Consider the following 144,179-nt stretch of genomic DNA (forward strand, 5'->3'; position numbering starts at 1 on the left):
AAATGTTTCTTTATTTTAAAATAGCAACTCAAATCATATTACATGTTACAACTATAATCCAAGGAATTAAGGCAAGCAACACAATCCAATAAACAATAAAGCAAATAAAATTAAATCTAACAATCAAACAACTACAATTTCAACTGAAACATTAGAGACTATGCAAGTTTTAGATCATTAAAATATCTCTGATAGCTAAAAGAAAAATGCTAATCAATTACATTGGCAAAAATACTCAATTAAAATTGAATCTTCTTCGCAATGCTGAAACACTAGTTGAAGTTCCCATTAGTAATATCACTGAAATATAATCAAAACTTTAGACATTACAGAATTAGTTAAAAATATACAAAAAAGGAGTAGATTACTTTACAATTCCTAAGATATTGCAATACCACAAATATAACAAATTAAAATAACAAGAGTTCAATCTCTAATTTTCTATCATTTCCATTCATGCTATGAATTATTGTTTCATATCATATTTTTATTTACTCCTATGATTAAAGAAAACTGTAATGAGCATATCAAAATCCTCCACATGAAAAATTAAAGATAGAAACTCAAGAAAAAAATGGAAAAAGAATGAAAAATGGGAGAGGCTGCAACAAATGACTGAATAGGGACAACATTCATATCAGGAAGCAAACAAATGTTTATGCAAAATAATTTAAGAAATATTAAGGAGCCACAAAACAAAGTCATCATAGCTAATTCAAATAATCAAAACCATATCTCAATCCATAAACAATGACACAAGAGGTTACATAAAATTAGAGGAAAATAGACAGTGCTACCAGTTCAAGCACTAGAGAGTGGAGATTGAAATAAAAATTGAAATGCAGAGATGCAAATTAATTTGGCAACACTTCCAAATTATCCATCACCATGTAAGTCACCACACATTAGCCATCCTCACTTTTCTGGTTTTTAAGAAGCCTTACCAAGCTTTCACAGCTTGAGCAAATTGTCATTTTTTCATTCTAAGACAATAAATAAGATGAAGATAAAACCTTCTGCCTTGCGACATTTTGTCCTTATTGGAAAAGGGCTTACTTGCTCCTCCAACTTACAATTTTTTCAAAGGAATAAGATTTTAGAAAATACCCATGATCAATTGTAAACTCAAAGCTCCATACTTAATCCATCAAAAATACAGAGCAAGGACTCAAACACCTATACTTAATCGATCAAAATACAGATCAAGGATATACAAAAAGAAAAGATCAATGTGCCATAAAAAGATATTCCCAATATTTTGAATTAATTAGAGACTAAGAACTATGGACAACAAGCATAAACCTGGCAGTAATGACATTTGATAAGCATGTCCAGGGCATTACCCAAGTGATATTAGCAAAAGTAAATCTTGATAAAACATTTCCAAAGACAAAGAGTCAAATACAAGGGCAACCCTCACCACCCATGAATTCTTACATACACATTAAAATTAAATCTCAGCTTTTTAATATCAGAAATTAGTCACCAGTCTCATCTGAATTCTGTAGTATTTCCTACTTTAGATCAATTTGTAGTATGTTGTACGTTTATGCTTGGCCTTAATGATTACCATGTCAGTAAAGAATAAGTGAAATAAAATAATTGAACTTAAAAGCACTTGTTAGAAAGAAATGGATGCTAAATTACTAAATTACTAATACACACCTAAAGATCCATGGTCATGCTTATTCTATATATATTAAAATAAATCAAAATGTGTGTGTGTGTGTTTTTAATAACACATCATCATTGACAAAACAAACCTCAACAACCAAGTCTATAACACATCATCACTGATAAAAGAAGCCTCAACAAATCAAGCATACATAAACAAGAATTTATGAAGATATAAATAATACAGAATTACAGGTAAGCCTATATAACCCAAGCGAATCACTTTTGGCTGTGTGGTTGATAAAATAAGAATTTAGGCATTAAATCATTTGTACATTAAGGTGCAAAATATCAAGTGCACAATCAATATACTTCTTCTAATCATACTGCATAGGAATAAAACTTTGTATCATTTAGAGTACCAAAATTCCATCTTGAAGATGCAATTAAAGTGAACAACTCAAAACAAATTAAATGAAACTCTAAACTAATTAAACAAGCATTAAATCAAAATATAACCGTGGTGTCAAAATCAAAGCGAATAAATTTAATTCTTTAAGTGAGTAATAGAGGAAATACCTAAATTTCGAGAATCAAAGTCGATAAAAGCTGAAAGGCTTCTGTATGTTTTTCGTTCTTCAAGAATTAAAGACGAAATTAAAAAATGAGAGCTGTAAATTGAGAAGAAGTGCCGAATCACTAATTAGAAGTTATTATTAAAAGGAAATTGATGAGATTTTTGTTCTTTATTGTTATAAAAGAAAGAGAGCAACCTTCACCCTTTGATTCAACTCGCTAGTCTAGGGTTTGTGTGCAGAGAGAGTTCATGGAGGAAAGTGACAAGACGGTGAGAGCTGGTGAGCTGGTGGCTGATATGCAGGACGGGGACGGGGATGGAAACGGCGACTGCGATCTGGGGACGGAAGGAACGAAGACGGCGCGACTACTAGGATGGTGGCTGGTTTGAGATGCTTGAGCACGGCTGAGGCGAGGGGCTAGGGTTTTCAACAATATGAAGTACTAAAGTGTTTATATTTTCGGGGTAAAAAGAAAAGCTATATAAGGTTTTCAATTTTATATAGGAAAACATTTCAAAAAAATTAAAATTTAATAAATCATTCTTTCATATTGGCGGTAGTTTTACCGCCTAAATCAAACCTTATTACATTTCATTCTAAATGTTTATTATAGTAATACAAATAAAAAATATCAAAAAATTATTAATACGAATAAATTTAATAATATTATCCTTATACAATTGGATACATAATTTATATTCTATTTGATGACTTATTTTTATATGTTTATATTTCAATGATACTTGATTTTATAATCTACCAATATTGTAATAATTTTGTAACACTAATAAATGAATTGAACATTTAGTATACAAATAATATAACGAAATATAATATTGCACATTACTCAAATAATTTGATTTAATTTAAAAACGTTTCTAAATTATTCAATATTAGTAGTATTTAGATTGTAATTACCCAAGGTTATGACAAAAAGTATATTGATACCTCATGATTTAGTGAAATTGTTATATAAATCTTGTTTTGAATAATTATGTTCATATGGAATATCAGTGGGTCACTTTAGCTAAAGGACATAATTGTCTAAAAAGAGGAATATGTGATTATTTTTTAAAATAATAAGGGTCTTCGAGACAATTTCACAAAACACGGGCTGTTTGTTATCTCTTTTTCTAATATTTACAATGCAATGTGAATAAGAATTGACATTATAATTAACAATATTACTCAGCTCCAAGGGGACGGTTGTATGGTTTCTTCATTTATTGCTACCGAGTAAAACTCATGAGAGATTGTAAGAGTTAAAAAGTTATATTTGTCATCTCCCAACCATACCCCTAAAATAATAATATTAAATTAACAATATTCTAAAAAAATAATAATGTCATAACTGAATTTAGTTTAATCGAATTAATATTGACCAAGTGCTAGCCATGATAGTTATTAACAACTTTTTTTTAATACTGATTACACATCAAATTATCACAAACAATGGATATCTCTACTCCACTCGCATTTCGCAAGGGAAAAAAACTTGCAAATAACTCCACACGATCATGCATAATGTTTAATTGAGAGAGTTTGAGTCCATGAGAACTCAAACCCCTACCCTCACAATCATGGTTAACTGTGAGGGTAGAGATTCACCGCTAGGCTAAAGGCCCATTGGAGTTATTAACAACATTAAAAAAGGAAAAGACTTAGTGTGTGAATTATGATATCATTAATCACAATAACACTAATAAAAATAGATTAAAAATTAACAATACGTACTTAATTGTCCATTACAAGTATTTGTAGAAATTATTGTGACTTAAAAATAGTGAATAAATAAAATCATAAAAGTAATACATAATATAATGAATAAAGTAATTAATTTCACATTAATTTCTATGAATTAATTTACACAAGAGATTGTTTTTGAGTATTATTTAAAAATATCAAACATTAGATTTTTTATACTTGTCTAATATAGAAATATTATAGGTCTAAATATTTATACTACATTGTAATATCTAAAAATTGATAAAACATTATGATAAATTTTTTTATATAAAACATTCTTAACTTTATAATGTAATATTAAAAATTAATTGGTCAATTTATTAATTTATATTTAAATATTATTCTAATTAGTATAGAAGTCTCATATATTTTACGTGTTTTCATGTTATTCGGAGAAAAAAAAAAGTAGTGTATTTTCAAGTTAAATTGAGGGGTTCTTTGGTAGTGTTCTACTTTGAACTGATTATTTTGATATTTATTTAAAATGAGGGTAGCTGTATGATAATTACCTTTAATATTTTCCTGTTTCATAATTGATATTGGTGGCCGGTTACATCCGCAATAATAAAAAAATAATAAAGGCAGCTGCATGACATACAGAGCTGTATTACAGGCCGACCCTGGAGAATGAGAATGTGAAAACGACACCTTTCCGAAGTCAACGAACAAAAAGTCGTTCACACTTCCCACGAAAACTAATTGGTGGCCAATAAGTTACTGCCTCTTGGAGGTGGATTCCTCGACAATCAATTTCAATTACTTTTGTGCGTACGTGGTGCACATTCTAATAAACGAGAAAAACGTGCCCCAAACGTACCATACACGATTGCATGTAGTGCGCTTTGACCAACGAGGATCCACTGATGTGGGTTGTTATGATTTAGAGTTGTACTATACATTCTACATTATTTATTTTAAAAAAATTATTTTGAATGATGTGATATTTATTAATTGATTAGTGAAGATAATATAATTAATTTATTTAAATCTTATAATTAATTTACTTAAATCTTATAAAGAATTACCAATCAATTAATGAATGAAATATCATTTGGGACAATGTTCAATGTTAAGCTGAGTTTTTACTAAACATTGAATCAATAGTTGTAAGATAAAATAAAAAAATTAAAATAATTCTAATTATTAATAAAATATACTTCACTGAGGCACCAACTATATATAGTTGTAGTTTGAATAAAATATACTCGAAAAATTAGCTTACCTTTATCTATTGATCATCTTTGAAAAACTTTGTAATATTGTAGTAACATAAATAAAGTTTTGCTACAAATTTTCTTATCCTATCCTAAAGGATTTGCTTCCAAATTTTTAAATTTATAACTGTTGACTTATTTTATAAGAAAAGAGAAGCATTAATAGTTATTTTTGTCCACAAATAAATGACAGCTTTTTATCATTTAATTTGACGGTAGCTTAATCTTCATCTACCAATATGAGCAACAGGAGATTTTATCGACTTATCTGGGCCTGGTTGCTATTTATTTAGTTGTAAAGTAAATGAGGCAATTGAAAACTGAATAATAGGTTGAGAAATATTGCTAAAATGATTAGTAACTTCATTCTCAGACCACAAAATTGAACGATCAGAGTGGAATTAAGTTTAAGATTTTACATATCCTCAACAGAATTTATAATTATGAGCATAAAAATTTATAATTAAAACTATTCGATAATTGTTAACATAAAAAACGTGACTAGGCATTTATAATCTATTCTAAACCTTATTACCAATAAAAATCTCCCTGACAGCAGATAATTTTGTTACAACTTCTGTCATTTGCATTCGCTCGGATGGAGATTCCATTGAGCAGGCAACTCCAGTTCTCACTACAGCTACCAAGCACTCCTCAATTCTGATTATTTCGTTCTCATGACTCCTAGTGCTGCTCGGCCCCCTTGCTTCCATCAGCAGTGAAGGGTCAACAATTCCCATTACTTTTTTCGGCAGAGCCATCTTGGCATATCCATGGAGAGTCAAGCCATCATTGAACATGTTATCAGTTGGTCTTCTTCTGGTAAACATCTCAAGCAACAAAATTCCGAAGCTGTACACATCTCCTGTCATGGATAAATCGCCGCCCATACCATACTCTGGCCAAAAATATATACACATACCATATTCTTTGTGTTAGATGCTTAGATTAAGTGCTTATATCATGTGCATATAGTATATTATTTAAAAGATCACAATATCACATATATATGGAAAAAATAATTACCTGGGGCAATATAACCAACAGTTCCTTTCATCCCAATTGAACTTGATTGACCTTCAGGAGCTATAAGAAATGAGTGGTTCGGCAGAAATCTAGCTAGCCCAAAGTCACTCACATGGGCAACCATGTCATGATCAAGTAAAACGTTGCTTGGCTTTAGATCGCCATGAACAATTGGTTGTTGGCAGTGGTGGTGAAGATATTCAATTACACAAGCCACTTCAATGACTATGTTTAGTCTTTGAATGAGATTTAAACTGCCCACTTCATCATTGGTAGGGTGCAACCAATCCTCTAAACTTCCACATTGCATGTATTCATAAACAATTGCCTTGAAATCAGCACCTTTAATATCAATGCTTGAGCAGATAGTGATGATTTTGATGAGATTCCGATGACGAATGTTTCTTAATGCTTCACATTCGGCAACAAAACTCTTTGTTGCACCTTTTTGATTCAGACTCATTACCTTCACTGCTACTGACATTCCGCCCTCGCCTAGATTTCCCTTGTACACAAAGCCAAAGCTTCCCTTGCCGATTCTGTTTGATGAAGAAAATTCTTTTGTTGCCTTACTTAGCTCAGCATAAGAAACTATTGGAAATTGTTGTTCCATCAACAGTGCACTTGATAATTTATGTGCAAGTTTGGTTCTTCGAGTATAAACAACAATAAAGCACATTAATAAGCTGAGAACTAACCCAATCACCGGAATCACAACTTTGAGAAGAGTAATAGTTTCTTTTCTTCGTCCAACCGAATGGCAGGCTGGTAAATGCAATTCACCTAAACCTCCACAAAGCTGTTCATTCCCAGTTAAAGAAATTCTTGTTTCATTGCTGAACACTCCTTTTTTTGGTACCTCGCCCTCAAAGTGATTGTAAGATAGGTTTAGGTACTCTAAGAAGGGTAGATCCTGAAGATGTATTGGGATTTGGCCAGACAAATTGTTACATGAAAGATCTAGCTCTTTAATGCTTTTTAAGGCATTCAGAGACTGCGGGATGCTTCCATTAAATGAATTGCCCTGCATAAGAAGATACTCTAAGGTTGTACAAGCACTTAGAGTAACAGGAATCTCATTGGAAAAATGATTTCTAGATATATCCAATTGAACGAGACTTTTCAAGTTACCCACCTCTAGTGGGATAGAACCACTAAAATGGTTTTCGGACAAATCTAAGAGTTTTGAAAGAGGTGTTATCCCAAAAATTTGTGGGGGCAAAGTACCATTGAGTTGATTGTTGGGGGCACTCAATTGCATCAAATTCTGACATTTGCCGAGGGGATAGAACCACTAAAATGGTTTTCGGACAAATCTAAGAGTTTTGAAAGAGGTGTTATCCCAAAAATTTGTGGGGGCAAAGTACCATTGAGTTGATTGTTGGGGGCACTCAATTGCATCAAATTCTGACATTTGCCGAGGTATGAGGGTATACTGCCTTGCAATTTATTGAATCCTAATTGAAGGATATTTAATAATGTGAGGTTACCGATTGAGTCAGGAATGATCCCCCTTATGTTGTTTCCAACCAAGCCGAGATATTGCAGGTTTCTGAGCTCACCAATGGCAGGAGGAATAGTGCCTGTTAACTGGTTATACTCTAAACCCAATCCATTAAGATTGAAAAGATTTCTTATTTCAGAAGGTATGGTGCCTGATATTTGATTCCCTGCCATGGCGATTAAGGTCATTGTTGTCGAGAGGTTGGCTATAGAATGTGGTAGAGCACCTCCAAATCTATTAAAAACTAAACCAAGCTTTACCAACTTACTACAGTTTGTGAGAAGGGTTATAAAATCAAGATCAGTAGATGTCCTTGTTCCTAAATTATTTCGACCCAAATAAAGCTTACTTAGATTCGGAAGACTGTTGAAATTGATTCTCACTTGCCCACTGAAATGATTTTCGTTAAGCTCAAGCCATTCAAGTTTTGAAGCATTGGACAATGACTGCGGGAGAAAACCTGTAAGATTGTTTTGAGCTACTACTAGGACGGTCAGTTTTGGAAGATTGAAACCTAAGCAGACGGGAAGACTTCCTTTGAATCTATTTTTAAATAGATAAGCCTCGTCTAGGGAAGAGATGTTACAAACTGAAAGAGGAAACATACCAGAGAAATCATTTTCACTTGTGCCTAAGTAGTTCAAGTTTCTTAGTTGACCTAGACTATCAGGAATTCTCCCATCCAATTTATTTCCCGCGATGTCAAATGTCTGGAGAGCTGAGAGATTCCCAATGGAAGGTGGGAGCTGCCCTGTCAACTGATTATCGTACAAGGACAAGCGCTCAAGTTTCAACCAGTTGCCGATGATTGCTTGAATCTCTCCCACAAGGTTGTTAGTATGGACCCAAAAATCGAGGAGGTTAAAACAACGAGACAAGTTGGTTGGAATCTTACCTGAAAAAGAATTGTTTGAGAGTACTATAGTTTCAAGCCTGAAAAGACGACCAACTTCTTTCGGAATTTGACCGTGAAAACTGTTGTTTGCCAGGTTGATGACTCTGAGGAAGCTCAGATTTCCAATGTAAGGAGATAAGAAACCTCCTATGTTTTGGCTTTCAAGATCTAGCTCTGTTACCCTTTGGTGCCGATGACCACAAGTTACGCCTGTCCACTGGCACAGGTTGATAGAATTGTTCCATGACTTTGTAACCCCAAGTGGATCCTGAAGCTGTGACTTTATGGCAAGCAATGCGAGGCGATCCATCTCGTTTGAATCGGCGAAACAGCTATGAGAATTAAGCAAAAACAAGCTGATGCACCATAAGGAAATGGCAAGGCTGCTAATGGAAATGGAATTTAGCATGTCTATGAGTTTGAGGCTGGGGATGAGATGAAGCTGTTCAGAATGTCTGAACGATTGTTTCAACTTCGTGTGAAGAGTGGGCCTTTAAAGCACAAATGAAAAATTTTCTGCATTCACAAATTTTTATATGGGGTCGGTAGCCCACCAAACGTATATTTTGACCAATCAAGCTGTTGAAATATCATTTATGACAGAGTAATGGACAACGTCATTGATATTTTATAACTGCATTGTAGCCGGCACCATGCCGGCTCTCAAAAAAAAGAGCCCGGCTGTCTTTGGCTGCCATTTGGCAGCCAAAGACTTGTTAACCTTTTGCACCTTTTTTAAAAAAGAAATATTAAAAAAATACAAAATAAAAATGAAAAAATATAATATAATATAAAAAAATAATATTTTATAATATAATTAATAGAAATAAAAAATAAAGAAATTGAAAATAAAAAAATTTTATCACTAGAATAATTCAATAAAAAATTTTTTCGCTTGTTTCATGTTTGGCGTCTGAGTTGCATACTTTACATGATAAGTTGCATATTTGGCGTAAAATATTACAGATTTCATGTTTAACGTCAATTGTTGCATGTTGAATGTCAGGACTCACGATTGCATGTTGAATGTCACGACTCACGATTGCATATTTAACGTTAGATGTTGCATGTCCTAAATAAAGTCAAAAGAAAGAATATTCTCGAATATTCTCGAATATTCTTGCATGTTTCATGTTTGACGTCAAAGTTGCATACTTTACGTAATAGGTTGTATATTTAACGTGAAAATATTGTAGGTTTCATATTTTACATCACTTGTTGCATATTGGGAATCACGGTTGCATGTTTCACGTCCAATATTGCATGTTCTCAATAAAGTCAAAATAAAGAATATTCTTGCTCATTTCATTTTTGACGTCAACGTTGCATGTTATACATGTATGTTGCATATTTAACGTGAAATGTTGCTACATCCTTTAGCCTCAATGCCCGACATTGTAGCTTTAGCGACAATTAACAGAAGAAACGTCTACATCCTTAAGATTTTAACAAACGTCTGTATCTTTACGATTTGAGAGATCTTATTAGAAAGACTCCTAAATTTTTAATAAGGATAAATTTTTTTTCTTTGAATTATAATATTTTTAAAATTTTTTTAATTCAAAAAATTAACTCTAATATTATAAAAATAAGAAATATTTTATTAAAATAAATATAATAATATATATATTTTAAAATAATTTTATTATTTAATTTTAATATTTTACATACTTTATTATGTTAAAGTAAATTCATAATAAATAGAAATATAATATTAAAATAAATAAATAATATTAAAATTTTTTAAATATTATGTAAAATAGTAATTTTAATATTATTAATACATGGGATATTTATTAGTTGTAAAATCTATTTAACCCAAAGATTTATTTGAAATCCTTCAAATAACTAAAAATATATTATTAGAATAAATATAATAATTACATATTTCAAATTATCTTAAATATTTTAATAATATTAGTCTACTAGATTGATTATATATTTTTATATTATATTCGTATTTATTAAAAAAATTAAAGTTAATTTTTAGTTACTATATTTAAAGAATATTATAGTAGAAAAGTGGTTTCAGTGTTTTTTTCCAAAAAACTTAGGGATGTACATGACATTTTTCCTAAATTTTGTAAGTGTAACTATCTTTTTCCAAAAAAGTAATTAAATTATAGTCATATACTTACAGTAAAAACAAGTGACATGTACTAAATTTTAAAAAATTTAGAAGAGTTCAGAATAAGAGAAATCTTAATTCTATTAAATTAGCTGTACTGTTACTGAACTGATCGTATGCGATTTGATTATCAAGTTGGTTCAAAATCCCAAAAGAAATAAATCTAGTGGGTCTCCATACAATTGAACATAAGGAGCTTTATGTAATAGCTAGTTAATTTTAATTGGTTTATTAGATAGTTGAGGACCCGCTTCTTATTTTCCGAGTAGAAATTTGCACATACTTACAAAAATTATTGGAATTGATTGTCAAGGAATCCACCAAAACAATCAAATACTTGATTAACATTTTTGTTTGTTTTTCTCTCTATTTTCCAAAAGTAGATTATATGGCTTAGGGTGCGTTTGGTATTGAGGTTGGGCAGCTGTAACTTTTAAGCTACAGTACTAAAGTGTTTGGTAAACAGTAGATACTATACCTTGAAAGTTATATTAATATGATTTTTCACTTGTATAATAAAAAATATATTATATCTTTAATAATTTGTCAAAATTATTATTTAAATTTTATATTTACTATATATTATTAATTTTTATTTTATAATTACAGTTTATTTTTTCACAGCAGCTGTAGTTTAAAAACTACAGCACCTCAATTCCAGACAGGACCTTATTTGACTTAGTTAGAGGTGGCTTTAGAATTAGGCAAACTAGGCGGTTGTCTAGGTTCCATATTTAGGAAGGTCACAAGTTTAGGATATTTATTTATTAATACAATAATAATTATTATTCTAAGATTCTAATTCTTTTAAGTTAAGTATATATTATAAGAAAACATAATTTTTAGGCATCTCCCTTTTATTACTCTCATTCATAATTATCTTTATATTTGATAATCTTCACCTTAGAAGTATTTTCTTTTATAAAAATATGATTTTTACAGTATAAAAATGATTCAAACACTTTGGAACTTTATTTTGTTAATGATTGCAAGAAAAAAATTCAATACTTTCTCTTTCCAAAAAATAACCACTATATTAAAATTATTTATGTCAGATTTTAAAACTTTTAGTATTCTGCTAACTCTACTTAAAACCTCAAAACTAATAGATATTGAATCATTGATGTTCAGCTAAAAACTTTTTTGCTCTTGTATCTACAATGAAAATTATTTTGATATTCTCTATAAAATTCATTGCCATCATCTAACATCTAACTATTATATTCATCTCAACTAGTCAACTTTGTATGTACTGTAATTTTAATTATTTTATTTTAAATGATTAGTGTTGATGCAGAAATCTGATCGCCCTTTGCCCGACCAAATTGGATCACCAACGGTTGTATTGATGATGATGAGAAGGTTGCACTCCACAAGCTATTGCACTTACCTGAGCTCCTTGGACTCAAATGACTTGTCTTCTTCTTTCCAGACCTGCGTGCACAGAAACAAATCAGATGTGCCAGTGGTTTTTCCGGCGCAAACCCTCCGATGCTTAAGTCAGTATGCGGGGTTTACGGGAAAACTATATGATTTTTGTTTATGCACGTTAACTGTAATGTGTTTAGAGAAAAGTGTATTCGGGATGCTTGTGTAGTAATGCCTGGTATCAATTTGGCAGAGTTTCCCTCTCTCACTTTTTTTTTGTCTATCCTTTTTTATCGATTTCTCAGCTTTTTATAGGCTGTCATCCCACTTTCTCAGAGTATTTTCCATGCCTGCCATATTCGGGTGATTAAGGGCCTTAATGGGTCTTCAACAACCGAACGTGGATAAACGTGGGGCGTCGTGTTCTCTCCCGCGATTTGGGGCATGGCGAAACTGTCGTGTGTTTATGAGGTTGTGTCCTCTCTCTGAGTGACAGGTACCTGGTCGGTATTCGTTTTTGGTTGGCATGCGTCCCATAAAAGATACACTACTAGGAATCTGCTCGTAACATTCAACTAGGGAAATTTGCCCCCGGATAGGAAATGGGAAAATGCCTGATTGATACTTTTTATTACTCAACAATTAGTATGCTTATTTTTTTAATTTAATTTAATTTTTTTATTTGTTGTGTTGATATATGGCTTGAATCAGCTATGAAATTTGTGATATAAATAGCATAAATGTTGACAATTGAATTAGATTAGTTAAAGTTCTTTTGAAAATAAGTAGGCATCTTTATTATTATTATTCTTATTATTCTTATTATTATTTTGGGATCTTACTAATAATGGTTGAAATTCAAGATATTATTTAAGATAATTAAATTTTTCACTATTTAATATTCCTTTAAAGTCCTGTTATTTAATATAGAAAGGCCTCCAAATAAAAGTTTGTCTAAACCCTCCAGAGCCGGCCTTGGACCCAATAAAGTACATAGTGAAGTATAGTGGTGATAATGATGATTATGTGCCATGCGTGTTTAACAAGCAAAATGCATGTTTATTTCTTTTTTTTTTTTTAAAGTTGTTATTGATTTATCAACTTAAAAAAATTATAATTTATGATCGAACAGTTTTAGTTTTTTAATTTGTCATTTATTAGTGAAGATCCTAAGAAAAAAATTAGTTAAACTTGACTTAAAATTGTTAATCACTTTTTAATTTAATGGTGTGAACTAAGATTCTCTCCTGATTGAAACTTGTGTTGAGTAGAAATTTATATGTTGATTGATGATTAATAAGTAAAACAAATATAAAGAAATCAAATTCTATCCATATATTATGTTAAATGACACATGACATACGATTATTAAAAGTTCAAGAGAGCTCATATCACAAGAGAATTCTAATCCTAATGACGTAGATATAGTTTCACCTCATTATGATGATCAATATTCGAGTCTATTTGTATGGTTATAAATAACCTCTTTCTTTAAGAGTAAATTTCCAAACTAATGAGCTTCAACTATCATACTTGAAGTTAGGATCTGAAAATAATATTTATGCATCCTATAAAATATGGCTAAAGCTACAATGCGGGGTATTCAACATGCAACAACTGGTGTTAAACATGAAATCTGCAACATTTTAAGTCAAATATGCAATCTATCACGTAAAGTATGTAATTTAGATGTCAAACATGAAACGAGTAGAAAATTTTTTTATTGAATTATTCTAGTGATAATTTTTTTCATTTTTAATTTCTTTATTTTTATTTCTATTAGTTATATTATAAAATACTATTTTTTAAATTTTATTTAATTTTTTCATTTTTATTTTGTATTCTTTTAATATTTCTTTTTTTAAAAAAAAGGTGCAACCGGTTAACAAACCGGTTGCACAAGTCTTTGGCAGCCAAAGACAGCCGGGCTCTTTTTTTGAGAGCCCGGCATGGTGCCGGCTACATTGCCGTTGGCATTGTAGCCACACCCGTTAATTGTTATTCATTAATCATTACTAATCTCGTGAATTCTACTCAGACGTGACAAAATCCTGATCCAATTAAATAAGTAATAAGAAAACAATGTGGATGCAACGTTTTTCCTTCATGCTGTCCTGTAATGGTGATGTAAACCAAAGACGCAGTCAGTAAAGCTGAATGATTGAATGGTGTTGTTGGTGGAGTCTTTTGGATGTGCAATAAAGCCCAATCTTTTTTTTGTGTTTTTTCTCGGAAATTTCTACTCGAACGCCAAATGGTCGAACATTAACTATCCAGTAATTATGGCGGTGCAATCCTAAAACGGTTCACATATTTAGAAAAAAAGAAGTAAAATCTCTATAAATTAATGATATTGGAACTATATAAAATTTATTAATAATTTAATAATTTATAGAATATGTATAAAATTTAATAAATGTACATTTTAATCAACTAAAAATTTATTATTTTTTACGAATCTAATCAATTAAAAATGAATTAATCTATTAAATCTAAATTAAATTAACAAAAGAGTTAAAATTCTTGCAATTCCAGAATTCAACCCTAGAACTTCTAGAAGTAATAAGTAAAATTAGAGATGAGATCTATCTATATTTAAATTAAAAACAATAATAATAGAGTTATATTTTATTTAATAAAATATCATAAAAATGATATTTGTAAGTTCAACAAATTATTAATTTATGCTATGAATGGGACAACAGAGTTATATAAAGGTTTTAAAAAAAATTATTATTTTATTAATTATTAATCCTTTGACTTAAGTTGGGACTGTAAAAAATTATTATGTAATAAAGATTATTAATTTATTTGAGTATCAGATTACAAGGTTTTACTGTATATGATTATAACTAAGACTGTGTTGCCTAAGAGGGAACATAATCCCAAAATTGTAGACAGTTGGATATCAATTATTGAAATCCAACAAATCCTCTAGCAGCCACGTTACAGATTTTATTAACCTGTTATTCCAGTTTTTTGGCTGGTGAACTTTATACAAAATTCTGAGCACAAATAGAACTATTAATAAGTTAATTATTGTAACAAATAGAAGCATAATTCATTCAACAATTGTGCCATTACTACAACATTAGAAACAAATAATTGGTGAAGAATATGTTGGAAATTTTATGGAAAATCGAAAGAAGTCATTTGTTACAATAATATGGTTAGGTAGGGAAAATAATTGGGAAATTTTTCCATTTAATCACTTTCCAACTTTTAATATAAAAAAGACCTCACTTCAATTTTTTTTACAATAACAACCACTTACAAAGTTCTGAGGCTAAACTACCCTTAAATTCTCGAAACAAAACACTCCTCATTTCACCTCTCCCACATTATTCAATTATCACTCAACCTCCCTTTTATCTATCTCATATTCATCAAACTAATATATTTATCCAAGTATTGAAGACAAAATCAAGCAACAAACTAAAGAATAAGAAGAAGTTAAGGTTAGTATTTCTTCAATCTTTATCTCTTATTTTTTTATTGGGTTTATACAAAAGATCAGTTGCTCATTTTATTACAATGTGAGTACATTAAATGATTAATATGAGGTCATAAATTTATAAATTAGTAAAATTTCGGTAAAATCCGACGAAAATGAGTTTTGAACGATATTGAAGATGAAACCTAGAATCTAGATGACAAGTACCTATCTCCCTGGCGACAAAACTGTCGCCCAAGCTTAGAATGACTTGTCGCTTGAGCGATAGGTACATGTCGCCTAGATTTTGGTATTCGTCACTCGGACGACATATTAATATATAATATTGTCGCCTGGGCGATAGTACTGTCACTCGGATTACCCGAATTTGTTGATAATTAGTTATTTATTTAATATAGTAATGTTATTATTTGCAGTGTTTTTAATAAAGTAGTATTATTATTTTGCATCAGGTTAATGGAGTCAGTAGTTCTTAAAATATATTTTGATAGAGCGTGGGAGACTTTGGAGGATGGTCGTATGGAGTATGAGAATGGAAAAGTTACTGCATTTTGTTTTCAAAAGGATGTAACATTTGAACAATTTATTGCAAGGTTATATGGATTTCTGAAGAAAAGTCTAGATGAGTATTCCCTCACAGTAAAGACAAATGTGAAATCAACTCATTCGACGCAACCTATTGATTCACTGCCTATAGACATAGTGGACGATGAAATGGTGAGAGTGATTATGCGTATGAACTCTAATCCAATTAATTATGGGTACACTCCTATTTATGTGACGACAACTCCTAAAGTTCCGATAGAGCTTCCTTTATGAAATACAAGTGTGCAACCCAAGAGGGGGGGGGTGAATTGGTATTTTTAAATATTATCCTAACAAAACCACACAACAATCTAATCTAACGCCTTAATAAATTCGAAAGCAGTAAGTTCAATAAAAGCACAATAACAAATGAGTAAAGGAGAAGAGAAACAAACACACGAATTTTTACGTGGTTCGGCAATCCCCGCCTGCATCCACGCCTCCAAGCAATCCAAGCTTGAGGATTTCACTATGCAAGCCTTCCAAGGCTTCAAATGGTTACAATTGACTTCAAAGTGTCAATGAACCTTTACAACAAAGAGATTATCTCACAATCTCTTCACTCAAGTGTCTCACACACTCAAACACTCACAATTAAGATAAGAAATTAAAGATTACAATAAAAACTCTCTTAAAGAGTAGATATACAAATTGAAGAACAAAAGATGATTCAAGGTTTTATGATTGGCGAAATGAGAGCTCAATGAACGTTGTGTGCTTTTTTATTTTGCTTGCAAGACGGCTTGAAAATGAATTGGATTTGAGTTTATATAGTTTGAGCTAAAAAACTAGCCGTTATGCACATTTTGGTCATAACCGGCTTACCGTTTATGGAATCTGGTTAGCCGCTTGCATGTTACCATTAGGGCAAAAATTTAAATTTTAGAATATCCAGTATGTTGCTTACGATATCCGGATAGTCGTTTATGCTCTAAAAGCTTACTACCCAAAATCTGGATTTTCGCTTATCATATCCGGTTAGCTGCTTGCTACAGTAACTGCTACAATGAAATATTTTTCAAAATTATAATTTGACCTCAAAACTTTATAAAACTGTATTATGGCCCAAAACATTATGAAATTGTTCAAATAGGTCCAATTTTAGAATTTCTAAATAATGCTTTGTCAATCCCAAAACTTTTTGAAATTAGAACATCGCCCAAATTATGTGAAATTATAAAATGGCCCAAAAAGATTTAAATATATTTATATAGGTCCAAATCCGAAATTCAAAACAATATCAAATATTATAAAATACTTTCATTTTGGTCCAACACACTTTAATTCCATAAAATCATTTTCCTATTATAAAAGCACAATTCATAAATCTTTGTTTAACTAACATATGTGGTTTGTTATCATCAAAATCAATATTTATAGTCATCGCTAACAATCTCCATTTTTTTTATGATGACAAAACACATTATAAAAATATAATTTAGTAATGAAAAACTCCCCCTTAATCAATGCAAGGTTTAAAGACTAATTTCAAAAAGATTTAAAAGCTCCCCTTGCATAAGTGCATATGAATATTTTTCATAACAAATGAATATTTCCCCCTTACAAATTATATCTCCCCATTCATCATAAAAAAGAATAGAAAATCCCCCTTTCAATCATCAAAATCTCAATACAGCACATTAGTTAAAAATATCTAAAGCATAAAGAAATAACATAACAAATAATCAAAACAAATCTATAGCATCCAAAACAAAGACATAATCCAACAACATAACAACCAGCCATAAAATCATAAATAAAAGTACATAAAGCAGTAAATGAAATGTAGGTGTGTCCAAATACAAGCATAAGAGACTACTGAGGTGGTGAGAATGGTGGTGATGGAGGAGGATACGGATATGGAATGCTGAAGTGCTTAAAGAGGAGGCGTTGTCCATGAATGAGCTGCTACTGCTACTGCTAAAACTCAGTCTGCCGCACAAAGAGTGTCCTCACCTCATCCATAAGCTGCTGAAGAGTAACATCTTCAGAGGTAGGAGGCTGTGGAGGTGATGAGGCGGATGCAGAGGCACCAGGAGTTAAAGCAATCACGGGAGGATCTCGGTGTCTACGTTGGCCCCGAAATGAGAGTGAGAAAACAGGTAGCTGATCGGCTGGAACCACAATATTAAGTGGCCGATCATCACTTGGAGCAAGAAAGGTAAACTTTTTTTCAGTGAATTTGACCTAAGTGCCATTTTTCCACTCAAAACCTAAGCCAAATACAACGTCATCCCCTATACCTTTAGACGGTCTACACGATGGTTCTTGAAGCGATACATCAAAATATTTAAGAATTCGGGTAATGAAATGACCATATAGAAAGAAGCGGATAATCAAGGCAGGTATGGTCAACATGGTTCAGATGATAGTATATCCCCAGTTAACCGAACGACGTCTAAGAATACAATCAATCAAAGCAACGTCCATGTGGGAAACCTCATCCAAATGCCCTGATCTAGGAAGAACAATGGACTGAATAAAGTGAAGCAAAATGCGAGTTTGAAGACAAAGACACTGAGTACGGAAATGAATGGTGCAGTCTTCAACAGAAAGATCATTACGCCGACAAATATTACGAATGGCGTCAACATGAACATAACTATCAAGTTTGGGAGATTTCCTAGGCGAAAAATTTCTAGGCCAAAATCGGATGATCCTAGGATAAAGTTTAACAAGGAAACATCAAAATCAATCATAACTCCTCCAACATTGGTGATTACTCGAGTCTTGCTCTCCGCAGAAACGTCCATGTTTGAGTAAAACACTTTCACCAAGTCGGGATAAACATTCTCCTCAATCATAAGTGCATCAATCTAACCAACATCACCCAACAATTGAAATAAGTTTCTATGACTAATATTGAGAGTATTAATCAAATCCGGTAAAACATAAAATCTATTGAGTACCTCACGAGTCCTGAAACTTTGGTGAAGAAGTTTGGCTAAATGTTTGTTGTTCTGAAAGTGTGTGGACTCAAAATTGGATTGATTGGAGGTGCCCCCTGCTTGCCGTGACCGGTTGGCTTGTTGAATCGATTCTTTGCCTTTTCTTCGAACCGGCCGTGAACTTGACATTGTGATTTTGATTGATTGGAAGTTAAAAGGAGCAAAGAGAAGGAAGATGATGAGGATTGAAAGAGATTTTTTAGAAGCAATTTGGTTCAAAAACGACTTGAGAGGAAGAAATCAAGAGAGAGAAAAAATCGTTTGAAACCCTAAGTTTAAGTTCGGATCTGTTGAATTTGATATGGAAAATGGATTTGAAAGATGTTTTTGGCCTAAAAAATGGATGGGGAATAAGTTTAATGATTCAATTTACATAAAAAAAGAGTGAAAAATGATGGATTTTGGAGTGAAAACGAGAGAGAAAAATGCGGATTTAGAGAGAGAGAGTTATCCGGAATACCGAAAGAGGGAGAAAGATGATGAATAGTTTAAAAAGCTAGAATCCGGCTTGCCAGATTTCACTAACCAGTTAGCCGGTTAGTGGACAGTGAGCACAAAACCATATCTGGCTTACCGTTTTGCAGAACTGGTTATCCGATTTTGAGGTAGAAAGTTGCCTTTCGAATTTGGCTTTCTGGGTTGCAGAACCGGTTAGCCGGTTGTGAGGCAGAACCATGCAACCCGTAATTGGTTTTCCGGATTTGAAGAACCGGCTGTCCGGTTTTGAGGCAGAGAGGAAGCTTAACAAATTTGGCTTTCTGGATTGAATAACCGGATGACCAGTTTTTGTCCAGTGAACTCCAAAACACATCCGGCTTGCCGGTTTTTCTAATCGGTTGACCGGTTTTCGTCCAGAAATTTTGCAAAGCAAATCCGGTTTACTGGTTTGGTAAATCCGGTTATTCGAAAGTTGACCCGAGAGCAATCAATGAGAAAACGGTTGGCCGGTTGAGAGGAAGCGGTATACCGGTGTAGACTTAAAAAACTTTTTGCCTCTAATTGAATTTTGCCAAGCTCTTATACTTGTATTAAACACACCAATTTATTTTTGGCTTAAAAATTGATCAATTTTAAATCATTTTGTGATTTAAAACTTTTCAATAAGCCATTCAATACAAGAACCATAAACGCATACAAGAACAAACATATTAACTAAATCAACAAATCATAATTCAATATGCAACATTCATCATTCTAAGCTCATGTCTTATCTTTATAAAATGCTCTTCACTAAGAGGTTTTGTAAAGATATCTGCAAGTTGATTTTTAGTAGAAACAAATTTAATTACAACATCTCTGTTTTGAACATGATCTTTAAGGAAGTGATGCCTAATTTCTATATGCTTAGTCCTAGAATGTTGAATGGGATTCTTGGATAGATTAATAGCACTAGTATTGTCACACAAGATAGGTATTTGATCAAGATTAATACCATAGTCTCTAAGGGTTTGTTTCATCCAAAACATTTGTGCACAACAACTTACTGCGGCAATGTATTCGGTCTCGGTGGTTGAAAGTGCAACCGAGTTTTGTTTCTTACTAAACCAAGAGACAAGTGAATGACCTAAGAAGTGGCATGTACCACTAGTACTTTTTCTATCAACCTTATATCCAGAAAAATCGGCATCCGAATAACAAGTTAGGTCAATATGAGTTCCCCTAAGATACCAAAGGCCAAGATTAATGGTGCCAATCAAATATCAAAAAATTCGTTTGACAGCAAGCATGTGTGACTCTTTAGGACAAGATTGAAATCTAGCACACAAACATACACTAAACATAATATCAGGTCTACTAGCAGTCAAATAGAGTAAGGATCCGATAATACCTCGATAAGTCTTGATGTCAACTTCCTTACCTTTCTCATCTTTGTCTAGCTTGATGGTAGTACTCATTGGAGTATTTTTTGCCGTTCCATTATCATAGCCAAATCTTTTGAGTAGATCTTTCACATACTTGACTTGATTTATGAAAATTCCTTCCTCGTTTTGTTTGATTTGGAGTCCAAGGAAGTACTTCAACTCTCCCATCATACTCATCTCAAATTCTTTGCTCATACAAGATGAAAATTCTTTACATAATAATTCATTAGTAGAACCAAAAATAATATCATCAACATAAATTTGAACAATAAGTATATCTTGGTTCTTATGTTTAACAAATAAAGATGTGTCCGCTTTTTGAAGGTCGAAGGTCGAAGGTATGACATTCTAACCACTAATATTGCAGAGAGCATTAATGCTTTGATGAAGGAACCAAGAAAATTTCCTATTACTCAATTAGTTGATCACTTTCGACTTATAATGCAATAATGGTTTTATGATAGAAAGAAGGTGGCTAAATCCATGACTACTCGCCTTACAACTTGGGCACAAAAAATATTCTATGGTAGAAAAAAATACTACCACTAAAATGTGTGTTTTAAATGTATCTGGCCATCAATTTCAGGTGAATGATGGTGGTATTAAAGAGGGTTTTGTTGACATAAGAAACAAGACATGCAGCTGTAGAGTATTTCAAGTAGACCAATTTGTTTGTGCTCATGCAATTGCGGTTTGCCTATATTTTCGAGTTGATCCTATAAGTTTTTGTTCTTGTTACTACATAAAGGAGACATTGGTGATGACATATTCCGAGCCTATTATTCCAGTTGGTGATATGGCCAATTGGGAAATTACAGCAGATGTCCAAACATTGCAAGTGAACCCACCAGATGTACCATCATCTTCCGGTTGTCGGAAAACACAAAGAATACCATCTATAGGTGAGGATATCCCTCGGTCTACTATAACTTGTGGTCGGTGCAGGGAGCGTGGCCATAACCGAAAGAACAGTTCTAAGTTTAGATCAATAATTTCTTAGAGGCATTTAAACAAACACTTGGTGTGCCATTTATTATTTATTAGATATCTTAATCTTAAAAAAACTCTCATATTTTCATACCCAATACACATCATAGTGATTAATTATGATCAATGATGAACCGAGCAGGCAATTTTAATAAAAAATTATTCTAAATTCATGAAAAACAATCAAGAAAGTACCTAAGCCACCGAAAACTGTGTAAATAAACTTGTTGGAAGCAAAATAACTCACACGCCCCACTGGAAGTGAAGGAAATCGCCGCTAGAAGTGAAGGAACTCGGCGAAACTCAAGAAACACTAGAAGTGAAGGAACTTTGTGTGGGCATATTTCGGGCGATATTTTTAGGTGAATATTGGGCGAAATGTTTGTGTGTTTTGTTTTGAGAATTTAGGGATTGTTTAGTCCCAGAGCTTTGTAAGTGGTTCTTATTGTAAGAAAAATTGAAGTAAGGTCTTTTTTTATATTAAAAGTTGGAAAGTGGTTAAATGGAAAATTTTTCTAAATAATTATATGATTAATTAAAATTACAGTAAATTTAATAATAGAGGAAATGTGTAGCAGCTAGAGATCACAATTGTCTACTATAAACTTGGATTTGACAATCGTGAAGTGTCCTTGTAAATACCTATTTGCGCCCACATGACAGCATACTGATCACAACCAATTACACTTATGCTACATTTAATTCCTGGATTTGGGAAACAAAATCCAGAATCAGAGTAATTGACGGCATTTACTTCGCAAAAATGGAGTAGGAATCGGAATCGTGGGGTCCACCATTATTTGGAAATAGGGAATGAGAGATTAATTTCCATGGGGGAGGTGGGAATTAATTTCCCATTCCTTGGAGTTTCTATTTTGCCCCCATTAACATTCAAATGTTCCTAAAATGCCCCTCCTTTAAATAAAAAATACAAATATCAAAATTAGAAAATAAAAAGCCAAATATATAATTAATTAATATATTATTATAATTAATTAATTAATATATTATATTTAATTAATAAATTGATACATTATTAACAATAATTATTAGTAATTGTAATTTTTGAATAAATAATCATAATAATTAATATATTATTATTATAATTAATTCATATATTATCATTAATTAATTGATATAATTAATAGTGATATAATTATTACTATTAATTAATATAAAAATATAATTAGTATAATTAATTCATGTATTAATATTATTAATTAATATATATAATTATTACTATTAATTAATATATTAATAAATTATTAACAATAATATATCAATCATTATAGTTTTTGAATAAATAATCACAGTAATTAATATATTTTTATTATTATAATTAATTAATAAATATACTATCATAATAATCATTCGTATAATTATTATAATTAATTCGTTTATTATTAATAAATTAATATATTGTTATAATAATTATTAATATAATTATTATAATTAATTCCTATATTATGATTAATTAATATATTAATACATTATTAACAATAATATATTAATAATTATAGTTTTTGAATAAATAATCACAACAATTAATATATTATTATAATTAATTTTTACAATTAATTTATATATCAATATATTATTGACAATTATTAATAATAATAATTTTTGAGTAAATAATCACTATAATTAAAATATAAAATAATAATTATGACAATAATTCATTAAATATTTTTTAGCAATTTGTTGCAATTTAACTCATTTCGATTCTGATTCCAAGACAAAGTAAACACATTTATAGCTATCCAGCTCATTCCTATTTTCATTCCTACAGTTCAAGTAAACAACTTATTCTAATTCTCATTCTCTATTCTCATTCTTGTCCATTTCGCTTCCAGCTCATTCCGATTTCAGTTTAATAAATGCAGCATTAAACAATTCAAGGAAAAATTAATAATTTTCTTCTTGAAATTTCATGATATAACATGGATTTGGTTGGGGGGAAGGTGGGGACATCCTTTTACAAACATTTACTCTCAATTCTTGCTCTCATTTGGACACGAGTGATAGAAGAAACCAAACAGATTCTTTCAATGAGTAACATAACTCCTTCGAGTAGCTGAAACACACTTTTTATTTGATTTTTATGAATTTACTCTCTTTCGTTTTATGAATTGAAGGATTTTGTCACGTACGATTATGATTTTTGAGTCAAGGAATCCATTGTAATTGTATGTTACGAATTCCAATACATAACGAGAACCTCAATAAATTAATAGTATTGAGACCATAAAAAATTTATTAATTTAATAAATATTATTATATCAATAAATTAATAATAATTTATTAATATAAATTAATATAACAATAGCTCCAAGTCGAAATTAATTTCAGAAGCAAGCAACATTGGAAACTTATTTTCAAAAGCCTTATAGACATATCATATGTATTTAGTTTCAAATTATTTAATTATTAAGTTATATATTAATTGTGTCCTATAGCAAAACAAGATTTTTCTTTAAAAATTTGTTATCTAATAAATTTATTATATTATTAATTTATCATGTTCATCCTAAATTGGGACTAACAAAAATTATTATTTAATTGAGATTATCAATTTATCGAGTATAAATTAACAAGGTGCTACTATACTTTATATTGATGAAGTTATTCTTCTGTCTCAATTGCAAAATTAGTCGACTCTATTATTGCAAGAAGCATAGTTTATCCAAATAGAATTGACCATAAATTGACCAATAAATATGCAAATTCTCCTTTGGTGTCATTTAGTGTCACTTAAAAAGACAAAAGTGCCCTTAATCTAAAAATAAATTCTAACAATTTGTTCTCACTTTCCTCCACCCTCTCCTCTCCTTTCCTCCATATTTATTGATTTTTAAAATTCACAAACTAAAAGCATCATAAAATGGCAGCTGCTAGGTTACATATACTGTAACTTAAGGTTGACCGAAAAATAGTTTCTCACTATCTCCTACTTATTTGACAAGCAACGCGAGTCTTTCAAAGTTCCGTTGCATCTTATCCAAGGACAATGAGTAAGAGCATCAATTCTCAAAATATCTTTAATTGTTGTTCTTAAAAAATTAAGCTTCCACTCACAAACCATGAATGAAAGCAATTGTTGTTCTTAATAGGATGGAAGCCAAAAAATTAAGCCCCTCTGGGCATTTGGCTCCATAGGAGTAACTTTAAACACCTAAATAATTACCACAACAGTTACTTATTATCATGGTCAGTCATCCAATCAGTATGTGTTTTGAGTAATTATCTAATCATCATAGAAAGTTACAATTATGTCACAGAACCTAAATATATTTTACAACAATTATTTAGACATTATATGCCACGTCGATTGAAACTCCAATGTCAAATCAGCTTCCAGTGATATAGGCGTATCCAGTTACCCTGTCAGTACACCTTAACTATCTGCCATATTTCTTATGGAAACCAAAATTTATAACCAAAATCCTACAAGCCGAGCAATTGAATGAATAATTGACTAAAAAGTATTAATTAATTCTTTTAATGGATTTGCTATCTTTCACGGTAGGCATCTGATATTGCAACTCATGGTAGTTGCTTTGCGCTTCTATTTTATGCCATCTGCGCACAAAAACAATTTTTCTTAGACTTAGTATATAACTTAGGTTTTGGTGAATGAGGATGTTGGGGTTAGGAGAATATCAAGTCTCTAATTGTTTTAGTTTCATTTCATGGATGGTTAACTTGATTAGTGAGATTTGATTTATTACGTATATGTGATTGGACTGGATTCACAATCAGAGAATTAAGAAGAAATTATCTATGTTTGATGATGGAGATAGAGAGACAAAGTGAGAGGGAACAGAGCAGAAGAAAGAGTGGAAAACACTCGATTTTACTCGACATGCTGGGCCGGCGTCCCACTAAAGCCATTTAAGTAAAAGCCGTCGATTGGATTGGTATTAATCTAACGGCTGATTTAGGTACAAGACAAAAATATGGGGTTAGTTGCCCTTGGGCAAAGTAGCTGAAACCTTATATTAATAGATTTTTTTAGGGAGATTTTCAATTTCTCTCTACTGTAATTAATGTATACTATTTATTTTTTTACTGTTTTTATAATAGTTAATAATCTCTTGATAGCATAACTTTATAATATCACCCCTATTTTCAAATATACTTTTATTTATATTTATTATAAATTAAATAAATCATATGAATAGAAACTAAATAAAAAATTTAATTATTAAAAACATGAAATATATGTTTTGATGTGAATAAAAAAATTAATAAGAAAAATTTTTCTTGTACTTTTTTATTGGTCAACATTTTCTTATAATAAATATTTTAAAATATTTTAAAATTAAATGTAAAAAGCACAAGAAAAAATTTTATTTATTTATTTATTATAAAACAAATAATAAAATTTTTTCTTGTGCTTTTTACATTTAATTTTAAAATATTTATTATAAGAAAATGTTTATAAAATAAAAAAAAGTACAAGAAAAATATTTTATTATTAATTTTTCACATCCAAATATATTTTCTTATTTTTAATACTTAACTTTTTTATTTTAATTTCTATTCATGTGATTTATTTAATCCATAATAAATATGAATAAAAGGGCATTTGAAAATAAGAGTAATATTGTAAACCTATGCTGTCAGGGGTTATTGGTCATTATAAAAACAGTAAGGGGTCAAATGGTATATATTAATTACAGTAGGGGAAAATTGACAATCTCCCTTATTTTTATCTAAAAGTAAAGTTATATTATACCTACCTCCCCTAAAATAATAAGGATTCTCTCTCTCTCTCTCTCTCTCTCTCTCTCTCTCTCTCTCCCTCTGGAGTTCTCGAATAATTTTTTTTTGTAATTTAGCAAACAATAATATTTCATGAGTAAGGAGGAAAAAAAAAACATTACAATCACAATCATTTCCCAGTTTTTATCAATAACTATTTTTTAGTAAATTCTTATTATATTATTTTGAGATCCTTATGAATTGCTAAATTTTTTCATTTAAGTACAATTTTCCTTTTCATATTAAATTTGAAATTTATCTAAATTTTACATAATTCTAATAACTATGAATGTATATGTTTGTTTTATTATGCGTGAAAAAGAAATCAACATCTCTAAAATTTAGAAAAATAGTCGTGGAGACTCTTGATGTTTTAATTAAAGTCATCAAGATCTCATTTTGACCATAATATCCTTTAATATAATAACTAAAAAATTGATTTCAAAATTCTTTTAATAAATGCAAATATAATATAAATAATTTAATCCATCTAGTACACTAATAATATTACACATATTTTTAATTTTAAAATAATTTCAAAAATGAACTTATTATATTTATTTTAATAATATGTTTGTATCAATTATAAAGATTTTAAATAAGTTTTTGGGTTAAATTGATTTTACAATTAATAAAATAAATCTCACTATCAATGATATTAAAATTATTTAATATAATATTTGAAATAATTTAAATTATTATAAAATTTACTTTAACACAATAAATGTCTAATAGACTGTGGAAAATTACAATATTTTTTAAATATCAAAATTATTTTAAAATGTATATATTATTACATTTATTTAAAGATTATATTGCTATTTATTATAAAATTTCTTTGTCAAAATTTTGAGGTTGATAGAACTAGAGGGTATTATAGTCCAAAAGAATTTTGGTGTCTCTTATTGAAAATTTGAGGATTTTCATAACCATTTCCCCAAACATTAGGGATGTAGATATCATTTTATCTTATTATCTTTACATTTCGATCAAAAATGGGAAATTTTAGATATTTACAAATTAAAATTTATCTTTGTAAATCATATGGTCACGGAAATTGAACATAAAGTTTTATTAATCTAAAATATTATTTTTTATCACGAAAAAAAGGATATTAAATACATATTTAGGTACCATCCAGTTAAAATTAAAAAAAAAAAAATCTTTCATTGAGGATAAGAGAATTGCGGATCGAGCCCCGCTCAAAAATTAAGAATGAGTGATATGTACTAAAAAATCATACTTGGTTTCGTTCAAACATTTTTGGTAAATTTTCAGTGCTAAATTAAAAAGCAAGCACATTTAAAACAATTAACTGAAATTTAATCATATTCATTGTTCGATTACCAATCAAACAAGCATTTTCTTTCAATAGAAATTATAAATTTCCACTTTGTGTGAGATGACGGTACCTGCCCTTCCACTTCCATAAAAATTGAAAAAGTGACTAGAAATTTACAATCAAATACTTCTACCCGTAAAAATCTCCCTAGCAGCACATAATTTTGCTACAACATCTGTCATTTGTATTCGCTCAGATGGAGACTCCATCGAGCAGAAAACTCCAGTTCTCACTACAGCTACCAAGCACTCTTCAATCCTGATTCTTTCGTTTTCATGATCCAACAACAGTGAAGGATCAACAATTTCCATTACTTTTTGTGGCAGAGCCATCTTGGCATATCCATGGAGAGTCAAGCCGTCATTAAACATGTTATCAGTTGGTCGTCTTCTTGTAAACATCTCTAGCAACAAAATTCCGAAGCTGTACACATCTCCTGTCATGGACGCATCGCCCGCCAATATCTTACTCTTAAAAAAAAAAAAATCATTTTCTTTATGTTAGATATTAACATTAATTAAGTTCTTAGGTTATGTGTATATAACATTATTTAAAAGAACAAAATACCAAAAATACGTGAAAATTATTAGCTGGGCAGCATAACTAACAGTTCCTTTCATCCCAATTGCTCTTGATTGAGCTTCAGGTTCTATACAAAGTGAGTGGTCAGACAAAAATCTTGCTAGCCCAAAGTCACTCACATGGGCAATCATATCATGATCAAGCTAAACATTGCTTGGCTTTAGATCACCATGAACAATTGGTGGTAGGCAGTGATGGTGAAGATACTCAATTGCAGAAACGACATCAGTGACTAAGTTTAGTCTTTGAGTGAGATTTAAATTCCTAGTTTAAGTTGTTCATTGCTCTAGTGCAGCCGATCCTCTAAACTTCCACAATGCATGTATTTATAAACGAGCAACTTGAAATCAGCCCCTTGCAAATCAATGGTTGAGCAAACAGTGATCATTGTGATGAGATTCCTATGTCTAATACTTTTCAATGCTTCACATTCAGCAACAAAACTCTTGGTTACACCTTTTTGCTTAAGATTAATTACCTTCACTTCTATTTTTCAGTTCATTTTCACCCAAATTTCGTTTGTACACAAAGCCAAAGCTCCCCTGGCCAATCATGTTGTGAAGATGAAAACTCATTTGTTGGTTTTCTCAGTGCTACATAAGAAACCATTTGAAACTGTTGTTCGATCGACAACATACTAGATGATTTTTGTGCAAGTTTTCTTCTCCAAGTATAAACAATAACAAAACATGCAATTAAGATAAAAGATATCACAATCACTAGAATCAAAAATTTGAGTAGAACGATTTTTGATCTTCTTGATGCAGGTTGGTTAATGCAATTCGTCTATACCTCCACAAAGCTTCTTATTCTCTGGCAGTCAATCCCTTATTTTATTACTGAAAACTCCTTTTCTCGGTACCTCACTTTTAAAGTGATTGTAAGACAAGCTTAAATATTCTAACAATGATAGAATCTCAAAAAATTCTGGAATCTGACAAGACAAATTGTTGCAAGAGAGATCTAACACTTTAATGCTTCTAGAGAAATCAAAGAGGAAGGAATCTTACCACTGAAAGAATTGCCCATCATAGTAAGATCTTCTAAGCCTGTACAAGCGCTTAGAGTAGTCGGAATCTCACCTGAAAATCGATTTCTAGAAATATCTAAATGAATGATAGTCTTCAAGTTGCCCACTTTTGGAGGAATAGAACCACTGAAAAGGTTATCAGAGAGACCTAGGAGAATTGAAAGGGTAGTTATCTCGAGAAGTTGTGGTGATGAAGTACCAGTGAGTTTATTGTTGGAGACATTCAACAGCATCAAATTCTTACAATTGCCAAAGGATGACGGTATGTTGCCTTGCAAGTTATTGAATCCTAACCAAAGGCTATTCAACACTGATAGGTGTCCAAGAGAGTCAGGGATAATCCCATAATGTAACTCATTAGCGAATAAATCTAGAGTTTGCAGGTTTCTAACTTAACCGATGGCATATGGAATAGTGCCTGTTAATTGGTTATACTCTAAACCAAATGCATATATGTTGTCAAGATATGTCATTTTAAGAGGTATGATGCCAGATATTGGTAAACGCAATTCACCTGAAACGCCACAAAGCTTTTCATTCCCAGTTAAATTATTGTTTTGTTGCTGAACAGTACTTTTCTTGGCACCACACCCTCGAAGTGACTATAAGACAGGTTTAAGTACTTTAAGAAGGGTAGATTCTGAAAATAATCTGGTCTAAATTGTTGCATGAGAGATCTACCTTTTTAATGCTTTTTCAACATATTTAGTGAGAGGAATGCTTCCACTGAATGAATTAACCTGCATACTTAGATACTCTAAGGCTGTGCAAGAACTTAAAGAGTAATAGGAATCGCATTGGAAAAATTATTTCTAGATAAAGCCAATTCAATAAGATTTTTCAAGTTTCCCACTTCTAGAGGAACAGAGCCATTAAGTAGGTTATCAGATAGATCTAGGAGAAAAAGGGTTGTTATGCTGAGGATGTTTTGTGCAAGGAACCAATGATTTGATTATTCCTAATATTTAATTTCATCAATTACTTAGAATTGCCGAGGGATGAGGGTGCACTACCTTGCAAGTTACTGAATCCTAGAGGAACGTGATTGAGTAATGTTAAATTTCCAAAAGAGTCAGAGATGATCGCATTTGTGAAGAAAGCTCATTGTGCTGAGCTGAGAAGAGAGAAGAAGTCAGAAGCTAAGGTGCGTCAGCAATGCCACGTCAACAATGCTGAGTCAGCTGATTCTGTTATGCAGCAATGAGAGTTCGCGTGATTAGTTAGCTAGTATTAGTTAGTTAATACAAATCAGTTTCGTTAATAGCTTTTACTAATGAAATGCAAGTATAAAAGACTTGTGATTTACTCATTTGTAATTAATGAAATAATAAGATCTGGAATATTCATCAATTTTCTCTATGTTTCTCAGTAACCAAACAGCATTTGCAACTCATTTTTACATGGTATCAGAGCCAGAAATATGGCAAGCTCAAGCAATTTAAACACAAATCCAAACACAACAAACATGAATCAATCAATACAAACTACCTTCTCATTCATTACACCAATCAAATTGGATAGATCCAATTATATGCTCTGGCGAAATCAAGTATTAGCTTCTATAAGAGAAAACAGACTTGAAGGCTACATCAATGGAGAAAAGGCAGCACCTACTCAATTTCTTACTTTAGGAAGCTATGCTGAAACAATGGGAAGAGTTACACAACAAGTTGAAAATCCGGAATATATAATCTGGAGGTCACAGGATCAGACATTACTAAGCTGGCTATTAAGCTCAATCACTGAAGGTATTCTCAGTCATGTTCATTCTTGTAATACTGCATATGATGTGTGGAAAACATTGGAGAAAAAGTTTGGTGCAAAATCTGAAGCTAGAGTTCTTCAACTCAAATATGAGATGAGTGTTTTGAGAAAAGATTCACTAAATGTAGAAGATTATTGTTTGAAAATGAAACAAATAGCAGATAAATTAGCCTGTGCTGGTAGTCCAGTTTCTGACAAAGATCTGTTACAACAGATCCTTAATGGTCTTGGACCAGGCTATCTAGATTTAGCAACTTTCATAACTGCTAGTAAGCTAGATTTTGATGATTCCTATGCATTGCTGCTCACGCATGAAACAAGATTAGAACAGAGTCTAAATGAAAAACAGATGTTCAATGCAAATCTTGCTAATGTTTCTCATAATAATAATGGCTATGGTATGATGAATGCTTATTATGCTCAAACAAGAGGTAGTGCTCGAAGAGGTGGATATAATGGAGGATTTCATGGTGGAAATCAATTTGGAAGAAATAATTTTCATACTGGAAGAGGAATGTTTATCAATTCTCATCCAAGAGGCTTTCCCTCTGGATCTGGAAATCTTGGTAATAATCTTGGCAGAGGTCAAATGATTGGAAACAATAATAAGCAGGCACAATTCATGAGAGGACAATATAGTGTTAATTCTGGTTTGTCGAATTCTGATGGTAATGAGGAACAGACTGTTGTTTGTCAGATCTGTTTTAAATCTGGACACACAGCAGTAGAATGTTGGCATAGGTTTGAAGAAAATTATATGCCTCAACACATGAAAAGAGGAAGAAATCAGAGATCAGCCTATATGACATATTTTAATGCACCTACTGAAAATTCATGGCCTGCTGCAGCTGATTATTCAGGGATACCTCACGTGTATAATCCACCATACTCTTCATACATATCTGACTCAATGAGCTCACCTGTGAGTGGAGCTGGAGCTGCTTATGCTGCTAACTTTGAAGGACCAGCAGATGAAGGATGGTACCTTGACAGTGGAGCTACACATCATCTAACAAATAGTATGGCAAATATGCATGTCAGCAATGAGTTTAGAGGTAATGACAAGCTTATCATTGGTGATGGTAAAGGTTTGTCAATCACACATGTTGGTAATGCCAATCTTACAATTCAAAGCTCTAAAGTACAATATGCAAGTACATGCATTGCACTTAAAGATATACTGCTTGTTCCATCTATTACAAAGAATTTAATAAGTGTTTCTAGACTGACCACTGATAATGACTTATCTGTTGAATTCCTTGGTTCTGTTTGCTTTGTGAAGGATATACTGAAAGGGAAAATTCTGCTACTGGGTATTGCTGAGAAAGGTTTATACAAATTGCAGCTGAGTTCATCATCACAATCTACATTTACCTCTTTTCTATCTCAGAGCTCAATAAATAAGCCTGTGTCCATGCTATCTCAGTGTTATTTCAGCACTTCAGTTAATAGTTCTTGTTCTGGAAAATGTTTTCAGTCAAATAAGAATACTTGTAGCACTGATTCATTCAATAAAATGTCTTTACTCCACAAACGATTTGGTCATCCTAATACTCAAAGTCTAATTCATTTGCTTAAGCTTGTGCATCCCAATTTGTGCTCTACAAATATTGTTAATCAAGCTACAAAGCATTTCTGTGAAGCATGTCAGCTAGGAAAATTTCATAAACTTCATTTTCCAATCACTGATATCAAATCCACATCAGCTCTAGAACTTGTTCACACTGATCTATGGGGTCCCTCACCAGCATATTCTAGAGATGGCTTTAGATATTACATTAGCTTTGTGGATGATCATACCAGATACACCTGGATTTATCCTTTGAAACTTAAATCAGAAGCTCTAGAAGTGTTCAAGCTGTTCAAACTTCAAGTTGAAAAATAATTTCAAACTTCTATCAAAATTCTACAATCTGACTGGGGGGGAGAATACAGACCATTTACTGCCTTTCTAAATGAATGTGGCATTCTCTTTAGACACTCTTGCCCTGACACTCATCATCAGAATGGACTTGTTGAAAGAAAACACAGACAAATTGTAGAATTAGGACTGACACTTCTAGCTCAAGCCAAACTCCCTTTTCAATTCTGGTGGGATGCTTTTCATGCCTCAGTCTATCACATTAATAGACTCCCTACTTCTGCACTTAAGATGTCTACTCCATATGAAAAGCTTTATAAACACAAGGCTGATTATAAAATGCTGAAATGCTTTGGATGTGCTTCTTATCCATATCTGAGAGATTACAATAAGCACAAGTTTGACTATCACACAACCAAATGCATTTTTCTTGGTTATAGTCCATCTCATAAAGGCTACAAGTGTTATCACCCCTCTGGACATATATATATAGCTAGGCATGTTGTCTTTGATGAACACTCTTATCCATTTGCAGCTGATCCTAGCTTTCATAATTCAAATAAATCTAAGTCTGATACATATTGCACAATTACTCCTATACAAGTTTTCCAGTTATCAACATTACCTGTCATAACAGATTTTTCAGTCACCAGCAATGAATCATTCTCTCAAGCATACTCCAGTGGCAACATTTTTCCTTCAACAGTAGTCTCAACACAGGTAACAGATCAACAACCCTCAAACACAGACAGAAATAATCCATCTGCACCTATAATGTTACCTTCTATACCGGACACAACATTAGAACAGCCCTCAGATGAAAATTCACAAAACCAACACAATAACAATATCCCTCATCTCAATCAAACAATGACAATCTCACCATCACTAAACCAACACCCCATGATCACTAGAGGGAAAGCAGGTATCTTTAAGCCAAAGGTATATACTGCAGTATTGTTGCATAAAGAACCAGATACAGTTCAGGAGGCTATCAATGATGAGAGATGGTTTCAAGCAATGAAAGCTGAATATGATGCACTAATGTCAAATGGTACCTGGACACTTGTGCCAAGAACAGAACATCACAAACTTGTTGGCAACAAATGGGTATTTCGAGTGAAATCAAATACTGATGGAAGTGTTGCAAAATATAAGGCAAGGTTGGTTGCTAAAGGATTTCAGCAAATAGAAGGAGTGAACTACTTTGAGACTTTCAGTCCAGTGGTGAAAGCAGCAACAGTTAGAATAGTCCTGAGTCTAGCAGTAATGAATCAGTGGCAAATAAGACAGGTTGATGTGAATAATGCATTCTTAAATGGAGATTTAATTGAGGAGGTGTATATGAGTCAACCAGAAGGGTTTATTGATTCCAAAAGACCTGATTTTGTGTGCAAGCTTCACAAGGCACTTTATGGTTTGAAACAAGCTCCACGAGCATAGTTTGACAAGCTGAGAAACAGTCTTGTGCAATGGGGATTTGAGAATTCTAAGTCTGACTCATCTTTGTTCTTGAAAAAGAATAAAAGATCAATTATTTTAATCCTGATATATGTGGATGACATATTGATTACAGGATCAAATTGTGATGAGCTGGAAGATTTTATCAAGCTATTCAGTTCTGCATTTGCATTAAAGGATCTGGGAAAGCTATCTTATTTTCTTGGAATAGAAGTTTTGTATGATCTTGGCAGTATGTATTTGTCACAAAGGAAGTATATCAGAGACTTGCTGGCTAAAGCTGATATGCTCGAGTGTAAAGGAATAGATACACCAATGAGCAGCAGCAAAGATTACAGATTGCAAAAGAATATAGAAGGGGAAATGGGCTATTACATAGAAGATCCATCTCATTACAGAAGCATTGTAGGAGGTCTTCAGTATTTAGTTTTGACAAGACCTGAAATTGCCTATTCAGTTCATAAGCTAAGTCAGTATGTATCTTCACCAACACTTCAACATCTTATGGCATGCAAACGTGTGCTTAGATATCTGAAGGAAACACAAGACTATGGGCTGAAATTTGTTAAGGAAGGTGAGCTGAAGGTTACAGCATTTACAGATGCAGACTGGGGAAGTGATCTTGATGACAGAAGATCCACTGGTACATATTGTGTGTACCTAGGAAACAACTTAATCTCATGGTCCTCAAAGAAGCAATCTGTAGTTACAAAATCTTCTGCAGAAAGTGAATACAGAGCACTTGCAGCAGCTGTTTCAGAGATAACATGGATAAAATCTTTGTTTCTTGAGATTAATCTATGTTATGTGGAGAAACCAGTTATATGGTGTGACAATGTAAGTGCCAAAGATCTTGCTCATAATCCAGTGTTTCACTCAAGAACAAAACACATAGAAATCGATCTGCATTTTATCAGAGATAAGGTTCTAGCTGGAGATCTTAAGATTCTATATGTTCCTAGTGCAGAGCAGATAGCAGACATAATGACTAAGCCCTTAAACTCTTCTCAGTTCATTTATCTGAGGAACAAACTCAATGTGCATTTATGTCCCTTGAGTTTGAGAGGGGCTGTGAAGAAAGCTCATTGTGCTGAGCTGAGAAGAGAGAAGAAGGCAGAAGCTAAGGTGCGTCAGCAATGCCACATTAACAATGCTGAGTCAGCTGATTCTGTTATGCAGCAATGAGAGTTCGCGTGATTAGTTAGCTAGTATTAGTTAGTTAATACAGATCAGTTTTGTTAATAGCTTTTACTAATGAAATGCAAGTATAAAAGACTTGTGATTTACTCATTTGTAATTAATGAAATAATAAGATCTGGAATATTCATCAATTTTCTCTCTGTTTCTCAGTAACCAAACAGCATTTGCAACTCATTTTTACAGCATTTAAGTTATTTTCAGACAAATCTGGAGCTTGCAAGTTTCTAAGTTCACCAGTTGTATCAGGAATAGTTCCTGTTAATTGGTTATACTCTAAACCAAAAGCATTTATGTTGAGAAGATTTTATTTCAGGAGGTATGGTGCCAGATATTTGGTTGCCTCCCATGGCAATTATGGTTATTGTTGTTGAGAGTTTGCGTGTAGAAGGCGGCAACATCCCTCCAAATCTATTTGTAAACGAAGAGTCTTCAGTTTGCTACAATTTCTGAGAAGCGTTATAAAATCAAGATCACTAGTTGTCCCAATTCCTAAGTTTTTTTGACCCAAATTCAGCCTTGCTAGGTTTATGAGACTGTTGAAATCAATACCCAATTTCCCAGTGAAACGGTTTTCTGAAAGGTTAAGAATTTCAAGATTTGATGCAATGGAAAATGAGTGTAGGATAGAATCTGTAAGGCTGTTTCAACCAACAACTAGATTTTTCAGTTTCGGAAGATTGGAACTCAAGGGAAGAGATGTTGAAAATTGAACGAAGTGTACCAGAGAAATTATTTTCAGCTAAGATTAAATAGTTTATGCTTCCCAATTGACCAAGACTTTCAGGAATTTTACCGCCCAATCTGTACCCTCCAATCTAAAATTGCTGCAGAGATGAAAGATTTCCAATGAAAGGTGGGAGTTGTCCGCTAATCAGACTGTCTTTATGGTTCAATATTCAAGTTTCAACAAGTAGCCGATAAATAATGGAATTTCTCCTACAAGCTTGTTTACATGGGAAAACAAATTGATGAGGTTAGAGCAGCGGGACAAATTGGATGGTATATTACCTAAAAAAGAATTAAATTCAATACTAGAGTTTCAAGCCTGGAAAGACAGCCAACTTCATTGGGAATTTCGCCATAATAGCTGTTGTTTGCAAGGACGATGACTCTGACAAAGCTGGGATTCCCAACAAAAGGAGATAAGAAACCTCCTATGCTTTTGCTTCGTAGATCTAACTTAGTTACTCTTGGGTGTCGATGGCTACAAGTCACGCCTGTCCATTGGCACAAGTTTAAAGAAGCCTTCCATGAACTTGTAGGTCCAAGTGGATCCTGAAGCTGCGACTTTATGGCAAGCAAATGATCTGTCTTGTTTGAATGGGTACGAGTACTAAGCAGCAACAAGCTGAAACACCACACCAAAGTGGCAACGCTGCTGAAGGAAATGGAATTTATCATGTTTGAAATTCAATGTGTGAAACTGTAGTAAATCACCTTTCCAAATTCATGCGAAGGGATATTTAAAGAAGAAATATGTATTCAATGATTTCATTAGATAGAGTGAAAATATAGAATAACAGCTGATTGATTCATGGTCGAGCTTCTCAGAAAAAACATGTGACTCACATTGACAAAATCTGTTATCCATCAGTGTGTGTGTTGGTGGATTCTTTGAACATGAAATAAAATTCCAATTATTTTTATGTGTTCTGAATTATTTATGGTCTGGCTTCTACGAAAAAAAGAAAATCTCTTAGCTGCCAATCAATATAATTAATTGTTAGAAGTGCAACTTGCCGTTAATAATTGAGAGGTATTGGTGGATTCTTTGAGCATGAAATAGACTCCAATTATTTAAATTCATTCTGTGAAGACGTTATTACTTTACTACATTATCTGATGCCTCAAATAATCTGCCCATTGCTTTTATCTTCTCAGCAATATATTAGAAGAAATGTTCTGGGTAGTGTATGATTATGATAAGGGTGGCACGGGTTGGGTCGAGTTGCCCGACCTCGTATATATAGGCTGGTATTTCAAAATACCACTATCCCATATTAGAAAGGAAATAGAGGAAAACTTGGTTTTATGATGATGATGATGATTGAAATAGCAAAGATATAACAATTAGATCGACAACATGTAAATAAATAAAAAAAAAAATTCACTAACCTGAGGCCTATAAAACTACAATATCCTTAAAACATATTCGCTACCTTCACAACGATACTTAAATTATATTTGTGCTTGTCTTCAAGATATAACGGATTCGAATAATATTGGCAGTACAACCTCACTATTCTTGCAAACTTCAAATAGATGTTTGAATTCTATCACACTAAAGCCTAAAATTAGATAGAATTTGCTTCGGAGAGAAGAGAAGAAAATCACTTGAATTTTAATGTATTTTTCAATTGAAAATGGAAGCCAATATATATAGGTTTCAAGGGAGGCATTAGTTAGTTAAAATCTCACGTGGATTTTTTTCCTTATTTTTTCACACCAATGGGCACTTTTTGACATCCAATTTCTCATTCATCCAAGTACCAATTTATGTGTTCTGTGACTCATTGCGAAGACCTCAAAGGATTTTTCGAATCATCCATGCATGTATATTTTTTCAATATTTATCTTGTTAAAAATTAGCCTCAAAAGAGCCACTTTATGCTATTTTTCTAACAAGAGTTTGACAAACAATTAAGCTAGTAGAGGGATTGCAGAACCATGGCTTTGTACCTCCATCTTAACAGTCAAGATCAAGTCATCTCATAACACACAAAAATTACAAAGTTAACTCCAGCTTATTTTACTAAAAGCCAGTTGCACTCTAATGACCCATGTAACAAATAACAACCCAATTAATTTATACTCCTCTTAATTAATATTAGGCTTGGTCTTAGACGAATAATAAGCACTGAATTAACCATGCTGGTTATTGAAGCTAGGTGTACGATAAATATCGTGCCTTTAGAAATTAAAAAAAAATGAAAACTATTCAATAATAAACTTCAATTAATATTGAAAATTTCAATATGTATTTTTTTTTAAGTTTGAGTTTTGTTGATAATTAGTATAAAAAAAATTGTATTAAAAATGGATTCAAGTGGGTTTTTGGGAGCATATCAATATAAAACTCTTAAACCCACGAATTTGGAGTATCTTACTTTCAGGCAATTCACAAGGATTAACAAGAATGCTCGTGATTAAACCTAGACTTTTGATAAATATCGTGCCTCTGTAATTACATATTTACCCTTGAGTCACTATCTGTTCTAATGATTATTTTTATACACCTATAGATGTAAATAAATTACCAATAAATATTAACTTTTAGTAAACAATTTTAAAATCCGCAGTTGGTAGATTGTATGTGGATTTACTTCTCCAAATCCATAAAAGTCCACAAATTAGAGAGAGAGTGAGAGAGAGAGAGTCTTTCTCTAGTGTGGGCACTCTCATTTTTTCTCATGCGGATGTGCTTTTAAGCTATGGGGTCTAAAAGTGTTAGTTTTTAACTCTTTTACTTTTAAACCGCAGGGTTTAATAGCGTGTCTGCATTAAAAAAAATAAGGGTGTCCGCACCTGAGAATGACTTTATATATATATATATATATATTTCTAAAATTTTAAAATTTTAAAATTTATAAATGTGGTACTATTAGTAAATGAATAAGTTAAAATTAAGTTGGAGGTGGACATTGACAACAATCATCTAAGCTTTCAAGTGTTTGTTCTTGAAAGCTCATGTAACTGTGTATATATATATATAATTCTAAAATTTTAAAATTTGTAAATGTGGTACTATTAGTAAATGAATAAGTTAAAATTAAGTTGGAGGTGGACATTGACAACAATCATCTAAGCTTTCAAGTGTTTGTCCTGAAAGGTCATGTAACTGATGATCCAACCAATTTCTTGGCCAAAAATTGGAATACAAGCAGCACTGTCTGTCACTGGACAGGCGTCTCTTGTGATGTCCGAAGTTATAGAGTAACAACCTTAAATATTTCTGGGTTAAGTCTCACAAGCACTATCCCTTCTGAACTTGGGAATCTTTCTTCTCTGCAAACACTTGATCTCAGTTTTAACTGGTTTTCTGGTTCCATTCCCTCCTCTATCTTCAACATGTCTTCTTTACTTTCTATTTATTTTAATAATAATACACTATTTGGCGAACTCCCACCAAATTTTTGCAATCAAATGTCCAATTTAGAATCTCTATTTCTTAAATATAACATGTTTCATGGCAAAATACCATCCACTTTTATCAAACTGCTAACAGCTGCGAGAGTTATCTTTATCGTTCAATGATTTTTCTGGAACCATACCAAAAGAAATTGGCAACGTGACAAAGCTTATAAGGTTATATCTTCGAGAGACCAAACTCCAATGTATGGTAAATGAGTTTAATTAATTGATGAAAATTAATAATGTCTCACTTTTATTAATCCTGTCAGCCTATAATTCTTTAATTCTATGAGTAAATTGTTTCTTATCTCTCTTCAGGCAAAATTTTTTGTATTTCATTTTTTTTTCTTCTTGAGAGCTGGAAAATGAATTCAAAATGTTTGTGCATATATGTTACTCATGATTTTTAGGAGAAATTCCAGAGGAGCTGGGGAATCTTGCAGAATTGGAGACGTTATGGCTACAAAATAATTTCTTAACTGGAACCATTCATTCATCAATCTTCAATCTTTCTTCTCTATCGGATTTGGATTTGTCACATAATAACTTAACAGGTAGTCTTTGCTAATAATATGCATTTGTGACATCAACATAAATATTTGACATGAAATCACTGCTTATCTTTATATAATTGGAGATGCCACGCTATCAAATAATTTTTTAACAGGCATCATTCCTTCTCAACTTGGGAATCCATCTTCACTTCAAACACTTTATCTTAGTTATAACCAGCTCTCCGGTTCAATCCCTTCCTTCATCTTAAGCAAGTCTTCTTTACTAGCTAATATTCGTTTTGAATATAATAATATTATTTGGAGAACTCCCAGGTGAACTCCCAAGAAAAATTTGCAACAACCTTCATTTTATGGAAATCCTTGTTCTAGACGAAAACAACTTTCACGGCAAAATCCCATCGACTCTATCAAGGTGAAAACATTTACAAAGATTATCTTTGTCGATCAATGATTTCTCGGGGGCCCTACCAAAAGAAATCGGCAACTTGACCAAGCTTAAGTTTTTATATCTTGATCAAAACAAACTCCAAGGTGCGTACAATCACGGACTTTATATTTATATGAATTTTTTAGTAATCACTCGTAGTATTTTAACTTGAGTACTTGTGCTTATTCCTAGAATAATAGGAAGGTTGATAGAAAAATTTGAAAATGTTTATTTGCTCAAAAATTAGTTGTGTTTAAGCATTTCAAATGGAAACCTTGAAATAAATGTTGACAATAGCTTCGAATCTCCTTATTAGTATTTGAGTGGAGCAATGTAATAGATAAAGGGCTTTGAATCCTCTCCAAATCTAATCTTTCATAAGTTTTGTACATGATCATGACATATCTCATTTAAGTCTTTCTAAGATTAAGATTTAATTTATTTTAGACTTTCCTTATTAAAATTAGAACACATCGTTTTATTGCCTAATTACAATTCTATTTATTCACTTTTTTCTTTTTTTCTCTTTCTCTATCCTATTGCATTTTCTTCTATATCGTGTTCACCCAACAAACTTTGATGACCAATCAAGCAGGTTGGATGATTTCTTTTCTTTCTTATTTTGTTCTTTTTCTTTTTTAGTTGTCTTTCTAGGGACCAAAATTAAATGGAGAATTCAAAAGATGGAACAATATTTATATGTGTCAAATAAAGTTAAATTAATTGCAGACGATTGCAAATAGAAATTGTCTACCATTGATTTTGTCTACTTCAAGTGTCTTAAATTGTTATTGCAAAATACCAATAATAATAGTGCATTCAATTTTAATCTAATTCCATCACATAAATTCTTAAAAGAATTAAGAATTAATTGGCAATGTTTCTTCCTTGCTCAAGTTTATACCAAAAGTTTAAAGTTTGTGATATAAGAATTAGTAGAGAAGAAGAACGAAGAAAGAAGTAGCAGTCTGTTATAACGGCAGTTAAGTTTCAAAGGTTTTTTCAGGCATGAAAACACATGTTTTGATTTTGAAGAGGAAAGTATAAAATAAATAAAACCCTAGCCTTAGTGCATATCTAGTGTGGCTTATTTAATGGTTGTAAATACTTATTTAATTTTATAATCTCTTTTCAAAATTTTTATTATTATTTGGTTGCATTTTGAGTAGAACTTTTTTGCCTCTACCTGTAAAAGGCTCAAATATTTGCAACAACCTTCATTAAATTGTTTAAAGTACCCTAAATTTATTTCACAATCTTATATTATTTCTTTCATATCATAACTTTAAAATACTTTTCTATTAGACTAATTTTACAATTTCAAACAAAATCTTTAATTGATAACCAAATAACACAAATATCTTTGATAAAAGCTCTATTTGAATAAGTTTTATTTGAAAAGGTATACCAAACAGAACCTAAAAGACTTAAATGACATGTGCCATGATCTTATACAAAAGGTTAGGAAAGATTAGATTAAGAGAGGATCCAAATCGTAGATAAAGATTGGAGGAGCACGTTATAAAGTTGGGGCACGCTTAATGGTTCTGAGATAATTTTGAGGGATCAAATTATTGAATAGTGATCAAATGAGCGATGTATCATATATGTTCAGCTCTTACTGGGAGAGCTATGGGTCCCACTTTATCTATCTCCTAATCATAGCTGGACACATGCACTGTCATTCTCCATATGGTGAGCAACACTACTCACTCGATCAGAATCCTTAAATTGTTTTGACAAATTTTAATCCAATTATAATTAAACTTAAACTTAAATATTTTAAATGATTTTAATTACGAATATTCTTTTCATGATATAAAAATGTATATTTATATTAATTTATAATTATTAATAAAATGTTTTGTGATAATAATTGAATTTATATTAGTATTTTCAATTATCTAATTTTATTCATAAATTATCAATTAGTCCCATCCAATCCTTTATAAATCATTCAGTCTGATCCTATCTAATTCAGTGTAATACAATCTTATCTAATCATATATTCAGTTTAATCCATCATATCAAACGTGGCTCGCTTGCATTCTTCCTGTAATCCAGCATACCACACATTTGATCTTTTAATTCTCTCTCTGGAAGACTTTCATCAAGTCCAGATGTCCAAATTCCAAATCTTGAGAATCTTCTCTTATGGGGTAATAATTTTAGTGGTGCAATTCCTCATTTCATCTTCAACGCTTCTAAGCTCTCCATATTAGAGTTGCAAAAGAACTCCTTCTTCGATTTGATTCCCAATACATTTGGCAACTTAATAAACCTTAAGAGGCTTAATTTATATGACAATTATTTGACATCTTCAACTCCAGAATTGAGTTTTCTATACTCATTGTCAAATTGCAAGTATTTAGAGTATTTTAGCTTCCACTAGACGGCATTCTTCCAAGGGGTATAGGCAATCTTCTCAATCTTTGGAAGTCTTTTCGATGTTCAATTGCAATATTAGTGGCGGCATTCTTGAGGAGATCAGCAATTTGACCAACTTGACAGCAATTTATTTAGCAGGCAATAAGTTGAATGGATCAATTCCGATTACTCTTTGCAAATTACAAAAGCTTCAATTATTGAGTTTTGTAGATAATAAATTGGAAGGACCAATCCCATACGAATTTTGCCGTTTGGCTTCACTGTATGAGTTGGATTTGAGTGGCAATAAGCTTTCTGGATCAATCCCTACATGCTTTGGTAATCAGACTTCTCTAAGGATACTATCGTTAGATTCTAACAAGTTAATATCTATCATACCCTCAACTTTATGGAACCTTAAGGACATCTTGTACCTTAACTTGTCTTCAAATTTTTTTATTAGCCCACTCCCGTTAGAGATTGGAAATTTGAAAGTTTTGGTAGGAATAGATTTGTCCATGAATAATTTTTCAGGTGTTATCCCAACTATAATTGGAGGCCTAAAAGATTTACAATATCTCTTTTTAGAATATAATAGATTGGAAGGCTCAATTCCTGATTCCATTGGCGATTTGATAAGCTTGAAATCCTTGAATTTTTCCCTTGAATTTTTCCAATAATAATCTCTCTGGGGCTATTCCTGTATCTTTAGAGAAACTGTTAGATCTCAAATATATAAATCTTTCTTCCAATAAGCTAGAAGGAGAGATTCCTGGAGGAGGACCTTTTAGAAATTTCTCAGCTGAATCATTTGAGGGAAATTAATTATTGTGTGGTACACCCAAATTGCAAGTTCCACCATGCACAACTAGAATCCACCACACATTACGGAAAAATGATCTTCTCTTAGGAATTGTCTTGCCATTGAGTACTGTATTTATGATCATTGTATTGATATTAAGATATCAAAAGAGAGGAAAACAGATACCAAACGATGCTAATATGCCACCAGTAGCAACTTGGAGAAGGTTTTCGAACTTAGAACTTTTTCGAGCTATCGACGGATTTAGTGAAAGCAATCTAATTGGTAGATGAGGTTTTGGCTCTATTTACAAGGCAAGAATTCAGGATGGGATGAAGGTTGCAGTGAAGGTTTTTGACCTGCAATACGAAAGAGCATTTAAAAGTTTTGATGTTGCATGTGATATGATGAAAAGTATTCACCATTGAAATCTTATCAAAATCATCAGTAGTTGTTCAAATGATGATTTTAAAGAGTTGGTATTAGAATACATGCCTCATGGAAGTCTAGAGAAGTGTTTGTATTCTAGCAACTACATTTTGGATATTTTTCAAAGATTGAACATAATGATAGATGTTGCATTAGCTTTGGAATATCTGCACTTTGGTTATTCAACACCTATAATTCATTGTGACTTAAAGCTAAGCAATGTATTGCTAGGCAATAATATGGTTGCTCATTTGAGTGATTTTGGCATGGCAAAGCTCTTACTCAAAGAAGATCAATCTTTCACTCAAAACACAAACACTTGCCACCATAGGATATATGGCACCAGGTTCGTCACAAAATAAATTTTTTTTTATTTCTTTAATACTTTGTGATATGTTATTTATTTCTTTTGATCTTCATTTACTCATAGTATTATAAATTATATTATCTTACTATGTAAATGTTGCAATCCATAGAGTATGGAAGAGAAGGACGAGTATCCACAAATGGGAATGTTTACAGCTTTGGGATTATATTAATGGAAACATTTACCCAGAAGAAACCCACAAATGAACTTTTTTTCTGGAGAAATGACATTAAAGAGTTGGGTTAATGATTTGCTACCCATTTCAGTTATGGAAGTTGTTGATGTAAATCTGCTAAGTATGGAGGACAAATATTTTACGACCAAAAAGCAATGTCTGTCATTTGTCTTCAATTTGGCTATGGAGTGTACTGCAGAATCACCAAAGCAGAGAATCAATGCAAAGGAAAGTGTAACAAGACTCTTAAAAATTAGAGACTTGTTGCTTAAAAATGTTAAAAGGAGGTAGACATACGAGACCATCAAATTGATTTTTTTTTTCTTTCACTGGTAATGAATTGTAATCTTCGCAATGAATACATTCAATAATAGTGTGTAAGAGTATTACCTAACTTTAAATTCGTGCCTCAATGCTGGTCTATTCCTTGGTCGTGCCCTATTGTGATCCTGCCTTCTCTCACTTTCAAATATTCATTCTAAATTAGCTATTGTTCGGATGGAAACGGATTTGTCACTTGAGTCCCTTTAATTTTCTATAGAGAAATCTGCCACATTGTTTAGGTTTAATTAATTAATTTATTTATTTTTTATAGGGAAAATTTGGACTTCCATTTATTATAATCAGGTCAGTGTGATTTAATTTTTTTTTTTTTTTTTTGCGTGATGTCTGGAAAATTATGAATACTTTGTAGGATTTAGAATGATTGAAAGTTTCAATGCACATAGTATTATGCCCATCGCCTTATGCGTATATTGATTTTTATAAATACTAGAGCTGGTAGATTGAGAAATGGACCTTATTACATGTCAAACGACCTAAATACTTTGCTCAAAGCTAGAGAAGCCATTTACAGTTCTTTTTAATGGAGCAAAATAAACGATTCACACTTGCACATAAAATTAGAAAAGAAAATGAGGATTATTGATCCACAAAGCTGTTCGTTTACGAGATGTACATATATAGATCTTACACTTAATTTATTATCCATATGTAATGTTCATATGATAATGAAGTATTACTTGAATTTGACTTTCAAAACTTAATTAATTTTGAAAATCTATCCATGGTTGTTACGTGTCTCTATAAATTCACTAATGCAAGTTCTTATCTATTATCAGTTGTTTAAAACTTTGTTCTGAACACGTCTGAAGAGATTCATTTATCTAGTTATGCATTTTTTATGCTATCACTTCACTTTATTCATCTTGTCTCTCCTTTATAAAGGTTGTATATGTTGGAGTATCAAATTCCTCACAAGGATCATATTATAGGTAAGGAAGGACTACGGTTCGTTGGCTGCACTGAAGTGTAGCAGAGTATTTGGATTCAGGAGTCAAGACTGTCCGAAGGTTGTTCAAGATGCAAGGCCGTTGCTGTGTAACCGTATGCCGTGCTGGCAAGTATGCTATAACAGTTGCTGAGCTGGCACCAAAGATTGCATATTAAATTATTAATTAATAATTAATAAATCGGTTTAGTGTCACACAATTATTATATCAGTCACTGTCCGATTGTCTCCTCTTTCATTAACTTTGCAACCGTGACTTTTGAATCGGGTTAAGGATTGACAAAAATGTATAAATCAATTTAATTTTACAGTTCTTAATTGAGTTCTTCAACCATCAGATACAAGATGTATATATCGATCAAGATCCTACAATGAAGATAAGTTACAGTCTTTTGGATGCGTTTGAAATTGAGGTTGGACAGCTATAATTTAAAAGTTATAGCATTAAAGTGTTTGGTAAATATTATTTGTTATAACTTATAAGATTTGTTGATATTATTTTTCACTTGTATAACGAAAAATTTATTATATTTTTAATAATTTTATCAAAATTATTATTTAAATTTTATATTTATTACATATTATTAACTTTTATTTGATAATTATAATTTTTTTTCCACAGCAGCTGTATCTTAAAAGTTATAACACCGCAATCCCAAACGGGACCTTTATTGACTGATTCCATCTCTAAATCATTTGTCTTTCCGAATTTCTCCAAAAAACAATTTTAATAATGCCCCTTATATTGCTTCCGGTGAAAATCTGTCCTGAGTAAACTAAGTGAGTTGGTTCAGTTTCCGTTCCTGGGACTGAGTGAACAATCTTCTGCTTGTGCTTGCAAGGCGAGAAGAAAGGTCAAAATCCAGTCTTTCCCTTTTCTTTAATCATAATTCTTTCTTCTTTCTTCCCCACAACTTGAATTCGGCATACAAATATTACAGGAAATCAAATAACTAGGAAAGGGAATTATGTAAAATTCAAAGAGCAAAACAAGGTACTTTGACCATGAAATCATAAACTAAAATGCTAAGTTACATGCATGTACCTTACAACCCTCTCACATGAATAGTGTATGAATACTATTCATGTGAGAGGGTTGTAAGGTACATGCATGTAACTTAGAGGGATCCGTCTGGGCATTAAATCGCTTGCCACGAAAGTACTACCTATTAGACACGTAAAGAATTATTTTACTTTTCACTCAAACTAATAATCATCATAACAAATAATAAACTGGATTGAAATTAATAGTGTTTGGCTATGTGATATAAATAATCGGTTTAGTGTCACTCCATTATTAATTAGTCATTGTCCGATTGTCTTTTCTTCCATTGACTTGGCAATTCTGACTTTTGAGAAAAATGTTATAATTTACAACCCATAAAGCACGCATAATTGAGTAATTAATGGGCCACTAATTTCTTCTTCTTGATGGAGAATTATTGCAGCGAGAATTTTTCTTAGTCTTCTCGGCACTTGTAAATCCTTGAATTATCAAACGAAAAGCAGAAACATTCAAGTTGAGAGAAATCCTTTCTCTCTTTGACTTAATACATTGACTTTACATTAAAACAAACATCGTCCGGTTGTTGAGAAAAATTTACGTTAAACCGTCCAACTCAATTTTGACAGATGCGAGAGAGGATGGAACTGTCCAATTAGGGTATGTTTAAAATTGAAGTTGAAAAGTTACAGCACTAAACTTTTTAGTAAATACTAATTGTTATATCTTAGAAACTAAGTTAATTTGATTTTATTATTCTATGATTAAAAAATTTATTATATTTTTACTAATATTGTCAAAATTATTATTTTAAAATTATATTTACTACACACTTTATAATTTTTTTTCGACAAGGGCTATAGCTTAAAAACTACATCACCTCAATACCAATCAGTATCTAAATTTAAATTTCAAGTGGCAGTACCGGCATCATTATCTCTTATGCTTGTCAAATTTAAATTTGAAGATTAGAAAATAAAAAATATCTCACCATGTCTATATAATGATATTGTGGGATTGTTTCACCTAAGTTTTTATTCACATGACCTCCTTTAATATATGCGGGCTCCGTGGAAATTAAATTAAAAGCTGGAAAGATGAGCATATACTAAAGTAGTTAACAGATTGATATCATGTTTTTGTAAATATATTCTGTCGAAGGTGACTGTAGCTTATGATTCATTTTATGCCGGCTTGATGCGTTTTAGCAGAAGAAAAAAATAAAATGGCTAATGATATAAGTAATTGGCAGTTTAATGTTCTTGCACTAATATTACTCAAAGAAAGTCATAAGAAATCAAATTATTTGAATCCGAAATTCCGAATTAATATTTGAGTTTAAAAAATGAGTATCAGAACAAGAGCGATCATGTCGTAATTGACTCATTGAGTAATGACAAAGGTGTTTTAAATAATTTTTTAAAATATTAGGAATAATTGAGTCAATTTTACAAGCTTCTTAGCAAACTTGTGAAAACAAATTTAATTGTTAAAAATTAATCCAAAAAAATGAGCACCAAAAGAAAAAATTAAGATTGTCAACTTTATAGAAGAAAGAGTCAATTTTACCGCCAAAACACGTACTTATCAGCCCGATAGCGCCATGGCCTTGCATTTGGCTTCTTAATCATGCGTTTATAATGTAGCAAGCTCCCAAGCTTGGCGGCGTGAGCAGAGCAATACCGTCCAAACCGTACCATGTAACCAGAGATTTTTACAGAGCCTATCTATCTAATGTAAAAGTCTGAAACTTCGAGAATCCATACAAATATATATATAGTTGATATTCTACCAGGTGCAGTTCGTAATTGAAAATTTCAAGATCATATTGAAAATTCAAGGATTTTCTCCGACTTTACTACAAATTAACCAATGCAGTGGCGAAGCTAGTATTGTTTTATGGGGTGGGCTATTAGATTTTTTTATTTTTTTATAAGTATTAATAAAGTTAAATTTATAAATTATACTTAACTTTAAAAATAAAAAAAATAAAAAACTTACCCGGGCTGCAGCCCGGGTTAGCCCACTCTTACCTTCCCTGAACCAATACATCATGAGATAAATTCAGGGAATGAACTACTACGTGTACTCCTTACAAATGCAAATGACCAAAAGATTTTTGAAATTGTAGAGAGATGATACTGAGGGATAACATACGATCTTGAGAACACATGTGATCCCATTTTAGGTGGCAAAGGAGCCTTGATTATTTGAGCAGATACGATTTGCAATCCTACGATGGGTTCTCGGCTCATGACAAGAGTAACTGAATTTGCCCAAACTGACATGTGTAATATGTAACACCTCAAATCTAACACATGCGGAGCACGTAAAGAATGAGATTACTCACAAATCATAATCTTCACTCATAAGTTTCAAACGGAAATACCTCCAATTCTTATTCAAATAAATCCACAAATTCAAACATCTAATACTAAATAATCTCTCCCGAGGACATAAAAATAATAACAAAAGTCTCAAACTCCAAATTACACGTTCATAATAGAAATAACTAAATAGAAACACGAGTCTATTTCTCCTCTTATTTAAATGGCAAACGGAAACGGAAAATTACTAACTCCAAAGCTAAGCGCACCTCTCAAAAGAAACTTAATCTGCAAAAAGTAATGACGAGGGATGAGCCGTCAACTCGGTAAGTAAAACCATTCCTAACACACTAGGCCTATTGATACCAAAAATATTGCAAGCCTTCTTTTAATTAAAACATATATCATAATCCATAATTTTCATAAAACGATATATCACGATAACATATATAAATTCTTAATAATTCAGAATATTCAAAAGCATATTTACTTACGAAGCAAATCATATACTACGTATACAGAAAAAAAAAAAAAAAAGGTTAGCTCATGTCACATAGTGTCACCTATAGTCCCGGTGACCCGGCCAGAATATTACGATCAGAATCAAAATCAGAATCAGAATAACTATGAACAATGAGCCAAAACATTAGGAATCTCATACAATCATCAATAATTGAAATCAAACATGGGTACAAAACATTCGTATCCAATTCATAAAAGTTCATATCAATAATTTAGGCTTGCATAATATTTTAAAGATAAAATCATAAAAGATTGTCATGTCATAAAATAATTTACATATTAAAAAGCATTTATAAAATACTTTGTTAAAAAGAATTTAGGTTTGAAAACATTTATATAAAACTAATTTTGTTATCAAAATCAATTAATCCTTTAAGTAGTATAAAAACATTTATACTTATAATAATAATATCAAAATACTTATACATATCCAGTATACTAGGAATGAAATTACTTACCTCGACAAATGAATTTGAATTAACACACCTCTAAGCTTCTAAGAGTCTCAATCACCTTCAACACCTTAAACAAATATAAGATATGACAATTAATAACTTATTCTAAGAATCTGATTTTCTAATTCATACCCGTACATGTCTGATTCTCATAATTTAACTCTTAATCTAAGACTCAAAATGATATAATATTCTATGGGACTATTCTGGACATCCATGAGTACCCCATGTAAAACTTGCAAGAGGATCAGATATCAAAAACATTTTCAAAACTATTTATTTCTCAGCAAATTCGAAACTGTTTTCACATAATCTAAACCAAACAGAACGGGTTCTGTGATTTTTATAAAATAAAATACTAATAAGACAATTATGAAATTAAAACTAGGAATCCTAGACACATATATTAACCCACATATAAACTTTCAGAATTTTCCGAGTTCATTTGGTGGTACAAATAGTCTTGTGAATCCGATCACAATTCTGGAATCGCAGTTTTTCAGTGCAGTGGTTTCTATTTTTGAAAATACATATAAATTGAAAACGAAGTCAAATTTAATGAAATAAAATTTACTCAAGAAGCCCTACATGTCTAGTTTCCAAAGATAAAAATTTTATAAGAAAACTCGTTCAGAAAATATAGGTTTAAATTCGAGATGCTCACGCTGTCTAGAATTATCCTGTGCTTAATACGTCAATGATTGATTAACTAAACTCATAATAAAACAAAACCCTAAACAACACCTAAATACATTCTAAATCATGCATTATGATCTCTAACCATCTAGAATCGTGCCAATATAAACCCTAGATAGAGGGATTAGAAATCTGTTGATAATAGGGAGAATAACTTACCCGTCGCTTTGATTTTCTCCTAAACAAAGGTTTGAATCCTAAGATTTGGGTAGGAGCGTAAAGAGCAGCAAAGAAGAAGAATAAACGTCATGGACTTAGGGTTATGGAAGGGAAAATGTATGAATTTATAGGGAGTCTTAAGAAACCCTATTTAATTAGGAAAAATAACCCTTTTCCAAAATTATCTCATAAATAACCTCTATTTATAATTAGTATCCCTTTTTTAATAAGGGTTATAGGCCACCCATAATTCTCAATGAAAGCCCAATTTCCATAATTTAATATTATGGAAATTTGTGGCGTTACATAATCAAAGTCTCCTCAACCTCAAGATCGGACTCAATGTCTGTGTCTGAGGTTATACCATCCAAGTCTTCAACTGCATTGCATCCTTCAGGTTGATTTGGATCTACATTCAACACAACGCCCTCAACATTTTGGTCAGCTGGTCCAGAATCAAGTAAAATACTTCTAATCTACAGGGAAATCACTGAACTAACAAGACAAGCACGCACCGAAAAACAGGTAACTACCAATACCTGACCAGTAAAATGCATTCTGACCACAAAATGCAAAGAATGTATTATCTCCACATTTAATTTCTGCCTTGATTGAGCTGATATGTCCGACCAGCAAATTTCAGCAAAGCATGTACTTCATCAGAAACAATAGGGCAAGTATTGAATTCAATGCAGCAAGACTTGTGCAGGGTATTTTTGGGTTCAGGTTGACCCAAAATAAACAATTTTCAAGTGGCTTATTTACCACAAATTAAAATTTAGTAATGGAAGAGAAAATCAAACTCTGCTCAGAGGTTTCAACTTTCTATATATGCTTGAAAATATGCAGGGTACCACAGTATCATTCAGTGAAACAGACAATGCAAACTAGTATCGCCCACAATATGACAACAACAACACTGCCTAATGTACCATGTCTTCAATGGCCCTCAGTTGATCAATTTTAGCTTGACACCTTAACAAGAACTTTAGCTTGTGTAATGGCCCTGAGTTGATCAACCTTAGCTTGTGTAATGGCCCTGAGTTGATTAACTTTAGCATGTGTAATGGCCCTGGGTTGATCAGCTTTAGCTTGACACCTCAACAAAAATGGACTCAGGTAGTTCCATACAGTTGCCTTGCCCCCCAACAAGAAATAAGGAAGTTCATCACTATGAGTTAACTTAAAGTCAAAAGTTAAACATACTAAGCTATGGTGAGGTCCACAAGCATAGTTGCTCAAACATAATAAGAATAATGCAGAGATACATCATTTACTTCTATTTATTGTGGAAACAATAATGGCATACATATATGGACTAGATATCCACCAAGAAGTCCAAGCGGAACTAAATGACATGTGTCAATTTCATCACAGAAAAATATAAAAACCAGTGCACATTTCCCCATTTTTTCAATATGATCCAACTTTAGCTTGTGTAATGGCCCTGAGTTGAAGCCATACAAGAAATGCAAATTTCAGTTGATAATACATGGCAAACCTGAAATGATGCAACAAGATAAGGCACCAACATCAATTTGGCATAGATAATTATGCGTCGTGCGCATTTGCATCGGAAAAGATGTACACATTTATCTTTTCAAAAAATATATGATAAATAGTTGCTACATAAGCAAAAGGAAGAAATCACCAGTACCCAAAACTTTACCCAGTAAGAAACTTGTCTGCAAATACCTCAGCAATGCTAAAACTTCCATAAGCTGCAAGTAGTCAGTAGGACAAGTACTATGAAAAGTTCATCAAGCGCAAGCACCAATGCCAGATATATCTATATATGTCCTCAGATCATACTACCCTTATCTTTTATTAATTACAAAATTTATCAACATATAATAATTAATAAGAATTTCTGCACATTTGTTACTTCCTCATTGATGGCCATCATAAATAGGAGAGCAACATTTTTTCACCCAGGCAAGATCTCAGCATAACTATAACCATAAAGGTAATATTCAATTTCTTGGCAACTGATCAAAGCATCTAACAGGAAAACAATTGGGCTAAAAATAATGGATACAGAGGAAATTTGGGAAACTATGAAAACCTCATGTAACAAATTAAGCAAACTGACAAGCCTGACAAAAAAAATAATAATAAATTTTAAAAATTAAATGAATTCCAACCTGCCCAATACATGAGCCACTTGTGTTGCTCATCTTTATCTTTCCTCTCAATTGCCTTGAGTACACTGGTAAAGCAACACCCACAGAGGAGCTGCACAAACACCCAAAAATAAAAAACAAAAAAACAAAAATAAAAATAAGAATAAGAATAAAAAAGTACTCAAGATTATAAGAAAATAATCCAGTGAGCACTTGAACATGCAGACCGGACATTGCCATGGGATACTGCTACTCACCATAAGATGAGAACCATGTTCACCCACTAGATCATTACTCCAAAATTACATTGATATCTATGTAACACATTACAATACAATAATAGTCGATGCAAGGTTTAGCACACATGATTCACTGTTAATCAAAAAGCAACCAACCCAATTTCTATTAACTGAAAAAACAGACACACAAAAATACACACAAACATTTTTGTTAATAAGGAGTTAAAAGTAAGTGCATAAAAGCCATACCAAGCTGTTCGAAGTATAATGTTAGAACCAAGTGGGCAAAAGAGCAGCCGCAACCCGACCTGTGAATAAAAATGACAGAAAAAGCACATTTTTTACATTAGATTTTCAATAAAAAAAAAGCATTTATTTGAGTGATTTTTTGTTCTATTAAACGTAAAACTGACCTCCTTGGTTGAGCTGGATCTGGAGAGAGGCATTTCAATAATTTTTTGCAGATAATTTCTTTTTTATTAAAAAAAAAAATTATAAACCTGTGAAGTGTGAAGTGAAGATGACTGGCATTTGCACTTCAGTGAAGTGACTGCTTCGCAGATTTTTTCGCGGTCAGCAAGGAGTGTAGAAGGGTGCCGTTTTCCACAGAAATTTGGGAAATTTATGCTTGGTGGCCACCGGCTAAGGAGAAGAATTCGATGATTCGACGTCTGAGTTGGCGCCGGGAGTTGACAAACGGGCTTTTCTCTGGTTGGATCCAGGCTCAAATTCGTCGCCCAAAGGCATGGACCAGTCTCGTTGGATTAGGTTGTGGGCTTTATTATGGTTGATTCACAAAGCCCACTTCAATCAATTTTATATTTTATCATATAAATTCTAAAAATTCTTCAATTATTTTTTTTCACTTATTGAGCTATTGATGATATTCTGATCAATGGAACAATTTCTTTTTATCAATTTAAGAATTGAGGTACATAATATGTGTTAGCACCCTGCACTGCTCAACTCCAATTACTAAAGAAGAAAAATTTAATTTTAAGTTATTACCACTATAAAAAGTTAATGAGTATTTTGTAAATGTCAGTAATTGTCGAATTAAAATGGTTTGATATTAAATATCTTTGCAAGTCAATTCATAACCTACTTAAAAATAGTGCAATAAAGTTTAGAAATAATTTCTGATATTTTAGTTGCATCTATGTATCTTTATTATTGATGGCATGTTTGTCAACTACGGCACGGTCGAAGCCATGTAAAATTAAAGGAAACTCACAAGTCACGAGTCTAAAATCTCAATTTATGTACCCCAAAATGACCTTAATGAAGTTGTTATTTGGAACATATAAATACACATTTTTTTTAACTGATATTACAATTAAAAAACTATTGACCTATCAAGATTTTTTACCCTCACTAAACTGAAAAATATTTATTCAACTCACATTTTGTAATGGTGAAGACTTCCTCTACTCAATTTTTTTTTAATTGAAGAAAAAATTGAGTCCCCATTTGGCCAAATGACAAATAAACATTTTTCCAATACCAATAAATAATAAACCAACAAGACATACAACAGTAAAAATATATATACAATAATTTGAGATCAGGATTTTGGCGCCAATAAATTTGTTTCCCTCAGGGTCTTAACGACCAATTCAACATTAATTGTTAATTGTTAATTTTATTATTATTATTGTCAAAATGATAATTATTATTAGGGTAATTATCTACCATCTACCTGTTTTTTCACACTTTTTTAAAATAAATAATTCTTAATTTTTTGCTCAGATCCACTTGAAGTTATATTTTTTTTGCACATGTTCATTGCCGTCTTCAAACCGTTAAGAAAACTAACGGGATATTGCCCAAATTACATAGGTGAAACTACCATTATACCCTTATGACCTCAGCAAAATCTTAACGGTTTGAAGATGACAGTGGATATGTGCAAAAAAAAAATATAACTTCAAGTGGAACTCAACAAAAAAAATTAAGAATTGTTTATTTTTGAAAAAGTACGAAAAAAACAAGTGGACGGTAAATAATTGTCCTTGTTATTATTTATTGATATGGTGTGGGTGTGACACTCATCGCTATTAGTGAGCTAGGGCTAGTAAAAGTTGAGTGAAGTAACTGCTTGGTAGATTTTTGCATAGTGAGTGTTGAGGCAATGGTGTTGCTCACAATAGAAATTTAACAAGTTTATGCATGGTGTGGAGATGATACGGTGTCGTTGTGCCTTAAATGGCTCGCCAAGATGTGAGAAACTGAGCCGATCCAGGACCAAGATATGTTAAATAAAAAGAAAATTATCTATCGTCCACCCGTTTTTTCCAACTTTTTAAAAAATATACAATTTTTTTTTTCTCTTATTTTTTGCTGGAATCCACCTAAAGTTATATTTCTTTTTATTTTTTCCACTTCAGTTTGGAGACCGTTAAGAAAACTAACGGAATATTGTGTAAATGACTTTTTTACCCTCAAATGTAAAAGACAAATTATCCACCGACCACCTTTTTTTAGTATTTTTTCAAAAATACACAACTCTTTTTTTTTTTTTTGGCTGAACTCCACTTGAAGTTATATTGTTTTTCACCTTTCTACCATTGTGTCGTTGTGACATGATAATTTTATCTTTATGATGTCAGCAAAGTTCTAGCAGTGTTATAACAAGAGTGGACCAATAAAAAAAATGTTAACTTTAGGTGGAGCACTACAAAAAAAAGATTGTGTATTTTTTAAAAACGGTGAAAAAACGAGCGGACGGTGGATAATTTCCCTAGATAAAATCATTGTCTTGTCTCATTGGTTAGGCTTGTTGGCTTTTCTCTAGTCCCATAAAAGGATGGCCAAGAGTCACTACAAGTATTGGAGCTTGTTATGTTGGGATTGATATCGTATCTAATTTTATCTTTATTTTGTAAAAAAATCAAACACATGTATAATTTTTTGTACCCATTAATTAGACGGGTTGGGTCTGAATATAAAACACTAATGCCCGTATCCACTCACTAAAATTGTTTGACTATTGACTATTTATATCTTTTAATATTTCAAAAGTTAAAATTAACAACTAAAGCAAATAAACATTTGAGTAAAAAATTAAAACTCTAAAACGTAAACATTAGCAAAAATTAAAACTCTAAAATATAAAAATTAGCACTTAGCAGCTTAGTAATTGGAATGACCATCTAATATGATATTATCTTAGATATTTATGTTGCATAAATTAGTAAGTGTACTAGAAGGCACAAGTAATATAATATAGAGTAGAATATCGTCTCACATAGATTGTATATCTTATTAACTACTGAAATTATTCTAATCGTAATTTATTTGAACAATTGAGTAAACAAATTTAGATTAAAAAATAAAATAAAATAAAAAACCTAAAAATTAAATAAAAACGCAAGTAGTTATAAAATTTTCAGAATATTAAAACACTTGGACATCCGACTTCGTCATAACTAATCTAATTTAATCATCTATCTATATTATTAAAGATTATTATTCATGTTTATAGTTGAATAACCCTAATTCTTGTTATATTATTTCTCAAGCAATATCAAATATATTTCCATATAGTACTACACACTGTCTCTGTCTCCATCTATTCTCTGCAATCGGCTTCTCCAAAATTCTGCTCTCGGTTGGCGGCTGCTGCTTTTTTTTTTTTTTTTTTAATTTCTCTTACGCTGCTTCGGCTTTTCTGTATTCTCCTTTTTTTTTTCAATTAGTTGCCTTTATACATTAATAATGCTAGCCGCCCTTGTCAAATCCTAGGCCAATGAAGATTCTTGAAGCCCAAAATTGCCCATCACTTGAAGCCCACCAAATTCAATTTTAAGCTAAAGCTTGTGCCAAATTCTACTAATTCCCACGTGAATGCATGCATGATGGATAATTAAATTGCATGTTCCATGAGTTGTTTCAATTAAATTTATTTATTTTTTTATTCTTTCAAGCAAATTTTTTTCTTAAATATTTTGATTTAATTTCTCTTTTAGCTCTCTTTATTTAGATATTACTTGCATAAACAAAAACATAGAATTAAGACAATAATTAATATAATGAAATAAAAACTAAGAATAAAATTAAGTTAAAAAATATTAAACATATATAAAATATAAGTACATCAATTTACTTAGAGATTTTAATTGTTTAATGGATTAGACGTTTATTAGACTATCTATAATATTGTCCTAATCTAAAACAAATGACAATATAATAATGTTTAAATTTGGGTTAGTTGAAAGGAATGAATAATGGACAAGGAAATGCCAAAGCAGAGACTTTTATTTTCGATCCAAACATTTATTCATCTATAACACATTGATTAAAGTTGAACCTAATAATCATCAACTTATTTTTTAAAATTATTTTTAAATTAATGTACTATATGTTTATCTAGAGTTAAATAGTTAAGGTATCATTTTTCGCTTTGATAAACATATATAGATGTTAACAAATAAAATTTTTATCGGAGAATTCCTAACTATACCTATTCAAGCCCACAATGAATAAGTGTCAGTGACGGAAAAAGTCATCTGCCAAAACGAGCATGAGTATGGGTATTGACATCCCCACACAATAGCCGTAGAATAGCCAGCCCATTGCCATTTGCAAGTCCACCAAAGTTCAATTATTGGATGAACTTGAAGGACTCATTCATTGTGATATTAGAATGCAACATCGGAGCAGAGCTTATTTGAAACTCTTAAAAAACTCCATTTTGTATTTATAGCTCTTTCTTTAATGAAATTACAAAAAAGACATAAAAGTATAATAATGTTTTAATTAGATTTTACTATCATTTAGAATAAATTAATTAAAATTGTAAACATACTTTTTCATAATAAAAATAATTACCAGTTAATTTATTTCTTCATTGATTCCAAATTATTTTTATTTTTTCAATAAAAATTAATTGTGTCATGTATTAGGATTAAAAAAAATTCATGATTTGTAAAGACATTTTAATTTAATTAAATTCATATTTTTACTTTTATGTAATTTCCAATACAATAGAATTTTGATTGCAAAAAATGGGTTGTTAGAAGGATATTGAAGGCTTATGAAAAGCATTACTTCAAATGTAATAAATATTGTTGGTGAGATTAGGACTCCTCTTTTTAACATTTTGGATGTATTTGTTTGGTACAGAAAATATTTTACTTCCTAAACGTTGTGGAGATTTAGGAATGGTATGCTGACAAATTCAGTATTTTCTAAAAATAGAAAAAGCGACAGTCACATTTTGGATAAAAACAAAAATCTTGCTCGAGAGAAAAATCAACTAATTCAATTAAAGTTCTTTATTTGGGCCAATTCTCGATTAGAAGATTTAATGTGTTTGTTAATTACTGCCACAAGTAAAAGAGACTAATTAGTTGAAAATGTGGTGAAATTAGACAAGTAAATTATTATTTTACTCCTTTTTGGCATTTTTTATTTTAAGCATGGTGACTAGTTAATGGAAGATTGTGAGTCTCCAAAAGAGTGCGGGAAAGAAGAATTGTTCATCAGTGAGACGATGAAAATTATTCATCTTGTTGACATAATCAATGAAATGATCACTTAATCAATTTGATTTTAGTGCAAAGATTTTGGTCCATTTGAAATCATCTATATTGCAAGACGATAATATTTCTCAAGTGGGTTTCTTTATTGATTATGCTTAAATTCCTTAGTGCTGAGAAATGAGAATAGCCAACTTCCCATAATTATGGAATCCTAGGTAACCTCAGATAAGTAGCTTCAAATTGTTCAAAGTTCAAACCATGCTACTTTTAACCTAGTTGCCGTGTTAAGAAAGAGACTAAAAACTGAAAAAGTTAAAACATAGGTGTTTTTTTTCAATTATTAGACTTAATATCGTTTTGATCAATAGACTCACATTTGAAATCTTCCTGAAGTAACTCGGAATTGCATAATGTTCTTGGTACCAAAGAAGAAACTTCTATATTCGGAACTACTTCTGAAGATTCTGTTCCCAGGAAATATCAAGATCAATCTTCAAAAGCGACTCTGAAAGAGAAGTGCTCATCATTTGGTGAGGAGAAGCCACTAATTTGTTAATAGTAATATGTCCATCGAATCAAGTTACATGTCAAACAATATCAATGAAGAATCCATAATATTATGAGATTGACACTTCCCACTTCAAGTTTCGTATATGGTTGACATTTCCCACTTTAAGTTTCGTATATGGTTCAAATAAATAAATAAAAGCAACTAAAGGAATCAATAAATAAATCGACGGATATAAGATAGTTTCACAATTAAAATTCTCAACTTTTCAACTCCTGATTTCTTAGAAGTGATATTCTAGATTTTGGCTGGATAAACATTAATCCGCGTTGATGTACTAGAAGTCCAAGAAATTTTCCAACTAACATACCAAAGGCACACTTCTTGGGATTCATTTTCAGATTATACTTGAGGCATCGACCAAATTCTTTCTTTAAAGTTAACCAGTGGGCATCCCTCGTATAAGATCTAACCACAAGATCATAGTCTTCTACCTTCTTTCCCATCATATAATGGAACACTGCTATCATGACCCTTTGGTATGTGGCTTCTGCATTTTTAAGACCAAAAGGCATTACAGTGTAGTGAAAATTACCTACCGGTGTATGAAAAGCAGTCTTTTCTGCATTGTTTGGCACGATCTTGATCTGGTTGTATCCACTGAATCCATCCATAAATGAAGGCAGTCTATGACCGGAAGTTAAATCTATGTGCATGTCTATGTTGGGCAGAGGAAACTCGTCTTTTGGGCAGGCTTTATTTAAGTCTCAGAAATCCATATAGATTCTAATCTATTTGTTTTTCTTCTTCACACGTACAATATTTTCCAACTATGTAAGATGCTTGATTGGCTTAACGAATTCGACAGTTTCCCTATCTCCTCTTTTATCTTGTCTGAATGGAAATTCCTTTTCACTTGTTTTATTGGCTTACAATTTGAGTCTACATTGAGCGCATGACAGACCATAGATGTGTCCAAACCTGGCATGTTCCATGCAAGTATATTGTGATACTCTTTTAGTAATTAGACCAACTCCTTCTTCTCATTCTCAGTCAGATTTGAGCTAATTGAGATACATTTTATATGTTTTATTCATCGTTGAGATTCACTTCTTCTAACTCCTCGTTGATAGCTGTGGAACCGCCTTACATGCATTTGGGTGCAAATGATACTTTTTCTTCGACTGTTTTTAATTGGAATTCTCCTTCTGCTCCTAGGTCAGTATTTGCACACAAAGATGGTAGGCTATTTATGTTGGACCTTTTCTTAGAAAAGAACTAGGTCCCATACACCGTCATAAATGGTACACCACTTTCCCATTAGGTAGAACTTACTTCCCACAAACTAAAGTAACTTGAGTTTTTGTTTTTAGTTGTCGGAATGAGCACTTTTTAAGAAATCCAGCTTGCGTTTTGTTTCGATAAGCTTTTGTGATTAGTTTTTTGGCTTTTTGCGTGTTTTTCAAAAGCTTCAGCCGTTGCAGCATGGCAGCAATCGTTCCTTCTCCTTCAGTGGATAATACGTAGAATCGAGCCTCTACCATATGACTTTCTTCATAATGGAATGGGGTAAGATTGGCAGCAATGCGGATTGGTTTCATTCCGATTCTTCGTTTCACACACTAATGACATGTAGAGAGTAACATCTTGTGTTTATTTGAGTAGGGCCTTGTTTGAGGAATTAAATAGAGCGACCATGATCTCCTCCAAGTGAAAGTGAGCAAATGGTTGAGCAGACTACCTCGACTAGGTGCTATGAGCTTGAGCAGACCACCTCGACCATTCGCTATGAGCTTGAGGAGATCACCTTGACCATGTGCCATGAGCTTGAAGAGAGCACCTCGACCAGGTGCTATGAGCTTGAGCAGATCACCTCGACCAGGTGGTATGAGCTTGAGCAGATGACCTCGATTAGGTGGTATGAGCTTGAGCAGATCACCTTGACCAGGTGATGACCAGGAATCAAGACTCAGTTAAAATAAACCACCACAAAGCTCCTCCAAAAAATCAGGGCACAAATTTGATCAATTAATGGTTATTGTCACGATCTAAGGTCATGGGTGTGGGGTGTTTATAAAAACCCCGAGAAAACTACGCCATGTGGAGGGCTCTTTTTCTCTTGATCTCACGGAGAAATCCTTTCGGGATACTCTACTTTACTTTTCTGTAAATTATTCAAAAAACTTTTGGTTTTAAAGCAATGTTTATTAAGCCATATGAGAAACGGCATATTTGGTTTTTCCTGTAAACCACATAACTGACTTGAGCGTTGGAGGGTTTACGCCGGAAAAACTTCCGGCACCTCTGACCATTCTCTGTAATTTCAGGTACTTATTGATTGTCAGCTTGAAGATTATATGCTCATGAATGTTCTGCTCATAGTCAGAGAATATTCTTGGAGATCAACCAGCAGCTTCCCACCAAACAAATTTAATACTGATGCAGAGATCCGAAATTGAGTCACTAACCAACTGGTTCGGATTTCGGCATCAACAGGCCTTCCAAAAAAAGAAAAGGTGATATGAAGTTTCAACATCCATCACATGAAACACAGTTAAAGGTCGAAGAGGATCGACTTTCAAATCCAATTGAATACATCCTTCTATAGATTCAGACAGATTTCCAAATTCAAAAATAGTAACATTTGGGCCAGAAATGTTTTTTTGGTAGGTATTTTGGCCACTTCCAACACCGTTCTAGAAATAATATTGATGGAGGAACCTATATCCACTAAAGCTCTGCTGACCGAAACTCCATTGATCTCAACTTCTAGAAATAATGGTCGTCCGTAATTAGGATTTATTACCTCAATATCTTTATCAGAAAAGATGACTGCTTTGGTAGATTTGAGATAAGCTCGATTGACTTCTGTTTCCGCAGCATAGCACTCTGGTCCGTATCGTAGAAACCCCTATTAATGCTTTGATAGCTACTACACATGCCTCCAGACCATGTCCAACTTGGGGTTATGTTGGAGAGCACGTACTGTAAGATCATTATCAGGTAGGATTTCATGTTCAGCCTTCTGCTTCTCGATAATAACATTTGTCATTGAATCATCATTATTTGTAATAGACTCAGCAATAATCATCGTAGCTACTCGATCACCATAGTGAGGTAGTAGGTTCATATCTATATCTTGTTCCCTCCCTTGAAGTTGTAATCATCCATGTGCAATTTTTCCCTTGATTAGTCTGAAGATATGGCGACAATGCGCTATAAGATGACTAAATTTTTTATGTAAACGACAAAGCTTTGGATTTTTATGTTTTGCTTCACTCAACGGTCTTGTTTGTTTGAATAGCTTCAGTATTCTATCCATGATTAGCGATCCACAATAGCTTCAAATTCTTCTTCCATGTAAGGCAACTTGGAACATGTCAGAGCCTCCTTTCTTGGCATTCTTTTCTTATGGCTGGAAACGTCTTTCCGCTATGGCAGCTTGAGGAGCCTGCCACCTTTTTAAAGTAGGTATTGCTCTCGTGGATAGAACAATTCTGCTAGCCTTTTCTAGCAGCAAACTAAAAGTTAAAATGCCGTGATTCTTCAAGAACACTCGCTGGTTATTCACCATATTATCAATGCATATATGGACTAACTCTTCCTTTGATTTGGACTGATAACAATCCAGAGCCAAGTTTCTGAAACGCTTGAAATAGTCTACTAAACCCTCCTTAGGTCCTTGAAGAGCTGCATTCAAGTCTTCCATAGTTATCTGGTCTTCAGTTTGGAAATACCTCTGGCAAAATTTAGAAGCCATTTCACTCTAAGAGCGAATCGAACCAACTTTCAAATTGATGGACCAAGTATAAGCATGACCACTGAGAGATTTGGAATATTCTCGCAATCGAAGCTTTGGGTCAATAGCATATTGGCCAAGAGTGTCAATGTAATGGCTGATATGTTCTCTGGGGTTGCCCTTCCACACCTCGAACAAGATAAATTGTGAACAGCGGTAGCTTTCGAGATAAGGCTTATGCTTGATCTCTTCTAGACATGGGGGTAGAAGAGAATATTTCATATCTTGCGCATTCTGATTTTGGTGTTGTAGGAGAGTCATTACCTCTGCTAAGGTAACATGTGTATCTGACCCCACTTGAGTCCAAAACTGAGGCGTTCTGTTGAATTCTAGAGAAGCATTCACAGTTGGTCACATGAATGGCTCTCTTGGAGGAATAGCTATTTGTCCATGGTGAGGAACAGACTCAAATTCTAGAAAGACAACCAACTTCATTTGGAATTTCACCATGGAAGTTGTTGTTTATCAGATTGATAAACCTGAGAAAAGTGAGATTCCCAATATAAGGAGATAAGAAACTTCCTAATTTATGCTTTGGTTTCTCAGATTTAACTTGTGACTCTCTGGTGTCGATGACCATAGGTCACTCCTGTCCATTGGCAAAAGCTTACAGAATTGTTCCATGAACTTGTAACTCCAAGTGGCTCCTGAAGCTGTGACTTTATGGCTAGACGATCTGTCTCGTTTGAATGCGCGAAGCAACTATCAGAATCAAGCAAAAGCAAGCTGAAACACCATGCCAAAGTGGAAAGGCAGCACACGTAAATGAAATTTATCTTTTTTGAACATCAACTAATGTGTGCATAACTTATTCTACTTCAATTGAAGGGTATTTAAAGGAGAAAAATATATTAAAAGTTCCATAAGGTAGAGTCATTAACATACAGCTGATTGATTTTTGGTCTGGCCCTGTGACATGCATGTCATGGAGAAAATCTGATTGTCGCCAATCAGTGTAAGTGCAACTTGCCATAAATAATTGAGTGATGTCGGTGGATTCTTTCCAATTAAATCAGTCGGTGAATTCTTTCCAATTAAATCCTTAAAAGGCCTCGTTGCTTTATTTACATTATCTTCAACCCCAAACAATGTCCCCAGTTCCCCCCCCCCCCCCCCCAAAAAAAACAATATACTTAAAAGAAATTTTATGGGTAGTATATGCAACTGCTAATCAAACGGCTCATAGTTTAGCCAAACTTACTTTATAAGGGTTTGTGTTTCAGTGGTTTGATTGGAGGACTTCCCAGCTGAAATCTTGAATTCTTTGTGATCCTAAATTTTTCGAAATAAAATTTTATTTTTAATAAAAAAACGAAGACATTAGTTCATTAGAGATTTTAAAAGACTTTATTGAGTTGTGTCCCACATTTGTTAGTAAAGGGGAGATGCTTGGGTTTATAAGATTGTAAGTCACTCCACTTAAAAGACTAGTCTTTTGGGTTGGATACTTAGAAATCTTATGCTAAGTCCCCCCAACAATTGGTATCAGAGCTAGACCCTAGTAGCCGGAATGTGGTGGTGGAACAACTCAGGTGTGTCGGACGAAAGGACCGGAGTTCGACGGTGGTTTCGTCCGAGGGGGTGATTATTGAGTTGTGTCCCACATTGGCTAGTAAATGAGAGATGTTTGGGTTTATAAGGTGGTAGGTCACTCCACCTAAAAGACTAGTCTTTTGGGTTGGATACCTAAAAATCTTATGCTAAGTCCCCCCAATGGACTTCATAGTCAGAATCATTTACCAACTTTTGTCATTTTATTTTTTTTTTAACAAATTCTTACTCTTTCATCATATTATTTTGAGGGACAAAGATTCTCACCATAAAAATAATTATGTTTAAAATAGAAGTGCCGTTTAAATATATGTTTTCATCAATTCAAACTTAATCTAAATTCATTTTCTTTTAGAATTCAGCCAAAGAAAGTAAACATCACCTTCTCCTTTTTTTTTTAATCTATGAAAAAAAAATGAGTTTTCATTTTAAGTCAATCTCAAGAAATCACCAAGAAACTCTCAAACATCTTAGTAGAACTTTCCTTTTTAAGTCAAGCTCAAGACTAGCTAGAATTGCTTTAATATACGAGTGGTGGGACTTGGTGGGAATATTAGGTATGGCTTTCCCTTAATTGACTAGACATCGAGTGGTGGTGGAGTCCTCTACAAACAATTCCCATTAACTATGCCTTCTGTAGAAATGCTAATCCTCTATAGAAATTAGTACTCCGCCATCAAATAAACTTGCTATAGACACAGCATACTTACATCCTTTTGGCACGCAGTCGCCAATTCATTCATGATTGTGGAGGCAACATTATACTTGATGATTCTTATGCAGATTTCTTTAGTATGTTGATAAGATCATGTCACAATTGATAAAATAATAACTTTTCCAACAGAAAGGTTCTCGTTTTATTAAATGCATCGTTTTTTTTTTTTAATAATTGCAGCTTGTACTTTTCTGTATTTTAACTTTTGTCCTCATTTCAGCAAAAGGAGAGCTTCACTTTCCAGTGAAATCCCCACCCAACTTAAAACAATATTTGATCAAGGCAACAGAGCATATAATCTAATTCGATTAAACATGTTAAGCCAAAAATTGCTAAGCCAAATATTTACATAAATGCTTAAAATCTATAGTTCACAAGCATAGCATTGAAGATTTTGATAACTAGAAACATAAACAGATGGAAGATCAAGAATAACATATAACCGGCTGCTTGAACCTTCACCCATGAGCCAAAGTCCAAACGTTTTACTCAGTTATTTAACAATAGTTGTTTTGTACATAAAAGTTATAAACCAACATAAACCTTTCTTTATAACATGAGCTGAACCTCCACATAGATCTTATATTACCTTATGTATATATATTGCCGACAAAACACATTTCGGCTCTATAGCACGGAACCACCCCTTGAACCATATACTGTACATATTTACAAAGGATAATATTAACAACATTAGCATAAAACCCAGTTAAATCGCTGTTGGAAGATTATGATGTAGAAGCATAATTGGCCAATGATTGGGACCTAGCACCTTGACTAAGCAACAAGTTTTTCATCTCTTTGTATCCCCGGAGTTCTTCTAATGCATCAGCTGTAGTCTTTGATGCAACAAGACTTGAAGATGCAACAAGACTTGAAGATGCAACACTCAATGAAGCAGCATGCTGACCTGAAGGTGCCTCAGATATCTGACTAGACTCTTGGTTGCTATTTCTCCATATCTCAGGTCTGGTGGCGTCTGATGAATTTATTGAGCTGGACAAGTCTTGACGAAGTGGTGGAGCTTTCTTTAACATGCACACAAGAGCACCAACAGCAGCATCTTGGGATTTCCTGATTGGAAACAATCCTCCAGGCTCAAGTGGCTCACTCAAAGGTCCCTGTTGATCAAAAGATTCATGTCTGCGAGATGCACGACTTTCCATCAGTGGAACAGAATTGAAAATCTTACAGCAAGAAAACAAATTTCATGTCATCAAATTCTGATGCTAGATTTTAAGAAAAAATTAAATTCTACAAATCATAAAAATTACTTCTCTGAATCCCTTTTTCCATACATGTTATGATAATTTGCCATTATTCTTGAAATAATAAAACTACTTTTCTTCCTCCAAGCACATAAAACCATTATTTAAAGCCTTAATTGCCACATAAGACCATAACAATCAAAATTCTTCTGCTATGGTATAACGTAAATTAGTTAGTCCAATTGCGTAAACTTATAAAAGAGGAGTTAAAACATCAAATAAAGCACTACCAAGGAAAGTAATCCACCGTCTGTAATTTGCATTTTGGGTAATAAAAAAGAAAGAAAGAAAGAAAAATGAATCCATGCCAACACAATTTATTGGTTTAATCTCATCTTGGAACACATATTTTCACAAAGTCGCGATTGTTAATAATAACCTGCATTATCTCCAGCATCATTTGGCTTCATAAAGCTTCTTAATTTCTCATGTCATCACCTTCCCATGAAAATTGTTTCACACTATTGACCATATAAACGTACTCAATCATAGCAAGCAATTACTAAGAGAAAATCTAACAACGAATAGCAACAAATATCCCTGAAAGCAGAGCATCAAAAACCATGACCATAACCTGGTTTCATTTTTCAAAACTACAGAATTCAGGATTATTCTGGGGAAGTGAGCCTAGCATCACTTCAATAAAATCTATATTTATTATACTCTCCACACTAAGTGTGTGCATCCATGTTTCACTCTTTCATTAATGCAACTCGTATATTGTTTTTGGACATGGACATACTTAGTTACTAGCAATCTAGAAAAGTGAAGGGCCTTTGGCCATTCAATTACTAAACAAACAAGTAGCACAGATAGATTCAACATCTTTGACCATAGAAATTCAGCGCAGTCATAAAGATGGCACAAGTCAAAGTGAATATCCTACACCCACAGCTACAAACCGATAAGGTCATTATACCCCACACAGTTACAATACTGATAAGGTCAATATATTGACTATTTTGAAGATATGATCATATAAACATAGCACTAGCATTTATCAGTTTAGGACTTCACCATTACACCAGGTAAAGACCTTTAAATTACAATACTACATTTTCAAAAGCTAACACAACTGAACAAGTTTGTAACTCTCTGCTCTCTCCTCTTATCTTCTTGTGTTATACCTCTATACTGAAACCCAGCCCCCACACGCCAAAGCCCCACCCATTCCATTAGCCAATTAAAACACAAGCATAGATTTCAGATGATCCAACTCAATAACACTCCAAAAAATGATAAAACAATATTGAATAGTAGCAGAGATCAAAATCTTTGTGGCCTCAATGATGTGCAAATTCATAGAATTGTAAAGATCAAACATAATCAACGCTAAACCCTTAATCGTATAGTGAACAAATAGCCAGTACAACTTCATTTTAGGAGTAGAAATACAGCATTTATCATCATATATTTACAATCAGAACCTAGCTCTTTTAGAAATGTCAATACCTCAACAAACAAAAGTAAACAGAGTAATCAAATCGAGAAGTTCAAACTAAGAACTGAAAGTAGAAACAGAACAGATAAAATGATCAATTCCTTGCAAACATTTCTCACGTATCAATTTGCAGTTTTAGCAATCATGCCTGAACAACCTATCCAGAATGCCAAAAACTACAGTTTGATAATGTATCTTCTATCTTTTATTGTTGATCTGAAGTGAACTAGATTTCTAGGGAGAAAAGGGAATGTGGGAGTTCTTCCAAAGAAGCTCCTTGATCCAGTGTCAACTTACAGAACGAGGTCGAAACATTCACCAAAACTTTGGTGTCATTTAGAAAGAAAACAAGTAAACTAAAGGTAGAATTTAAGTTAATGAATTTTAACATACCTGCTGCCAGGTTCTGTCACATCAACATCCTCGACATCAAATGGACAGGGAAACTCATCATCAAAATCATCTGGGAAAGACCTGCTGGAGCTTCTCGAAACTGAGATTTGTGGTGAGCCGTGGGATGACAACTTCACCCCAGAAAACCTTCTAGAGTCATCTTTCCCAAGAGTTAGTAACTACAGCAGACAAGAATAAAATGAAAAAGGATTTATAAATGAAGCAATCACATCTGACATAGAATATCACTTTGATGAGCATACATAATACCTTGTCAATTGTTGCACCAGTTTGAGTTGGACCCATACCTCTATCAATCTTCGATGAACCAGATCTTGTGATTTTAATGGGAGGAGTTGGAGAAAGAGTTTGCCTGCTTGACAATACAGGGGAATTTGCAAGCTTAGTAGCAGGTAAACTGGATGGAGCACAGTCAGATCGATTACGACTCTTCGATGGATGACTTCCAGGAATATAAATGGGTGGTGATGGGGATGGGGAGGGTGTAAAGTTAGGAGAGGGACAGTACTCGTCAAAACTTGTATTCTTCTTATGAACTAGAGATGTTTCGGGTGGATGAGGAGGCAAGCTCATTGGATGGAAACGGCGAGAGTTCATGTTAGAAATTGAAAGATGAGGTTCTGAATGGGTGGGTGATGGTGAGAAAGAAACTGAAGGTGGGGAAGGCTTGTAATGGTCAAAACTCCAACTATGCCGTCTTGAGAAGGGCAGAGACGACGGAGAGCCATGTGACACGGGAAGAAAGGGAAACTTCTTTAAAGGATCTGCTAATGGGCTGCCAACATAATCTGGTATAAATTGTGGTGACATAGGTGTTGATGGCTCAGAGCTTACTTCCGAGATTGATGAACGATACAACACTGAAATGCAAAGCCTACCACTTGAAGTATCGACAGGGGTGAAGCCAAATCGCTGGAATTCTGCCTCTTCTTTACGAGTGAAAGGCTCAACAAAAGAAGATACTCTATGAGCTAGGCTAAATGTGAGAATTTGTCCAGATGAATTGAGGTCACGGAAAATCTTATATGCTGGTAAAAGCCTAACAGTTGAATACAATGACCTCAAAAGTAATATAGATTTCTTATACACATTATGCAAAGTATTACTGCTCGATCTTCTACTTCCAGAACTAGCATCCCTCACCTTCCTACTGTCATATTGAACTACCCATCTCTCCACAATCTTTTCACTCTTAGCCTCACTCCCACATTCCTCCTGATCTGAACTCCAACAAAATGGATACCGTTCCTTCGACGACAAATTCCTAACAAGTTCACTTTTGGGGGAAAGATTCACAGGGTCCCAATCAAGTGGCCTCTGCACTAAAATCACATCAACCACCATTGGCTCCAAATTGCTCTGGTGCCAGAAATCAAGATTCTCTAGCGCAGCAGGGCATTCACGAAGCGCTAGATTAAACCATCTATCTCTCGGCCTCACACTAGATGAAGACGAGGTCGACGAAGACGGAGACGATAAAGCTTGTTCACCACTAAAATTACGCGACGACATATAAGGAGACCTCGACTCAAGTATTATATGCAGGCTTTTAGTATAGAATTCAGTGATAATTTGTTCCATTTTCGCTGCTTCGGAGTGCATGTTATGAGATGATGCCATATTGTAAAATTTAACTATAAATGGCACAAACCTTTTAAGAAAAATCGAGAATAGAACCGTTTATAACTCCACTGAAGGTCATCCCACTGCAATTAAAAAAAAAGGCTCACAGGTATTAAGAAAATAACCAAAACTAATATTAACATCTACCGAGAGCAATTAACACTCCAAATTAGCAGTCATTGACACAGATACTAGAGCATACAGATCAATAAAAATACATCAAAACGAAAATCTAACAACTGGGTCTATGATTTCTTTGTTTAAAATTTAGTAGGTAGTTTCTATTTCTTTAATTTTATTTAATGGGTTTTTGTTTCGTACAGTAAAATTGCAAAAAATTGCAAAAGCAAACGAGGTTTTTGAGTTCCGCTTACCCGTCGGTGAAGCCTCGAAAAGGAGATGATGGTTGATGATGATAGTGGGGGCTTTGAATTTTGATTGGTTTATCTCCTTTTACACGAAGACAACTTAGACAAGAGAGACTGAGAGGGGGCCTCCTCCTTGTTAATCAAGGAACTCTGAGAATGTGGGGGCCATTAGCTGTGGGTGGTATGACTGATCAGCTACTGTCAATTGTTTATTATCACCGTCTGATCTTGCCACGTTAGCACAGGTGATCCACTGCAATGGCTTCTCGTTACTCTTTGTGGGCATGGGCCGCTTAAGGTTTCTTTATGGGCCACTTGTGGTTTTTAACGCACAAATGGGCTTCACAAGTTGAATTACGAGACTGAGTACCAGGATTTAAGTTAAAATTAAGCTTATTATGACTAGTATTTAGTAGTGTAATGAACAAAATTTCGAAATGAATTTTTTATTTTCAAAAAGAATACTAATATGCATGAAATTTTTTAATATTTATTATTTACAGAAAGGATATCTAATCCACTCTCTGTGAGTTGAATCTCAAATCTCTTGTTTTCAACACAAAGTATGCAACTAATCGACACCAACAACACTATGCATATAAGCTTGCATACAAATTAATAATGCAACGTAAAATGTGTCATTCATTCTTTAGTAAAATCACCTTATCAATGATAATATAAAAGTCAATTTTTACTGAACATATGACAATCATTAATTGGAGACATGTTATAACTCTGTGAGCATATCATCACTCATATTTTTGTAATTGTTTTAGTAGAGGAGAAAATTTTTTAGATTCCCGCCTCCATCCTCAATTAGGATTTGAACTAACTAAATAAAATTGTTTAAAAACTATTCAGCCAAGTACTTGGGAACTTAGGTGTGTTTGATAATGTTTTTAACTAGCATTTTTTGCTCTTATTTTAGAGAAGAAGAATGATGTTTTTTAAAATGAAAATTTGTATGTAGTTTGTTCTTAAAATAATCAATTGTTTTGTCTAAACATGTAAAAAATAATAAAAATGTATTTGGTTTTTTAATGAAAATATATAATTTTTTATAAATTAATTTTCTTCAGTTTTTTTATACATTTAATCTTTTATTATTATAATTTTAATCAAAATAAAATCAAGTTTCATACAACATTAATAATTTTCTAAAAACCTTCTCATAATTTATTAAGTTTAAAAAAATAAAAAAAAAAGTGAAAAATAAAATAACAAAAGTAGAATTAATTAGCATATAACAAAATAACATTAAGATAGAAGCAATGGCTACAGTGAAGAGATAAGATGTAGAATCCTAGAAATGAAATTGAAGGGATAAGGTAAAAAAGTAACTGAATAAGGAATTATTAATAAAATAAAATAATAATTAAATAAAGAATTAATAATGAATAAAGTGGTGGCCAAACTCCAACTTTTTTCCCTTGTCCTTTTTGTTTTGTTCTCGGTTTTGAAAACAAATTCAAGAATTGGCTTTTTTTTCACAAAACGTAAAGAACAAAAATATTTCATTCTGCAAAATTTGTAGTAACTATTGGAAAATGACCTTATCAAAAAAGTTTTTATGTTTTTTTTTTTGGAAAACAAAAAAATCCAAAAAAAAAATGTTACCAAGCACACCCTTAGTAACTTGAGAGAATACTCTAATGATATAATTACTACATTCGATATTCTTATTCTAGTAAGTAAACATAACATTAGAGTAAGAGTAGGGATGTAGATTCCTCCCACTCCAGCATTTACTTGTATTTAAGAAGAGAAGTGAGAGTCTCACTCCATGGGTCCCTCTCATTTTTTGAGTGTGGAGTGAGATTCTTAGTTCCATGGGAGAGATAGGAGTGGGATCTTCCTTTTTTAATCCTTCTTTTATTAAATATAATATAATTATATTTGTTAAAAAATAATAATATTATATTTATTTAGATAATATTATTGCAATATTATTTAATAATATTACATTAATTAAAAATAGTAATATTTTACTTATTTAAATATAATATTATTATGTTTAGTTAAAATTTATAACTTATTTAATCTAATTTAAAATTATTTTTAAATGATATTATTATATTCATGGAGAATTAATAATATTATTATATATCTATTTAATGTTACTATATAATTAATAATAATAAATAATTTATTCTAAAATATATTAATTTTGTACTATCTTATTAATAATGATGTTTCATCCGTTTCTCTTATCAATAATATTAATTTACATAATTAAATTAAAATTAATAAAAAATTATGATTTACATAACTAAGAATATTATTAATTATTATTAATTTATATAATTAAAATTAATAATAAAATAAATAGTTTATTTTACAAATATTTTGTTATTCATTTCGTAATTAAAAAATATAATTTTTTAAATAAGATAAAAACTATAATCTGAAACAATTCACTACCAACTCAAGACAAAGTAAACATATAAATAGAATTTTAATTCCTATTCCACACTCTTATTTCAGTGTAAATAAACAATTTACTCTCACTCCCACTCCCACTCCATACTCTCACTCATCAAAATTCCTAATTCAATATGAGAAGTAAATCCTACCTAAAATGTGCTTCTAGCTCCTAATTATGTCATGAACATATTTATTTACTTGGCCATTTTATTTGTCGGTGTTCTTCATCATAAGCCGTCATCTATCGTCAAGCATCTTATTTTCATCCTTAAAGGGTCTCATAATCTTCCACGTGTCCGTCGCTTTGGGAATGCTATGAACAATGAACTCAAGTCTTGAACGCTCCTATCTGTTTCAATCAATTACTAAAAGCAGCCCAACATTAATTTAATCCTGGGAAACTAATTAATGCTTTTGAAACTATATGACAATATCAACATATCACTAAATTTCTCATCTACAGATACTGATAGACATACCATTTTCTTTTGAACTACAAGGCCAAGATCATAACTAATTAACCTAAAATGTATGTGATTAAGTTGAATTGAATGTGCAATATCACATTTGTTTAATATGAGCAAAGCGACTACATATATATGATATGTCCGTGTGTGTGTGTTGGAGAGCACAAGGGAAAACAACTTAGTGAAGTCCGGCCCATAAACAAGATATGGATCTAAGTAGTGATGCTTCTAGCAAAAAATAACAAATAAATAAATAAATAAATGTTCTCTTATTTAGCCTTAAGTTTAGCCAAATCTATGTAGTTCACTATTATAATGAAAGCTTTAAACAAGTAAAGAGAATGAAGCATTGAGTCCCCACTTGTTTTCTAGAGAAAACTTGTTGTTCATTAATTTATATTATTAGAGAAAAAGCAAAGGTTTACTATAGTCTTTAATTATCATTGGTGTAGAAATGCTTTTGAATTGAAGCCATTATAATTTATATGGTTGTTCAAAGATAGATTGGGATCAAATCATTAACCTTTCCATTTATGGATTTATATATTAGATATTACTTTGAAGATCCATGAGATATTATTGCTTTAATTCTGAGCCACAAGAAGAGGCTAAAATTAATTTTATAATCTTTTAGATTGCGGCGAAAGTATACTAGCTGCTTGCAGAGCGAACAAGATCACTGCCTGATTTCATTGCACAAGAAAACAAAGAGCAAATCCAATATAACCAGAACTTTTTCTATACTCAGATTCTGTGATAGAAAGGTTCGACTGAAAATTCACAAGATTTTCAGTCCCAAGGGACTTGATTGAGTGGGTTTCACCAGTTTTATTTAGTTGATCAGTTGAGTTCAAATTCTGAGAGGTAAAAGTTAAAAAGAAAAAAGAAAAAAGGACTTTCAAAATGCAAAAGATTGGTATACATGGAGCCTGTTGGAATTGGTATGGCATGCTAATTATTTAACAAAGATATATTAGACCATGCATGATTTTATCTTGATTCCGAGCTTTCTACTGAGCAGTTATAGAAATGTAACTGATAGCAAGTAAAAAAGAAAAATTACTACAAGGATAGTTCTAGATGATCAAGCATGTTTTTTTAACCGTATGTGCTAAGCATTGCAATTTCCTACAGCAACTAATGTTAATCAGTTCCTATGTGCTGAGTACATTTTACTGATCAACAAACCTTGAATAATTGAGTCTGATTCACAGGTTTCTATAAGTTCATTCTTCACATTACAAATGATAAATGTGGGTTTCAATGTCTGTTCAGATAGGGAAGCTTCTTATTCTTGCTTGGCTAGTGGATAAGAGTAATAAAATTTGAAGATATTGATGTTGATTCATAGAAAGCAACGGCCACAGTTTTAGCATAGCAAGTGGATAACAGGACCACTTCGATTAGAAAGCATTCTCATCTATATGTATATCAAAGGCTCAGTGGAGGATCCTCATCGTTGATAAAATAATATGAACATATATATTGTTGTATCCAAAATAAAAGCGAGCTTAATATAGAAGCTCTAGATTGAATATAAATTAGTATTTATATCAATTAAACAATGATGATATATTATGTATTTATCTCAATTAAACAACGATGATCTATTATAATACAAGTTCAAGCCTTTTAACTTTTTCTTATATATGTATACGTATTCTGTGTATGCTGAACATCTGCAAGAAGTGCAAACAAAAGTCATTCTTAATATGTCAAGAAATTCTTTCTCATCACCCAAACTCCCCCAAGATTTTATTGGAAAGTTTCACTTACGAAAATTACTACCACAAAATCCCCTTACCCAACAACCAATCGCAGCCGCTGCTCCTTCGGATGCTATCAGTAAGAACTTGGATTCAAGTGTTTTACTGGTACTCTCAGTCCTCTTATGTGCCTTAATTTGCTCACTTGGTTTAAATTTTCTCATCAGGTATATATTAATAAAGTGCTCAAGATTGGCAGCCACTGAATCTTATGCAAATTCATCGACCCCATCTGTCAAGTCATCAGGAATCAAGAACAATGCAATCAAGACTTTCCCTGTAGTAAAATACTCAGCAGAATTGAAGATTCCAGGCTTGGACGCGGAATGTGTTATATGCCTGTCAGAATTTGCATCTGGTGAACTTGTGCGGCTCCTGCCCAAATGCAACCATGGATTTCACGTTCGTTGCATCGATAAGTGGCTCAGATTACACTCTTCGTGCCCGAAATGTAGGCACTGCCTGATTGAAACTTGCGAGAAAATCATGGGGTGTAGCCAGGCTAGCTCTTCAGGATCTTCAGTGCCAGTGCCGGAAACTGTAAGCGTATTGTGCCATTGGAACCTGAAGGAATTATACGCAATTATGGAGGACTCAGCTAAGTAATAATTACATTGGGAATTCAATTCAGAAGTGTGGGCTAATCAGTTAACAAGACTGAAGATGGAACAGCAATTGGTTCTCTCGGGCTGGGCAAGAAATTGGGATGAGGCTCCTCATGGTGATGAGAGGCAATCTGCAGCTTTTCCTCGGAAATAGTACCTTGAGCCACTTTGAAATTCGAAAAGCCACAGCCCCATAGCATTGGACAATTTGCGATTTCCACTTGGCATTTCAAATATTGTTTCTGAATTAATTGATCATTCATCTAACTTAACAATGTTTTTACAAAAGTTAAAAACAAAAAAAAAAACCAAAAATTGTTGTTAATGGTCACTTAGATGCCAATCATATATTTTTAAACCCTTAAGAGTAATCTTTGTTGGATAAGCTCCTTAGTCCTTTGTAACCTGTCCTTCCTTATCATGCCAATTACATATTTTTAAACCCATTTATTAGGGGTTTTCTTTTGTTTTTTGTTTTGTGCAGGGGTCTGCACTTTATACAATACCATATAGCTATAATTTATCACTATTCATCATTGTTTAACTCAATACGAAGTGTATAAAGCGAAACTTGAATTTTAAAATTTGCAAATGTGCACAACGAGAATTATTTACAATTCGATTAAAAATATAATAGTCATCAGCGAAAAGGTGTTATTTATATCTATGATTTGCATGTTCTTTGGACTAATCATAAAATTTGAAGTATCAAACAGATCTCCTATTAGAAATCACTAAAATTAGTTTTCAATGAAATTTGAATAAAATAAAGAGATTTTATCTGAATTAAATCTAGAAATGACACCCATAATGTTGAAGAAATGCCAAAAACACACAAACACACAAACACACATACATATACATATATACCCAAGCGTCTACAATTTTCTATCTAATGTTGCGTATCATTTTCTGCTTTTCAAGAGTGTTTGCACATTCTGCTTGAACATGTCCATAACCTTGACACTCTCTACATTGAATTACAAACTACTTGTTAGTCTCAAAAAATTTATTAAAAGGTTTACCTTTTTGTGTGTTTTGGAGCCCTTCGTGGTCATTTCTTCTTTTTTTGCCCATACTTTTCAAGAACTTGTTGAACTTCATAGATGACAAAGGGAGGGATTCACCAACGTTAACATCATCATCATCTGAATCAGCAACATTCTTCTTCTTTACTTCAGCTTCCAAAGCAATGCTCTTCTCCTTTTTTTCAGATGAGATGTATAAGAGAGTTAATTACACCGTCATGTGCGAATGTGTCAATATCTTTGCCTGTGGCTTAATAAGAGACCTGTCAGGTAAAGATCTCAAAATCTTTCTAATAAGCTCAGTAGAAAATGTTTCTTCTAAAGCGAAAGCTTCATTAGAAATATCACAAAGGCTAGCATTAAACTCAGAAATTGTCTCGTACTCATGCATTCTCAAATCTTCAAACTTAGTAGTAAGAAATTGAGTTTCGAGCGTTACACCAATTCAGTATCTTCATAAGTAGTTTAAAGAATTTCCGAAGCATCTTTTGCAGAGCCAAATTTTGAGATGAACCAGAACTGGTTTTGATCAATACCGTTGCAAATTGCATTGAGAGCTTTGAAATTATACCGAGTCGTGGTGATTTCTTCTGTAGTCCGTGTTTTCATTAATTGTAGGGCGTGTCCATGCAGTTAAAATAGAATGCCAGGCCATTTCATCAATTGACTTTATGAAAGCACTCATCCTCACCTTCCAAGAGTAGTTTCATCATATTCATGCAAATTCCCAAGAATCTCACAGTTAGTCTTAGTGAGTCTGCTCTAATATTATTTATAAGATCTAATTTTATAGACATGTCAATTTAATCAAATAATTAATTAATTAATTTACATAAAGCAGTCAAAACATAAAGTAAAACATAGGGAAGATTTTTAGGCAATTAAAAAATCTTACCTAAACCCCAAAGAACCATAATATAAAGTTGAGACAGATAGAGCCCATTTGTAGCTTCCAAGACATAATCTTATGTACATAGGGAATTACATAACAATGAAAATGATATTGTCATTCGGAAGCCAATACATATAAATCACGAGTACAATTCAAGCATAAGAATAAATCATTCCAAATCTAAATATTCTAATTCCAGTTTCAGTATAAACCACTTTATACTACATGAGTTTTTTTCTCTTAATATATTAATTGTATTGATTCTAAATTTTATAGAGTTGCTGTAGGAATTTAGAGGCATCACACATAAAATTTCTTGGCGTTCCGAAATAAAAAAAAAAATCAAACATTATAGACCTGTGAAACAGCTCCGGGACTAACAAATCGAAATTCTTAACTAATGTTTTATATATCGAAAAGCTAAATAATTTTCAGATTTGGAAAGGACTTATATAAATATTATTGTATAAAATTTATAGATGTATTTCTAAGATCCTTTGTCCATTGAAAATAATTTTACACTCATACCTGGTGCAGAAATCAACAGTTTTGTTGTCTTAGTATGTCTATTTCGAAAATTCATTAAAAAAGAATACTCAAGGAGTTGTAGTGAAACAAAGGTCCTTTTAGAGTTTATTGTCTCTAGTTTTTTAAGATCGGAAAACTATGTTTAAAATTTCTGTTTCATGTGCATGAGTCGTCTAATGAAAAATTGGGCACATCATGAAAAGTTCTAATCTTATATATGTCAAAGACTTAAATTCTATTTGAAATTAAAGTACTGTAACTTTTAAGGTAACACTGCATAAAAAAAGAACTATAACTATACTTGTACACCTTTTTTTGTCACAGCCTATACTTGTACAACATTATGCCAAAGCAGTGCCAGTGAGGCATTTCAATTTTATCAAACGGCTTGCTGTTTCTCATCCACTGTATTTTTCCGAATTGCACCTGGTGACGTGTGCAGCTCCAGCCCAAATGCAACCTTGGATTTAATATTTGCTGCATCCATAACAACGATAAGTGGCTGAGATCACATCTTTGTGCTCGAAATGTTGCCACTGCCTGATTGGAACTTGTGAGAAAATTGTGGGGTATACCAGGCCAGCTCTTCAGGACCATCAGCGCCAGGGCCAGAAAACTGTTGTCAGAAATGTTGGGCCACCATAACCCAGAGGAAGTGTAAGTAATGATGGAGAATAAAAGAAAGAGCTAAGTCATGATATTGGGAACCAATTCAAAGGTGTGGGCTAATCAATCTATTGGTTTTTTTTTATCATTTTGAACCACAAATTGGTCATGAGTGAATTCTAATTATGAGAGTCATCTTTAAATTCGTATTATTGGGTTAGTCTATAAGAGTTAAAGTATTGGTCAAATTAGTGACTCCATAAGAGAACGAGACTTGAACTTCTAACCTCTCTTAAGGAGTGAGAGTGTCGAATCACTCATACCAACTAACTTTAGTTATCAATCTATTGGTTCTTATTATTGCTTGGGCTTGTTCAATAAATATGTGAATGAAGCTCCTTATGTGTCACTTGTAAATAAGAATGATTTCTAGAATGCTACGCGATAAAGATTATGGCATTTCAAATACTGTTTCAAAATTCCATCTAATTCAAAAAAAAAAATTAATGACTTTTTCATTTTGCCATTTATTTTATGTTTTTTTCCTTTTATTTTCTATTTTCTTTCTCTCTTTATTCATTTTCCTTGCATTTTCTTTTTTTGGATTTGTTGGAATTTAGTGGTTAGATGTTGTATATCTGTCCGTCTTGAGGTTCTTTCAGTGCTAAAGATGGTGTTGTTTTAATTTCCTCATTAGGATTGTATCAGTATTCATATCGGGATTATATACATATATGGGATTTGTTAAGGGGCTCTAGTAGTTGATGCATTGAGGTTTCGATGGCTCGGGATCAGGGGCAGAGCTTAGGGGAAAATTCTAAGGGGGCCAAATTTAAACTTCAATTTTATGTTATTAGGGAGATTGCCACTTTCTCCCTACAGTAATTAACATATACCATTTATCTCCCTGCTATTTTTATAATGGCCAAAAACCCCCTGAAGCATAAATTTATAATATTACCCTTATTTTTAATTACTCTTTATTTACATTTATTATAAATTAAATAAATTATATGAATATAAACTAAATAAAAAAATTAAGTATTAAAAACAAGAAATATATGTTTTGATATGAGCAAAAAAATTAATAATAAAATTTTTTCTTGTAATTATTTATTTTGTGAACATTTTCTTATAATAAATATTTTGTAATATTTTAAAATTAAATGTAAAAAGTATAGGCAAAATATTTTATTATTTATCTTATACTAAATTTTTATTTCTCATTCAAATTTTCTTATAATAATTTTTTTTATCATTTTATAATAATTTCTTATAAGAAAATTTTCACAAAATAAATAAGTACAAGAAAAAAATTTATTATTAATTTTTTTCTCATATCAAAACATATATTTCTTGTTTTTTGCTTAATTTTTTATTTAGTTTCTATTCATGTGATTTATTTTATTTATAATAAATATAAATAAAAGAGTAGTTGAAAAATAAGGGTAATATTGTAAACTTATACTATCAGGGGGGGTTTTTGGCCATTATAAAAACAGCAGGGGGAAAAATGATATATGTTAATTACTGTAGAGGTGAAATTGACAATCTCTCTATGTTATTATATATTAGTGATTTAGTGCTGGCTTATTTGTTTCTTACTATTTTGATTCTATCATTAGTGGACTTAACAGTAAAATTACGATATTATCTAATGTATAAACTTCATACATTAATTGTACAGGGGTCAATATGGACATTTTACACTAACTTTTCATTTTTTATTTATAAACTCTAAAATTTTTAAAATTCTGCAAGGGTCATGGCACCCTCTAGTCTTATATGGCTCCGCCCCTACCCGGGATGAGAAAACGATTGATTGCGATGAGAGTTCATCAAGAGTCTTTTTGAGGATTCCTTTAAGAGAGAATGATTTTGTTGTTGAGTGCTCATGGTTTTTTTTGTTAACTGTTTTATGTTTTGTTTTTAATATTGTGATGTATTGTCTTATTTTGTATTATGTGACACGTCAATTTTTGTCAATTAGAAGGGGTTTCACTTGCATTTATTGATGTGAGCTAAGCCAGACCCATAAATTTACTCCAGTGCTTAAGTAGTTCTAGTGGGTGAATTTTTCTTTCCTTTCGATTATTAAAAATTTGTAGTGTCTATAGATATATATTTATGTTTAGGTATATATTTGTGTTTTGTTGGTAGAGGTTGCATTATTTTAGGCTTGAATCTTAAATTTTATCCTATATAATGTATTTAAGTTGGATGCGGTCTTACATTTATATTTTTAGGCCATGTTTGGGAAGTTGGATTAAGTGTAGGGTTGGGTTAATTTTTTATCTTATATTTGGGAAGCTGCACTTTGGATTAGATTAGGGGACTAAATTTGAGTTTAGTTCTAAAATCATGGATTAGCAATCCCAATTTACAAATGGATTTATTTTCTATTCAATTAACCAGTACTTCCAGAATTGGTTGCTTTTATATATATTATTTGCTAATTTTTTGATAAAATAAAATATATTTAAAATATGTAATAAATAATTAAATTAAATATTTAAATAGTTTTTAATTTAATTAATTTAATTTAATCTAATCTAATTTATATTTGTTCATTATAATATGATTACCAAGTAACTAATTTTCTGTATATTTAGTTTTTATTAATTATCTTTTAAATTAATTTTAATAATTATTTATTATTAAATATTTATGAATAGTTCATATTTATATTTAAATGTCAACTTAAATGTTATTTAATTTCATTTAAATATAATTTAATATAGTCAAATTTAATACTCTACCAAATATAAAACAATATTTTAAAATCCGATTAAATTTTATCAGATCTAATCTAATTTAATATTAATAATCAATTTAATTTAATTTTACATACCAAACATACTTTTATGACATTTTATTAAATTTAAATGAAATGCATTCCTTTAAAAAAAAAATTCAATTTTTTAAGCTAAAAGAGTGATGTAAATAATCATTTCTCATACAAATTGTTGTTTTCTTGTTTGACGAGAATTCTGAGTTCTTTCTAGTCTGTCCTTTCTTATCAAGCAATTTTTTAAGCTAAAAGAGTGATGTAAATGATCATTTCTCATACAAATTGTTGTTTTCTTGTTTGACGAGAATTCTGAGTTCTTTCTAGTCTGTCCTTTCTTATCAAGCCATTTATTTATTATTCGAACATGCAAAAAGATTTTACCGTAACTAAATCTTGAAATGACAGCCCTAATGTTCCGACACAGGCGTCGGACCTTTAGGAGTCGAATCTAAAGATTAGTCTAGTCTAGACGAGTAGTGGGGACTCATTCTATATGTTTTCTTTAATTGTTTTTTTTTTAAATACTTGCAATCATTATTCTCCTCACGCATGTTTGAATTAAGACCCTTTATTTTCGCTCAAAAATTTTTATTATCTCAATATTCTTAATTAGATAATTTACGTATATAATTTTTTTCTTGTAAGAATATTTTCATTTTATTAAAGTAAAAATACATATTAAAATGTAAAAAATATAAATTTTAATACATAAAAAATTATTTTTTATTTATTAATATATTAAAATTTATATTTTTTTATTAGTAACATTTTTATTTTATTAAAATAAAGATATATTTATTAGAGAACGATAATGTGTGTGTACACGAAACCAGTGCTAGAGAGACGACAAAGATTTCGACTATTAAATTTATTCAACCTATATCACCACATTCCAATTGTTATGACCTGTCTCTATTAACACTTATTAAAAGACAAGATTAATTTATTTAAGTATTCAATTTAGGGTGTGTTTGTGATTGATGTTGGACAACCGTAATTTAAAAGATATAGTACTAGACTATTTGGTAAACACCAACTGCTGTATTTTAAAAATTATGTTGATATGATTTTTAATTCGTATAATAAAAAATCTATTATATCTTTAATAATTTTGTCAGCATTATTATTTAAAATTTATATTTACCATGTATTATTTATTTTTATTTTATAATTATAATTTTTTTTCTATAACAACTATAACATCAAAACTACATTACTTTAATTCTAAACAAAACCTCAAGTGTGTTTACTTGTGGGTTTGGGGAATGGGAATGAAGAAATGAGAATGAAACCTATGTTTATTTGGTAAAATGTAATTTGGGAATGAGAATAAAATGTGTGGGTTCCACACAATTTGGGAATAAAGAATAGGAATCTCATTCCCATGGGGGTTGGGAATGAAAATATGGGAATAGGAATTAAACATATGTTTACTTTTCTATCCTTTTAATTTTTTCATATTTTCTAAATTACCCTTGTTCAAATCACAAATAATTATTATTTTAAATGTCATTAATAATAATAATAATTATTATTAAATTTTATTAACTTTATTATTTTAGTTATTATTAATTATTGTTATTATTATTTTTATTACAAACTTTAAAAGGAATTACAAATCTTACATTTGATTTTTCTTTACTTTATTTTTCTTTAAAGAAAAGTATAGAAGAAATGGGAAATTAATCTGAAGACAGGAAAATTCCTTGTCATCTTCGGATTCCTAATTCCCAGAGAGAGAAAGGGAGAGAGAGAGAGAGAGAGGAGAAAGAAAGAAAGAAAATTGGAATTCAAAAAATCTGAGGAGTCTAAGTCTTCCTCTCGATTTTAATACAAAATGGATCTTTTAACTGTAGCGAGTCTGTTGCTTCTCAACTGTAGCGAAACTGTAGCGAAACTATAGCTTCTCAACTGTAGCTTCTCAATTGTAGCAAAACTGTAGCTTTGGAGATATCTTTGAATATTCTTTAAAATACAAAGATAATTCGGGTGAAGAGACATGTGCGCTCTCACTTGTGTCCAGGGGACCACCCGAGGGTACATACATAAAGAAAATACTGGAAATATAATGGTAGTGCAGAATAAAAAGAAAAAAATTACTATTTTTTCTTGTAAAAGAAATTAGATGTCCTATTTGGTTCTATTCAACTATATTACATAATTTAATTATAGCTTTGATACCAGAAGGAAATAGGATCGAAGGAAGGATGTTAATTCAAAAGATTTACAATCGGAAACTTTAATGAAAGTAAAAGAAATTAATGGATCTGCTTTGGTACGCGGTTGGTTGCTTTTAACTATAATTAAATTGGTGCGTGGCGTTGTTGAACCCTAATCAGTGCAGAGACTAGTCTGCCTTTGGAACCAGATCTGACTTAGAACAGATCAATATCCCGCATGTTCAAGTTTTCCAGCCGATATACTCTTTTAATTATTGCTTTACCAAATATTAATTAGATTCTTTAAGCAAGCCTAGCAACAGATCTATAGGCTCATAGATAGTACTAAATCTGGATTCCAAAAATAGCACTCTGATTGGATGGAGGGAGAAAAGAAAAATACAACTGAGGATAGAGATCAGGTCTCGTTGCCTCAGAGGAACGTAGCAGTTATATGGCAGATCTGATACAGATCAGTCTGCAAAGCATGCATAAAATTTAAATTACTGAAATTTAAATGCTTTAAAATAAATTGCGGAAATTAAGTTGCAGAAATTTAAACATACAGAACTTTAAAATTACAAACTTTAAAAGGAATTACAAATCTTACATTTGATTTTTCTTTGCTTTATTTTTCTTTAAAGAAAAGTATAGAAGAAATGGGAAATTAATCTGAAGACAGGAAAATTCCTTGTCGTCTTTGGATTCCTGATTCCCAGAGAGAGAGAGGGAGAGAGAGAGAGAGAGAGGAGAAAGAAAGAAAGAAAATTGGAATTCTAAAAATCTGAGGAGTCTAAGTCTTCCTCCCGATTTTAATACAAAATGGATCTTTTAACTGTAGCGAGTCTGTAGCTTCTCAACTGTAGCGAAACTGTAGCTTCTCAACTGTAGCGAAACTGTAGCTTTGGAGATATCTTTGAATATTCTTTAAAATACAAAGATAATTTGGGTGAAGAGACATGTGCGCTCTCACTTGTGTCTAGGGGACCACCCGAGGGTACATACATAAAGAAAATACTGGAAATATAATGGTAGTGCAGAATAAAATGAAAAAATTACTTTTTTTTTTTAATTTAAACAAATGATAACTATTTACAATGCTTTTATTGGAGAGAAGATTTCGAAACAGTCATCTTCATTTTCGTCTCCAAGAAAAATAAATGGTTCTTCATTTTCTTCATCGTCATCAGAGGAGTCGGCAACTGAAAACTTTGATCTTGAGGTGAGGAGCTGCTCCATAACTTTAAAATATTCTTCTTCAGTTTTGGCGCTGGCCAAAAGAGATTGGGCTTTGGATTTTTGGGTAAGAAAGGTTTCTTGGGCTTTGACGTCTTTAATGGTGGGGGGTAAGAAGCCTTTAGAACAGAGCCGATTTTGGATGAGGGTATCGGTTAATTTGGACTATTCGTCAAACTTTGACCACCATTTTACTTTAAAGGTTCTTTGTAGGATGAGTTGGGCTTCTTGGGTGTGATAACTGAGATTCCACATCCATACCCATGGAAGGAAGAAATTTGTACAGAAACAAAGAAATGGGGGAAACATTTTCTCGGACTCAGATGGGATGTAATGTGCTTTAAAGATGTTTAAACAACGGGTGGCATTCGGAGTTAGAATCTGTGGTATTGGGCCAAAAGAGTTCCACTATTGTTGAAACCAATTAGGGAGGCTTTGAACCGTTATTTTTGAATTGAAGAAAAATAACCATGAATGGGATTTCTTTGGGTTTTGTATGAAAAATGTGTTAAACCAGGCTTGTTGGTAATCCCAATAGGAATATGACAAACAATGTGGTAAACACATTTAAAAATTTGGAGGGAAGTTTTTCTGTTTGTGAAGTTGATCACCCCACTGGTTTGGGCTCAAGACTTTTAGGATAGTAGCCGTGGAGTAGGCTGGCTCTGAATGGGTTTCACTGAGAAAGAAATGTTTGAATTTTACTGACTCAGTGGCTTCTAAAATGCTTTGATAATAAGACTGGGGTTTTGTCAAATCCCACGGTTTGAAAAACCAGCATTTAGGGAAAAACTTTGAAATAGCTTGAAATGGATCAGTATGGTAAAAACCATCTTCCATAGATAAATATTTTGGAAATGAGTTTTATCAAACCAATCGGAAGATTTTTTTGAAAGTGTTGGCTGGGAAAGAACAATTTAAGAAGATGAACTTTCACAAGAAATAACTACATTTTGAGAAGAGGGTTTTGAAATTTCTTTAGAAATATTTTCTTTAGGAGAAATTTGGCTTTGAGAAAAACTTTGTAAAGCGAGCATAAGCTCAGGGGATTTAGAAATGAATTGCATCAACTCATTTACCTGCTCATGTGAGGCAAGGGCTTTAGACTGGGCTTCTTGATCTTCTATCATGTCGATCCAAGACTTGATTGGCATGGTAGAAGAAAGCAATTTTTCTTTAGAGGGGGTTGATTGGGGTTCTTTGGAGGTTGCTTGTGATTCGATGTCTTTAAGAACGGCTTTGCCTTTGTCTTTCTTTTTAGGCATCATTATCTGTTTTGAAGAAATTCCCTGGTTAGAAAATCAGGGATAGAATTTGTATCGCCTTTAATAAATTTAATTTCAAAATAAAAAACACTTAGTATAGATTGCTATCTTGCAAAAATTTGTTTTGAGGTAATATTTTGAACATCTTTTTTCAAAACATGTTTTGTAGCCTTGCAATCAATTCTGAGTAGAAATTTTTGATTTAATAAATCGCTTTGAAATTTAGAAATACATAAGACAATAGAAATAATTTCTTTTTTAATAGTAGAATAGTTTTTCTGACATTCATTCCAGTGGGCAGAAACATATTGTACTATATGTTCTTTACTATCTTCTTTTTGCTTTAATATACCTCCATATCCTAAATCTGATGCATCTGTTTCAACAATTTTAGGTAATACAAGATTTGCAAGAAACAAGCATGGTATGTTTCTTACAGAATTCTTTATTAATTAAACTACTTTAGTATGTTCATCTGTCCATGCCACATGATTCTTTTTTAATCGATCATGCAATGGTTTAGACATCCTATTGATGTTAGGGCAGAAATCAAGAACATAATTTAAACTACCAAGAAATCTCTGTAACTGAGTTTTATCAAGAATTTTATCAGGAAACTTATCAGTAAATGCAAGAGATCTTTCAATAGGGGTAATTGTTCATTTGGAAATATGATGACCGAGGAATCAGACTTTTGTTTGAAACAGTGAGACTTTAGAGCTAGAAATAGCTAGACCAGCCTTTCTAGTGGCAAGATAGAAAGTTTTTAAGTGCTTAAAATGTTGATCGATTGTCTGAGAAAAAATTAACACATCATCTATATAGACGATGCAAAACTCAGAAAAAGAATTATGAATATCATTCATGATTCTTTGAAATTCTGAGGGTGCATTCTTTAAACCAAATGGCATAACAGTCCATTCATACTGTCCGAAAGGAACAGTAAAAGCAGTTTTATAGCGGTCTTTAGGGTGAATTTGAATTTGCCAAAAATCAGTTTTTATGTCGAATTTTGAAAACATAAAGGCAGAACACAATTTCTGGAGCAAATCTTTTTTATTAGGTATGGGATATCTAATCCATTTTAATGCTTTATTTAAGGGTTTATAATTTATTACAAGTCTTGGTGTTCCTCTTTCTATTTCGGAATTTTTATTTACATAAAAAGCGGCACAAGACCACGGAGATCTAGATTTTACGATGAGTCCTTTAGTTTCCAAGTCTTTTATCTCATTTTTACAGTGTTGTTCCAGTTCCATGTTCATTTGGATTGGACGGGCTTTAGTGAGTATTTGTTTTTCATCAAAAGAATTTTCATGGGGCAAATCTACCAAATGTTGTTTTCTGTTCCAAAAAGCAGATGGTAAATCAGCACAAATTTCTTTTTCAATGAGTTCTTTAAAATAAGAGATTTTTCTTTGTATAAAGTCATTTTGTAACTGACTTTCGATTCTTTGCAAACTTAAATCCTTTTTTAAACAAAACAAGTTATTTTGTTTAGATTTGAGTATGACATTGATTTGGTTATGGTAAACAGAACAAGCTTTAACAATATTTAAGTTTCTTGTTTTTGGTTTCTCAATAAAAGGGAAAACAAGTTTCTTATTTTTTGCTTTAAAAGATATACTATCATAATTGACAGTATAAGGGGTAATGAGATTTATAAACAGAGTTCCTAAAATGACAATATGGTGTATGTCATTTGTAAGAAGAAAAGAAGTTCTAAATTCAAAATCATTGTTATGTATTGAGGCATCAACTTTTGATTTAATTTTTAGTTTTGAATTATTGGCGGCAGAAAGTCTTTCCTTTGTTTTTTGATGAAATTTTATAGGGACGATATCTTCTTTAATGCAATTTAAGTCGGCACCAGTGTCAAAGAGGGCAATGGTGTCAATTTCAAAATCTTTAGAAAAAATTAAAGTGATTTTAATCAAGTATTTTCTGGTGGTGATTTGTTTTAAAACAAACAGAAAATCATTGGGCACAGATTCAATGTTTTCAAGGTTTTGTTCATTATCACCATCGGATTCAACTTCTTTATCAGAATTATCTTTTAATTGTTTTTGTAAGAGAAGTTGAATAGTTTCAGAATCATTTTTTTGATTCTCTTTTAATTCTTTAATCTCAAGTTTGATTTCTTTAATCTCTTTTTGAAGGTCTTGGATATTGGAGACTGTTTTCTTTGTTTTCTTTTTACCCAAAATTTCAATGAGATCATAAGAATTCTTTTTAACAATTGGAACTTTAGAAGTTTCTGCTTTATTAGAATCCAGGGTTTTTAAAAGTTTATCAAGGTATTCCTTTTGAAGATTTGGATCATAAATATGTTTAACAATCTCAAGAAAAGTCTCTTGTTCTTTGGTTAAAACATTGATTTTCTTTAAATAGGAATCTGAATTACTGGTGTCGGAACCACTAGAAGAAACAGATTCAGAGTCATTTAACTCATCAACCAGTAGAGGTTCATTATCTCATGTCATTGAAGACTCTATAAGTAAAGGGGCTACTTTAGAAAGAATTTCTTCATCAAGGCCAAGCTCATGGAGCTTTCTGTTCATTCTGCAGAATTTTGCAGTGTGGCCTTTCATTCCACATTTGTAACATGTGGCTTCTTTGTAGTTAAAAGGGATTTTTGGTTTGGCTCTAAACTCTTTCTTTTTAGAGAAGTTGGATTTCTTATAAGGCCTCGAGGGTTTCTTATAAGAAAGTTCTCTAAAATCTTGAAATGGTTTCCTATGGCTTTTTTATTTTTAATGTTTTTTGTAAGGTTTTAAAGAACACTTACCATTACAATCTTTAGAAGTAGAAGTTTTAAAGGGGTCATAATTGAATTGTTTACAGAAACTACCTAATTCTTGCTTAGATTTCCTAAGCTCCCATTTTAGTTGTTTTTGTAACTTCAAATCTTGACAAATCTTTAAACCTTCTTTGTTGACAAAATTGATAAGTTCACCATAGATAAGTTCGTCATAAGGAATACGGTTGTCATACAAGGCTTTAATGGAATTTCTAACATTCTCTCCTAGAAGGGTAGGTAAACCTGCAAGGAATTTTTCATTCCAAGTTGTATGATTTGCATCATCCCCAAGGAAGAGTCTAGTGAAGAAAGTAGTTTTATAGCTTTGGAATTCACTAAGTTTCCTACACCTGAGATTGTGTAGTAACTCAGCGTTCTTATCTCTAAGGTGTGAAGGGTCACCTATGAAATGAAGGGATATGGTCAAAATCAGGGTAGCAACTGCATCCTGAATTGGACTATTGAACTCATCAAGAATGGGAGCTCCATTCTCATCGACTTGATAATATTAATAAAAATAATGATAAAAATAATTAATTTACCATTATTAACAATAACTAAATAATAAAGTTAATAAAATTTAATAATAATAATAATAATAATAAAAAATGTTAATAATGATAATATTAATAAAAATAATATTAACAGTAATTAATAATAACTAAAATAATAAAATATAATAATAATAATAATAATAATAATAATAAATGTTAATAATGTAATATTAATAAAAATAATATTAACAGTAATTAATAATAACTAAAATAATAAAATATAATAATAATAATAATAATAAATGTTAATAATGTAATATTAATAAAAATAATATTAACAGTAATTAATAATAACTAAAATAATAAAATATAATAATAATAATAATAATAATAATAAATGTTAATAATGTAATATTAATAAAAATAATATTAACAGTAATTAATAATAACTAAAATAATAAAATTAATAAAATTTAATAATAATAAAAAATATTAATAATGATAATATTAATAAAAATAATATTAACAATAATTAATAATAACTAAAATAATAAAGTTAATAATAATAATAATGATAATATTATTAATAATGATAAATTAATTATTTTTATTAATTATTAATATTATGGATATTTTAATAAATTAATTCTCATTCCCATTTATTTTATCAAGTAAACACATCAATAACATTCCAACATATTCTCATTTTTATTTCAGTCAATTCTCATTTTTAATTCACTCTCATTTTACCCCATTCTCATTCTCATAAAATAATAGCATCATAAAAGATTGGCAAAAAGGACTGACCTATGGTTTATGCTAAAGCTGAAAGTCGAATCTTCTTCCTTTTTCTGGACAGAACTGGGCACCTATCATCATTTTCCATCAGTGTCGTCTAATAACCAGTGCCCTCCCTCACAAGACACACCTCCTTGTTCTTATCCATCCCCATAATTCACATGGGTCCAAACAATTAGTTTTGTAGTACATGCGAATTGAAGGCTTCCACCAACCTTGGCCCATCTCTGGTCACTCGACATCACAAAAGCCTAAGAACCAAACTTGTAATAAGAAGAAAAGAAACATCTCGATCTCCCACTACATACATGTCGACAATAATATTCTGTTCAAAGAATTTTTTATATACACTGTAAAGATAATCCCACTTGTAATTTTGGGTAACTTTTTTGGTGGCCGAGTATACTTTCACATTTTATCCGTATAACATTCAGTTGAGACCAATTTTTGAGTGCGTAGACATAAAAATTCATGGAGTAAACAAATATGAGTTAAAAAATTAGCACTAAAATGAATTATTGGCGGTAAAAAAATATTAAGTTAAAATATAAATTTGTATAAGGTCAAGAAAAAGCTATTATATTTGTTAGGCTTTGATCCAACGGCTTAAACTTTTTTGAGTTAGACGACATAATATCAAAGCCATTGGACAAGTGTTCCATTCCCCTCGTTTTTATGCTTATACTAATAAAAAAGAAAAAAAAAATACTTGATACGAAATTATAGGGTCTAACTTGGTAAGCAAAATTTGAACATGGTGTAAAGGTGCGACCAGCTGATAATGACGATTAAACTTTCCTAAAACTGAAAATATGAAAGAGAAAGAAAAAAGTATTTATCAAGAATAGTAAAACGACTCTAGCTAGCTCCAATCAGACACTAACTTGAGAAATAGGTCACTTTGTTTAGAAACGACAAAACTTTGGTCAGTGGAGGCTATGCTACATAAATAATCTGAACTAAAAAAAAAATATCATGGACTAAAATCAAATACAATCCTGATGTACGATAATTAGGAGTCATAAATCATAACCGTTTAATTTATTTTTCTTTTTTATTAAAATTTCTGTTATATATATTTTATATATTGTCACACTTGTTCAACTATAAATTTATGAGAACTTGAATAAATTACGTATTAATATAAATAAGTTTTGTTATTCGAATTTATTTTAATACCTTCCGTCAATAAAATATTCAATTTATTTCCTGAGATTTTTCTCCATCTTGTGAGTGCTTTTATTTTTATAAATTAAGTAGTGGATATGGAGGAACTATTTTACCGTAAAATATTAATAATAACCGTCAACTCATAATAATAAATTTAATCTAATATTTATTATTATAATCGAATTCTATCACAAAACAGTTCCACCAAACTCAATAAATTAAAGCATTGCTCGAATCTTTGTTTTATTGTTTGAAAGTGATAGAGCAAGCTTCAAATCAAATAGCTGTCCCACTCGTGGATCTTATCTTCTTCCTAGCCAAAAATAAAAAAAAGCAGGGTACTTAAGACAGCTGTAAAGTATTAACAATCAGCTTACATAAATGATTAGTGGATCAATTATATTATTGAAAAAGAAATTTAACCTTCCAAACTTTCTTATATATACTACCCTCATATCTGCTCCGCCACCTCAAGATCAAACTTAATAATTTTTCTAATCATGCCAGCAAGCTCTTTCTCATCCACCCAACTCTCCCATGATTTTATCGGAAAATTTCACTCCAGAAAATTACTACTGCAACATCCTTATAACCAACAACCAATCACAGCTGCTCCTCCTCCTTACCCTGCTAAAGGTTGCTTGCACTTCAATGTTGTGATGTTCTTCTCAATCCTCATAAGCGCCGTAGTTTGCTCACTCGGGTTTCATTTTCTCATCAGGTGCGTATTCTTAAGGTGCTCAAGACTGTTAGACTCTGAATCTAATGCAAACTCCTCGACCCCGTTAGGCAAGTCTTCGGGAATTCAGCAAGAATCACTTCGGGATTTTCCTGTGGTGAATTACTCAACAGAGTTGAAGCTTTCAGGCTCGGACACAGAATGTGTTATATGTCTCTCAGAGTTTGCGCCAGGTGAGAGTCTGCGGGTGCTGCCGAAATGCAACCATGGATTTCACGTTCATTGCATCGATAAGTGGCTGAGATCGCATTCTTCTTGCCCGAAATGTAGGCATTGCCTGATTGAAACATGCGAGGAAAGTGTAGGGTTTAGTCAGACTAGCTCTTCAGAACATTCAGTGGTAGTGCCAGAAACTGTCGACAGTATTAGGCCTCTGGAACCTGAAGGTATCATATGCAATTATGGGGGAATGAGCTAAGCAATGACCTTGGGAACTCAATTTCATTCTCGTGGCGTGGCACGGAAAAGGAATCTGTTCTCATGATTGTTGAGCTTGGGCTGTTCGAGATTTGTGGGACTGAAGCTGATCTCAGCCGAGTGAGGCAGTTTGCTGTTTTTTCTTGGAAAAAGCCTTCAAACACATGGAAATTGCATTTGAAATAATGCTTTAGAGTCGATCATTCAGTCAATTCATTTTGTAACGGAGGTTGCAAAACTTATTGTAAATGGTCATATTTCCAATGCATTCCTTAGGACTAAAAATTTTGGTGTAGAATCCTCATGAGTCCATCATTCGAATTCCAATCCTCCAAGGGATAAATATTATGGGGAAAAAAATGTAAAATTATTAACAAGCCATATTGCCATATTCTTAGTCTTACAGCCTAAATATTAGTCTTCCGAGCTTTTTCTTGGAGGAGTGCTACTACTTTAAACTCATTAATTCTTTACAAAATACCATTTGGTCTTCTGTATAGAAGGGCCATGTGTACTCCAGTCTTGAGGCGATTTTTAATTATTATTTCTATGGTTTACAAAACTTGATTTTATGTTAAGCGGTCCCCAATTTTTTTCAATTTGATCACATATAGTTGGATCTCTTCTTTTGATGTGGTCAGAGAATATCTTCGTCCAAATTGAACAAAATTGAAAATTTTGCCACCTCTCCGTAGAATCCCAGTATGGCACAAAACTTCCTTCTCTTCTTAAAAGGCGGATCAACAATCTCAACCAAAACAAAATGAAAATCTATAGAGTAGACACGCATCGTCTTCTTAACAACATGGAAAAATTATGAAATTTGACTAATAATGAGAAGACAAGCAGCTGCGCTTATGTCACGACATCACCCTACGGTAAGTGGGGATCCGTCTCTTTCTCTCTATGTCTACGCGTGGCTCATCTTCAAATGCCTGAATGGCTGAATGATAGCCTTTTTGCACAGGAGCTGAAGTACGCCAAATCCAATCATTGAAGCATTTGATTCTACTTCAACTCGTTCGTTCACTTGTTGAGAAAGTCACCCTTATATGTAACTCTCTCCCGTATGATATCTGACTGAATAATCTATGAAGCAATCAGCTGATTATAATTTGATTAAACTTTCCTCAAGTTATAAATATAGAAAGGGAGGATAAAAAGGGGAAATTTATACCAATAGTCATAAAAGTTTTTGTTTTTTTCATCTTAACCTTCCAAATAAATTTCTATCAACATTAGTCATAAAAAAAACCTTTGAAACCAAAATACCCCTCATCTCTCCCCCAACAACCTCTCTTTCTCTCATCTCTCCCAAATCGAAGAAACTCCCATAGTCGGCGGCAACATCAGCCCTCGTCGGCGGCGGCTCCATCCCTTATCGGCGTCCGATCTACTATCTACAGCCTTCAACAAAACATAGGTTAGCCATTTTATTTATATTTCATTAATTTAAAATGAAATTTTAGAATAATAGTGGTTGTAGTTTGAGAATAATAGTAGTGGTGGTGGTAGTGATGTTTGTGGTGGTTGTTGGTGTTTTGGGAGTGTAGAACCGCTGCCCAGCGAAGGGCGCTAGAGCGTGCACGTCGCTTGCCCAAGTCCCGCCCGTCGCTGGGCAGCAGCGCGCGCGCGGGGGCACCCGTGCTGTCGCACCAAATTGGGTCGTGAAAACGAAGAAGAAGATTCCTTGCATCGTGCAATGGAAGCCCATGGCGTCTTCGAGAATCAACTTTGCTGAGGTTTATTCGTTCTTCAACGACGAATCTCATCTTGTAAGTAATATGTATTAGTTATTTTTTCAACTTTACTAAATTTAAATTATGTATACTTACTTGAAATTTTGGATTGAATTTATGGCGGGGGGACGTTTTACAAACCCTTGAGCCAAATTCAAAGGAGAATAGTAGAAAATATTGGCTTACTGTGAAGGATTACATGCCAAGCATTCCAGACTGAGATATTGTCAATCAACCAAAATCTCATTATGACAAGTGTGTACATTGTCAATTCTCCGCACCATCCAAGGAATATTTTGCTCGTTCGAATTTCTAGTTGCTCGAATACGCCATTTACATGATTCCGAACAACAGTGAGCCTCGAAACGTGTCGTTGTAGACCGTGCAATCTTGAAATCAAACTTATCCCTAAAGGCAACCTTGCGTAGTTGTAATATAAACTCATTCTTCTCAGCAAATAGCTTACCCACACCAGTGGCGGATTTAGAAAAATAATTTACCGGGGGCTAAATTAGATAATAATAAAATATGAAAAACTAAAATTTTAAATATATAAAATATTTGCTAGTACATTTATAATTATTCTCTGCGCATTTTTATATTTTAAAAATGTTATACAATTGACTCATTATCAATATTATTAAATTTATTGTTTCGTATATAAACAATCAAACTATCATTTATCCCATATGATTCCAAAAATGATTTTTCATGAGTTTCATTACTGAAAACATTCGCTCTAGTATTATTATAGAGACTGAAAGAATTAATCCTATTTTTTAGAATTGAAAATATTTTGAGTGGTGGGCTATCATTATTTTTAATTAAACTATAAGTTTTTATAATTCTTAAAAGTTAAAATTTAAATTTTATGGGGATTTATAATTTATAGTGATTATTTTAATAAATTTTTTATGGGGGCTAATTAAAAAACTAAAATATTTTTCTTTTTTAATTTTAATTTTTTTTTTGCCAGTGGGGGCTCAAGCCCCCACTAGTCACATGCTAGATCCGCCCCTGACCCACACTGATATCATTTGAGTCACAACTGCTAACAAAGCTTGGAGCAACCATGTTCGAAGGCAAAATTAGAGCAAGACTTCTGACGGGGACAATCCTCCTTCTCAATCGAACCATAGGAGGAATAGGTCCATTGCCTCTGTTATTCATATGAGTATTGTCTTCACACTCATCCTCATGCTGAAACGACAGAATATTCGAAGGGCCGGCTCCTCCATCATTACCATCATTATTAAAATGAGTGCCCCTCATACTATTAGAAGGTTCTGCACAAACATTATCCCCCTCTGTCTCATCATGAAGATCATCATTGTCCTGGAAATTATTGTTGTGATATGGAGAATACTGTTGCTTCAACATCCTGTAACGTAATGCCGTTATCATCAATGTTGTCATAATTGTCGTGGATTGAAGAGTAATATTGCTGCAGCAACATTATCATTGGCAACACCTCTTCTTCATTATCGGGGCCAGACATATTTGCTCTAAACGAAGTTTCTGTATCGACATGTGGCTCAATATCTTCGCTCGGAACTCGAGGTGATGTGGTAACGAATATAGGAATGCATCCAAAATTGGCTACATTGGATGCCATATGCAACACAACCCTCACCATTTCATCATCAAATATATCCATGGGCAGTGCACATATACGATATAATGTGTTACTAGACCTTAAAGTTGTCTTCATTGTGATACTATATTCATTAGGATTTATTTGTAACGCCTTGTATACTTTTGCCAAAAACTGATCGAACAGACAATTTTTCCCAATAAAAAAAGCTCTATTTTTATCATTCACATACTCCATACGGCCATCCTCTAACGTCTCCCACCAACCATCATAACACAATTCAAGTACAACTGAATCCATTAAACCTGAAATTATTAAAAAAAAATTATTTGAGCACTATCAAATTAATAGTAGGTTGCAATGAATCTGCCTTTTGGTGTGACAGACTGCCTGTCGCACGGGATTTCATGCGACAGGCTGCCTGTCGCACAAAGCTTCGTGCGATAGGCAGCTTGTCGCCAGATTCATCCACGACTGCAGTTCCTTGAAACTCTCGAGCAACTTCAGAAAATAACTCATACCACTAAGTAATACCGATTAGTGTTGGATCCAGATAAATTATGATCGGATTTCACTTTTATTGTTCGCCATCGGCGTTTATCGTTGTCTTTTGCCGTTGTTGGTGATGATTCAAAAGTGGAAAACTGCTTTTGGTTTAACGAAAGAGGAAAAATAAAGTTGCTTTTGATTTGTAAACAAAGGTAATTTAAAAAGAAAAGTGTGTATTTGATTAATATTGATAGAAAAAAAATTTAAAAAATTAATTGTAAAAACAGTAAAATTTTTATGATTATTTTTATAAATTTCCGATAAAAAGTAACTTTATCATTTATCAAGAATAGTTTTAACTACCACTCTAGCTCCCATAAATAATGTCTTTAGGAACGGGTCACTTTGATTAGAAACGACAAAATTTTGGTGGAAGCTAGGCCACATATGAAAATATTATAATGTGGTTACGTGGACTAAAAAATATAGGACTATAATCAAATACCAACTCGATTTAATTTGTTGAAAGTGACAGCACAAGCTTCAAATTGACTGTCCCATAGATCTTATCTTCTACCCAGCAAAAAGAAGAATAAGACAGCTATAAAAGTATTTACGGACAGCTTACCCATATCATTAGAAGATCAATCATATCATGGACAAAGGAATTTAACCCTCCAAGTGTTCTTATATATAAATCCCTTATCTGCTCTAGTGCTGTGCCACCTCACAGAGTTTAGACTTATCAAGTCTGTAATCATGCCAACAAGTTCTTTCTTATCCACTAAACACTTACCAGATTTTCTTGGAAAATTTCAGTCCAGAAAGTTGCTAATACAAAATCCTCATAACCAAGAACCAATCACAGCTGCTCCCCCTCCTTACCCAGCCAAAAGTTGCTTGCACTCAAATGTTGTGATAGTCCTCTCATTCCTCATATGCTCCTTAATTTGCTCACTTGGGTTTCATTTCCTTTTGAAGTGCGTATTCATAAGGTGCTCAAGATTGTTAGATTCTGAGTCTAATGCAAATTCCTTGACCACGTCAGGCAAGTCCTCAGGAATCAAGAAAAAGGCTCTCAGGAATTTTCCTGTTGTAAATTACTCAACAGAGTTGAAGCTTCCAGGCTTGGACACAGAATGTGTTATTTGCCTCTCAAATTTTTTGCCTGGTGAGCGTGTGCGGATGCTGCCCATCTGCAACCACGGATTTCACGTTCGTTGCATCGATAAGTGGCTCAGATCACATTCTTCATGCCCGAAATGTAGGCGTTGCCTGATTGAAACTTGCGAGAATATCGTGGGGTCTACTCAGGCTAGCTCTTCAAGACATTCAGCGCCAGAGACACTGACTACTGTCAGTATTAGGCCTCTGGAACCTCATGGCATTATACGCAATTATGGGGGACTTTGCTAAGTAGTTACATCGAGAAGTAAATTTTTATGTTCCGAGTAGCGTTCGATTAAAAGATGTGAGTTAATCAATCGACAAGATTGAATCACGGAAAAGCAGATTTTGTTCTCATGATCCTGTTCGAGAAATGGGACCGAGGGAAAGTGAGGAAATCAATTTTGCTGCTTGTTGACCCACTTGGAAATGGGATAAAAGGCCATAGCCAGCATAGCATTGGAAAATTTACGCTTTCAAAGTTTCAACTATATGTCCAGTTTATTAGAATTGGTAAGCAGTAGAGCATTTTCAATTTGTGAAACAAATTTCAGTTATGTTTGAGATCCTAATTATATTATTTTAGTGTTAAGTCCCAACTATCTGCAGTTGTTACTTATTATTAACATTTATTATTATTTTTTTTATGAATTATTATTTCATCTATTCATGATGGATATTAATAGCGGACTTGTATGGTAATTAAGTTATATTATTTAGACTCAAATGCTGTGGTTATGTTTATTGTTTGTTTGGTACGTTTTATTTAATGACTGTAAGAAGGGATGATAAATTGACGGGTCGAATTGGGATTTTCTAAGCGCAGTCTAAACCCATGTTAGTAGAAAAAAGCCCAAGCCCTCTAACAATCCATCCAAGATTGGAGGGCTGCGCCTGGGCTAGATCATTGTATGCTTGGACTTCAACAGTTTTTTTAGATAATTTTTTAATTTGTTTTAAATTGTAATTGGGTACTAATAAATAAATTATTATAACCAACAATAAATTAAAAAATAATTTTTTAAAAATAAAATAATAAATAAATAAAATAAAAGCTTACATTTTTTAACTTTTTAGTATTGAATTCTAATTCTTGCATCTGCTACCTCCTATTAAAAAAAAAAATTAAGGGTACCTAAAGCTTGAAGGTCTTAAATTAATTTACCTTTGAATAATTAAATTTGATAGGGAATCTAAAATGATTAGAAATTGATTTATTATTTTAATTATTAATTTAAAAGCAATTATTTAGAAATATATAGAGGGTAGAGTTGGCCTGATATTTTTCTTTAAACCCTTGTCCAAGTCCCCTCACACACTTGAGACTTTTAGGTCTATGTTCATGCCCTCATGTAAAAGGATGGACTTAAATCCGTTGGGGTAGCCCATGCTTTTTTACCATATTTAATTCTTTATTTTTTGTTTTATTTTAAATAAAGCTTAGGGGTTTTAAATAAGTTATTTTATCTTACTAATAAAAGTTTAAATTTTCAATTTTTTTTAGGATTAGAGCTTTTCAATTGTCGAAAATGTCTATTATATATTTTATATTATTATTTCATTCCGATCCTTTAATATCAAAATTTAAAAAACTTATTAGTAAAGTAATTTAAATTTTTTTAATAAAAACTCTTATTTACAACCAAATAATTTTTTTTTTTAAAATAAAACTCTATTTTTAAGGGTTCCACTTATAAAGCTTTATTTGAATAAATTCTATCTAAAAAACTACACCAAACAAACCTTAGGATCCAAGCATTAGTGCCTATTTGGTATCATTTATCTAATGGTCATAAGTGCTTATTTAATCCAACATATAAGTTTTTTCAAATTTTAGTAGAGTTTTTGCAAATTAAGTTATTTTTCCTCATAGTAGCAAAAGTTTAAATTTTAGACTTTTGAGAACGGGGTTGAAATTTTTTTTTTGAAAATATTAAGATGTCTAAAATATTATTTACGTACTTCATAATCTTATTTCATTTTTTATAGCATAATTTTAAAACTTACCAATTAAAATAATTTTGTAATTTTTAATAAAAGTTCTCACTGACAACCAAACAATAAATTTTTTTTTATAAAAATTCTACTTAAACAAATTTTATTTAAAAAATTTTGCCAAATAGAGCCTTAGTCTTCATGAGGGAAAGTACTAATTAAGAAAAAAATAATAGAAAAAAATAAACTCTTGTCATGCTATAAGGATATATTCGTACGGACTGCAAAGTAGTTTTCTTATCCTTTTTCTTGGAGGACTCTATTGTGAAAAATTAATTCTTTAAGAAATTTCATTTGGCCATTTGTGATAGAAGGGGCATATGTGCTCCACCCTTAACGCGATTTTTTAATTATAATTTTGATTTCTTTTTCCTTTTCTTTGACTAACAAAGACTGCTCAAAGTTGGTGCTCAATTTCAGTATGGTAGAGCCTTGACCAAGACAGATGGGCGATTTTCTAATTTTCTCAACTTTTGAAAGATATAATAATCAAATCATTAATTTTTATTGAATTTTCAATTTAGTTGTACCATATTCGATTCAAATCAGTCTGATCACATTTATTTGATTTAACATATTCTCATGAACATGAAAATTATGGCAAAAGTTTGATGAAGTGATTTTTAAACATTTTTTTTAAGGCTCCAGTTAAGTTACGTTAAACGTAACTTACGCCAGACACAGCAACAGTAGTAGTGACGGGACTTGTCATTGTTGCTGTGCCTAGCGTAAGTTACGTTTAACGTAACTTAGCCGGCTCCTTTTTTTAATTAACCATTTAGAGTTTTAATTTTTTTCATCTCTTACTTTTAGAAAAAATAATATAATTTTATGTCAGATCTCTTCTAGAAAAAGCAAGAAATTGATATTTCAAATCTTCCTTACAACCAAAGTACCGAACTAAGAAAAGAACTAGTTTAATTTGGACTATAGATAAAAAGCATGACAAAAATAAATAAATAAATATACGGCAGCTACTCTCATGAATCTATATATCTGTAGTATGTGGAGCATTTACATTTTGTAAAATGTGAGACCCTATCTAATTGAAATCCATATTTTACAAAATGTAAACATCCGCACATGAAAATTATTATACATTTATAAATTGATTTCATTAGTGATTACTCTAAAACTCAAAGAACCAAACGTTTACTCATTCATTGCTCAAATGAAATAACAGAGACGAAATCAAAATACGACGGCTGCCATTCCGTAAACAACCAGCAGCTTGAAAGTTGAAATTTAATTAAAATTTCCTTTTCAAATCTTCTTTCTTCCTTTTTCTGTATAAAACCAAGCACAAACCAAAAACACATAACTCAACCAAATCAATCTCCTGATTAAATGTCCCAGACATTAAACCATAAACACTACACAGACCAAAAATGACACTCACATTTTCAGCTTTAGCTATAACACTACTATTCTCACTAAGCTTTCATTTTAGCTTTTCATTTGCAAACATAAGCTTAGGCTCCACTCTTTTCGCTTCAAATTACTTGAACCAATCTTGGCCTTCACCAAACAGCACATTTTCTCTCACATTCGTTCAAAAAACACCAACTTCTTACATTCCCGCTATCACTTATTCCGGCGGAGTTCCCGTCTGGACCGCCGGAAAAACCGCCGTTGACTCATCTGGGTCCTTTCAGCTTCACCCCTCCGGCACTCTCCGCCTCGTCAATGGCACCGGTGCCATCATCTGGGACTCTTCAACCGGAAGTCTTAATGTCTCCTCTGCTTGTCTTGATGACTCTGGCAACTTCAAACTCCTCAAAAACGATAGCGTTTCCGCTTGGTCCTCGTTTGATAATCCCACCGATGCCATCCTTCCTTCACAGAATTTCACTTATGGAAAGATTTTGCGATCTGGGTATTATTCATTTACTCTCCTTAGACCAGGGAATTTAACTTTGAGGTGGAATGATAGCGTTGTTTATTATAATGAAGGCTTCAAATCAAATTTGACTTCACCGATTTTAAGTTTGCAGCCAAATGGAATTTTGTCAATATTTGATGAGACATTATCTAGTGCTGCTATTATTGCTTATAGTAGTGATTATGCTGAGGGTAGTGATGTATTGAGGTTCTTGAGATTAGATAGTGATGGTAATTTGAGGATCTATAGTTCTGCTAGAGGTACTGGGACTGTGACCAAAAGATGGGCAGCTATTCCTGACCAATGTCAGGTCTATGGTTATTGTGGGAATATGGGTATTTGTGGTTATAATGATTCAAGTTCGGATCCGGTATGTAAATGTCCAAGTCAACATTTTGAAATGATTGATGGAAATGATAGTAGGAAAGGGTGCAAGAGAAAAATGGAGATCGAGAGTTGTCGGAGGAATGCTACGATGCTAGAATTGCAGCACACCAAGTTCTTGACGTTTCAGCCTGAGTTAAGTTCTCAGGTTTTCTTTTCAGGGATATCAGCTTGTAGATTGAATTGTTTGGTTTCTAGTTCTTGTGCTGCATCCACTTCGTTGTCTGATGGAACAGGGTTGTGTTATTTGAAGACACCGGGTTTTGTTAGCGGGTATCAGAATCCGGCGGTTCCTAGTACTTCATATATTAAGGTTTGTGGACCTGTGTCACCAAACCCCTAAATTAGATGTGGAAATGAAGTATCTTGAAGAAACGGTATTAGAGTGTGAGACCAATGTGTTTTATATTTATTTTAAATGTTAAGACCTGTGTTAAATACTAGTATCTATTTAATTTTTTGGATTTCGTTATTTCTCTAACGTGATATGATTCAATTTCTCCATATGTAAATTCTCTTCAATTTGGGCCCGTCTTTTGGCCCCTCTGCGAGTTCTCAGTTTAACTTTTGGGTTAAACAATTTCTCCATCATTAAAGATGAATTTTTTTTGGCAACAATGTTAGCCAATAAGCAAAACTTTAGACTATTTTCGGTTTTATTCGCTTATTGATTTTGAGCAAAAACTAAAACTTCCATAGTTGTAATAATTTGCTCAATTTATGATCAAGTAGTTTCCTTCAAATTGAACTTTATTTGCTTAATTTGGTTATATTAGATTTATAAAATACGTGAAATTTTCATTTTGGTCTAGGATGCTCTCTCTTATTTAAATTTAAGCTTTTGCGAGAACAAATACATTCTATTTGATAGTTAATAAAGAAATAAATTATAAACTTATTGATTACTATAGGGAATAATATACGAAGTTGATATTTTCAAGCAAAAAAAAAGGTGAAACATCACTTTTGTTTTACTAAACTAATCAAAGATTCTGTAATATTTTACAACACATCCAAATCCATGAGTATCAACATTTTTACTGATCTTATCATTTTACCCTTAATGGTTGTTTGGTGTTGGGAATATAAATAATTTTAGTTATTTAATTGAATAATTTTTAATCCTAATTAATTAAAAAATTAAATACAAAATAAGTATACATATACTATTTTTTGGAGAATAATAATTCGAGAGTTTTGAAAATATATATCATAAATTTGTCATTTCACTTTTTAATATTTTTGAAATACTTTTTAGAATTAATTAAATTTTTTGAAATTCCATTGCTTTTTTTCATAATTTTAAATTTAATTTTTTAATTAATTATAATTATTAATAATATCAGACAACTATCAAAGATAAAATGGTACGATCAGTAAAAAAATTGACATTCACAAGAGTTTAAATGCATTTTGAAATATTAAGAAGGTTAAGTCAAACAATAGAATAATTTCTTTCCCTCTCCTTATATTTTCTAATGAGAAAATGAAGTACAGAGAAAATAAGTTGAGAATCTTTTTACGGTCTTGATTTTATTTTTGGGTGTCTTTAAGTAAAGCATGAGATCCCACTCTCTATTAAGTTGCTTTGTTTGTCCCCGTAAGGTTTTTTTTTTCGAAAGGACTATCTCGATTTCCCTTTCCCTTTTGCTAAGCTAAAAGTTAAACAGTGTCCTTCATGTTGGTTGAACCAAATCTTGCATACTTGATCTAAGAACAAGTTCTTAATTTCTTATTTTCTAATTTAATTAATTAATCATGATCAAAATTATCAAGGTCAAAAGCATGTTATAGTAATAATAAGTTTAAGTGCTGTTGAGTACATAAAGGCACCAGGTCGGCCATGCTACTGGTTCCGCCCCGGCACGGATCTTTTCAGCTATATGGTACGAGCAGAACACGGGGTTAAACAGGAGCCGACCCGAGATGAATGCGACCAGGAAAACATACCGACTAGAAGTATACGCCGAGCCGATACTCATCCCCAGGAAAGCGGGAACACGATCTCACAAAATCACGGTAGTTGCGCTTCTCCCAGAACGGTTGAAGGACACGCGAGATCCACGTTTGCCCACAATCTAACAGTTAGAGTCCCATGAGGGGCTACCACCACCCGAAAAAGGAGGGATAAGGGGCAAACGGAAAACGTGGGACAAAGGGCGGCTATAAAAGAGAAAGACATCGAAGAAGACAGGGACAGAAAAACTGAGAGAGGGGAAACGCTGCCAAATTGCAACCAGGCCATTTCCTTACAAATTTCTTAAATCCATATTACACTGTTTTCCCGTAAACACCTTGTGCTAACTTAGGCATCGGAGGGTTTACGCCGGCAAAACCACCGGCGTCTCTGATCCGTTTTTGCTGAACGCAGGTCTAGTGAGAGAGGGAAGGGCGATTCCAACCCCAGTGGTTCGAGTGACAGTTGATAACACAAACGTTGGTGACAGAATCTGGTCGGTCCAAGGGCGAGCAGATTTCAGCATCAACATTTTAGCGCCGTCTGTGGGGAGCTGAATAAAAAGCTACCACCAAATTAGTAAGTACCGAAGAAGCAGCGAGCAATTGGATATGGATGCGTCAAGAAAGGATACTTTAAGGGAGGACAATGAAACGGTGGAGACAATTACTCTCCGGGAGATTGCAAATGAAGCCCGAGAGAGGATGATGCAAGATAGACTGGAGCGGATGGAGAAACAAATGGAGACTCTCGCGGCCGTATTGTTTGAGCTGAGGGACGAGCGGAGAAGGGATTGTGAAACCCCCGTGGGAAGAGATGGAATTGGAGCAGAACCCAGCCTCGGGGGGCGTAGGGTCGGGGAAATCCCTCCGCCCGCAGACCAACCTAACGGAGTGCATCCCCACCGAAGTACTGGTCGGGTCCCAGGGGAATACGTGGATGAAGGGAGAGACCAAACTCGCCCCGAACGGGTACTGAAAATAAATGGCCGAGGGGCCAGTGTTGATGAGGGAGAGCTCAGACAGCGGTTGCAGAACGTCGAGCAGGAGCGTGATCAGATAGCTGCACGTGATCCTGATCGTGTTGTAGAATTGGAGGGGGAGGTGCGCAGATTGGCGCAGGTGATAGAGGAGATGCAGGGCAAGAGGAAACCCCCGAGCTGGAGGATAATGCTAGATGAAGAATCCCCGTTATCAATTGAGATCATGAGCACCATAATCCCAAGAGATTTCCGCTTCCCTGACCTTAAATACTCCGGGCGAAGTGACCCGTTGGTGCACATTGAGCGTTTCAACGACATGACGGGTGTGCAGGGGCTGACACCAGCTCAGAGATGCAGGGTGTTCCCGTTGACACTAGAGGGACGAGCCCGAGAATGGTACCGCAAGCTGCCCCGAGGAGGAATAAAGGGGTATGAACAGATGTGCCAGGAGTTGGCCGAGCAGTTCCGAGGGGCGGTGGCCCCAGAGGATGACATGATGGAGCTGATGGGGATGAAGCAGGAGGAGCATGAATCCCTTTGCGATTTCGTAAAACGATATCACCGAGCTGTGCTGGATTTGGGAGCTTTTAATCACCCGCAGGCGTTGAGGGGATTAAAAGAAGGTGTAAGAATCGGCCGGTTGTGGTATAACTTAAGAAGCCCCCTCGTACAGAATTACTCGTCGGGGTATGAGCAGGCGAAACGAGATATAGAAATCGAAGAGGAAAAATCAGCAAGAATTAAAAGTGAACAGCTGGAAGAGCTGAGGCGAAGAGAACGAAGAGCCCCGAAAGGGAGCGGGTCGGGAAAGCGAACTGGAGAATCTTCGGGGATGGGCGGAATATCAGCTCGGTCTCGCCCTTACCCCATAGCTCAGAGAGCACAACAGTTCCAACACAGCCGGGCTCAACCTCCGCGCCCCCCGATCCCAGAGCGGCAGTGAGAATTCAGGCAGGTGACTGCCCACCCTTACCACCGCACTCCCAGAGAGGTAAACGCGACCAATTACAGGTCTGGCCGACCAGAGCAGTTACCGGCTATACCAGCCCGAAGTGACATCCATGATAGCCGAGCAGTTCAGTTGGTTGACCAGAGCGCGGCATATAGACGATATACTCCATTAAAAATCTCCATGGAGGAACTATATGAAAGGATCGAGGGACGAGGACTGCTATATACTCCGACCCCTATAACGAAACCCGCTCACCAGCGTGATAAGAGCAGGTTCTGCAAATTCCACAACACTCACGGTCATACTATCAGCCAATGCCGTGACCTAAGGATTCAGGTGGAGGATTTAGTGAGGAACCAGTACTTGGATGAGTACGTAGATGGAGTGTCCCCCGTCAGTGAGTCGCAATATGCACAGGATGAAGGAGTTGAAAGGGGTTTGGAACGAGAACAGCCGACTATCCAAGTTATAGCAGGAGGGCCAACATTGGCCGGGGATTCAAACAGAGCACGGAAGAACTATGGGAGGTATGCCGTGACTGGCAGAGAGGTGCTTCTAAATTTGCCAGCAGCCAAGAAGGCAAGAGTGCGGCGAGTTCCCATCATGTGGACGGAGGATGACGAAGAGGGCATTTTGTATCCTCATGAGGATGCACTGGTGATTAAAGCATTGGTTGCTAGCACAGAATTGAGGCGAATACTGGTGGATACGGGCAGCTCAGTCGATATTCTGTTTAAGTCGGCCCTAGATGATATGAGGATTTCAGATTTAAAGCTAGAGCGGACAAACACATCATTAAAGGGATTTGGAGGTTGACGATTAACTCCCATGGGGTCCATTGAACTCCCAATTACTGTGGGGACAAAGCCCTTTGAAAGAACGATGATGCTGGACTTTGTCGTGGTAGAGGAAAGAAGTCCTTACCAGATGATATTGGGGAGACCCTTCATGAGGACAAGCCAATGTGTAATGTCCACGCATTATCTGGCGTTGAAATACAGAATAAATGGAGTTGTGGGTGTAGTAAAGGGCGACCAGAGAATGGCCAGGAGCTGCTATGCTACAGCGGCCAAGGAAACGCTGCAGGTTACCTCTCTAGATAACCGAGGAGATTCAAGAAATGGTCGCCAGGAACCTGTTGAGAAGCTGGAGGAAGTTGTTATAAGCAGGAGTGACCCTAGCAGAGTTGTTAAGGTCGGATCAGAATTGGGCGAAGCAATAAAGGCCGAGCTGGTGAAGTGTCTATAGTCCCATGCAGACATATTTGCCTGGTCTCATGAGGATATGCCAGGTATTGACCGCGGGATAGCTTGTCACAAGCTGGCGGTTAAGAAAGGGGCAAGGCCAGTGAGGCAGAAAATGAGGTGCTTTAACCATGAAAGGTACGAGGCCATAAATGCCGAGGTGGAAAAGCTGCTGAAAGCAGGATTTATAAGGGAAGCTAAGTACCCGGAGTGGATTTCCAATGTGGTATTAGTAAAGAAGGCCAATGGGAAGTGGAGAATGTGTGTAGACTTCACGGACCTCAATAAGGCATGCCCGAAGGACAGCTTTCCCCTACCAAAAATAGATCAGCTGGTGGACTCAACCGCGGGTCATAGTCTGCTCAGTTTCATGGATGCCTTCTCCGGATACAACCAGATACCCATGAACGAGCAGGATGAGGAAAGCACCACATTTATAACTAACATGGATTTGTTTTGTTACAGGGTGATGCCCTTTGGCCTGAAAAATGCAGGAGCTACCTATCAGAGGTTAGTGAACAAGGTCTTCAAACCATTGATCGGTCGCACTATGGAAGTATATGTGGACGATATGATCACCAAGTCAAGAGAACCGAAAGACCATGTGAAGCACTTGGAAGAGACTTTCGAATTGCTGAGGAGGTACAAAATGAAGCTGAACCCGGAGAAATGTGCATTTGGGGTCAGCTCAGACAAATTTTTGGGATACCTGGTGAGCCATCGAGGTATTGAAGCCAACCCAGAAAAGATACAGGCGGTGATAGAAATGAGGTCCCCATGAACAGTTAAGGAGGTGCAGAGCCTTACGGGAAAGTTGACAGCATTGAACCGATTCATTTCGCGAGCCACTGATAAATGTCACCCTTTCTTCCAAGTCATAAAGAAAGGGAAGAAGATGGAATGGACACCAGAATGCGAGGGGGCATTTGGACAGCTGAAGGAATATCTAGCCCGCGCCCCGTTACTATCAACTCCGAGAGAGGGTGACCAGCTGCTCTTATACTTGGCAATCTCTAAGCAGGCTACTAGCTCGGTCTTAGTCAGGGAAGTAGAAGGGAAGCAACACCCGGTATACTACACAAGCAAGGCCCTGGTGGACGCAGAAACCAGATATCCACTAATGGAGAAGTGGGCGCTGGCTTTAATAACGGCAGCACGCAAACTCCGACCATACTTCCAAGCCCACCAGATCGTTGTGATGACTGACTAGCCACTTCGGCAAGTACTTCAAAAACCAGATGCGTCTGGTCGGTTAGTAAAATGGTCCGTGGAGCTGAGCGAATTTGACCTGTCCTACAGGCCCCGAGGAGCAATCAATGCCCAAGCCCTGGTAGATTTTATGGTGGACCGTGTTGAACCGGGGGAAAAGGTCCAAGAGGAGCAACCGGTAGAGCAAGAGGATTCAAAGGAGATATGGCTGGTAATGGTTGACGGATCATGTAGTGAGCAAGGATCCGGAGCAGGAGTTGTAATACGGAGCCCAGAGGGAACCGAGATAACATATGCGGTGAAGTTCGAATTTCAGCTCACAAACAACCAAGCTGAATATGAGGCCTTTATCACCGGGCTCGGACTTGCACATGCTCTAAGAGCAGAGAGGGTAGAAATCCGAGCAGATTCCCAACTGGTGTGTAATCAGCTCAATGATCAGTTCCAAACAAGGGGAGAGAAGATGGGTCTTTATTTAAAGAAGGCCAAGCAGATGGTTGGGCTTTTCCAAGCAGTGGAGGTAAAGCAGATATCCCGGAATGAGAATTTTCGAGCCGATATGTTGGCTAGGATGGCAGCCTTGGCAGATTCCAAATTACCGAAGTCAGTTCCACTAGAGGTAAGGACCTCACCAAGTATTGAGGAAGAAGCAGAGGTGATGAGAGTAAGTATTGGAGAATCCTGGATGGACCCGATTCGCGCATATGTCCGCGATGGAGTTTTACCAGAGGACAAAAGGCAAGCAAGAAAATTAAAATGCCGAGCAGCAAGGTATACGCTACTGGATGGAGTGCTGTACCACCGAGGGTTCACCTTGCCCCTTTTGAGATGTTTGGATGATGAGGAGGCGGATTATGTGCTGAGAGAGATTCATGAGGGAATATGCGGCAATCACTCGGGAGCAAGAACTTTAGCCTTCAAGGCACTCCGGCAAGGATACTTCTGGCCAACCATGCACCAGGATGCCAAAAGGATGGCCAAGAATTGTAAAACATGCCAAAGCTTCTCCGAGGTTCCTGCACAACCACCGGAGAAACTGACGGCTATGACATCCCCATGGCCTTTCGCTCAATGGGGAATCGACTTGATTGGTCCATTACCTAAGGGAAGAGGAGCGGCGACACATGCAATCGTGGCAATAGACTACTTCACCAAGTGGGTGGAAGCAGGAGTCCTCAGCCAGATCACAGAGAGGAAGACAACAGATTTTATTTGGAAAAACATTATCTGCAGATATGGGATCCCCTACGCCATCATCACAGACAATGGGAGGCAATTTGACAATGGCAACTTCAGGAAATTTTGCCGAAACCTGGGGGTGGACTTGAAGTTCTGCACCCCCGCACACCCCCAGGCAAACGGGCAAGTGGAAGCAGCCAACAAGGTGATAAAGAAGCTCCTAAAGACTAGATTGGGGGAGAAGAAGGGAGCTTGGGTTGACGAGCTACCAGGGGTACTGTGGGCCTACAGGACAACTCACAAAACCGCCACAGGAGAAACACCGCTCGCTTTAGCTTTTGGTCATGAGGCGGTAATCCCAGCAGAGATTGGAGTGGGGACACATAGAACGGAACATTTCGTTGAGGAGCAAAATGACGAGCAGATCTGCTTAAGCCTAGACCTGTTGGAGGAGAAAAGGAAAGGGGCCTCGCAGAAAGTGGCCCAATGTCAGCAAAGGGTCATGCGTTATTACAATAAGAATGTACGCGTGAGGCAGTTCCGAGCAGGAGATTGGGTACTTAAGAAGGTGAACCAGAACACCAGGAATCCTAACCATGGCGCTCTTGGCCCAAAGTGGGAAGGCCCATACCGAGTAATACGAGCCACTGGACCAAAAGCATATAAATTAGCGTGCCAAGACGGACGAGACGTGAAGAGGTCATGGAACGCCAAACACCTGAAGAAGTATTTCTAGTAAGCAAAATGCTCTATTAAATCCTCACTCTGACAAGTTATTTATGTTACAATGCCTGATGGCCTGTCGCACATACATATATTATATGTTCTTGTAATACATTCAAATTTCAATAAAGATGAATTCAGCATAAAATCCCCCTACTAGCAAGATCAATAAAAATTTCACTAAGACAAGTGCCACTTCTACTCGGTCAACGAAGACCAGCAGCTAAATTCTCGAAAGTTCACTAAGGTAAATGAGTGCCTGTTTCAGCTCGGTCAACGAAGACCAGCAGCTAAAGCTTCGAAAATTCTACTAAGGCAACAAAGTGCCTGTTTCTGCTCGGTCAACGAAGACCAGCAGCTAAAGCTTCGAAAATTCTACTAAGGCAACAGAGTGCCTGTTTCTGCTCGGTCAACGAAGACCAGCAGCTAAAGCTTCGAAAATTCTACTAAGGCAAATGAGTGCCTGTTTCTGCTCGGTCAACGAAGACCAGCAGCTAAAACTTCGAAAATTCTACTAAGGCAACAGAGTGCCTGTTTCTGCTTGGTCAACGAAGACCAGCAGCTAAAGCTTCGAAAATTCTACTAAGGCAACAGAGTGCCTGTTTCTGCTCGGTCAAGGAAGACCAGCAGCTAAAACTTCAAAAATTCTACTAAGGCAACAGAGTGCCTGTTTCTGCTCGGTCAACGAAGACCAGCAGCTAAAGCTTCGAAAATTCTACTAAGGCAACAAAGTGCCTGTTTCTGCTCGGTCAACGAAGACCAGCAGCTAAAGCTTCGAAAATTCTACTAAGGCAACAGAGTGTCTGTTTCTGCTCGGTCAACGAAGACCAGCAGCTAAAGCTTCGAAAATTCTACTAAGGCAACAAAGTGCCTGTTTCTGCTCGGTCAACGAAGACCAGCAGTTAAAGCTTCGAAAATTCTACTAAGGCAACAGAGTGCCTGTTTCTGCTCGGTCAACGAAGACCAGCAGCTAAAGCTTCGAAAATTCTACTAAGGCAACAAAGTGCCTGTTTCTGCTCGGTCAACGAAGACCAGCAGCTAAAGCTTCGAAAATTCTACTAAGGCAACAGAGTGCCTGTTTCTGCTCGGTCAACGAAGACCAGCAGCTAAAGCTTCGAAAATTCTACTAAGGCAAATGAGTGCCTGTTTCTGCTCGGTCAACGAAGACCAGTAGCTAAAACTTCGAAAATTCTACTAAGGCAACAGAGTGCCTGTTTCTGCTCGGTCAACGAAGACCAGCAGCTAAAACTTCGAAAATTCTACTAAGGCAACAGAGTGCCTGTTTCTGCTCGGTCAAGGAAGACCAGCAGCTAAAACTTCAAAAATTCTACTAAGGCAACAGAGTGCCTGTTTCTGCTCGGTCAACGAAGACCAGCAGCTAAAGCTTCGAAAATTCTACTAAGGCAACAAAGTGCCTGTTTCTGCTCGGTCAACGAAGACCAGCAGCTAAAGCTTCGAAAATTCTACTAAGGCAACAGAGTGTCTGTTTCTGCTCGGTCAACGAAGACCAGCAGCTAAAGCTTCGAAAATTCTACTAAGGCAACAAAGTGCCTGTTTCTGCTCGGTCAACGAAGACCAGCAGTTAAAGCTTTGAAAATTCTACTAAGGCAACAGAGTGCCTGTTTCTGCTCGGTCAACGAAGACCAGCAGCTAAAGCTTCGAAAATTCTACTAAGGCAACAGAGTGCCTGTTCCTGCTCGGTCAACGAAAGACCAGCAGCTAATTCTGCGAGAAGTTTACTAAGGCAAGTAAATACCTACACCTACTCGGTCCACTAAGGAACCAGCAGGCAAGATCAGATAAGTTGTGCAATTATTTTGCAGAAACAGTCTATGAGTAGACATTAGACAAGGGACCCAATAAAGAGCATCTGAAAATTTATTAATGTTCAGTTGGTTACAAAACTAATGAAAATCTAAAGTCTATACAAAAATAGACCTAAGGATTAAGAGGGTCAACGGCTTCAGCAGGTGAAGGATCAGTTGTCCCAGGAGGTGGAGGATCAGCAATACTGGGAGGAGGCGGCATGGATCCTTGTCCCATTTTAAAAGCACGTCCCCCAGCTCCCCCCTCCTGCACCTCATCTAAAGGAGCCTCCACCTGATTCTGCTCACCTTGCTCCTTATCTCCCTGGCAGACCCCAGCCATGTACCTCTCCACTCCAGCCTCCAGCTTGCTCATGTCCAGCTCGAGATATTCTTCCTTAAGCACAGACATGATGCACTTATAGGAGAAGGCAACCCCAGAGTCATACTCGGCATCCAGCCGATCGTCCACATCAGCGGATTTGCCTTTCTCCTCAGCCAGCTGCTCGCCCAAGGATTTGATTTCCCCCTCAAGGGCAGCCCTCAGAGTATCCCTTTCAATTTGAGTAGCCTGAAGATCAGATCTCAGGTCACCCAACTCGCCCTCAAGCTTGGAGGAAGTGGACTCAGCAACAGCAACTTTCTCCTCAAGCTCCGTAAGCTGTTTGTTCAGCTCGGCTAGTTTCTCCTTGGAGCGGTCAGCAGATTCAACTTTTTTTTTCAACTCTTGGTTATCAGCCTGGAGCTTCTTCTCATGACGAGCGGACCAGGTCTTGTAGCACGTGACCATTGTGGCCAGCCTGAAGGAGACTCTCTGAACAGAAGCGGCCAACTCGGAGAGGCTCATGCTCTCGATGTCCTTCACCATCTTGGGCCCAACCTACTTTTTATAATCCTTCTGATATGGGCTCAGGTAGTCACCTTGATCCCGAGATGGAAGAGGAGAAGATCGGTCCCCAGACTGCAAGCTGACCTCAGGATTCTTGTCGGAGGTTTTCTCCCCACCACTCTTACGAGGTGGAGGAGGGGGCAGAGCAGGAACAAGCGCCTTGGAAGGACCGACGCTGGGTTTCTTCGAAGGAGGAGGAGGGTTGCTGGAGCTACTCGGGCCCCGACCACGCTTCCTGCTCATCGCGCTGAGGATCTTATTATCCATCCCGGCAGCTATGTCCACTAAGCCCGAGCCGACCAAACTTGTTGGTGACAGGAGGTCTTGGCAGGTAGACGCGTTCAAGAGAGCAATTTCCACCTGAAGCAAGGGTCGATCTTCAAGCCCTCCGACCAAACCCCATGACTCTGAAATAACAAACAAGGTTAAAGAACCCAATAAGTGGCAATTCGAAAAAGAATACAGGCAAAAAATGAACGACCTGGGGTGACAAACTGCGTTGGTAGGTAAAGATCACCACCCAACGAACGAAGTGCTGAACACCATTTTCCCCCAGCAAAGAAGAATTTATTCTTCCAATTCTTGCACGAGGAGGGGAAACCGGTGATTGGCTTTCTCTTCGCAGAATTGGACATGAAGTAGTACCAGCCCGCCTCCCTTGGGCTGCTTCGCAGCTGATACAAATGCTTTACTTCAACAAGGGAAGGCTCCTCCAACCCGCACCTCTCCCACAACACAAACATAGCCGATAGAACCCTCCACCCGTTCGGGTGTAGCTGACCTGGGGCCAGATGCATACCTCCCAATATCTTGGCAAAATAACGCTGAAGGGGCAGCCGAGCTCCTAGTTTAAAACTCTCTAGGTGCATCGTCACATACCCCCGCGGAGGCCGACTAGGAACGTCACCCTTCCCAGGGACTACAAGAAGAACATCGTTGGGGATGTTGTAGAGATTCCTAAGTTTAAATAGATCGGTGGGGGTGGTGGCACAAGCCATGAAATCAATAGGGTAGGAATCAGCCTCCACCCTATGGCCTAGGTTCCTTTTCTGATCAGGTCTGCTCGGTCAGGAACTGCTCCCCTCACCATCACTAACTCCTTCAGGGACCCCAACCCCACCAGAACTGTGATTCTCACCAGAGCCCGACGTAGGTCCACCTCTATTCCCTACAAGCTCTAGTTCGGGGGAAGGAGAGATAACCAAAGGGCGTGGGTATTCAAGGGTATCCCTGCCATGGGAAGGACCTACACTACTGGAGGGGCCTAAGTAATCAGTGGGTATTGGCACATTGAGGCCTGAGTCCCCTGACTCTTCATCACCCTAATCAACAATTAACTTCCTCTTCCGATTTGACATACCGGAATCCCCAAAAGAAAAACAGAGAAAACTCGAGTATATGGACACAGAGAAGGCAACACAGAACCCAATCAACAACAACCAGAGGAAAATGTTAAAGACTATACCTGGAATAGACTGACACTGATAGCGCTGCCGTGACAGAGAAAACACCCGGCAAATGGATACTCCGGACGCTGGAAGTGTGAGCAAAGTTCAGAGAAAATTTGGTTGACGGCGGAGAAACGAATAGCAAGATGATGATGACTCCAGTCTAGGGATTTGAAACGAAAAGGGGGAAATGGAAGCATTTAAGTGATGGGATATGCCAGTTCACCCCCCCCATATATCGAGGACGGATAGCCCGTCGTTTCAAATTTCAAATACGAAGAGTCTGGAGATGCCACGTCACCAACCGTTACAAGAGGCCAGGTTAGAAGTAAGCCCAGATATGCTATGGACAGGTTCACTTAGGCCCATGCTCAGGTCGGAGTCTCCTCAGTAGAGAAATGGTACATCAGGTCAGGCCCGTCTCAATAAAAAGAGGATCAGATGAGAAGCTCCCCGGGCTGGTGAGATTTGACCATCAGTTTCTACTCTTAACTCATTTCACTCGCCAGACCAGAAACTGGGGGACTGGTGTTGAGTACATAAAGGCACCAGGTCGGCCATGCTACTGGTTCCGCCCCGGCACGAATCTTTTCAGCTATATGGTACGAGCAGAACACGGGGTTAAACAGGAGCCGACCCGAGATGAATGCGACCAGGAAAATATACCGACCAGAAGTATACGCCGAGCCGATACTCATCCCCAGGAAAGCGGGAACACGATCTCACAAAATCGCAGTAGTTGCACTTCTCCCAGAACGGTTGAAGGACACGCGAGATCCACGTTTGCCCACAATCTAACAGTTAGAGTCCCATGAGGGGCTACCACCACCCGAAAAAGGAGGGATAAGGGGCAAACGGAAAACGTGGGACAAAGGGCGGCTATAAAAGAGAAAGACATCGAAGAAGACAGGGACAGAAAAACTGAGAGAGGGGAAACGCTGCCAAATTGCAACCAGGCCATTTCCTTACAAATTTCTTAAATCCATATTACACTGTTTTCCCGTAAACACCTTGTGCTAACTTAGGCATCGGAGGGTTTACGCCGGCAAAACCACCGGCGTCTCTAATCCGTTTTTGCTGAACGCAGGTCTAGTGAGAGAGGGAAGGGCGATTCCAACCCCAGTGGTTCGAGTGACAGTTGATAACACAAACGTTGGTGACAGAATCTGGTCGGTCCAAGGGCGAGCAGATTTCAGCATCAACAAGTGCTCTAGAAACAAAGAACTAACAAGTATTGTCTTCACTAAAAATTTGTAGAATTTCAATAAATTAATACTTGATAAATTGATAATCTCGAATAGATAATAATTTTTGTCGGTCGTGACTAGAGGCCAATGTAATAAATTTATAATTCGATGAATTTATAAAATAATAACTTTAAAAAAATCATATTTTCATATAGGATCCACTTATCATATTAATTAATGATTATTTAATTTGAAACAAAATCCACACATGATATGTCATATGCCTTTTGTGAAATAAGTAAATTCTTTGTGTTGATTGATGCTTCTTGACATGGATTTAGAATTGAATCTCATCTAAATCTTTTTCTAATATGAATTGCAACAAGCATGTGTGGATATGTCATATACCTTTTGTGAAATAAGTAAATTCTTTGTGTTGATTGATGCTTCTTGACATGAATTTAGAATTGCAACAAGCACAAAGCAGGCTCTATATGTCATCTTTAATATGAAAAAAATATAAACTCTACAACAATTTAATTATTACCAATATAAGACAACTAACTACTATTCAAATGAAATAAAGAATTTCTTCATAAATTTATAATTGTTTAATTTATAGATATATCAGTATTTGCTAAGTTAATGATTTTTCATAGTCTTAATGCTATTAATTTATCGAGGTTTTACAATATGTGTTTTTTTTATAATTATTTTAAAGAATACATGGCATATAATTTGTTAAAAAGTAAAGCTTCATTAAACTGATACTCAATAAATTGATAATCTCGATTAAATAATAGCTTTTGTTGGTCTTGACTTGGGGCCAATGTGATAAATTAATAATTTGATAAATTTTTTAGGTAATAAACTTTTAAAAAATCTTCTTTTTTCTATAGGACCCAATTCGTATATAAATTAATAATTAACTAATTTAAACTAAATACCTATGAGGCTTTTGAAAAATAAGTTTCCAATTCTAGCTTTCTTGAAATTATATTCGACTTGAAGCCATTATTATATTCCATATGTTATGTTAAGGGAAATATAGGAGAGATTGACTTAACATATTGCCTCCAAAATCTTCTCTGATAAGCTATCATTTAATTGTGATCTAGCCATGCCATCCTATCAATAGATTATCATGTGGTTAAGTCATTCAACAAAGATCAAATCAAAACCGTATCATATAGCATCACTCTTTCCTTTGTCCTTTCCCTTGGTTTTTGCCCTATCCCTAGTGATTACTCCCAATCCAAAGCACCACTTTTCCATTCATAAAGAAATCCAAATTAATAGAATCACTAGAGTCTTTAATTATACTAACCTCTATACTCCATACACATTACTATTATGCATGTGAAAATATCTTTATAAATCAATAAATTATTAATTTATTGATAAATTAATAGTTGTAAATTTCTGGATCTACTAATATTTATTAAATTAATAGATTTTTCATGATTAAGAGGTTATTAATTTATCGAGATTCTACTACCAAACAATTTGTTAGTTAAAACATTTTTTAATTCAAGTAATAGATTATTTTTTTATAATTTTCTTTTGACTGTAAAAAGTAATAATGATACAAATTTTGACTTCGTATGATAGTTTAATCAAACGTTACGAGCAATAACTGTTATTTTTCTAATTAAATCTCATTTTCCGGTGATCTTTATATGGTTGCGTAAATCCGTGATAGGGATGCTACCTGGCAAAATTTTCAAATTCAATGAACGGCAGAATCCAATGGGCAGCTGTGGTTGAAGTGGGTGGCAGTTCAGAATTAAGCAGATGTAAATAATAAAACAATTTCCAGAGAGAGGATCATAAGAGGAGCATTGTCAAAGTAAGACCGATTAAAAAAATAAAAAAATAAAAAATTAGATTTTATTAAATTAATAATCGCTATAAAAAAGTAAAAATAATCTCGAGAAGAAGGCTTGAACCACCAATCTTCTGGTTAATAGCCACAAGCTCTTAGCAGCTACCTCAGCTTGCAATCTAATAATGCTACATTCATTTATAAGATTAGATAAAGAGTTGAACATTTATAGGGTCATTTACCTGCATTGCTAAGTTATATGTGATCAACCTAAAATAACGGCTGTATTATTTACACTCAGACAGAATTCCATGGAAAGTTTGTGAATTCCTTATGTCAAGCACCACACGCACGCGCGCACACACACACACACACGCATGCACGCAGGCACGCATACACGTACACACGCACGCACACGCATGCACACGCACGCACGCGCGCGCGTGCGCACACACACACACACACACAAAATTAGGTTCTAATGAGGGATCTTATACTTAACTACAACGTGCAAAATTTAATTTGGAGCCAATCATAAAATTTACACATGATGGATCCTATCATGTACATGAGAAATTCTAGAATAAATTAGAGGTACTATGTCAACCATACGACAAGTAAATGATGTATGACATGTGTGTATTTATTTTAAAAAACTATCATGTAAGTGGTGAGCATTTTAAAGTCAACTACATATATCATGAATGCATGAATTGGTTGTAATACATCTGATGTATTCTAGAATTTCTCTATGTACAAATTTAAAACGAAAAAATAATGAGCTATCAGTGAAGCTAATTAAAATAGGAAATTCCTCATTAGAATCTAACTTGTAAATATCTATAATTGCTAGCATATGTGCACACAAGCACTCGCACAGTCATACAAAATTTTAAGTGTGAGTGCTCTCATTTTTTAAATGCAGACAACTTATTAAGTGATTTAAGACAATGAAGGATAATTCAGTCATTTTCAGAAGTAAAGATCTCGTCATTTACAATTAAAAAATTTGAAAAAAAAGAGATAATGATATACTTAAAATGGAAGTAAAAAAAAGTATAGAACTTTTAAGTCATGAAATTCTTGAAGACAGAGCCAGGATGGAAATTAATTTCCGCTAAATGAGCCAGTTTCTTCGTCACTGCATTTTAAAAAGTGCTTTCCACTAAACAAACCGATAGTCTCCCTCAAAAGGCCCAACCAGCCACTTTTATCTATGATAATTATATTAGAAAAAAAAAACATTAAATTTGTAAGGGCAAAAGAAACAACTCTTATCTTTGGAAACTCTGTGCATTAAATGTACCACTTGTCATTATAGGCAACTTTTTGTACACAAACCTACCGGCAGTTACGTCCATATTTTGTAAACACGACTTTGAACAATAGTTGCTTTATCCAGATGGATTGATATAAACTTTAATTTAAGCCTTTAATTAGCCAGTAATTCATGAACCAGTTTGATATTTTATATTTCCAGAGATATTTTGAGGATCTAAGCACAAAGAGTGCTATAATTTGCAGCCACACGCAAAGGCTATATAATATGTTGAACATGATTGGATTGCAATCGAACTACTTGCATTGGAGAAAGGTTTTGGCTTGATGATCTTTGGTATCTCAAACAAAAGAAAGAGATCTATGGTGGCAAAATATTCTTGGTATCTACAGATTCTAAGTGGATTACTTGTTGTAAGGAAACCTTTTTCATTTTAAATTGTTTAGTTTCGTAGTTATATATGTTTTACATGGTGTTAAAGGACACCGAGATTATTATGATAAGATTGTGATTACTAAACTTTTAATTGAAGTGCAAAAGGAAAGGAAGCATAAAGTTTCTTATCAAGAATAGTCTAACAACTCTAGCTGTCATAAAATATTAAATTCTATCGAATTAGTGGACCACTTTGATTTCAAAAAGGGAAAAACTTCAGTGGAGGATCCATTTAAAACACATAATGTGGACAAAAAATCTATGATTTACAATCAAATAAAATTAAATAAGAAGCTTCTCAACATTCTACATGTCCACTAACACTTTTACCAAAAATCATATACATGTCCACTTACACTTTTAACAAAAATCATATACATATCCTGGCATGTCTAACTTTATATATATATATATATATATATATATATATAGCACCCCTTTGTGCTTGCCACCTCCAAGAATTATAAGTTCAAGCTAAAGTTTCTGAGCTCACTCCTAGTCTCTAAACATGTCAACAACCTACTCTTTCTCTTCCACTGAACTCTTCCCAGATTTTTTTGGAAAATTTCACTCGAGAAAATTACTCATCCAAAATCCCCTCAATGAACAACCAGTCACAGCTGCTCATCCGTACAGTAGTGAAAGCAGCTTGAACTCAAATGCGGTGATTGTCCTCTCAGTCCTTGTATGTGGCATAATTTGCTCATTAGGATTACATTTTCTTATCAGGTGTATATTAGTTAGCTGGTCAAGATTAGAGTACTCAGGGCCTAGAGCCAACTCCTCAACCCCATTAGCCAAGACAGGAATCAAGAAAAAAGCTCTAAAAGCTTTTACTATTGTTAAATACTCAGGAGAGTTGAAGCTTCCAGGCTTGGACAATGAATGTGTTATATGCCTTTCAGACTTTGCGCCTGGTGAGCGTGTACGGATCCTACCGAAATGCAACCATGGCTTTCATGTTCGTTGCATCGATAAGTGGCTTAGATCGAATTCTTCGTGCCCCAAGTGCAGGCATTGTCTGATTGAATCTTGCAAGCAGATTGAGGGATCTACCCAGCCTAGCTCTTTGTCTGGAATTTCCACACCAGTGCAAGAAACTGTTGTGAATATTAGGCCATTGGAACCTGAAGGCATTTTACGAAATTATGAGGGACTTAGCTAATTTTACAGGGAGAAGTTTATTCTACAAGACTGATTTAGTGAGCCTAGTTCATCAGTTTGGACAACTATCGCTATCCAGTATTTGTATTTGTTAATATATATTTACACAATTTGGACTACTGTATTCAATTTCTTTAATTAAATTAGTAAGAAGTTTAAATCTTTTGAAGTTTATTTAATTCTCTATTTCTGTAGCGAAATTGTTTTGAATTTACCAAGATCAAAATTCTCTCTAAATTGAATTTACAAGTAACAACCGTATATACCATTACCACGCATTTTTTCCCCTTAATTTACTTTTTGGTGCTATCCAACAATACAAAGGGATAAACTCTCCCTCACAAGACTAACACTAACGTTATCCACCCAGTAAGATACCGATCCAAAACAATGATCATTATATTGTTACAAATAAAAATAAATTAAGGAATTTTTGCAACTTTAATTAGCCTATAAATGGTCAATTAATATGATGAAAATATAAAATTAAATTGCAACTGTGGAAGAAGAAAATAGTTTCCCCGCTGGGAAGTTTCCATGTGCATGAAGTATATGATAATAAGGGCTAGCTAAGTTGTAACATCTTCAACTTACCTCAAATGTTATAACCGCTGGATCCAACAAAGTGATCGTTTCAACGGTTAGTATTAAATAACACATGCAGATTAAAAACATGATATAAGTGGAAAATGAGTGATTGCTATTTTTTCCCTATTCAAATCAATATATACCACTTATTTTTTTACTGTTTTTATAATAATCAATAACTTCTTATCAGCATAATTTTTATAGTATTATTCTTATTTTCAAATATACTTTATTTATATTTATTATAAAATAAGTAAATTATATAAATGAAAATTAAAATAAAAAAATTAAGTACTAAAAAGAGAAATATATGTTTCGGTGTGAAAAAAAATTAATAACAAGTATTTTTCTTGTATTTTTGTTATTTTTAAAATATTTTCTCATAGTAAATATGTATTTATATTCTCAACATAAATTATCAAACAAATGGTCTATTTACCTCTCTTTTTCTTTAAATTTTTTGGTGCCAAGAGATTTTTGAATATTATGAAAATAGTGGGAAGTAAGTTAAGTAAGGGCCAGTTTTTTAATGCTGTATCTTTTAAAATAATTATTGTTAGCTATGCTATATAAATATTGTAAAGAGAATTAGTTAAATATTTGGTACAATTTATTTTTAGAAATGCTGTGGGTTTTAAAAATAGTTATATGTGTTTAGTAAATCATACTATTAAATTGCTGTAAAAATGTAAATGATTAAATTATATATAACGTTGAACGAAATTTATTTATACATTTATAAATATGTAAGTAAAATAATTTTTATTGTGTATATATAATGATTGATAAAAATAAATGCTTTATATTAAATTTAACCAATGTAAATGAAAATTTTAAATTTCAACATCAATCCAACACAAAATCTCAAATTTAAGTGTAAAATACACAAATCCATTAAAAAAATCACAAAGTAGTATTTAAAAATAATAATTACATTTCATATCTTATTCAACACAAGCTCCAAGAAAAGATCTACATTTTATTCACCACCATTAGCACTTATCCAACATGATGCCTACAATAATGATTAAGATTAATATTTTTCAAAGAATAATACTTTTCAAATATTAATCTGAAGAAAAAAATTATAATAATGAAATAATTCGTGCATTAAGTTAAAGAAAAATAATCCATAAAAAATTATAATAAGTATATAATAATACATGAATTAAGTTAAATAAACTTAATTCCTTACCTCATTAATAATATATTCATCTTCAGAGAATTTGGTATTTCCTACTTTATTAGAAGATTCTGCATCTACAAGTAACAAGTATATCAAGAAAAAAGATATATGATTATAAGTTTGTAATGTATAACAGATATTATATTCTATTGAAGTAAAAATACATTTTCACATCATTAAATTCAGCACACAACCAATTTTGAGCACACATTAAACCCTTCAACGTCTTTGGATGAAGTCTACTATGATGTTATTTGGTACTTTGCATAATTGTATTATTTACTTTATATATTTTTTAGATTTAAATATTTTTTAATTAAAATTAAATTAAAAATATTTAAATAAACATTACTGGTCTGGATATTAGCCTAATACCAAACCTACCCGCAACCTTCAAAATTATCTGCAGCGAGCAGGTTTTGGCAGGTTTGCGGGCACAATTGCCATCCCTATATGCAATCGGATATTACATATGTTATTGGGTTGCTGGATAGGTATTTAAGTAATCCAGGAGTAAACCATTGAAAAGCAGCCAAACCAATCATGCGGTATTTACAGAGAATAAAAGACTATATGCTTACGTATCAAAGGTCAAATCAACTTAAGATCATTAGGTACACTAACTCGGATTTTGTTGAATGCCAAGATAGTACGAATTCCATATTAGACTACATCTATTTACTAACTGGGGATGTTGTCTCATGGAAAAGTGTTAAACAGTCTCCTATAGCCTCTTCTACGATGGTAGCAGAGTTTAAAGCATGTTATAGGGTATCCAATAATGGAATATGGCTATGAAATTTGGTCATGGGGTTGCACATAGTAGATGGTATTGATAGACCAATCAAATTATTTTGTGACAATAAGTAAACAATGTTGTTTTCTAATAACAACAAGAGCTCGATGAAGTCAAAATATAGAAACATCAAGTTCCTAGTGTTAAAGAGTTCAGAATAGATAGTTTTCTATAGAGCACATTGGCACAAACTCCATTATTGCGAATCCGTTTACTAAGGGATTGCTACTTAAAATGTTTTATGAGCACACTGCTCGTATAGGTATCGTGTTATTTTAAGAATATATAGTTTTAGTGGAAGTTTGTGATTTTAGATGCTCTTATAATATAAATATTTTTGAGTTATTTCAGTTTATGGGTATTTTGGGTTATTTTCTATAGAAATAAAGTTATAGTTTATTCTCACTCTAACTTTAGTACAGTTCGATATCACTAAGGTTAAGGTGAACCAGTTGGAAATAGGCATGTTAAGATTACATGTTACACATCCATGTCATGATTTATGTCATTCAGTTGTATTACCACAGTGACCATTGATCGGTCGAGTTACGATACTTTTAACTAAGGCCACTCTGATCCTATGTTGGTATGTTTGATGGACCGAATTGGTTGTAGATATATTTCGGTAATGATAGTAAGATTGAGTTTATGTGGTTATTTTTGCAAAGTGTAATTATAAAGTTACACATATAACCAAAGTGGGAGATTGTTGGATTTTTAATTTAGCATTGTTGGATCCTTAAACCAATGTTAAGCTTATATGTAAATAATAATGTATTGCAGACTGTCATATAAAGTTAAGCCCAATTAAAATTGATCTGTTAAGGTTTACGGTGATATTAGCTTCAATGTATCTAATAGGGTATGGATATCTAATGTGGAAAGACTTAAGAGTAATTTTTATTTGTATGATGGGCTAAAATAGGAATCCTAAAAAATAACATGAAAAGTTGTCTATATAACTGGTTATAGTCCTTAGGTCACACGTATCATCATTTTATTCGTTTTTATATCCCATCATCAAAGAGAGAGCACAGAGAAATTTAAAGATTTTTTTTGGAGAACGTGTTAATATGGAAGGTCAACCACACGACTTTAGAGAGTAATTGAGCATTATGAATTCAGGTAGACTTTCGCATATTCTACTATTAATTCTTGGTGATACAACATTAATGTTCCTGGATTATAGATGAAATAAGGATTACTAATCTAACAGATTTTATAAAATTTCATTATTCAATTTTTTTTAAAGTTAATTAGCAGAAGTGACGGGTAGGATTACACTAACATAGTATATTATCTGCTGATTGCTAAGTTTGAGCATTTCCAACTTAAAATAACAACATATGTTACCACTTTTCTACAAAGAGATTGTCAAATTTTCCCCACTAAAATCAATATTTACTACGTAGAGCCTGTTTGGTATTGCTTTAGGGAGGTTCAAAAGTAATTTTAAAAAACTAAAGACTAATTTTGGTGTTTTGTAAATTATTTTAGAAATCATTTTTAGCAAAATCACCCATTTTACTATAAATTTTGAAAAGCAATAAAAAAGTTTTATAAAATTTGATTTTGAGAATCAATTTCATATTTAATACAGTTCCATATATATCCTCATATATATTATAAAAATATATTTAATATAGTTCCATATATATTATAAAAATATAAAATTATCCTTATTAACTAGGAGATCAAATCATTAACTTTAAAAAGATTATTATTATTAGTAGTAGTAGTAGTAGCAACAACATCAACAACAACAACAATTATATTGAGATAACAAAACAAAAAATAATTATTGAGTACGTTATGTGAAATTTGAGGTTATTGTTATAAATTTATATATTGAACATTTGTTATTTTAAATGTACAAACCCGCAAAAAATCCGTGGGATACCAGTGCGAGTTTGGTAATTGTCAAAACCCACAGCGGGTGAGTTTTCTTAAAAAACTTGAAACACACTGTGGGTTGCAGGTGGGTTTGGAATTAAAATTTTGTGCAGATTTGAGTTTGGTAATGGCAAACCCCGCTGTGGGCAGTGCCTATTGCCATCCCTAATTGCATACAAGCATGAACATACACCAGACTTCCTATTACTGACGAATAAAAAATCTTTTGCATTTTCTTTTCCTCAGAATCATTCTTGGGGCGCTAATTGAGACCACCTATCTTGGGAGCCTTGCATGTCATATCTATTAAGAACTATTTCGATATAGTTCTTTTATAATATAAGAATATCATAGGAGCGATCCCACTATATCTGTATGCCTAATACAAAAGAAGCGTCACCAAGATATTTTATCTCAAAATTGTTAGTTAGAAATCTCTTGGTTTCGTGCAATAAGTCCACATCGTTACTGGCAAGCTAAATGTCATTGACATATAAAACTAGAAAAATATATGTACTCCTATAGAACTTATGATATATGCAATCTGAATGAGATGATCACTTCATGAAACTTGAAATATCATTGTTGAGATGCTTGCTTGAGCCCATTCTTAAGTTTGCAAACTATATTTTTTTTGGGTCTTCTTGAAATACTAACTAGGCAAACCCAAGAGGGGGGTGAATTGGGATATTAAAAATTATTTAATTCTAAAGCAAAACTCAATGCAAAACCAACACAAAAATGACATACAATCTTATCATCATTTGTGGAGGTAGCTTTAACAAAATAATTCTTATAATACTTTTGCTTCAAGTTAGGCTTATATCCAAGTCCTCCTTTATCAAAAACACATTTTTGTGAGTTAAGCATATTATCCAACATCTTTTGCCCATTTGTAAATTTCAAAACAATTTCATTCAATTCATTACTCTTTTTCTTGAGCATTTCATTCTCATTTTTCAACTCATCTATATGTGATTTTAAATGCTCATGTAAGATGCTAGGTTTCTCATTTGATAATGCAATTTCATCATGCAATGTTTTGTTTCCTACTTCTAGGCATACAATTCTTGCATTTAGAGATTCATTTTTATTTTTAAGCTTTGCCATTTCCTTTTTAAGACATACATTCTTTTTACCAATCTTTATCAACTCATTATGCAAATCTTTAAAAGCATCATACAATTCATCATAGGTGAGATCACTTACCTCATTGAGATCATCATCCCCTCCTATTGTCATGAGTGCTAGGTTTGATACTTCTTGCGATACTTCATCATCATTTGATTCTTCCTCACTATCTTCCCAAGTTGCAACCATTACTTTCTTCTTGAGTTTGTTGATAAGTGGGCACTCTGATCTTATATGTCCAGGCTTATTGCATTTATAGCATGTGATTGCCTCCTTCGTCTCCCTATGGTTCTTGAAGTTTCTGAAATTTCTTCGCTCTCCGGTTTTCTTGAAGAATTTTCTGAACCTCCTTGCTAGCATGGCTAGCTCTTCATCATCCGGTTCACTCTCCCCATCACTCTCATATTTTGAAGCTTTGAGAGCAATGCTTTTCTTCTTCTCTTCATGTCCTTTTTCTGCAGCTAAATCCTCTTCATACGAAATAAGAGAACCAATTAAATCATCAAGAGGTAAAGTATTTAAATCTTTGGCCTTTTCAATGGCGGTTTTTTTAGGTCTCCATTCTTTTGGAAGTGACCTAATGATTTTCTTAACTTTCTCACTATTGGAGAAGGTTTTCCCTAAGGCACCTAGGGTGTTCACTATGTCCATGAATCTAGTGTATATAGAATACACATTTTCATTTTGTTCTATTTGGAACAACTCATATTGATGAGTGTATCTACTGATTTTAGACTCTTTTACTTGATTTGTCCCTTCATAGACAACTTCAAGTTTGTTCCATATTTCTTGTGCACTTTCATAACTAGATACTTTATGGAATTCTTTCTTATCAAGAGCACAAAACAAAGCATTCATAGCCTTGGAGTTTAGAGACATCTTTCTCTTTTCTAACTCACTTCATTGACTTGATGGTTTAGGAATATCATCTCCTACTTCATCTTTAAACGTAGGCAAGAATGGATCATCACAAACAACTTCCCAAATTTCATAATCTAAGGCTTGCAAATCGATTTTCATTTTAGTTTTCCAATAAGCATAGTCATTACCATCGAAAAATGGTGGTCTAGTTGTAGATTGCCATTCTCTAAAGGTTGAGTCATTTAGGGTTGCCATGGATCTTTTACTCTAGACGATTAAGTCTTAACAAGAGAACAAGGCTCTGATACCAATTGAAATACTAACTAGGCAAACCCAAGAGGGGGGTGAATTGGGATATTAAAAATTATTTAATTCTAAAGCAAAACTCAATGCAAAACCAACACAAATTTAAAACAATAACAGATAAATCAATCACAATATAAAAAGATAAGGGAAGAGAGAGCAAACACAATAATTTTTACGTGGTTCGGCAATCCCCGCCTACGTCTACGCCTCCAAGCTCACCCGGCTTGAGGATTTCACTAAGCTAGCCACCCAAGGCTTCAAACGCTTACAATTGACTTCCAAGGTGTCAATGGACCTTTACAACAAGAGATTATCCCCAATCTCTTAACCTAAGTGTATCCCAACACTTACAATCACTCAAAGTAAATGATTACAAATTGTTTTTCTCTCACACAGTATTTAAGATTACAAATCAATGCCCAATGTGTGAATAGATGAAGAGAGAATGTGTTTTTAGCTTTATGAAGATTGTATTCTCGGATATAAGCTCAGTGGTAGTGTTGTGATCAACCTTTGTTTGAATTCGAATGAGCTTATTTATAGCTACAGCTGAAAACTAGCCGTTATTAACTTTCTGCACACTATTGGATCGCCGCTAACTAGATGTCGGATCGTTGTTTGACTGGTCAATATGACCGTTGGGGCTGATTTTCAAATTATCGGATCGCCGTTATCTAGATGTCGGATCGCCGTTTATCAACCTTGTCGGATCACCGTTTAGGTCCAGAGATTACCCTTCACTTTTGGTTGATATCGGCGAGCCGTTTATCACACATGTCGGTTCGCCGTTTAGGTCCAGAGGCTACTGGTTGATATCGGCGAGCCGTTTCTCACAAGTGTAGGTTCGCCGTTTTGGTCCAGAGACTAATCTCCATTTCTGCTTGAAATCGGCGAGCTGTTTATTACACATGTCGATTCGCCGTTTTCTATAAAAACTGCTGCAGAGAGCTATTTTGCGAGATAATTGTTTTGACTCCAAATCTTTATAGATATTCTTTATGAGGCTTGTTAAAGATAGAGAAAATTATGTTGAACTCTTAAAAGATTAACCAAAACTTAATCATGTTTGTTATCATCAAAATCAATGAAGAATTATTTAGGTTAACACTTCTGACTCAAAGTTTTCTGGCTACACCATATAGACCGTTTTATTAATGTCATCATTGAGAAACACTACCTTCACATTCATCTGATATAACTCAAGATTGAAATGCACCACTAATGTCATTATGATCTTAAAAGGGTCTTTCGAAAAAATTGGAGAGAAAATCTCTTTATAGTCAATGCCTTCTTTTTTTATAAAGTCTTTTACGATAAGAAGCGTTTTGTACCTCCCCACATTACCTTTCGAATCCCTCTTAATTTAAATATTTATTTGCAACCAATAGATTTTATATTTTTTAGCAATGGGACAAGATCTCATGTGTCATTGTCCTTCATAGACTTAATCTTCTCGTTCATAGTATCAATCCACTTATGAGGGTTAGAACTTTGCATGGCTTGATAACAATTGATTAGATCATCTTCCATCACTCTAATATCTACCTCATTTTCTTAGAGAAATGCAATGTAGTTACCAACACTGCACTTCTCATTTCTCTAATGAATCTACTTAATGGTATAAGAGGTTTTTGAGGCGGTAGAGTTTGTTCTTCTGGAACAACTTCTTGTATAAGAGGTTCTCTAACATTGAACTATTTGGTCTTGAACAAAGCTATGAATGAGAACATGATCAATGCCAATAACACATGTAGGAATATCAACATATTTCCCTTCAAAGTCAAAGTTTTTAATTGCATCTCCCCCTAACAAACTCAACATCCTCAAAGAACCGAGCATTTCATAACTTGAAAGTCCACTTAGTCGTGGGATTATAAAACTTGTACCCTTTGGATCTTTTATAGTATCTAATAAACTAGCAACTCACTATCTTTGAGTTTAGTTTCTTCTCATTAGGCCTATAAGGCCTTGCCTCAACTGGACATCCCCAAACATGCAAATGCTTTATACTAGACTTTTGCCCATCTAAAGCTTGTAAAGGGTTTCAGCTGTCGCTTTAGTTGAACCGCTGTTAAGAATATATGCTACATTCTTAAGTGTTGCAATCTCATATGTTCTGATACCACTTATTAGAATAATAATCTTTTGGTGAAAACCATCACTCATAATATAGGAACATTCATGTTGTATCACTAAAAATCAATAATAGCATAATAACAACATATGGAAAAGCATAATTAAATCCATAATGCGTAATTACTCTTTAAAGTCGTGTGGTTGACCTTCTAAATAAGCAAGTTCTCTTAAAGAATTATTTAAATGTCTCTGTGCTCTCTCTTTCATGATGAGATGTTAGAAAGAATAAGACGATGATACATATGACCTGTGAATTATAACCACTTATGTAGACAACATTTTATGTTGTCTTAAGGAATTCTTATTTCAATCCATCATAGAAATAGAATTTACCATAAGTTTATATATATTAACGACCCACACCTTATTAAATACATTGAAACCTATTACCGTAATCTTTAATAAATCACTTTTAATTGACTTAAGTTTATATGACAGTTCCCAATAAAAGAAACATTCAATGCTAGCCACATCAAATCTCCCCAGGAAAAATTTAGACTCAGCGGGGAAACAACAGCTATGGAAATCACAGCAGTGTCTGAGTCAGCAATGAAAGAAATTTCGGCGGAGGTTGGTCTCCGCCGGAAGTAATGAGGATTTTAAGCTGGAACGTTCGGGATTTGGGGAATACCCGAACGTTCCACGAATTGAAGAACATTCTCTAGAAACAATTAGGTTTAGATAATTGCTTTACAGTGAGTAGAAATGGTTTGGGGGGTGGCTTGGAAATGTTATGGAATGAAGACTTGGATTTTGAGATAGCTTCATACAACAATCATCATATCGACACGATTATCAGAGGAATAGATAGAAGACAGTGGAGATGCCCTGAAATTTATGGGCACCTTAAGGTGGGGCAGAAACGTCACACATGGACATTACTGAGACGTCAAGTAGGTTTGTTCACTTACCCTTGGATTTGCTATGGAGATTTTAATGAAATCTTGAACTTAAACGAGAAAACGGGGGGAAATGATAGAAATCTGAGCATGGTGGCTGATTTCAGAGAAGTGATTAATGAGTGTAAACTGAGTGATATTGAGATTAGAGGTTACCCCTTCACATGGTCGAATAGACGTTTTGGCCCCCACTTTGTGGAAGAAAAGCTTGATAGATTTCTGGGGTCGTAGGAGTGGGAAGTTGGGGGGATTGAGCTGATTGCATATAATTTAGACTCGTGGTGCTCTGATCACAGTCAAGTCATGCTCAAGATGCAAGAAAGAAATAGAGGGGTAAACTATCAGCGAAGAAGCAGCAGTAGAATTCACTATGAGGACTTGTAGAGCCCTTATGACGATTGCAAGCGTATTGTACAAGAAGAGTGGGAAAGGCTGGGCTGCTGGGCAAAGAATGATCTTGTTCAGTGTTTTAAAAAGGCAACAAAGAGTTCCATGGTTTAGTTACTGAGCTGGACCAGACAGAAGTTTGGGGATATGAAGCTAAAGTTGGAGCAACTGAAGAAATATCTTATGGAGATGAAATACAACCACGTCTAGTATGAAGAAGGAAATAAGATCCAAAACATAGAAAAGCAAATTGAAGATTTACTGATGGATGAAGAGATATACTGGAGGCAAAGATCGAGAGTTGAGTGGCTTAGAGAAGGGGATAAAAACACCAAATTTTTTCATTCCAAAGCCTCGTCTAAGAAGAAAAAGAACATAATTTGGGGGGTGATGAACATGCAGAACAAGTGGGTTGTTAATGAAGAAGAAGTCGAGAAGTAATTTTGTGAATATTTTGCTGAGTTGTTTACCTTTACAAAGCCTACTACAGATCACATTTCAGCTGCCCTTTCTGACCTTGGCCCAACAGTTACAGTAGAGATGAATCAACAGTTAGACATCCCTTTCACAGCAGAAGAAGTCTTCGCAACTCTCTCTTAGATAAGCCCTACAAAAGCTCCTGGGCCTGATGGACTACCGGCTGCTTTCTACTAAAATTATTGGCACTCAGTCAGGTTTGAAGTCTTAAAAACATGTCTTTATATTCTAAATGACAGAGGCTCTATTGCTTCTTTAAATCACACACATTGTTTTTATACCTAAGGTGACAAAGCCATTGAGAGTGACAGACTTTAGACCCATTAGCCTTTGCAATATAATCTATAGGGTTATAGCCAAAACAATGGCAAATAGACTCAAACATATCCTCCACCATGTCATATTCCCATCTCAAAGTGCGTTAATCCTAAATAGATTGATTTCGGATAATACCATTATAGGCTACGAATGCTTGCACAAAATAAGACATAGTAAAGGGAAAAAACATGGGCTAGTGGCTCTTAAGTTAGATGTTAGTAAAGCATATGACAGGGTCAAATGGTCATTCTTAGAACAATCTATGTTGAGAATGGGGTTCTAGAGGCGGTGGGTCGATTTGGTCATGAACTGTATCATTACAGTTTCGTCTCCTGTAATTGCAAATGGTACTGCAAAAGGGTTGTTTTATCCACAAAGGGGGCTTAGACAAGGTTTTCCTTTTTCACCATATCTGTTTATTATTTGCGTTGAAGTTTTTTCTAACCTCATTAGACAGGCTGAACAAAACAAGTTTATTTATGGCCTTAGATTTAGTAGAGAGCTGTCCATCTCCCACTTGCTTTTTGCCAATGACAGCTTAATTTTCACATGAGCAATTGTTGAGGAGTGTACAAGTTTAAAGAGGCTTTTTGAGTGCTATGAAAAAGGTTTCAGGTCAGGTTTTCAACATGAAAAAATCATCCATATTTTTTTAGTAGTATGATGGTTGTCGAAGCCAGCAAAAATAAATACCTACTCTAAATAAATTGCGTATAATGATTGAGCAGGGTCGTATCTACAGAGATCGGTAATTATTTAAAATAAAAATCAAATTAAAATAATAAGAATGCAAATTAAAATTATAATTCAAATTGGAAAAAGCTCTGGTTGAAAGAATTAACTTAGCTTGATTCGACTATTGATCATTGATTCAAATATAAATCATTACTACTTATGAATAGACCGGTTATAGCTACTGAGACTCTTTAATAGCCAATCTCTCCTTAACTAGTCGATAACCAAGGTACGACCATTGGTTATTTCCCTAATCAATAGCAACCCTAGATACGATCATATGATTTAATCAATTGACAGCTTGAAAAACCAGAGAGACCCAAATCCTAATTAACAAACGCATACGATGGTTCATTTAAATTAGATTGTTCATTCTCATAACACAACACACTGCTATGCTATTTGTCACAAACATTAAAATCTTCATACGATAAATCTTTTAATTGATAATAGATTAAGTTGATAATTAAATAGTGGCCAATTATCTAGTTAACAAACATAATCATGACAATAATTTAGAGAATATACAAATACCCAAAAAGCAATAAAACAATTAAAACATAAGAAAGATCTCATATTAATGATGAATCAAAACTTTATTAACCTTCAACTAGAATAATAGGTTTAGTTCTTCATAGAGAGAAGATAAAAAATTAGATCTAGAGTTTTTTTCCCTTCCTCTACAAAATTTTCTCCTCTTTTGTTTTTCATGTCTCATTTCTCTTCTAGAGTTTTTCCAAAAATAAAATACCAATATCTAAAATATTATCTAAATATTAAATTCAAAATTACAAAAATAACCAAAAAGATAAAACACGTTAAAATAAAAACTGCAGGTCCTTAGTTGACAGCACGCGCCTACGCCTTATCAACAAAGTTCTTCTGAAGCTCATAATTTCTCCCGGAAAACAATCATCCTCAACATCATCTTGTAGCTCAATTTTAGCGCCAATCAATAGAATTGCACCTATAAAAATAAAACACAAGTAAATCATTATTATTAAATACAAAATATCGATATTAAAGGAAGTAAACAATACAAAACCAGTGCATAAATTGCACTCTAACAAATTCCCCCACACCAAGATAATGCTTGTCCTCAAGCATATAACTCAAGACTAATCCCAAATCTCCACTCAATTCGCATCTCAACTCATCCAAAAACAATCTTAAGCAAGCATACCTCAAGAATTTAAGTCAATCAGCATTCGAGAGACAAGGATTTTAAAGCATAGGATCTCATAAGCTAATATAAAAGAAAAACATTCAACCACCAAGAAGATCTGTTGATTGATTTCTATAATCAATTACTATCAATGCCAATGTGCAAGTATACACAACAAGTAATAAAGTGATGATTATTCAAGATCGTCTCCACATGGATTGATGTTACTCCAAAATGCTACAACAATCATAATAGTGCAAATCAATCAAAGACCGAAACAAATAATTGTCAAATAATTCTATCGTAACTAATAATTGTGAGAGATGGAAATAAAACAATACTGTAATGAAATAAACTAAGTTAAATATGTGTAAGATCCAATTGAGAATATAGTAGTTGAATAATCAAACTCTCCTAATGGGGTGACTGTTGTTTACCAAATTAGCACCAGTTGTGATAATAAGTGCTGCAGTAATGGGTAGAATGAATCTGCATCCGCAGCTATCGCATGTTGAAAATCTCATACCTTTAAATCTACTAACAATGATCAGTTGCTCATATATTTATGGTACGACATTATAACCTTTAATCTCTCCACCCTACAAGGTGAACACCTATGTCTAGAGTGTCACAAATCTTAACTTCAAGTGTTGCCCTTATGGGATTTAAGGTAACCTAATCCATGAAACTCGACTTAAGAACAAGTAATACTCTAATAATATATGCTAAGACGTGCCCTTTTGCTGCTCTATCTTAACTGAAACTATTAAATGGGTGGTCAACCGAAATAACAGTTATATTCATAAAAACTACTAGAGTATAATGCTACAGCATTACCATAACAACATAAAAGAACAGTCAAGAACCCATTGGATTATTTGTCATTCAACCACAAGTAAATTTAGTTTATAATCTAGATGAGAAAAATAAACATAAATATATTGATCTCGGAATACATCCAAACAATTCAAGGAAGAAGAGAAAATATAAGTTGAGCGCGATGAAAGACAAATAATTCTGTACAGTTCTTTTCTTTGTTTCTGAATAGCACTCCTCAATCTAGATCTCATTCTTCTTGCCTTTGTAGTTATTTTTAATGATAATTCCTTGCCGCCTTTCTATGTAGTGCACGCCTCCTTTTATATTGCAAATTAGGGTAAAAGACCCAAAGTCCATGCGCGTGCATGCGTTTAAATTAGGAAACATGCAGATTGCGATTTTATAGCTGACCCACGCTTTAAGCTTTCTCCCGCATTGCTCTCTGATTGCTACAGCACTGGTTGCCCTAGCATCCACAACAGTACTGCATTATTCCCGATTGTGCTTGTCTTCTTTTGTGGCCATCTTCTTTTCTCCTCTTGCTCATCTCTTGTCTTAGCATCCCCTTATGAATTTAAAACCTACAATTATGCATCTGTTTTTAGCACAAATTACTTGATTTAAACAAAACTTAATAAAACCCAACTAAAATGAATGTTTATACAAAAGGTGACCAAAATGTAATAAAAACACCTTATTTGTTCTCTAAATGACCTTGATTTAAATCTAGAATTGATGTAATAACTCTAATTTCCTAGAGTTATCAAAATCCATTCAAAATTCAAGTGCAACAAGATTTAATAGCCCTCTCATTGACTTCACCCCATGCACTCAAAGTGTTTGGGGTATCATTTATGCACTCAAATCAAATCAAAGAATGTTATTACCATGAGCTTGCTCATATATCAAATCTCAATCCACAAAACATGAATTAAATGCAAAAAATCTAAGGGTCTTAGAAAGGTTGTAACGGGGTTAAATGGGTTAAACGAAAAAGAAAGGTCTATGAAAGAAAAAGAGATCAAAATGAGAAGAATGAACTCATTGAATGAACCTTATAATATCAAAACGCTTATTTATACTCAAGTCGCCAAGAATGTAAACACTTTTTTTTATTCTTTTTTTCATAAATCAAATAAAAAAATGAACCTTGCACAATTTAATTCAAGCATAATGCTTGTTGATCTAATTGAGAAACTTTAATTCAAAGTAGCAAAAGCAACAAAATATATACAAAATATATCCAAACAATGAGTCCAAAAATCTCCTTAAATTGAGGCTCAAAAAGAAGGAAAATGGGTAAGTAGATGGAGAGAATTAGATGGGTAATGGTTAAGGCTCAAACAAAGATAACAAATAAAGGTCTTCGGGTGGAGAAAAAGAAGAAAAATATGAAAATAGAAAAATGGAAAGTGGTTTACCCTTATCATTTTAATGCATAAAATCCCGTAATGCGGCTTCAACATGCATAACAAAGCAAGTTCTAGAATAAACAAACTAAGATTGATATTCACATAACAAAAATAATTAGAGCAAAGTAGTTGCTTATAGGCTCAAATCCTCACAAAGTTGGTAAATTTGCCATCAAATCATGTACACTGTTCAAATGAATAAACCATCAATAGTGGTGTAGAATGAGAAGAAGGTATGAGTGATATATAAAAGGAAAGGTAAAAAGGATAAGAAGCGAGAAAGATGTATGTAGTAATATAAAAAGTGAAAGATAAAATGTGAGTAGTGAAAAGAGTAGATAATATATGAAGAAATAAAAGATAGATGGGAAAAGAGTAGTGAGAAAGAAAAGAAAAAAAATTAAAAATAATATATGAAGCATACTAACTCCAAAATCATTTAAGGATGAGCAGAGTGAAAATAATACTTCCAGACATCAATATTGCAAAAATCTCTCCCCCACACCAAGAACTTACATTGTCCCCAATGTATGATAATCAAAGCTCACATAAAGAAATAAAGCATAAGGATAAAAGATTAAAGACAAAACTTCCCTGAATTGTGAGTTTTGATCCACATAACGTTTATGGGCTTGGCGAAAATGGTGGGATAAATCACACTCTCGAAGTATGCGGCCAAATTCTACTCCATCTTGTTCAGCTTGTGCTCCATTTTCTCTAACTGAATGCTCAAATGTGGTGCAGATGTAGAAGAAATAGTTGGTGGGGCAGCAGTTTCGTCGTCAAACTCGTCATCAGAGGTAGCACCACTCCTAGCATAAGCTTCTTTGGAAGTTAAGTGGGTCCTAGTTCAGTGAACTGAAATCTCCCTTCCTTGAATTCGACCACACATGTTCTTTCAAACAAAGACATATCTAAAAATTCCTTTTTGTAAGTAGGATGTAAATCATTATTGTCAGGATCAAGCACACATAAGTTTATAGCTAACAGAGTAATGTATAGACCAAGAAATAAAGTCCTATACCTTTTAAGCACACTCTGAAATTGATCTGCTAACCAAAAATCTAGATTAGGCCTCACAACATTTAACATGCACCAGATAAAATAAAACTCAGTTTCAGAGAAAACTTCCAAGTGATCTTTCTTTCCTAAAAAAATATATGATAAGAACTGATGCACACATTTCAAAACAGGATCACGTAAGAAAGAGCTCTTTGATTTACTCAGGTCATAGGCATTGTGATCAAAAGATAAATTACGCCAAAGACCATAAGGCTTAAAATTTTCACTAAAGTCACAAGTTGTCCCTAAATATGCATCACTAGAAGAATAATCATCATCAATGAATCCTAAAGCTAGGTTAAAATCTGTGATAGATTGTGAAAAATTTCATCCCATTAACCTAAACTTTATAACATTCAGAGTATGCAAAGTAAAATCATTCGGTATATTAAATTGAAAAGTAGCATAGAACTCCCTAATCAACTCAACATAACCCAAACAATCAACATCAACAAACTTACGTAAACCAATCTTATCTATCAAAGAATTAAAATTATCTTTAACATTCAATTTTTCAAGAGTAGGGTAATGAATATACTTAGCTGGAAGTATTTTTCGCTTGGAAATATCTTTGTACCTTTCTTTCTCTTGTTGAGTCGTGAATGTGAGGCACCCTCCGAGATTGGATTCAGCAAGTGGCAAAGCACTCATGCCTTTTCCATATTTCGATCTTTGTCTTACGACTTGGCGTGAATCTGAAACTGTGTTCCATGGGACCGTAGTAGGAGCCCCAATCTTGGATTTTTTTGCGACGGGTTTCTTTTTAGACGTTGATGACTTGGAAGTTAATGTTTTCCCCTTCAACATTGTTACAGTAATTTCACTCACGGGTTTTGTTTGAATGTGAAAAACGGCGGTCCTTTGAACCGAGGTGAGTGAGGTTGTGCGGGTTGCTGGGCGTGGACTACTTGCAGGGCTGGTGCAGCTACAGACGTGGGATGCTGCGCGGCTGCTGGCGCGGGATGCTGGACTGCTGCTGGGGGCGCGAGATGCTAGAGTTGGTGATTGCACACACACGACTGCTGGTTGCTGGAGACGCTGGCTGGGGACGCGGCTGGTTGTTGGATACGTGGGCTGCTTGGCTGGATGCTGGGCTGGAGACGCTGGTTGCTGGTTGCGCTAGGGATTAAAACCCTAAAAAAAACTTTTTTTCTTTTTTTTTTCAAAATAAAATAAAAAAATAAAAAATAAAAAAAAATTTATTTTCGATTTTTTTAAAACTAAAAACTAGAAGAGACACTTGAGACACCAAAAAAAATTACAGTAGTGCTTTTTTAATAAGCATATGGGCAAGCCTTAAAACCATTTTACTTTAAAATCACAGAAATACTTATTAGTTAAAACGTGGGCACACCTAACCCAAAATTTTCTTCTATCCAAAATATGCAAAAACATTATTTAAACAATCTGAATCAAAATTAAAAACAAAGGATATAACAAAAACCAAAATAAATAAATCCTTTGGGTTGTCTCCCAAAAAGTGCCTTTGTTTTATGTCTTTGGCTAGACACATTCATGCATCAATCTCTATAAATGGGACTCTCGAGAGCCACTTCCTCTATAATATTCACCGAAAAACCTTCATAAAAAGGTTTTAAGCGATGACCGTTAACCTTAAAAACTTTGTCAGAGGTCGAACTTCGAATCTCAACTGCACCATGAGGAAAAACATTAGTAACAATAAAATGTCCTATCCAGTGAGAACGTAATTTACTAGGAAAAAGTTTAAGTTTAGAATGAAAAAGAAGAATTTTTTGACCAACAGAGAACTCCTTTCTCAAAATCATTCTGTCATGAAATGTCTTCGTCTTTTCCTTGTAAAATCGCGAACTCTCATAGGATTCGTTTCTAATCTCTTCCAACTCTTGCAGCTGCAACTTTCTCTGCTTTCCTGCTTCATCCATCCGCATATTACATTGCTTAACCGCCCAGTATGCTTTGTGCTCAAGCTCTACAAGTAAGTGACAAGGCTTACCAAATATTGAACGATAAGGAGACATACCTATAGGAGTTTTGTACGCGGTGCGATATGCCCACAATGCATCATCTAATCGTAAGCTCCAATCATTTCGATTTGGACTAACCGTCTTTTCAAGAATAGACTTGATTTCTCTGTTTGATAGCTCAGCTTGTCCGCTTGTCTGTGGATGATAGGCGGTAGACACTTGGTGGGTAACATGATATCTCTTGAGCAAAGCCTCCACTACCCGATTATAGAAATGAGTGCCTCTATCACTTATCACCGCTCTCAGTACACCAAACCTGACAAAAATATTAGACTTGACAAAATCTACAACAACTTTAGCATTGTCAGTCCGGGTGGCCTTAGCTTCTACCCACTTAGAAACGTAATACACTGCTAAAAGAATGTAAGCATTGCCAAAAGATGAGGAAAAAGGTCCCATAAAATCAATGCCCCACACATCGAATATTTCACACACAAGAATAGGGGTAAGTGGCATTTGATTCCTATGACTTAAATTGTCAGTCTTTTGACAATTCTCACATGACTTACAAAACATGTATGAATCACGAAATAAAGTAGGCCAAAATAAACCACATTATAACACCTTAGATGCTGTCCTTTTGGGACCAAAATGACCACCACATGCATATGAGTGACAAAACTGAAGAATAGAAGGAATTTCAAATTCAGATACGCACCTTTTGATGACTTGGACAGAGCAATGTTTCCACAAGTAAGGGTCATCCCAAACATAGTACTTAGCATCGCTCTTAATCTTATCTTTTTCAGCCCTCGTCAGATCACTAGGTAGTGTTCTTGTAACTAAGTAATTGACAATGTCAGCGTACTAAGGAACCATACCTTGAGTTACAAAGAGATGCTCATCTGGAAAATCAGCTTTCAAAGATGCTGCATCTTCACTCATGGTCAATCTACTAAGGTGGTCTGCAACCAAGTTTTCTGCTCCTTTCTTGTCACGAATCTCCAAGTTGAACTCTTAAAGTAGTAGGATCCAGCAGATGAGTCTCGTTTTCGCTTCTTTCTTGGCGAGCAAATATCTGAGAGCTGCATGGTCAGAAAAAATAATCACTTTAGTACCCAATAAATATGAACGAAATTTTTCTAAAGCAAAAACAATAGCCAAAAGTTCTTTTTCCGTTGTTGAGTAATTGTATTGAGTACTGTCAAGTGTCCTTGATGAGTAATATATCACATGAGCAGTTCTTCCAACTCTTTGTCCGAGAACAACACCAACAACATAGTTACTGGAGTCGTACATTATCTCAAAAGGGAGGCTCCAGTCGGGTGGCTGTATAATTGGAGCTGAAGTCAATAACTCCTTGAGCTTATCAAATGCTACCTTGCATGCTTCATTAAAATCAAACGTCATATCTTTCTGAAGCAGCTTGCATAAAGGCTGAGCTATCTTCGAAAAATCCTTGGTAAAACGTCGATAGAAACCTGCGTGACCAAGGAAAGAACGAACTTCCCGCACACATGTGGGATAAGTAAAGATTTAATAACATCCATCTTACCTTTATCTACCTCAATTCCTCTAGCTGAGACTACATGACCCAAAATAATGCCTTGATCTACTATAAAATGACATTTTTCATAATTCAAGACAAGATTTATTTCAATGCATGTTTCAAGCACTTTCTTTAGATTATAAAGACGATCATTAAAAGAATCAGCATACACTGTAAAATCATCCATAAATACCTCTATAATGTTCTCTACATAGTCTGAAAAAATACTGACCAAGTACCTTTGAAAAGTGGCGGGAGCGTTACAAAAACCAAATAGCATACGTCGATACGCAAAGGTTCCAAAAGGACATGTGAAGGTAGTCTTCTCCTAATCCTCAAGCGCAACTGGTATCTGATGAAAACTTGAATAGCCATCAAGACAACAAAAGTGAGATTTTCCCTGCCAACCTTTCAAGCATCTTATCAATAAAAGGAATAGGAAAATGATCATTCCTAATGAGTGAATTAAGCTTTCTAAAATCAATACAAACCCTCCACCTATTCTGAACTCAAGTGGGTACTAACTCACCATAAGAATTCTCAACAATTGTTATACCATTTTTCTTCAGTACCACTTGTACCGGACTTACCCATTTGCTATCCGAAATTGGATAGATTATACCTGCATCAAGAAGTTTCAAAATTTCTTTCTTCACTACTTCCATCATGAGTGGATTCAAACGGCGTTGAGCTTGAATAGAAGGTTTGGCATCTTCCTCCAGCAGTATTCTATGCATGCACGTGGATGGACTTATTGTTGAGTGTTAGAAAATGCATATTTATAAAGGAGAAAACCGTCATTTTACATTTTAAGTCTTACTAACAACCCTTACTTTTATATATTTAACCTTCTTGTGATTTAATTACATGTGTTTTATTTTAATTAAGTATTTTATGTATTTTAGGGGCATTATAGTCATTTCACAATAAAGGAGAGATCAGACGGCAAAACGGACATCACTTTTGAACTCAGGACGGTCGAAAACCTTAGGAGGAGCATAAAAGGAAAAATGGCACTATTCACATGTACGGTACTATTCACGTGTACGGTACTGTATACGTTACTGTTCACGACACTGTTCACATAGACGGATGATGACGTGGCATTGACCGATGATGTGGCATTGACTGATGAGGTGTCACGATCCTGTTGGACTAAAATTCTTATGTACTGTTGATGGTGACGTGGCAGCATATCAGTGGACGAAAAATCTCGCGTACGGTGCATGCATCACACAGGATTATTTTCAACCAAACCGCATTACTGTTCATCCGGGTCAAACCGTGTTACTGTTCATCCGCGTGGTCAAACCGTGGACTGTTGACTGATGACGTGGCGCAATCCTGAGCGTCCAAACTGTTTTTAATCCGATGGCCATGATTTACTCCATGTATCTATAAAAAGGGGGCCTCCCCCCCCCTAATTTGATATCTCTGAATCCATTTTTGGGATCCATTTTCTGTAATTCCCTTTCCATCTTGTATTTTCTTCGTATTTTAATAAATTCCCATTTTGCCCCTAGTTCAACTATGAGTGGCTAATTTTCTTTCAAGCTTGAGTTGAAGGTGAAGTCTCAACATGTGTCATGGGCTTAATTTGGTAAATTTATTTTCTCTTCCCCTCTAGTTTTTGTGGATGTTTTGACTTCTCGTCGACAAATAATACTAATCTTGTCTAGTACCGCCTTGGTTTCACCGGCCCTCTAGTATAAGGTTATTATTATTTGGCACGATAAGCCCTTAGCACCATATTGATTAGAGCGTGGTTCATGAGGTGTGGATTCCCCCCTCATGATTTAATTGGCATTAATAAGGAATATTTAGCCCATGATGCATGTTGATACGGATCCAGATACCTAAGTACGTCATTTCAATAGAATTCTCTTCAATTTATTCTCACCATTTCAATACCAATTTTAGAATTTATTCTCTCCATTTTAATTTAAGTTTTAGCATATTTCAATCATTTCCACCACAAATCCAATCACCCATTCACAAAATTAATTCTACACAATTAAAATCCACCTCCTCGTGGGATCGACACTCGTCACCATTAATCTATACTACAACAGATTCGTGCGCTTGCGAGTACATTAAAATTTGCACAACACTTATCCCTTTAATATCAGCAATTGTCCACCCAATAGCCTTTTTGTAATCTTTCAGCACTCTAATAAGCTTTTCTTCCTCTAAAGTACTAAGTTTTGAAGAGATGATCACTGGAAGTGTCTCACCATCTCCTAAAAACATGTACTTTAGATGACTCGGCAACGGTTTAAGCTCTATTTTTGGTGCCTGCAAAATAGATGGAAGAAGTTTTGCATGAGATGAAGGTAATTTAATATAAGACATATGATGACTTAAAGTTCTTAAAGAATTTAATTAATAAATTATCTCTTGCAATACATAATTTAAAACAAACTCATTTTCATCCTTTGGCAATCCTTTGAGGCCCAAACTATTATTTAAAACAACTACCAATGAATCTTCGACATCCAAATAAAAAACTTCCTGCACTATAGAGTTAATAACATCCACGGAAAATACCGAATGTTCCTCACTAGGATATTTCATGGCATCATTTATATTGAACTCTATAACCTCTCCATCAATATTCATAGTGAGAGTCCCTTTATGTACATCCATTTTAGTCTTAACAGTCTTAAAAAAAAGGTCTTCCTAGCAAAATTGGGACAAAATTAGAAGAGTTATCCTCTTCCATATCAAGTACATAAAATTTAGTAGAAAAAACCAATTCATTAACTTGTACTAAGATGTCTTCTAATACCCCATCAGGATATGCATTAGACCTATCAGCTAGTTGAATTATCACGCTAATTTCTTTTAATGGACCAACATTCAAAAATGAATAAATGGAACGAGGCATGACATTAATAGAAGCTCCTAGATCTAACATAGCCTTCTTAACTTTAACACTACCAATTTTGCAAGGGATAGTAAACATACCTGAATTCTTGCACTTAGGAGGTAGTTTCTTTTGGAGAACTGCTGAAACATTCTTCCCCATGTGAACTCTTTCATCTCCTCTTAATTTTCTCTTGGAGGTGCACAGTTCCTTAAGATATTTAGCATATCGAGGTATTTGTTTTATAGCATCTAATAAAGGAATATTTACCTCAACCTTGCGAAATGTCTCAAGGATGTCTTTCTCTTGTTCCTCCTTCTTGAATTTTGCAAACCGGCTTGGAAAAGGAAGAGGTATCACCACAGGTAGGGGTTTCGCGCCGGTGGGTTGCGCATCTTGAGATTTAGGCATCAGTTCATTCTTCTCAAGCTCATCTTCTACATGTTTTGTCACTTTCTTACTAGGCTCTTGCAACTCCTTCCTACTTCTAAGGATGACAACACTAGAGTTTTGCTTTGAATTCACCTCAGATTGTGAAGGCAATCTCCCTGATACTTGAGACTCCAGATGGCTTACTGTAGTCGCCAATTGACTCATTTGGTTCTCCAAATTCTGAATGCTTGTTGTAATTGCCTGTTGAAATTGTTGAGTGTTAGTCACAAGTGATTTAACAATTTCTTCAAGAGATATACCTGACTTGGAGTTTGATTGTGGAGGGGCTGGTTGTCTTAGTGGGTATTGTTGTGGGAATCCTGACGGCCTAACTCCATAGCTGAAGTTAGGATGATCCTTCCATCCCGGATTGTATGTTTGTGCATAAAGA

The 144,179-nt window shown here is 33.8% G+C and overlaps 10 protein-coding genes, 1 long non-coding RNA gene and 1 pseudogene across 23 annotated transcripts in view; 7 read left to right on the forward strand and 5 right to left on the reverse strand.

The window, feature by feature from the left end:
- The window catches only part of LOC127898751 (uncharacterized), a 3,147-nt gene extending 623 nt beyond the window's left edge, over positions 1 to 2,524 (reverse strand). Inside the window, exons 1-2 of the long non-coding RNA XR_008050596.1 lie at positions 2,388 to 2,524; positions 2,194 to 2,285 (exon numbers count right to left, since the gene is read on the reverse strand). This is a non-coding gene — a long non-coding RNA (uncharacterized LOC127898751). The remainder of the gene's footprint in view (positions 1 to 2,193; positions 2,286 to 2,387) is intronic.
- A 3,006-nt stretch (positions 2,525 to 5,530) lies between these two features.
- On the reverse strand, positions 5,531 to 7,468 carry LOC102614660 (receptor kinase-like protein Xa21). The gene is made up of 2 exons (XM_015534420.3): positions 6,179 to 7,468; positions 5,531 to 6,050 (listed from the first exon to the last, which is right to left on the reverse strand). Exons 1-2 carry the CDS (start codon positions 7,437 to 7,439, stop codon positions 5,674 to 5,676), a joined length of 1,638 nt encoding a protein of 545 aa, XP_015389906.2. The 5' UTR covers positions 7,440 to 7,468; the 3' UTR covers positions 5,531 to 5,673.
- Positions 7,469 to 21,227: 13,759 nt separating this feature from the next.
- On the forward strand, positions 21,228 to 21,922 carry LOC127898884 (uncharacterized). The gene is made up of 2 exons (XM_052431387.1): positions 21,228 to 21,260; positions 21,509 to 21,922. Exons 1-2 carry the CDS (start codon positions 21,228 to 21,230, stop codon positions 21,920 to 21,922), a joined length of 447 nt encoding a protein of 148 aa, XP_052287347.1.
- Positions 21,923 to 49,789: 27,867 nt separating this feature from the next.
- LOC102617006 (HVA22-like protein k) lies at positions 49,790 to 54,636 on the reverse strand. 13 transcript variants are annotated; one of them, XR_003065552.2, is made up of 8 exons: positions 54,355 to 54,636; positions 54,191 to 54,249; positions 53,724 to 53,814; positions 53,249 to 53,300; positions 52,095 to 52,195; positions 51,906 to 51,988; positions 50,728 to 50,791; positions 49,790 to 50,035 (listed from the first exon to the last, which is right to left on the reverse strand). XR_003065552.2 is itself a non-coding variant. In XM_025099018.2 (7 exons), the coding sequence occupies exons 1-6, from the start codon at positions 54,385 to 54,387 to the stop codon at positions 50,747 to 50,749; spliced, it is 363 nt and encodes a 120-aa protein (XP_024954786.1). In that variant the 5' UTR covers positions 54,388 to 54,635; the 3' UTR covers positions 49,790 to 50,035; positions 50,728 to 50,746. The 13 variants fall into 13 exon arrangements, 8 of the variants coding, with proteins under 8 accessions (XP_024954786.1, XP_015389328.1, XP_015389427.1 ...); XR_003065551.2 differs by having other exon boundaries at positions 53,237 to 53,300; XR_003065553.2 differs by having other exon boundaries at positions 52,119 to 52,195; positions 54,355 to 54,635.
- An 11,793-nt stretch (positions 54,637 to 66,429) lies between these two features.
- On the reverse strand, positions 66,430 to 71,281 carry LOC102618727 (autophagy-related protein 13b). The gene is made up of 4 exons (XM_006464497.3): positions 71,118 to 71,281; positions 69,370 to 70,826; positions 69,100 to 69,278; positions 66,430 to 67,140 (listed from the first exon to the last, which is right to left on the reverse strand). Exons 2-4 carry the CDS (start codon positions 70,738 to 70,740, stop codon positions 66,726 to 66,728), a joined length of 1,965 nt encoding a protein of 654 aa, XP_006464560.1. The 5' UTR covers positions 70,741 to 70,826; positions 71,118 to 71,281; the 3' UTR covers positions 66,430 to 66,725.
- Positions 71,282 to 75,444: 4,163 nt separating this feature from the next.
- LOC102614369 (E3 ubiquitin-protein ligase ATL76-like) lies at positions 75,445 to 76,833 on the forward strand (annotated as a pseudogene).
- Positions 76,834 to 92,595: 15,762 nt separating this feature from the next.
- On the forward strand, positions 92,596 to 93,708 carry LOC102619029 (E3 ubiquitin-protein ligase ATL76). The gene has a single exon (XM_006464498.4). It carries the CDS (start codon positions 92,641 to 92,643, stop codon positions 93,295 to 93,297), a length of 657 nt encoding a protein of 218 aa, XP_006464561.1. The 5' UTR covers positions 92,596 to 92,640; the 3' UTR covers positions 93,298 to 93,708.
- A 4,055-nt stretch (positions 93,709 to 97,763) lies between these two features.
- LOC102619331 (RING-H2 finger protein ATL10-like) lies at positions 97,764 to 99,006 on the forward strand. The gene has a single exon (XM_052443983.1). The coding sequence runs from the start codon at positions 97,878 to 97,880 to the stop codon at positions 98,532 to 98,534; it is 657 nt and encodes a 218-aa protein (XP_052299943.1). The 5' UTR covers positions 97,764 to 97,877; the 3' UTR covers positions 98,535 to 99,006.
- A 2,484-nt stretch (positions 99,007 to 101,490) lies between these two features.
- On the forward strand, positions 101,491 to 103,010 carry LOC107178380 (G-type lectin S-receptor-like serine/threonine-protein kinase At1g34300). The gene has a single exon (XM_015533488.3). It carries the CDS (start codon positions 101,669 to 101,671, stop codon positions 102,887 to 102,889), a length of 1,221 nt encoding a protein of 406 aa, XP_015388974.1. The 5' UTR covers positions 101,491 to 101,668; the 3' UTR covers positions 102,890 to 103,010.
- Positions 103,011 to 106,617: 3,607 nt separating this feature from the next.
- LOC127898885 (uncharacterized) lies at positions 106,618 to 107,253 on the forward strand. The gene has a single exon (XM_052431388.1). It carries the CDS (start codon positions 106,618 to 106,620, stop codon positions 107,251 to 107,253), a length of 636 nt encoding a protein of 211 aa, XP_052287348.1.
- A 5,477-nt stretch (positions 107,254 to 112,730) lies between these two features.
- On the reverse strand, positions 112,731 to 113,465 carry LOC107175527 (uncharacterized). Its single transcript, XM_015526995.2, has one exon. The coding sequence runs from the start codon at positions 113,463 to 113,465 to the stop codon at positions 112,731 to 112,733; it is 735 nt and encodes a 244-aa protein (XP_015382481.2).
- A 6,670-nt stretch (positions 113,466 to 120,135) lies between these two features.
- On the forward strand, positions 120,136 to 120,938 carry LOC102614088 (E3 ubiquitin-protein ligase ATL76-like). The gene has a single exon (XM_006464804.4). It carries the CDS (start codon positions 120,169 to 120,171, stop codon positions 120,823 to 120,825), a length of 657 nt encoding a protein of 218 aa, XP_006464867.1. The 5' UTR covers positions 120,136 to 120,168; the 3' UTR covers positions 120,826 to 120,938.
- Positions 120,939 to 144,179: the final 23,241 nt, after the last annotated feature.

This window comes from Citrus sinensis, chromosome 7, assembly GCF_022201045.2.
Source record: "Citrus sinensis cultivar Valencia sweet orange chromosome 7, DVS_A1.0, whole genome shotgun sequence".
Classification (NCBI taxonomy): Eukaryota; Viridiplantae; Streptophyta; class Magnoliopsida; order Sapindales; family Rutaceae; genus Citrus; species Citrus sinensis.

Excerpts from the sequence above, each read along its gene's own strand:
- LOC107178380 (XM_015533488.3), top strand. The coding sequence starts at position 101,669 with ATGACACTCACATTTTCAGCTTTAGCTATAACACTACTATTCTCACTA.
- LOC102614088 (XM_006464804.4), top strand. The coding sequence starts at position 120,169 with ATGTCAACAACCTACTCTTTCTCTTCCACTGAACTCTTCCCAGATTTT.
- LOC102617006 (XM_052431588.1), bottom strand. The coding sequence starts at position 54,387 with ATGCCTCTCTCCAGATCCAGCTCAACCAAGGAG. Across the intron at positions 53,815-54,190 it reads ATTATACTTCGAACAGCTTG|CTCCTCTGTGGGTGTTGCTT; the intron begins GTATGGCTTTTA and ends GTGTTTGTGCAG. Across the intron at positions 52,196-53,236 it reads CTTACTGGGTAAAGTTTTGG|CTCAATCAAGGCAGAAATTA; the intron begins GTACTGGTGATT and ends CGGACATATCAG.
- LOC102618727 (XM_006464497.3), bottom strand. The coding sequence starts at position 70,740 with ATGGCATCATCTCATAACATGCACTCCGAAGCAGCGAAAATGGAACAA. Across the intron at positions 69,279-69,369 it reads CTGGTGCAACAATTGACAAG|TTACTAACTCTTGGGAAAGA; the intron begins GTATTATGTATG and ends TGTCTGCTGTAG. Across the intron at positions 67,141-69,099 it reads GTGACAGAACCTGGCAGCAG|ACATGAATCTTTTGATCAAC; the intron begins GTATGTTAAAAT and ends TGCATCTCGCAG.
- LOC127898884 (XM_052431387.1), top strand. The coding sequence starts at position 21,228 with ATGTGTCCGCTTTTTGAAGGTCGAAGGTCGAAG. Across the intron at positions 21,261-21,508 it reads TTGAAGGTCGAAGGTCGAAG|GTGAATGATGGTGGTATTAA; the intron begins GTATGACATTCT and ends CATCAATTTCAG.
- LOC102619029 (XM_006464498.4), top strand. The coding sequence starts at position 92,641 with ATGCCAGCAAGCTCTTTCTCATCCACCCAACTCTCCCATGATTTTATC.
- LOC102619331 (XM_052443983.1), top strand. The coding sequence starts at position 97,878 with ATGCCAACAAGTTCTTTCTTATCCACTAAACACTTACCAGATTTTCTT.
- LOC107175527 (XM_015526995.2), bottom strand. The coding sequence starts at position 113,465 with ATGGTGAAGGACATCGAGAGCATGAGCCTCTCCGAGTTGGCCGCTTCT.
- LOC127898885 (XM_052431388.1), top strand. The coding sequence starts at position 106,618 with ATGGAGGAACTATATGAAAGGATCGAGGGACGAGGACTGCTATATACT.
- LOC102614660 (XM_015534420.3), bottom strand. The coding sequence starts at position 7,439 with ATGCAATTGAGTGCCCCCAACAATCAACTCAATGGTACTTTGCCCCCA. Across the intron at positions 6,051-6,178 it reads TGTTGGTTATATTGCCCCAG|AGTATGGTATGGGCGGCGAT; the intron begins GTAATTATTTTT and ends ATTTTTGGCCAG.